This window comes from the organism of the source record quoted next, unplaced genomic scaffold (assembly GCF_019419815.1).
Source record: "Pyrus x bretschneideri cultivar Hongxiangsu unplaced genomic scaffold, Pyrus_bretschneideri_v1 Contig10, whole genome shotgun sequence".
Classification (NCBI taxonomy): Eukaryota; Viridiplantae; Streptophyta; class Magnoliopsida; order Rosales; family Rosaceae; genus Pyrus; species Pyrus x bretschneideri.
Window position 1 is genome coordinate 9609731 of NW_025999391.1, and position 144179 is coordinate 9753909.

Genomic DNA, 144179 nt, shown 5'->3' on the forward strand with positions numbered 1-144179 from the left:
CAAAGTCGATCTAAATCATCATCAAGCACTCCATCCCTAACCTCATTGTCTTTGAGTGCCAATGGCAATGTGAAACCACTTGTCCAACAAAAAAAGTTGAAACCAGTATTATTAAGTGAAGTTACTTATCGTGGTGCATCAATGGGGAAAAAACTCATGTGACTCAAAGACGTGGACTTGCAATCAAGTTCATACACTCATATTCATGATCATTTGCTAGGTACTGTAAAAATTATTATTTATTTATTTGGTGAATTATTTACATCTTTTTTTTATATTTAATTTTCCACTTTTTTTAGACCATCTCAACCCTTGGGTTAAAATCTAAAATTTTTAACCTAGAAAATTTAGGTATTAACTCAGAAACTGTTTTTCTCCTCCAACTCTTCTGGGTTAAAATTTTAGCCCGAGATTATTAAAGAATGAATTTAGGATAATTTTTCTCTTAAAGTAATTTTAAAATAAATTATGTAGACTATCCTAATTTAAATTTATGAACATATTAACCTAAAAATATTTAGATTCTAATAAATATTGAAAAATCTCTAAACCGACACCATGAAACTCGTGGAACACTATGAAAGAATATAAAACATGTAAAATAAAAAAAATTTAATTACTTTAGCCGTTGGATTTAAATTTGGACCGTTAGATTTTTTTTTTTTTTTTTACCATTAGATTTGATCATATTAAATCTTAGTCGTTGGATTAAATGAATTTATAAATATAAAACTAAAAAAAGTACACATATGGTGGGCCAACTCCACTAACCCATCAGAAATCCTAAGCTAAATTTGCCCCAGAAATGAGTTTTGGGCTAAAACTGATATTTTCCCCAAGGGTTGGAGCAAGTTGGAATAAGTTTAAAAACTAAAATTTGCGTTTTACTCTAAGAATTGAAGTAAGTCTTAGGTCCTAATCTCGAAAAAGAGAATATATTATTTAAAGCGAATTGTAGCTAAGTTGTCCACATAAGCTAGAATAGTAAAAAAAAGACAGCCAGTAATTGTTTCTAACCGAAATGCTAAATCCTATGTGGCATAACATGGAATGACAGTAAAGGAGCTTGTTGTCAAATTTGATAGTAGCTTCAAATTTTTTTTTTTTTACTAATTATTAATGTCTTTTATTATTAAAATTTATTATTTGATATTTCAATGCAATGTTTCAATACCAATGCAATCTTTAAATAATATTATAGCCGTTAGTACAGATTACCAATGCTAATTTCTTTACTGTTAGTTCATTGAATTTAAAGTATAAGATAGAAATTAAGGAAAAAAAAACCAAATAAATACCAAAAAGAGAGTAGTTCTATCCTTTAAAACATCTAACAACAAAATAAATACCGAATGTGAATTCTCCAAATGCATACATGCTCTAAACTATAACAAGAGAGATGGTTGATATGAAGGTCATCGGATCATTACATGCTAACAGTATCTCCAATGGGAATTTCTACTTAGGACTCCTACGATCACTTTTGAGGACTCATTTAGAAGCTTTAGAGGAATATTCGAGTCCCTAAAAGGATATTGTCTATAATGGAAATTCCTTATATTATAATTCCTAAATATAGGGACTAAAATATTAAAAAATTATTATTCATTTCATTGAAATAGTGTAACTATTGATAAAAATAAAAAAACTATTTCTAACATTGATTTTTCAAGAATTAAAAAAAAAAAAAAAAAAGGCAAATGAAAAGCTGCACCACTTGGGTGGGTTCAAAAAACATAAAGAGCAGCACCATTTCCACTCAAAATTAATATAGAGTCCACTATTTGAGTCCCTATATGTAGTCCTTATATTTGAGAATTCTTTTGAGGTATCCGGCAAACACCTACGTATTGAGATACTTTGAGGACTTCAATTACAGCCCATTGAAAGTAATTTGTCCCTATATTTAGGGACTATACAGTTGTGGGACTTCATTTAAGGTCTCCATTGAACATACTCTAATAAAATATCATTTAAACTAAGAAACTTTCAATTTCATGAAATAGTAAATGCCACAAATTATGCACCCAAGGGGTACAAGGCTCTTTATACCCAATAGAGTAATTCTGTCTCTTTCATATAAAGGAGCCTTGTATTTCTAGAGTGCTTTATTTATGGTGCTTACCATTTCATGAAATTGAGGATTTCTCAGTACATCAAATGAGATTCCATTCGCACATACTGCTACTGTTGGAATATGATTATGATAAAATGGTTTTCACAATATGTGTAATCATATGTAAAGGTACACCATAACATTGGTGTACTAATATACATATCATTGTAGTGAAATAAGTTAATTAATTAATAAAGAAAATAATATAATTATTTGTATATTTAACTAATTAATTCTAAAAGGATGTGAACAGTTGTATTTCAACGTGAAAAGTTATAACTTCCCCTGAAGAGTACAACTCCTCCAGACAGGTTATTTCCATCTCTATATATTTGTCAAATCTCATTTTGTTAGATTCATTCAATTCCATTCTCACTCTTTATGCATATCCTTCACACCATATTGTGATCGATAGTCCAAACGAAATCCGTTTCCGATCCTATGAACTACCTAATTTCTATCATTGACCTCAGAGCCAAGTTTTTTTTTCATAAATCAAAACAATTTTCCCAGTTTTCATCCGAGGGCGTCTTGAACTACATTTGAGACTTCCTCTTCGTCAAGTACCGAATCCAACAACGTTCTTACTAAGATTTAACTTCAGAAGAAATTAAGGAAGAGGCGATGGTGGATAAGGAAAATATTCAACCGATTTTGATCGAAAGTTTAGAATTGGCATCTGAGAATTTTCTTGCAGAACCCAAAACCCACAAAGATACCCAAACGTTCAAACATTATAGCCTGTCTGAAATCTCATCCTACAACCCGTTTGAACCTAGGCCTGAATTAACCTAACAATTCAAACTATATTCCCCCACACCATTTCATTTGGTAGAGAACAAAACTCAATCTGCCATTGAACCATTTCAGCGTTCAAATTCACTAAGTTCACTCCCCGACTATAATTACCATTATCAGAATTTGAACGAATTACATCCAAACGATTTACTCAATCCTATTAGAACCTCAAAAAACCCATTACAGTGGGCATCATTGGCTGCAAAAACCAAACCTGTACAGAAACTCGAAAACCTGCAGCGTCCTATTGAACCCATATTTTCTGAACTCTTTTTTGAAATTTGGTCACAAAACCCAAGAGTCTTACTTGTACCATCACAATTGATTCGTAGCCCTTCACTGACTGTTGCAAATCCGAGACTAAACTCGTTATTTTTGCGCCTTCCTCTGCCGTGACTAACCGTAGCACCCTACTGGCCCATAGCAAGCAACATCGTTTTCGTGTTCATCCAACCGTGGTCTTGTCCTCTCGCGGTAATACACAACACCGACGACACTAATTTCCTCCAAGACGAATTGTTTCCGCAGTTCATGATTACCCACCATGTTGCGAGATGAATTTTCTTTAGAAGGGGGAACGATCGCATCTTTTTCAGAAGGAGAAGCGTGATTCACAAAGTCGAAATCAAGGAAGGAACTCCTCCATTTTTCAAGATTTCTTGGTTCAAAGAAATAGGGGATTTTCTTTTAGTACTGAGCACTATGATAGTGCATGTGAAGGACCAGGAGATAATAATAAAGATTATTGTCCATTAGAAAATCAAATTCGGAGGTCCTTTGAGGTGGGCTCATCTTCAAGTAGGCCCAATTCGAAAAGCCACCTACAACCTTGGCAGCTCCTTTCAATTCAAACTCAGGTGATATTAATTCTATTTACCCCAATAATTTCACTTATAAGGTTGATTTGTGGAATACTTTGAATAATAGTCACAAAGATCAAAAGTGGTAGCAAGGGTTTAATTTTCGGAGTTCTAGAGTCAAAGTGCTTAATTATTTAGATCAATATAATACCCATTACGGTTTTATATATCTTGATTTGACACAAAGAGAAATTTCAACTGCAAGAAATTTAAGGGGACCAAGACCATTAAGAATTGAAAAAGAATCCAGTAGACGAGAAGAGACTACTTTTGTGCACGAAAATAGAGGAAGAATTGATCACGCCTGCCCAAGTAGACAAGCAAAAAATCCACGAGCCTTCTATCGACGTGGTCTGCTAAACAAGTACTTGTCTTTCACTGATTGGACAAATCCTTTGTGAGTGTGCAATGTATATGCTACTAAAGATAAATAAGTTTCTATCTTTTATTTTATTTTATTTTATTTTAGTCTTTAATTTATTAAGAACATTTAGTATTTGTGGCTTGTAATAATTAAAAGTACACTAGTAGTATTTGTAATTTGTATTCGTATTTAAGTTTGTATTAAGTATTGTGTTTGTTTTGTAATTTTTTGAGCTATGGCAACTGAATCTTCCAAATCTGAAGTTTTTAAAATAGTGAGGTTGAACAATGTTAATTATCAAATATGGAAGAGAATGATCACTTATCTTTTAACCCATAACAAGACTTTATAGATTATCAAGGACAAGAGGCCCCTTGGGCCCTCTAGAGTTTATAATAAATGGGTGGAAAATAATGAGTTGGCTAAGGCCACAATTCTAAATTACATGGAAGATATACTAATACCTCTCTATGAAGAATATGATTCGGCCAAAGAAATCATGGATGTACTTGAAATGAAGTATGGCCCTAAATCTCAAACACACATCAATTATTGCTTGAGAAATACAATGGGACAAAAATGGAGGAAATTGATTCTATGGTCGATCATATTACTAAAATGGAGGTAATGGCAAAAGGCTTAGCCAATGTTGGCCATCCAGTTTTCGATAAAATGTAAGTTAGTGCTCTTCTTGGTAGCCTCCCAAATTCTTGGAAAAATGTAGTTACTTCCATGACTTATGGTCAAGTGGAATTAAAGCATGTGTGGAAGTTTGAAGACTTTCCATGTGGGGCTTTCTCATGGTTTGAATTTGAATTTTGAATTTCTTTGGCCGGTTGAACTATATAAAAAGGATAAGTTTCCACTCTTTACCTTGACTTCATTTGCTCATTTTGTAGTAATTTTTGAAGACAGAGTGTTCTCTAGTTGAAAGGGATTTCGGCGTTGCTTTGCACCATCTTCAAGTTGGTAGTCTTCTCCACTAGATCAAATGCTTTCATTCTTGTTGAATTGTTTGGGTATATAGCTTGAATAGTTGAAGCTATTTTTAGGACACAAAACTTGATTTAGCTTCACACTATCTTAATCAAGAGTGTGTGAAGCTTTTACATGTTTTAGTGTTGAAGTTTTGTAGTTAAGCTTTGTTGGTGAAGCTTTGTGGTTGAAGCTTTGTAGGTGAAGCTTTGTGGGTGAAGCTTTTTGTTGGTCATCCTAAATTGGTTTTGCTTCACACTATCTTGATCAAGAGTGTGTGAAGCTCTTGAGATTTTTGGTTGTCCTCTATTGATGAAGTTGTTGTGTTCCCCCTTCCCTTTTTTTTTTTTTTTTTTTTTTTTTTTTTCCGGAGTGGGTCAACTGAAAATTTGAAATTTAAAACTCCCTAGCTTGTGTGGAAGTTTGAAGAGGTTGAACTATATAAAAAAGGATAAGTTTCCACTCTTTACCTTGCCTTCATTTGGTCATTTTGTAGTAATTTTTGAAGACACAGTATTCTCTAGTTGAGAGGGATTTCAGCGCTGCTTTGCACCATCTTCAGGTTAGTAGTCTTTTCCATTAGATCAAATGCTTTCATTCTTGTTGAATTGTTTAAGTGTTCATGTATTTGGTTGATGCACATAATGAATTGGTTGAGCTTTTCCTCATGCCCTAGGAACTTCTTTATGTTTCGATCCTAGATGTCAGACCCTGGATGTCCTAGTGATAAGGGCTCCCCTAGCTCTAGCTCTAGGTTTGAGCCTGTAATGTCGGAGTCTTCAGGGTCTTTGTTAGAGTCTTGTGCAAAAGAAAAGTTGGATGATCTTCACAATTGTCAAACCTTAGTCAATGTTGGTTCTTCCTCCTTCATGTCAGTGGGTGAAGGGGTTTTTTTTGACGCCATACCCATATTTCGCTCTAAGTTCATAGCAGACCATTTAGAGAATAACTTGTTAGATAACGAAAAGCAGCTTGAGGCCCTAAGGCAGTCATGTAGTATCCCTCGTAGTGTAGGAATGCGTTTGGTGCGTTGTGAAGAATTGATCACTAAGCTGCCCAAAGGTCATGTTATGTTCTATACCCAGATACTAGTGACCTTAGGGGTGAAGCTACCTTTGCACCCATGGTTGCAACGGATGCTATCTTTCATTGGATATGCACCTGGGCAACTCAACCCTGTTTTTTAAGATACCTTGATTGGGTTTTATATATTTTGAATGAAGTGTGGGTTAGGTGAGCCTTCTTTCCATTAGTGGCGTTACTGCTATAAGATGTGCCCAGTGAAGTCATGTACTGTTATACCGAGTGTGCGTGTCGAAGCGAGAGAGCATATTGTCTTCGGTAAGAAAAAGGCGTACTACACATGGAAAAACTGGTGGTGTTTTCTTTATAATGATTGGGAGCATGCTAGGGGTGTCACACCTAAGCGACATGTTCCTAGTCACTTCCAAACTATAGGTTGTAATGTATCCATTGTTCGCATTATTTGCTATTTATTGTGATTTTCTCTTACTTCTAACATTTTTCTTCATGCAGTGATGCGAGGCACCATCAAGCTATTTGGACGGGAGCTAGTTGATGTAGAGAAGGTGTTGAGGATGCCCAAAGAAGATAAACACTTGGGCAAGCTACGACCCTTATTTCGAAAGTATGATTTCCAACCCCTAGTTTCCGAGTGCGAGAGACGAGCGAGTAAGTTGTTTCCTTCACTTGACCTTTGCTTTTCCCCCCTTTGTTTTTTATAAAGTTGTATTCCTTACTTTGATTTTCCTTGTTTAGTGGAAAAGGTGAGCAAGAAAAGGGAGATTAACACTAAGAAAAGGAAAGCACCTATGTTAGTTCCCTCATAAGACATTCTGTTTCACAAGGAAGCTCGCAAGCACCAGGTGAGACCAGCCATTAGACCTAAGTCTCAAGATGAGGTCCTCAAGATTGCTGCCTCGAGGAAAGCTGAGGCTGAGGCCATTGGATGTGCTGCTGCCATAGTTGCAAGGGAGGAGAAGTGATTGTTGCTTCCTCTTCCTACTATTGATCTCATCTTTCCTCTAGTTGTGGAGCACACTGGCTAGCAAAATGATCATGGTTCCAGTCGTAAAAGGAAGGACAAGGAAGAGGCATGCAATGTCCCTTTGAAAGATTTGAAGGTTGTCATGCAGCCAAAGAGCTTTAGGTATGTCAACACTTGCCTGGCAGGGTGTCAATTTACTTTTGATGACCTTGATGAGCCATTAGCTAATAATGAATCAGATCGCGACCAAATGTAAAGCTATCTTCTTATGTGAGTGTTACTTTGTCATTTCCTTACTTTCTCCTCTTTATTATTTTTTGGTAGTGATGATCATCTTGTCATGCAAGTCATGACTGAGTACAAAGATAGACTGCAAAAGGCTGAGCGGTATAAGGTGAAATTGAAAGAGAATAAGTAGCTTGTGGATGACGTCAGGAAAAATAAGAAACTTTTGACAGAGGTCGTCCAGCTTAAGGACCAAACCATGGAGAGGTTGACGAGGTGGAATGGTGAGAACGTAAGGCTTAAGAAACTGTTTGAGGTGACTAAGAAATAGTTTGAGGTAGCTACCCTTGAGGCATCCAAGGTCAGGGAAGAGTTGGATGGTGCCTTGGTCGAGGTTTCTAAGTTGAAGGGGAGTATCCCAACTGAGAAGGAAGTTTCCGTGCAAGAGTTCTTGGGTTCCCAGGCCTTTCACCGTGCTATTAGACCTCATTGCACCCAAAAGGTTCACTTTGAGAGAAGAAAATGGATGGCCATCCTTGAGCGTTATGACGATGGAAGCATTATTCGAAAGTACCGTGAGGAGATAGATGAGTATCAACAAAAGGGTGAAACCTTCGTCCACACAGTCGATCCTAGTAATCAAGAGGAGTCTGACGATGAGGCTAGTGCTAATGAGCAAACTTAGCAGGGTGAGGATAATCTTGGAGATGTAAAGGATGGTGGTGGGACACATAGTGATATTGTCAGGGGTTAGACCTCAGATGAAGATGACTAGTACTGCTTTCATTTTCTGCATGTACGCTGAATATACTAGCTTGTTGTTTGTATGGCATGTGCCATGTACTTTGGATGTGCTAGTTTGTTGTTTGTACGACATGTGCCATGTACTTTGGATGTGCTAGTTTGTTGTTTGTACGGCATGTGCCATGTTATAAGCTTGAGAGCTTTTTGTTTATGGATGTTTATGACTTTGCACTGTATAATCCAATGTTAATTGCCAAGTGTTTGCACTATCATTGATAAATGTTTACCTATGTTTGAATAGATCCCTTGTTTGGATATAAGCTACGACTGGTATGATTGAACAAATATACTACAAAGTTGTTTGTTTATTTGTATAGTCTTGTTGACATATACTTAGACTTTATTTCATGTTGGACGCATTCATGTTGAAGCTTCAAACCCAAGTGTTTCATTGCTAGGAATGTAAAAGAGTTAGGACCGAGTTGTCTAAATCACCTCTTTATTGAATTCATGCCAAATGGTCTTCATTACATAGGATGCCGAATGGTTGTAGCTTAACACTTATACAATGTGAGTCTACTTGTAATAGTACTTCAAGTGATCAGCGTTCCATGGATAGCCAATGGTCTTGCCATCGAAGCTTCTGAGCTTGTAGGAGCCAGGGCGACTGAAGCCAACAACTTCAAACGATCCATCCTAGTTTGGACTGAGTGTGCCTTCACTCGAGACTCTGTCACAAAGTAAACTTTTTTTCAATACCCAGTCCCTCACTTTGAAAGAGCAAGGTTTGACCCTTAAGTCATAGTAGTTGGAGATGCACTACTTATTGGCGACATTCCTCAAGTGGGCCTGAATTCTATGTTCTTCAACTAGATCCAAGTTGAGGGTGAGGTGTTTGTCATTTTCACTTTGCATATAGTTCTGGACTTGGAACGTTGCTTGCTCAAGCTCAACTGGGACAACTGTTTCTGTACCAAAGGCAAGTAAGAATGGAGTTTCTCCTGTTGAAGTTCAATATGAAATGTGGTATAACGAAAGAACTTGGGGTACAAATTCTGGCCAATAGCCTTTAGCTTTGTCCAAACTGGTTTTCAAAGTGTGCTTGATTATTTTGTTGATGGCCTCAACTTGTCCGTTAGACTGGGGATGAGCAGAAGAGGCGAAACATAAGTTGATGTTGAACTTAGAGCAGAACATCGTGAACTTCTTGTTATCGAAATGTCACCCATTGTCAGTGATTATCACAATGGAAATGCCGAAGCTGCAAAGGATGTTTTTCCATACGAAGTCTTTTATTTTTGTCTTAGTAATGGTTTCCAAAGATTCTACTTTGGCCCACTTTGTGAAGTAGTCAACTACAACGATTGCATAATGTACCTTACCCTTCCCTGCAGGCATTGGGTCGATCAAATCAAGTCCCCACTCGGCGAAAGGCCAAGGGCTGATCATAGGAATAAGAGGCTCGGGAGGTGAGTAAGGAATAGTTGTGTAGCATTGACACTTATCACACGAGCATGATATTGTGATGGCATCTTGGTGGAGTGTTGGCCAGTAATATCCTTGGCGAAAAGCCTTGTGTGTTAGGGACCAAGATCCAGCATGATCTCCGTAGGCTCCTTCATGTATTTCCCAAAGGACAATTTTTGCCTCCACAAGTGTAAGGTATCTTAAGTATAGCAGGTTAAAACCTTGCTTGTAGAGTTAGTCATTAATGATTAGGTAATGGATAGACTTGTATCGAATTTGCTTAGCTTAGACTTTATCATTTGGGAGGGTGCCATGAGCAAGGAATTTATAAATCAGGGTAATCCAACTATCCCCTTGTTGTAAGTTGCACAATTCCACGACCATGGTGCTTGGTGCTGTCAACAATTCAACATGAATTTTTCTCCCAATCTTGTCTTCCATTACTGAGGTGAGGCGAGCCAAGGCATCTGCAAGACTGTTTGCCGCTCGAGGGATATGGATGATCTGGTAGTGGAAGTGCTTGAACAAGAGTTGTGTTTGCGTAAGATATGCTATCATGGAGCTATCCTTAGCATCAAAGTTGTTCATGACCTGGTTAACCACCAATTAAGAGTCACTGAAGATATCAATTTATTTAACTCCAAGGCGTTTGGCCAAACGTAAGCCTTCTAGAAGGGTTTCATACTCGGCCTTATTGTTTAATGCCTTGAATTTGAAACGAAGAGCATACTCCATCGCCATCTTATCAGGGGTAGTTAGGACTAGTCCTGCTCCACAACCTTATTGATTGGATGAGCCATCAACATATAGAGTCCATATTGTGAATGTTGGTTCTATTTTTTGAGCTTTCAAGGGTAATGAAACCACTGCTTTAGTTGTAAAAGCAACGTCAACATGATAAGTGAATTCGGCGATGAAATCTACAACTGCTTGGCGCCTTCTCAGCTAGCTTTGGTTGGTAGGAGATGTCAAACTCACCCAGTGCTATCGCCCATTTGATCATTCACCCCGAAGTGTCAGGACTCTAAAATATTTGTCGAAGAGGGTGATTGGTAAGCACGATGATGTAGTGTGCTTGAAAGTAGGAACGAAGTTTCCGAGCAAACATGACTAATGCTAGAGCTAATTTCTTAATGTTGGAGTATCATGTCTCCGCATCTTATACAGCTTTGCTAGTGTAGTAAACAAGTCGTTCGACACTACCATCGCTTCCAATGAGAACAGAACTGACTGCTGAAACTGAAACAGACAGATAGACAATGAAGGTGTCACCAACTTCAGGTTTAGAGAGCAAATGGGCTTTACTCATGTACTCCTTGAGGTTATTGAATGCTCCAGCACATTCATTAGTCCATGTAATGTACTTCTTACTTCCCTTAAGTGCTTTGAAAAAAGGGGCGCATTTGTCTATGACCTTAGAGATAAACCTGGTCAAGGCTACCATCCTGCCATTAAGGCTCTGGATGTTTTTTGAAGTTACGGGTTCTTTCATGTCAATGGTTGCTTTAATTTTCTCGGGGTTAGCTTCAATGCCTCGTTGGCTAATCATGAAGCCGAAGAATTTTCCAAAGCCCACGCCGAAGGCGCATTTGTTAGGATTCAACCTTATTTGATACCTCTTTAGGATGGTGAAGGTTTCAGACAAGTTGGTGATGTGTTGGTTAGCATGTTTGCTCTTGACTAGTATATCATCAACATAAACTTCCATGCTCTTCCCAATATGTTCAGCGAACATTGAATTGACCAATTTCTGATAAGTTACCCCTGCATTCTTTAGGCCGAATGGCATGACTTTATAGCAATATAGTCTTCTGTCAGTAGTGAAGGTTGTGTGTTCTTGGTCTTGAGGGTTCATAAGGATTTGGTTGTACCCTAAGTAAGCATCCATGAAGCTTAAGAGTTCACACCCTATTGTAGAGTCTATAAGTCTATCAATGAGAAGAAAGGGAAAGCTATCCTTTGGGCATCCTTTATTTAGGTCGGTGTAGTCGACATACATTATCCACAAGATCTTTTGAAGCAAGAGACTTTCCTTAGTCGGATTTTTCTTAACAAGAACCACATTTTCTACCCATGTTGGATAATTGACTTCACGAACGAAGCTTATGTCTTTGAGTTTTTCGACTTCTGCCTTCATTGCCTCGTATCGTTCAACGTCATAAGATCTTCGTTTCTGCCTCATCGGCTTGGTCTTGGGGTCAATACTCAAGCAATGATAGATGATATCGGGAGAAATGCCTGGCATGTCTTCATATGACCAGGCGAAGACCTCAGAGTTCTTTTGCAAAAAGGAGATCAATGTCAACCGAATTGGTGGTGACAAGGTGGTGCCAATCTTCACTATGCGTTCTGGATAATATTTTAAGATAGAGACATTCTTTAACTCTTCAGCAGGTTGTGCTTGCAAGGTGAAAAAATCATCTCGACGATTATCAGGTTGACTGTTGCCATCATGAAGACCCAAGTTGGCTTCATCCGGGTTGGTCTTTATGACTTGGTTATGTATAAAAAGGGTTTCCTTAGGCACATGCAGGTGTTGTTGCTTGACTGAAATGTTGTAACATGATTGTGCACTAAGTTGACCTCCTCTGATGTAACCATTGTCAGAGGGGGTTGGAAATTTCATCAACAACATATGTGTGGATACCATGGCCTTGAGATCATTGATGTCTACGCACCCAAAGATGACATTGTATGTCGTTGGGCAGTCAACCACCAGAAAGTTAGTGGTAATGGTGACTGTATAAGAGCCTGTACCAATGGTGAAGGGTAAGTGTATGCTCCCTAAATGTTGCACGATATCACCGAAGAAGCTTATCAGAGGAGAAATCGAGTGGTTGAGCAAGTGTTCAGCTACATTAAGTACCCTGAAAGCTTCAGCGAACATAATATTTACCGAAGCCCCCGTGTCTACAAGGATTCGTCGTACATCAAAGTTGGTTATGTTAGCCTCCATGATCAGTAGGTCATTATGAAGGTAAATGATACCTCTTTCTTCATCAAGGTAAAAACATATTGGATCCCAGTTAGGTTTTCAAAACTTGCCTCCCCTGACGTCTTCCACGTTAAACACTTAGTGGCCAGGCCTCAAAGTTTGTTCATTATGTTTCATGGCCCTATTAGAAGATTCAGACATGGGTGTACCACCGTTTATGGAATGCATCACATTCATTTGGTGTTGGCTACAGTTATCCCTTGGAGGGTGAAGGAGGAATTGATCAATTTTTCCTTCACGTGCCAAAGCTTCGATATGGTCATGGAGGATGATACACTTCTTGCCGTCATGGCCGTTATACTCGTGGTAACAACAAAACATGCCCGTGTTCTTCATGGACTTGTAATCCGGTTACCTCGACTTTGGCTTCGGTATTAGGTGAGCTATACTGGGGTAAATGGTCAAGCATGTGGCGTTCAAAGACGTGTATGTCTTATACCTTGGGGGAGGGCCTGTCTTGACACGTGCTTGGCCCACTGCATTGACTGCCTGGGGCGGGCATTATCGTGGCAATACCCTTGGTTATTGTGATAGTGCCCTTTACTCTGTTTACTAAAATAAGACTGGTGAGGATGGAAATCTTTCCTTTTGTCCTGAGATTGATAAGTCTGTTAACTTGGCGAAGCATTAGGTAAGGCAAAGGAAGGCGTCGCTGCCGTTGGGAAGGTTGAGGTCTTCTCATTTGGTTGGATCTGGCTTTCACTCCCTACTTACTGATAAGGGATGGCTGTAGGGGTTTCCCTTTATATGTCCTTGCTTCGGCGGATGCATGGTTGTAAGCATGTGCCATCACCTCAGAGTAAGTCTTCCAAGTGTTGGCATTGATCATGTACTTAAAGAAACAGTCACATAGGCCTTGAGGGCGGTCTTGTCATCCGCCTCAGCGCACTGAGAATATTCATGGCTGAAGCGAACGACATACTTTCGTAATGCTTCGTCCGGCTTATGGCGAATAGTGTACAAGTCATCTGCAGAATGCAAGCAATTGGTCTGGAAGATATGTTGAGAGACAAACAGTTTCCTCAATTCCTCAAATAAGTCTACCGTCTCAGGTGGAAAACGGCAATACCAGTTTAGAGATCCGTCAGAGAGGGTGGAGAAGAAAAGAAGGCATTGCTCTTCGTCAGTGTGCATCATGTATGCCATGGTGGACTCAAAAGAGGTTGAGGTGTTCAATCGGGTCCTCTTTTCCAGTATAGAGTTGTAAGCCAAGCTTCTACTTTGTCTTCACTTGGAGGGGGTGTTGAGGATCCTCCTTGTAAGAGGGCCAGGCCTGGGTTGGTTTCAGTCAGGTATCTCGGCTTGACGTTCGGCCTTCAACTTGTTTACTTCCTCAACGAGCTGTAGAACAAGGGTGTACTGAATGGAGTCATGTACCGTTGGAGTCTTCTTCCATAAGTCTCCATCGCCTCTTGGAAGTAGGGAAGTTTGGTCAAGGGCATTTGGTTTTTCCTTGGACTCACTGTATTGGCTCCCAGGGTGTGGTTGTTAGAATACTTCCTAGTCCCTTATACCTTCATGTTCTTTTAGGACATGTCGTTCCTTCCCTAGATTGGTAGCTAGCCTAGGCCTTAGTAAGAGACCGAGCCTTTTAGAAACCCTTGGATCATTGATCCTTGAGCTTATATAGATAGGGTTCTCTCGACATTGCCTCAGGAAGTCCCGACAATCGCGATAAACAGCTTTCGATCCTCCACTCCCTCTGCGATGAGGTGCCTTCCTCCACTTCTCCTACTTCGGGTCGAAGAAGCTAGGTTAAGAAAAGTTTCATGTTGATCAACACATTGGTTCATAGCTCGCTCCTCATCAGGAATTCCCATGTTGAAGACCGGTGACCCTCCGTGTTAGGGGGCACCCGAACAATGGTTGACATCCACAAAGGCGATGAGCTCGTGTGTTTGAGTATGTCTAGCCTCATGGAGCATCTCGAAAACCTTCTCAGACTGCTCCTGGAAGATCTCATTCTTTATCGCTATCTTGTTGTTCTGAGCCTCCAGCTCATCGACTTTAGCCTGAAGAGCAAACTTCTTTCGTTCCTTCTTTCGTTGATTTGCACTAAGCGCGAAAGGGGTGTCATTCTGCGTGTTGTGGCTTCCTTCGCTCGCCATATTAGAGAGGGATGCCTGGTCAAAAGAGAGTGTACGAATGGTGAAAACCAGCTTGACAAAGCTGGAGAGAGTAGGAATAAGTGTGTTTCCCACATATGGCGCCAAATGTTAATGCATAAAATCGGTGAGGACTTTAGTACAATAGAAAGTGTCAAGTTTGTGACCTTCGCTAGATTGCCCCGATCACTAATGTGGATAAGTATGTAAATGGACAGAGACAGGGAAGCAAACACAAGATGTACATGGTTCACCCAAAATGGCTACATCCACGGAGTTGAAGGGTTCTCATTAATTGTGAAGGGTTTACATAAATACATAAGTTCAAGCTCTCCTTTAGTGAGTTCTAGTGAATGATCTCCTTTTATAGAAGAGAGTTTCTAGCTTTATTCTGAATTTGACACGTGTCGTGCTGTTATTGGTCTCTGATGTTGACATGTGTCGCACTGTAATTGGCCTCTGATATTGACATGTGTCGCATTGTGATTGGCCTCTTGGTTAGAGGGAAACTCTTGTGGGTCCTTAACGGTATAACGTTGATCGGTGCTCAGTAGTTTCAGGATTGGTCAAGTATGGTATGAACATTGGTTATTGAAGAAGTTCGTAGAACTTATAGGAAAAGGAAATTAGACAAGGCAGAACCAACCTTCTCATAGTGGAAGATTCTTAGAAAAACAAGCAATGCATGCACAAGCCACATAATAGTAACAAGCGTCCAAACTTTAAAAAGTTTAGACATCGCAACCAGAACAAGTTCAAAGGAAAGGAGAGTGCATGTTACAACTGTGAAGAGACTGGTCATTATAGGTACAAGTGCCCAAAACGATGCAAAAACAACAAAAATCCTAAATAACTGATTTTGACTGTCTTCGAAGCACTCATTGCTAAAGATCAAGGATAATGGTGGATAGACTCAGGAGCAACTCGTCATGTATGCAAGGACAAAAGTTACTTCATCAATTTCAAGGAGAAAGTACTAGGAGAACATCGTCTCTACATGGGCAACAATACTTATGTCGATGTTTGGGTGAAGGAGATTGCAAGATCAACAATAGTAAATCTACCATTGTGCTTAAAAATGTTCTGTTTGCACCAAATATAAGGAGGAATCTTGTCTCTGTCCTAGAAAAGAAAGGTTTTGAGACAAGGTTCATGAATTATCCTGTCACTATTGGGAAAAAGGGTTATATTTATGTAAGGGGAATAAGAGTCGATGATATGTACTCAGTTTGTATTAATAAAAGTATTTCTTATGAGTATGCCTCTGTCTCTACTGTTCAAATTTTTTCATATTTAGGGCATTTACGTTTAGGTCACATAAATAAAAATAAAATGATATGCATGAGTAAAAATGGAATGTTGCCTCAAGTAAATGCACATGATTTTGATACACGTGAATCATGTATTAAAGGAAAAATGGCTAGAAAACCATTTTCTCACCAATGGACTTTTACAAATTTACTTGAGATAGTGCTTACAGATTTATGTGGACCAATGAAAACTAAAACCCATAAGGGAATGAAATATTTTGTGACTTTCATCGATGATTATTCCCGTTATGGACATGTCTACTTCTTGCAGCATAAAAATGAAGCCTTACACAAATTTAAAGAGTTCAAGGCAGAAGTAAAGAACCAATTGGGAAGATCCATAAAGACCCTTAATAGTGATAGAGGTGGAGAATTTGAAGCCTTCGATGATTTCTGCAAAGAGAATGGTATAAGGCATAATTATACTATGCCTTATACACTGCAACAAAATGGAATCGCAGAAAGAAGAAATCGAACTCTAATAGATATAATGCAATCTATGATGTCTTATGCTAACTTACCTCTACATTTTTGGGGTGAAGCTTTGTCAACTGCATCATAAATATTGAATAGAGTTCATACAAAAGCAAAACCATTAACTCCATATGAATTATGGCATGCGCGAAAACCAGATTTATTAAACTTAAAAGTTTGGGGTTGTAAGGTGCATGTCCTCATTCCAAAGCCATTAAGAGATAAATTACAAGCAAAGACTTTGGAATGTAAATTATAGGATATATTGATAATAGTGTCAGATATAGGTTTTATCATCTTGAGAAAAGATTGATCGAAAGTAAAGATGCTAATTTTATTGAAACTACTGATTTGGTTCATACAATACAAAAAGTGGAATCTTTGGAAGAAGAAGAAAATTCCCCTACAGAAGATCAAGATTTCCATCTTGATTTAGACTCGTCTCATAATCATGACATTAACAATGATCAAGTGGGAGACATAAACATGGGTGATCATAACAATGTCCATCATGACACACACATGGATGATAATCATGATATTATCATGGAAGATATAAATAGTGAGAGAAATGATAAAATCAGTGGGAGTATAAGAAAAAGGGAACCATCTAGAAGATTGAAAAATCACTTTATTTTCAATCTTGAGTAGGTGGATCATTTAGTGGGAGATCCAGACCCAAGGAACTATAAAGAAGCAATTAATAGTTTTGAGTCTGAATAATGGCAACAAGCCATGAATGAAGAACTAGATTCCATAAAGAAAAATGAAGTTTGGGAATTTGTTTGATCTACCTGATGGAAGAAAGCCCATCAGTTGTAAGTGGGCCCTTCGTAAGAAGTACAAATCATATGGTACCCTAGCTAAGTTTAAGGCTCAACTTGTAGCTAAGGGTTATACTCAGAAACCCAGTATAGATTTTATGGACACTTACTCTCCAGTTGCGAAGTTTACATCCATTCGTATTCTTATGGCAATTGTTGCCAGAATGGATTTAGAACTTCACTAGTTAGATGTCAAAACAACATTCTTAAATGGAAATTTGAAGGAAAACATCTATATGATTCAACCCGAAGGATATCATATCAAAGGACATGAAAAAAGTCTATAAATTAAGAAAGTCGTTGTACGACCTTAAACAATCATCAAGACGATGGTATTTAAAGTTCCACCAAGTCATTATGCAAATGGGCTATAATTAAATCCATTGGATCATTGTGTTTACTCTTGGACGTGCCAAGATAATTTTTGTATGTTGTCATTATATGTAGATGACATCTTTCTTAGAGGTAACTAGTCTTCGACCCAGCTCGGAGACCCCTGGTTCTAGGAAATAAAGAAAGCTATTGCTTGAAAAATGGCATAAAATTTTCCATTTTAAATTTTTTTAAAAATTATATAATTATAAAGAATACTTATACAAATTCTGACTACGGGCCTGCTCATCGAAAGTAATAGAAAAGCAGGAGAGCATACCTAGCTCGAAAAAAAAAATTTGATCATCTTACAATAGCTCACAGTCTAGACACAATTTGTTTCATCAAAGCTGATTGACACCAAGTTTAACACGAGCCACAAGAAGGGAATGGGATTCGAACCCAACTAGACCAAAACCTTTCCAAACGTACATTGTATTATGAAGCACTAAGTTACTTATGTTAAGGTCTTCAGGGTTTAGCTCTAAATTTGAAATGAAGATATGGGAGAAGCATCTTATGTTCTAGGAATTAAAATTACTAGGGATAGAGATGCCAAAATGCTCTATTTAGATCAACAAAACTATCTGAATAAAATATTTAAAAGATTTAATATGCAAGATTGCAAGCCAGTTATCTAGTATACCTATTTGTAAAGGAATGATGCTTTCCAAAAATATGTGTCTGGTACAGAAGCAAGACATCATTGATATGCAAAATATTCCTTATGCCCAAGCAGTTGGAAGTTTGATGTATGCTATGACCATCACAAAACCTGACATATGTCATGCAATTGGATTGGTAAGTAGATATCAATCCAACCCTGGAAATCAACATTGGATGGCAATAAAGAGAATTATTAGATATCTATAAGGCACCCAAGGTGTGAAATTTTGTTTCTGATTAAATGATCTGGATTTAGTTTGTTATTGCAATGCAGATTTTGCAGGTGACTTGGACGACAGAAAATCAACAAGTGGTAACATTGTCTTGTTTGGTGGAACAATTGTTCCTTGGTTAAGTAAAAAACAAGGGTGTGTTACAAAGTCTACCATGGAAGCAGAATATATATCTTGTAGCATAGCAATAAGTATTGCAGTATGGCTAAACGATTTATCGATAATTTAAATATAAGTATACCTAAGGAGCCCATCAATGTGTTTTGTGATAGTAAGTCCGTCATCCTTCTGATAAAGAGTAGAGCAAATAGTTCCAAAGGAAAACAAATTGATATTAAATATCACTATATACAAGATATAGTGGAGAGATGAGAGGTAAAGGTTGACTACATACCCTCCGGAAGAGAAGGTGGCTAATCCAATGACCAATGGATTGTCTCTGAAAAAATTCAAAGAGCATGTGACTACAATGGGTTTGCAAAACATCTAGATGTGTTGTAGTGTAAGACGTGCGGCAGGCATCATTGTATGGCTTCAAGGACACCTGAAACATCCACAAGTAGATGCGACTCTATCTGGTTCTTTAGTACTTGGTCGATTAAAGATAGAGGGCACTAACGAGGTAACCAAGTTATAATAAATCGCTTGAAAGTAAAATCCGTAATAAGCTTCAAGAAATAATTTATATAACACCGTGGTTTATAGTGCGGGACTAAGTCATCAATTGTAACCGGGTATGGATTATTTTTCCTAGTTACTTGGATATGATGTCATTTTACTAAAGAGTAAAATGTTATCAAATACAATGGAATGGTGCGCGCCAGGTAAAGAAGCCACATATCTATGTTACATTCAATTTGTTTATGAGTAATACTCTTAAGAAACAAATCAGAATAGGAAACAATTTATGTCATCATAATCAAGTGGGAGATGTTGGAATATGATTATGATAACATGGTTTTTACAATATGTGTAATCATGTGTGAAGGTACACCATAACATTGGTGTACTAATATACATATGATTGTAGTGAAATAAGTTAATTAATTAATAAAGAAAATACTATAATTAATTAATTAATTAATTCTAAAAGGATATTTTCAAGAAAAAGAATTCTAAAAACATATGAACAGTTGTATTTCAACGTAAAAAGTTATAACTTCCTCTGAAGAATACAACTTCTCCAGAAAGGTTATTTCCATCTGTATATATTTGTCAAATCCCTTTCTATCAGATTCATTCAATTTCATTCTCACTCTCTATTTATATCCTTCACACCATATTGTGATCGATAGTCTAGACGACATCCATTTTTAATCCTGTGAACTACCTAATTTCTATCAGCTACATCATCTTCATGTCAACCATCTCTCTTGTCAAAGTTTGGAATGCATATGCAATTGAGGAATTCGTCCTTGGTGTCTGATTCGTCATCAATTTAGAAGTTTAAGAGACTAAGAAACACCATTGTCTTGCCTCAACTACTCTCTTTCTCAAATTTTGAAGTGCTAGAAAATTTCCTAAAAATGATTCACATTGAGCAATATATACTCTTTTCCGGGTTTAGAACCAAGTGAAGAAGGTTGAAGTTTTATCATAAAACCAAATAGCAATACGGGGAGTAACCCAATCTCTTATAAGCTTTTTCAAGGTTTTCCCTTTCACCAATGTTAGGCTCATTTACCTTCATTCTCAACACGCCCCGTCACGTGTGGCGAAGTTTCAAGCCTAACACATGGACAACACAACAGGGTGACCTGGAGTGCGTGTGGCCATTTGGCTCACATATGAGACAACCTGCTCTAATATCATGAAGAAAGTTGAGGTTCCACCGTAAAACCAATTGGCAACATGGGGAGTGGCCCAACCTCTTACAAGCACTTGCAAGGTTTTTCTTTTTACCAATATGAACTCTTTTACCTTCATATTCTCAAACCAAAAAACATTTTAAAATTGAAAAATTAAATAAAAGTAAATTAAGTTATTCACCAAATTTATGAATAATAATTTGTGTGGTACCTCTCAAATGTATAAAATTGTATACGAGCACTTGCAATTGTTGCAAGTCCACATCTTGGAGCCATCTAGACTTTTGCTCGTTGATACATTATGAGTGCAACTTCTCTTAATAGTGGTTTCACCCTTTTTATTGAAAAAATTTAGCGATGTGGATGCTACTTTTCCGATAACAAATCACATAAGATAAATATTAGCATACAAAATTTTTTATTGCCACAATTAATTAAATAAAATTAACAAAATAACCAAAAAATACTTGTATTTTAGAGTGTAGAAATTGTTCTTCGTCAATGCTTCATTAGTGTGTCCTCAAGAATTGGTTCTACCCAATCGGAGACAATGTTTCAATGTGTACACTCTTAGTGCTTGGATCGAATGAACATCTCGATTCTTTTCTTTGGTACATATAAGTGTCGAATATAATTGTGGAGCTAAAAATAATCAAGAGACAAAACGTGGATTTTTGGGCAGAAAGAACAAGATTACCCTTGAGGAGCACCGAAATTCCCACGCACGAGCAGTGGACAATCATCCCACAAGCAAGTCAAAAGTGCCCAAAATAGGTATTTATTCAAAACCTATTTCATCCATCTTCTCCACAAGGTAACCCCCAAAACATTCCTTTTTAAATTATGTTAATTACCTAATTAATAGATTTATTACATAATTAATCTATTAATGGCTAATTAAATTACCAGTTAACTACAAAATACACTCAAAAACACCACCAAGGGCCGGCCACCTTCTCCCCCAAGGAAGCCCGCCATGCCCTATATATAATACTCCATTTTCTCTAAAAACCTAGGTCTACACTCTTGCTAAATATTCAAAATTCTCCAAACATTTTTTCCTCAAAATTCTAACTTTGGCATCGGAGATTCTTTAGCCAAAGCACCACCCCCCCCCCCCCCCCCAAAAAAAATTCATCATGGGCGCGTCAGGCTATTGGCCTTGACCTAAGGTGTTATTTGTTTTGTAGGTGCAATTTTGTCCATGAACAAGGAGGAAGAAATTTGCATCCACAAATTGGTGTTTTCATTGAGAGTTGAGTCTCACACTCGTAGAAGACTCTCGCATCCAAGAAATTTAGAAAATTCAACAAGCGAAAATTCCAATATTCAAGAGATGGGACCACAACGATCCACAAGGTTAAATGTGACAATAAGTGGAGCGGCACCACCACCACGAGTTTCCACCACGGGAACCACCGCGGTGGCTACCATGGTAGCCACCTGCTGCGAGGTCCATTGTGTCACCACCATGGCCCGAGCTATGCCATCTAGGCAAGCCCAAGCCATGCCATCCAAGACCCATGACACCAAGGTCACGGCCCAAGCCAAGTCACTCCATGCCCAACGTGTTGCCAAGCAGAGCCCAAGCCTCGCACCCACGTGCACCACACGCCAAGCAACCCACTCCCGTGGCCTAGCCTGCTCTGGCGACCCAACATGCTCCCGTCGCCCAACATGCTCCTGTGGCATTCCAAGCAGCCCAAATCAGTCCAAGAGTAGTTTAACCGTCCCAGCTTTAAATTTCTGGGCCTACGATTAAATCGGGGGCATTTTCATCACGTTTCTCCTCGAATTTGACATTTTCTAATTCAAATCTCGCGCCCGAAGCCTACTACACTTCCACTACTCAAGAACCAAGCTCTTCCAATCCAAATGGCAAACAACACAACCTTAGTGAATCAAATCTTGCAACGCACTGAGATCCAATGTGCCCCGGACGAGGTGTCCAGAAGTAGATTAAGGGCAGACGAACCTCTCCACTAGCATCTTCGCAAGCAGCCCATCAACCAACCACGATCCAAGCGTTCTGGCAGTTTACACTCCCGCTTGGGTCCTTGGGATAGCGTATACTCTCGTCTTAGCGTGCGGATGAGCTTACATTCCCGATCAAGCCCACAGACGAGTATACGTTCACGGTTGAGGTCACCCTCTGATTATCAACATGGACAACCTTCCAGGCGAAATGTTCATTCACAACTAGGTTCGTAAGAAGTATCCTCCACCTCACATCAGAGTAGGTAGCATGGCAGACGGAGAGAAGCAGTCACTTAATCTGACTCAAGTTCAACTGGTAGCCTGCGAGCTGCCCGTTCGCGTGCCAGGAACATGCCACATACACCACAGTTGCGACATAGACTAGTCGAGCATAGGAAAGAATGGCCCAAACCTAGGTCGCGATTGAGGGCAACCAAAAGTTCCACTGCCCCAGCAGAGGCAAATTCAAGAAGAAGTTGAAAGGCTCCTAACTGAACGATTATGCAATTTCCAACGTAACGAGGCTGCTGACGATGTGTTTCGATGAGACATGACCAACATAAGCATGTCACCATTCACGAATGAGATCGATCGGACAGATCCACCTCGCGGGATCACTATGCCTCACTTCACTTCATACAAAGGAGAAAAAGATCTGGATCGACATCTCAAGCATTACCGCAATACCATGATCCTCTAAAGGAACAACGATGCGCTTATGTGCAAAATTTTTGCCGCAACTTTGCAAGGCAAGTCGCAAGACTGGTTTTACACTCTACCACCGCAGTCGATCCGGAGTTTCAACGAACTTTCCTTTGTTTTCATTAAGGAGTATTCGTCTAACCGCTCAATCAAAAGGACATTTGACCATCTTTTCAACATCGTAAAAGACCCTTGGGAGACAATTCGCGGCTATGTCAAGAGGTTCAAAGTGGAGAAGGCCAAGATTGTTGGCTGCAAAAAAGACATAGCAACGGCAGCATTCAGAAATAGGCTTCCCACCAAACACCCTTTATTCAGAAAACTAATCATGGGAGAATAATTGACCCTAACAGCTTCATATGCTTTGGTAGAAAAGCATGCACTATGGGACGAGGCCAAGCAATCTAACAAAAACGAGTCAGAAAAAAAAAAAAAAAAAAAAAAAAAAAAAAAAAACACATGGAACATTCCCTACCAGAGAAGACTCCAAGCCTGAAACATTCACCAAGTTCATAGTTCCAATCAGCCAAATTCTCTGCAAGCTCAAGAACGAACCTTGGTTCGAATTGCCGCCACCCATGAAAAACGATCTTACTAGGCTGAATCATACAAAGTATTGCGCATTCCATCAAGGACCGGGCCACACTACGAACGGCTGCCTGAAATGGAAGCAGTACCTTGAGAAGCTGACAAATAAGGGCCGATGCGACCAATATCTTGATAGGTCAACGAAGCGGCCTACACAAGCAGGGGAAGCCTCCATCAACCCATGAACCCCGTTTGGGCTTTTCTAAATAAGTTTGAAGTCTCAAGCATCTCGACGAACAAGGCCTCGCAAGTCGAAGATTATCTAGTTTGTTATGCAGTTTCTACCTTCCTGCACAATTGATTTATTTCTTTACTCTCAACAAAGATTCAAGAAGTTACTCATAAGCCTGGCTCAACTACTATCCACAACAACTACTCAAAACCCTTTCTAGGTCTGCTCTCTAGTGCGAAAATGATAAACTAATTGCTCTTCAGTGTGAAAAGGTAAACCAATTCCCCGACACCCATATGTGTCTGCTCTCCAGTGCGAGAGGATAAACTAATTGCTCTATAGTGCGAGAGGGTAAACTAATTGCCCTCCAATGCGAGTGGGTAAACCAATTCCTCGACACCGATATGGGTCTGCTCTCTAGTGCGAGAGGATAAACTAATTGCTTTCCAGTGCGAGAGGGTAAACTAATTCCTCGACACCCATCTGGGTAAGCTCTCCAGTGCGAGAAAGCCACATAGCTCAAAAGATTGAATGCTTAAAGATCAACTAGGTAGCAAATGGTCAAGGGGCAGCAGCCACTTTTGCACTTAACAGTTCACTCATCTGACACTTCATCTTCAGCAGCTCCGATCTTAGTAGCTCCATCCTTAACTGCTCCATCTACAGCAGCTCATAAATCAAACTCAAGCAGTTTCCTCATTTTTAGCAAGAGCCCAGACATGGCCCCTGCCACACCACCTCATTAGCCCATGCCAAGTCAAATCATGGCCCCTGCCAGCCGACGTGCCGCACCCCTGATGGCTACCCCGTGGTAGCACCTCCCAAGAAGAAGCTAGGAGAATTAAGTTTTTTCTTACATCAGTGCAGCGCAAAGAAGACAAAGAAATCAACGGAAAACGGTTCTTTGCATGGGCAAGCAAAGAAGAGTGCTAGGCAAGGGGGAACAGATATCCTCTAGCTTTCTCTCTTTCTTGTAAGTATAAATAATTGCCCTCCGAAGTTGATTTAATCCCCTACTTAAGGTAGGCTTAAATAGGCTTTGGAGGCGATTTATTTCCCTTTCCTAGAAGAATCTAATTCCAAGTCCAAGAGAGAATCTTCATCAAAGTTGGAGATCTCTACACCTGTTGCCCTTTCCTGCGAGCAGCCCAGCAGGTGTGGGGCATTTGTGGAGCAAAAAATAATCAAGAGACGGCATGTAGATTTTTTGGCAGAAAATACAAAATTACTCTTAAGGAGCATCGAAATTGCCATGCGCGAGCAGTGGACAATTATCCCACAATCAAGTCAAAAGTGCCCAAAATAGGTATTTATTCAAAACCTATTTCATCCATCTTCTCCACATGGTAACCCCCAAAACATTCCTTTTAAATTATGTTCATTAACTAATTAATAGATTTATTACCTAATTAATCTATTAATGGCTAATTAAACTACCAATTAACTACAAAATACACTCAAAAACACCACCAAGGGCCGGACACCTTCTTCCCCAAGGAGGCTCGCCATGCCCTATATATACTACTCAATTTTCTCTAAAAACCTAGGTCTACACTCTTGCTAAATACTCAAAATTCTCGAAACACTTTTTCTCAAAATTCTAATTTTGGCATCTAAGGTTCTTCAGCCAAAGCTCCTTTCCCCCCCCCCCCCAACACCAACACATTCATCGTGGGCGCGTGAGGCTATTGGCTTTGACCTAAGGTGTTAATAACACTTTAAAAGAATATGATGAATCAATGAAGGAGAGGAGAAAGGTGATTCACTCGAAAAGTAAAACTGTAAAAGAGTGTGTGTGTGTGTGTGTGTTCACTGAGAGTGGAAGCTCTGGGGTAATTGAAATACATGAGACTAAGTAGAGTTACCCGTTGGACTATTAATCACTAATTGAATACCCTCAAATTCAACGACTATAACGTAAGAAGGTGAAATAAAGCAACGAAAATAAATGGCAATTGAAATATTTCTTTTGAAATGGTCCGCTACAAATCAAAATTGGATACAATATGAAGTTAATGAACCATTATAAATGGGAGATCATATTTTTTGACATATTCATGTGTAACGTTGACGTGGCCAATGACACATATACCAAAATTCAATGAGATAAACTTATTCATTGATTTGACAATTACATCTCACTTACCACATCATATCGTTCATGAATGTGGTAAAAAAACGTGATATTCCTAGAAGTTTCCTTTACAACGGCATTGATACTGATCAATAGTGAGACATGAGACAGAATGCTTTCTACATTAATAGAAAATGTGTAAATTAGAATTTTTATCTACAATTTTTAATTATGATATATATTTTATATCCGATCTGACATTTTGTGTCTTCTATTAAAGATGCTCTTATTATCCTATAAACTCATGTTGATTGATGACTTTTCCACCTCCATCCCCATCAAGAATAACAAATGCATATGAAGTCACATGTCACCAAATTAACAATCACATTCCTTAATTTAATTATGGTAGTAAACAATTGATTAATTTGGATAATGCTTCCCCATAAAAGACCAATCACCAATGCACCTCCGTGATCTATACAGCCCTGTGAGCCCACAGTAATCCCAATACGCCAACTCTGCGTCACGAGTTCTAACATTGCAATGCATGCATGCTGCTAATTATAATATGCCACAATTACAGGTTCTATTCGATGCGTTTCTATATATTAACTACAAAATGATTTATTTTATGTGGAGTCAAGTGTTTTTAAGTCAAGGTTTTGTATTTAAGATGCATATTACAAATACAATTAAACCTAGTGTGATGGATGACTAGCTAATGTTTTGATACCAAACTTATATTCTGCTACAAATGTTGATTATGTCAAATTAATTGTGAATCATAGTCACACATTCAAGCAAGAACCAACTTGATCAATCATTCAAATTCTCAATGTGGGGATAGTATGGCAAATAAACATTCTACAAATCTCAATATTAACATAATATATATCTGATTATAGCATGATGATTTTCTTTTTATATTTACAAGCGATAATGGGAAGAGACACAAAAGAGGGTATGGAGGTTTGTGACAAATCTATACCCATTTATATTTACAAGTGGGCAACAGTAAGACAACCCACCATTCCCAATTTCCCATATACCTTTGCCTTCTAGCTATATAAAAACCAATCCCACAAACCATCTTTCACATAGTTCATCGCTACACTTAGAAATCCAAGATAATATTAGTGAGTGAGAGAAATAGAGAGAGACATGGAAGCATACAGAAAGCTTGTTGTTCTTGTGGCATTGCTTTTGGCAGTAGCCATTGGCTCCGACGCCTTGATGGCCAACAGCGACGAGAGTTTTTGCCGCATGACAAAAGAAGGTCTCAATGCATGCGCCCCTTCAGTGAGCGGGGCGAACCCTCCGCCTCCCTCAGCTCTGTGTTGCTCGGCTCTTTCGTACGCGGACTTCGGATGCCTTTGTCTTTTCAAGAAGTACTCAAACTTTCTCAGTGCCTACGGAATCGACCCAAACCTTGCCATGCAGCTTCCTGCCAGATGCAACCTTCGCCAGCCTATCCGTTGCTAAAAGTGCATGCATGTGTTGCATGGAATGATATGTCCATCTGTTTAAGTTTCTCCTTAATTTGTTTTTGTTGGTTGTGGATAGCTTGTACGCTTCTGTTCAGTTAATTTCTGTCGTTGTGTTTTGTTTTATCAAGCTTTATCTAATCTTTTTTTTTTTTTTTTTGGATTATGTGTTCTAAAGTTATATTTGTGTTTACGATACAATTCTCCTTGGTAACTCTTATCAGTTTAAAATGCCTTTCAACGCCTTAAGAAGACATCTAAGTTTTTTAAAATGAGTTGTTGGTTTATGTCAGGCGTGCCATTGTAGTTAATACCAACAAAAAAAATCTAATGAAGTTATTGTTAGATTGTAAACTTGCACCACAAGTAAACTGAACTTCTAATCAAAAAATTGTGCTATAGATGAGGTTAAAATCTATGTTAAGTTCTTTTCTATGCCTTGTCTGTAAATGACTTTAAATATCTTCTTTGTGTATGCCAAATGATAATCACAAATTGGTTGGATCTTGGTTCAACTCAGATTTACAATCCTCACATAAATATACTCACGAAATGTCGGACAAACTATATGAAAATGAAAGACAGAAAAGAAATGACGTTAAGTACTTATTAAATATCCAACAATAAACTAATAACTCAAAAAGAAAGGCAAAATACAAAAGATCGGGCAAAGTTTAGACCTATTTGGGCAAGTTCTTGCTAGCAGTTGAAGTGCCTTCAAATGAAGTTTTCTTACAGGAAATCAATACTACATGTAATGTATTAGAGCTTAAAACATAAATAAAATTGCAAACGTGATGAATTACAAAAAGAAGTTGTAAAAGATAGGATGCAGAACTTTAAGTTTTTTTTTATATTGTGAGTTGAGTGTCCTTATCTTCTGACTTTCTGCTCTCTTTCATATCATTGTCACACTATCTTTCTTGTTTAATCCATAAACTTGTTTTTTAAGCAAGTTTAATTCATGTCATTGTCACATTATCTTTATCAGTTGGATACCGACCCCGCAGGTGTTTTTCGTTTACTTTTTAGTTGAAAGATCATACTTCGAAGTTACACAACAGGTAACTCTTCTCTTACTTCTCAAATCGCAACAAATTCATCATATAAGCATCAAAAACCTCATAAATAAACTTACCAAACTAAAATCGTTCACTTAACTAAGTTGCTTCTTTTAGACATTATCAAGAATCAAAGGGACAAAACAACTGAAATCTAGTGAAAGAAAAATAAATTCTGGCCTTGACACCCTTTAAGCTATGGCCTTGATCCGGTATTGCATTCATGTCAAAGTCAAACTACCCTAACATGCCAAAGAAAAAAAAAAACAAAAAGGTTTTTATGACACGGGTAAGCCGTCATCAGGGCGTTCCATGCCAATTATATAGCATCATGTGTGATTGGCACGGGACACACAATAGTGGTGTACCTATGGCACACGAAGTTATTTCTCCTTTAGTTGAGAAATTTTTCATTGTGATCGAAACACAAGTGGTAAATCACGTGATTTTATATAAATAGTTAGAAATTTTATTTTTAAAGTTATTAACTTTTTAACACACACATCACACTGAAAAATCTCTTCCTTTAGTGACTCCACCTAAGCATCAGTTGTACAAGAAGTAAAAAAGAATGAAAGCGACAATACAAAATGAGTCCTTCTATTATGGCCCACATTGCTTTTAAGAATCTTAGACTCACCTGTTAAAATATTTTTGAACTCTTTAGCCGACATTCAATTATTAAATTCAACAATGTATGTTATACATTAGTATATTCTAACAATTTTAGACAATTGAGAGGCCTAGTTTGTACCACAAGGGATATTCTACATTACAAGAGTAATCTGCATTGCCATTGGCATTGAGATGTCAAAAAAGGGGGATATAGAGTTCAGCCGAAACTAGTTATCATTTAAGAGCATCTCGTGCGAAGGAGACAACAAGTAAGCCAAATTTACTTTGCCTTGACATCAATGACAACACCACTTTTAAATCTTAATGGATGAGGTTACAATGCAATTTGAATTGGCAATGTTGTGCAATGTGACCTACCTAATTTTTTATTTTTATAAATTTATAAGGGATCCTTTACACTAATTTATTATGCTAAGAAAATGGGGAAATTTTGAACTTGTGACACAGTAGATTAAAGAGGAAAACTCTAACCATCAGGATAATCCACCACTTACGCCTAATTCTTATTAATATACGTTTTAACTATTTGCGTGCTTCATGGTTTTTGAGGGATAAAATTTTGAACAAGATAAAAGTTGAAGGTAAAGTGTCAAATAAGCATATCTGATGAGGAAAAAAGGTCAATCAATTATCTCCTTCCGTGAGAGCCCTTCTCTCCTTCTGTGAGAGTTTCCTCCCTTCCTTTTGGTGAGGGTCTTCATCTTGCCCACCTTCTTAGGCGCCAACTCGAGCTTTGGCTGGAGTCGATTACCACTCTTCTCTTCCTCCTCCTATTTTCTCCTCTTCTCCCCTTCTATGCCTTGTCCTCTTTCTTATGTTCTTCTTCTTCTTCTTCTTCTTCTTCTTCTTCTTTTCTTTTTGCTTATCTCGATGCTTCTTCCTTTTTTTTCCCCTGCTCTCCTTTCCGATTTGGCCATTGCTTCCTACCCCTAGCAGCGTTCCTTCCTACTCCTCTTTGTTCCATTTGCAATCGCTTCCAAACCGCAACTTGTTGTGGGACTTTGAGATGGTGTGTAGAGTTCCGGTGTTCCCACCGGCTCAGGTGTTCAACACCACCACCTTCTCACTGTCTCTGCCTTTTCCGGCAATGTTGTTCGTGGGTTGCCATGAACTTTATGCTGATAGTTGGCTTCTTCCGATCACTTGCTGGCTATCCTTTCTTTGTGTCTGTGCTCGAAACGTTAATCGATGTGCGTTGTTGCAATTGATCTGGCAATGCTTAGCTGTGGACAAGGACTTGGTCGGATCGAGAACAGCGGCGAAAGTAGTAGATTTGTTTGGTGTCTGTAACCTCTTTTGTGTGTTTTGGGCTTCAACTACTAGTTGGCCCTTTGTAGTTTGTCTTTTTTGGCCCGTGTTTTGCTTGTTTATGTGTGATGTTTGGGCCTTGGGTTTCCTTTTGTGTATCTTTTAGTTGTATTATATGTGAAGAAGCCTTTTTCCAAAAAAAAAAAAAAAATGCATATCCAATGAGAAGCTCTAAATTAGTTGGCTTTTGGTTAAAATTGCTTCTCATTTAGTTGGCTTTTGGTTAAAACTAACAATAATGCTACACTTACCACCTATTTGTAATTGTACCATCTCTAATAGAGGTAGGTTTGCCACCGCATATGGATCTCATCTCTATTAGAGAGATGATATAAATGAGGTATAAATATATAGTAAGAAAAGCATTTTTTGTAAAATTAAAGTTTGTGAGATCTTTGCAAGTGACCATTTATCATAGTGGTGGAAATGTGTGAGCCCTTGCATGACAGTATGAGTTCAAACCCTGTTAGTGGTTAATCTAACTTCTAATCTAACAAAATCTAACGTTATGTGTAAAAAAAAAATAAAAAAATAAAAAAAAAATTATTATTATTGTGAGGTCTTTGTCATTAATTTTCTTAAAATTTTACAGTTCTAATAATATATTCTGGAATCGTATTGGACTCTAATTTGGCGAGCCAACCCATACCTACTAGAGTTGGATAAACGCAGGGTGATTGCCATTGTAAGCCCAATTGCAATTGTCCATAACAGTGAGGCGCATATAAAGGAAAACAACAAAGTTGAAGGACCGAAAGCGTAATAGAAAATTCAACAAACGTTTTTAGGGTTTCATCTCCCTCGAGCCTCGACTATAAAAACACACTTTGGAGGCAGCCAAGTGAACCAAAAACAAGACGCCCGGTCACTTCAAACCTCAAAGCTCCTGCTTCTCTCTCGGTTTTTTCTTCAGGCTTTTCGTTTCTTGTTAAATAATTTTGTGGGTTTGGGGTGCCCTCATTAATCGCAGAAAAGGGTAGAAATTGTGTTGTGTTGTGGTCGTGGTTGGTGCCTTCATTAATCCCAGAAAAGCAGAGAAAAGGTGCTTTATCTGATTCATAGGAGGCCAATAACATAGTCTGTGGAGGGTTTCGCTGATAAATGCCTGTTTTTAATCATCACACGGCGTTTACTAGTAACTTTCCATACATTTTTTTCTTCTATCCAATCCAATCCAATCCAAACCTTTTTTTTTTTGTTTTAGTTTCTTGTTTCTGTTTATGCCGCTCCATCTGGTGGACAGTGGGTTTTATTTCCGGCACTCGTTTTCCGATAATTCTATTTCAATTAACAATGAGGACCAAGTTTTCAATAATTTTGTTTGAAACTCCAAAAATCATTATGTTATTCATAAAATTAATTATACATTCCTCTGCAGTCTTTTTGAATGCGGCAAATTGCTACTTGTTCAAAAAAAAAAAATTAGGCAAACATTACTTTTTACGTCCTAGCACGTTTTATAAGCGAACACTTACAAGTAGAAGAGAGGGGTATGTTCACTTAATCAAAATGAGAAAATGAACGAATCAAAAAGCCTAAAAATAGGAGAAGAAAATGAATTCAAAACTAGTTCCCCCTAGTTGATTCAATTTCTTTTTTTTTTGGTATTTGATTACGGATTTTAAGATAAAACTTGCACTTTTCAGATTCTTTGCGTGTAAGTAGACTAAAAAAATAGTTGAATGACATGATTCCCTTACCCAAATTTTAGTAAAACACAGACACTATGGGCGGCATGGCTTAGTTGGTCATTTATGTTTTGTCTTTTGTTTCCTTTTTGTTTGTTTCAAGATATATTGATCAATTCCAACGAAACCTTGTGAAAAATAAAATTATTTGCTAAGAAGGAAATAGAAATATAAATTCCAACCAAAATAACTAGGTAGGTATTCCAATCTTCCAACCAATAAAACCCTAATGAACCTAACAAAAGAAATAAAGGCCCAACGTAAATTACTTGTTTTTCAAGACCCCCATCAAGTTCTATGACGATGAACACAATGGAATCAAGTATAACGATTCCGTTATTGTGAAAAATATCCCAGACGTGCTTGATTGGACCGATTCATCATTCCCAAACCCAGCATACAACTCTGTTTTACTGCACTCCCCAAGTGTGCTTATTCCTCCCTACTTCCTTATCATGGCAAGTCTATGTGAAATAACTCCGATAAGAAAGAAAAATGAAAGCAAAAGATCCCTCCTAGTCCAACCCTAGACACTCTTAAAATTTTAACCTTCTGGCCCTTCTGGCCTTCTGGCCTAAAATTTTAACCTGGGATTATTAAAGAATAAACTTAGGCTAATATTTTTTCTTAAATCAAACTTTTAAAAAATAAATAAATAAATAAATATGTAGACTATCGTAAACATTTTAATCTAAAAAAATTTAAATTCCAATAAAAATTTAAAAATCACTAAATTTTTCACAAAGCAAGCTTTCAACTTTCACCAACCATTCAACACCAAACTTTCAACTTTCACCACTTTCACCAACCTTTCAACACCAAACTTTCAACTTTCACCAACCGTTCATCAATCATCCTCTATATAAACACAGGTCCAATATTAATTGATCACACAATCTTTCAACCTTCAATCATTCTCTATATTCACCAATCTTTCAACTTTCAAAGAGTTTTTGCTTCCTAAAAATCCTTAATATCTCATCAATGGGTGATAGAAGAAGGCGTAGCAAGGCAATGCAGATGACACAATAACAAGCAAGGCTTGACATTGAGGATGTAGAACCTATCAATGCCGGAGCTGAACTTGTAAACTCGTTTATGCAATATGAGCACCATGGCGAATCTAGCCATCGTGATTCTGTCACGGGGCGTTCATTCGTGCAACATGATAGAGAAGAATGTTATGACTAAATGATGAAAGATTATTTCATCAAGCGCCCGAGATTTCCTACTCATGATTTTCGGAGGTGGTTTTGGATGAGGAGAGAGCTTTTTGAAAGCATCTTAAATGCAGATGTCAATCATGACCACTGCTTTGCAAGGAAGATATATGTCATAGGCCAACGAAGTTTATCACCTCATCAGAAGCTCACATCTGCATTTCGGATGCTAACTAATGGGTGTTCTGCTGACTCAACTGATGAGTATTGCCGACTTGCGGAGAGTACTACTATTGAGAACCTAAAGAGCTTCTGTCAGGCAATTCAAGCCATATATAGAGCCACATACCTCTGCAAGCCAAATTGTGAAGACTTAAAAAGGTTTCTACGCAAGGCAGACAAAAGAGGCTTCCTTAGCATGATAGGAAGTCTCGATTGTATGCATTGGGAGTGGAAGAATTGCCCTACTGGTTGGGCTGGCCAATTCAGGGGCCGTCATAACAAGCCAACCATCGTGCTGAAGGTTATGGCGTCTTACGACTCATGGATTTGGCATGCATTCTTCGGTGCTCCTGGATTAAACAACGATATCAACGTTCTTTGGTCTTCTCCTATGTTCGATGATGTTGTGAATAGATAGGCACCAAAATTTCGATATAAGGTAAATGGTAATAGGTATGAGCTAGGTTACTACCTAACTGATGGTATTTATCCTAGTTGATCTACCTTTGTCAAAAGTTTTTCTCATCCCGATAGTGCAAAGATGAACTTTTGAGAAAAGTCTGTCAAAAGTCTTTGCACTATCGGGATGAGAAAAACTTTTGACAAAGATAGACCAACTAGGATAAATACCATCAATTATGTAGTAACCTAGCTCATACATATTACCATTTACCTTAAACCGAAATTCTGGTGCCCATCCATTCACAGCATCATCGAACAGAGGAAAAGACCAAAGAACATTGATGTGGTTGTTTGATCCGGGAACGCTGAAGAATGCATGTCAAATCCATGTGTCGTAAGACGCCACAACCTCCAGCACGATGGTTGGCTTGTTATGACGGCCCTTGAATTAGCAAGCCCAACCAGTAGGACAATTCTTCCATTCCCAATGCATACAATCGAGACTTCCTATCATCCCAGGGAAGCCTCTTTTGTCTGCCTTGCGTAGAAGCCTCTTCAAGTCTTCACAATGTGGCTTGTGGAGGTATGTGGCTCCATATATGGCTTGAATTGCCTGACAGAAGCGCTTCAGGTTCTCAATAGCAGTACTATCCGTAAGTCGGCAATACTGGTCAGTTGAGTCAGCAGAGCACCCATTAGCTAGCATCTGAAATGCAGATGTGAGCTTCTAATGAGGTGATAGACTTTGTCAGCCTACGACATTTATCTTCTTTGCAAAGTAGTGGTCATGATTGACAACTGCGTTCAAGATACTTTCAAAAAGCTCTCTGCTCATCCGAAATCGCCTCCAAAAATCATGACATTCTTCTCTTTCTCTTTCACGTTGCATGAATAAACACCCCGTGACAAAACCACAATGGCTAAATTCGCCATGGTGCTCATATTGCATAAACAAGTTTACAAGTTCAGCTTCGGCGTTGATCAGTTCTGCATCTTCAATGTCAAGCCTTGCTTGGTATTGTGTCATCTGCATTGCCCTGCTACGCCTTCTTCTATCACCCATTGATGATATATTGAGGATTTTTAGAAAACAAACTCTTTGAAAGTTGAAGGATTGGTGAATATAGAGGATGATTGAAGGTTGAAAGATTGTGTGATCAACCAATATTAGACTTTGTTTTTATATATAGGATGATTGATGAACAGTTAGTGAAAGTTTAAAGTTTGGTGTTGAACGGTTGGTGAAAGTTGAACGTTGGGTGTTGAACGATTGGTGAAAATTGAAACATTGGTTAAAGTCGAAGGCTTGCTTTGTGAAAAATTTAGTAATTTTTCAATTTTTATTGAAATTAAAATTCTTTTTGATCAAAATGTTCATAAAATTAATTTACAATAGTGTACATATTTATTTGTTTTAAAAAAAATTAACCTAAGTTCATTCTTTAATAATTCCAGACTAAAATTTTAAACCAAAATAGTTAAAGCAGAAAAACTATTTTTGAACTAAAAGACAAATTTTCCGAACTAAAAAATTTGGCTTTTAGCCCAAGAGTTAAAGATGGTTACATTTTACTTTTAGCCCATTGTTTTAGCTTGGGTTGAGTGGTGTTTGGGGGAAAAATTTAGCAAATAGCCCAGATTTGGAGAAGGTCTAAGAGAATCAAAATTATTTCAGTTCCTATTCTTTGTAAATGCATTAATAACTGCCCCTTTCTAATGGTAAATATTCAAACCAAGGTGTAATCCAAGGGGATTTGATTGTACGGATGATGTTTAACATGCACAACCTCCGGACGGCATCTTCTTCTTCAACTACTTAACAATATAGTATGCATTTATAAAGTCTGCGTAATCAAAATTTCCGTTCCTAATCAGCTCTTAGTCACCGCATTACATCTTCCCCTACAATTGTTCTACATCTACTTGTTGTATAGGTGGACGACTGTGAAGACGAAGAAACCTGTCATCTGCATCACAATACCAAGATAATGTTATCAAAATAGTTTCAAGCTAATGTAAAAATAGCTTATGGCACCAATAAATGAGCATCTCGGGCTTATTTCCCATGTCCGGGTAACTTCAAACATACATAGTTCATAGAGTTAAGCTTTAGCTCAATGTAACTTGAAATAGGGCGGCTAACACCACTGACATGGCCATGAAAGATGAGATGCTCTTCAGGCCATTAAACCAGCGTTGGACAAGATGACAAATCGAAAATCTTTGTAAATATAAGAAAATGAAGGGCAGTTTCGATGGCAAGGAATCCTGTCTTAAACGCTCATTCTGTGTAGCTGCTGGTATTTTTCGCATTCATTGTGTGTGTGTGTGTGTGTGTGTGTGTGTGTGTGTGTGTGTGTGTGAATGAGTGTATAATGTAACAGACCAATTCAAGAGAACAAAAGAGAGAGTTACCATTGAAAATGCTGCTCCATAATAGGGATAAGCTGCTGGTATAAATCTTTCGTATTCATTGTGTCTAAATGGTCGAACAGGGATCTGCAATTCAATATCCAAATTTCCATTGAGGCAGTGTGAACATTACATTAAAAAAGGGAACCTGACTCACTCATACAAAGCAAGAATTAAAATAAATCAATAAAATACCACATTTAGTCACAGTACAAGGTTTTGGTACTTGAGAATATTCATTACTCAAAGTTGAAGTGTGCGCCATTCCAGGTGCAAAACATAAGTGGGATGGTTGTTCAAAGGTAGATACAAGAATTATTGTCTTTTATTGTTTAATCAACATTCAATAAGAAACAGCGGTAAATTGAAATTTAACGCATTCTGCAGTTGGGTATTAATTGTAATGAAATGAATTTTATTAATGGAACCACAGATTTTCAATCAATAACAAAGCTTCAATACTATATTACGGAGGTCCAACTTTATCAAGTCCATGATGACATCCATTTCGCACAAGCATAAAATGCATACAAAACTTTCTTGGTTTTATTGAAAGATCTTCTCTTAACAAGTTAGAGATGCACCGACACCATTTATAGAAATATTTATTACCTGCTTTGAGAGAGACAAACTTGTGTAGCCAAGCCTCTGGTACTCAACCTTGAATTGGAAAACCCCATAAACATCTGGAACCTTAAAATCTGTAAAGTAACGACCCTGCAATACAGAAGAATATTAAGCAAGGATGTTTACGAAAAATCTGCAGTGAATAACGTGCGTTACCTTCTGATCAGTCGACAAGGTTTTCAGAACATAGGGACTCATCATGTAAAACTGCACTTGGACATCATCAGCAACATATGGTTCCCATCGTTGTCCATGCCATTCATAAATCTCAACCGAATATTGCTTCAATTGCAATTTCAATGTCAGATGCCAAAATCTTTAGGTTTTTTTAACCCTTTTTCATTGGGATTTTTACTAACACCGTAAGCAAATAAAATTACCAGGTCATCGTTGATCCTGTACATTGCAGGTTCATCTGCTTCCCCAACTCTGTTGTGTTTTACATTAACAGCCTACAGGCCAAAACATGATTAACAAGGTGAGCATTTAAGAAACCCAAAAACACTGATTATAGAGATAGCTATAATGAAACAATTAGATGACTAAAACCAGCCACCGTCACTTCTCTTTTGCTTTTCTCATTTTCTTTTCTTTATTTTGTTCAGGCCTAATTAAACAAACAATATTCTGACAAGAAGAAAATAATTTTTGCCTCACCTTGAGATGACCTCTTTCATGGAAGACCCATTTGCTAAGTTCAGTCAGAAACTGCTCATTTGACGATTTCTTATGTCTGTTATAAAAAAAAAATGTTTCTCATAACTTTCTTCTTTTAAACTGCAAAAGTATTCTGCATCATTAAGAGATATCTTCGACAAACTCATTCAAAAATGCATATTTTATTTGTGAGTAGTCATTTTGTACACAGCTACATTAGGAAAATAATATCTTATAAACTGCTAGTGTAAACCCTTTACTTCTCCAAGATGCATATTTCCATTGATGTCTACATGTCTAGCCTAATCTCTGCATGAATCATAGCTCATCATTAAGTCGTAAAGCACATACCTGCCTCAAAACAGGCGCCATAGCCTACAACCTTTTATTAGTTTTTAAACAATCAACAACTGAATTGCATCATGTACAATAATCAGTTAACGTGGGCACAAAGCTACAACCAGACCACTTCACAATACGTGACATATAGCTATAAGTTAATTCCCAACAGGCAAGCTGTATCTCCACTAATAAGATAATTTATCCTCTTCGATTATGTAAGTTCATAGTTTATATGGCAGTTAGAAAAGGAGATGTCCTAAAATATCAATGTAACACATATGGCAAGGAAATCAAATTACAAGTCACAGCATCACTCACTTCTTTGAGCTCCCAGCCTTCTGCACCTTGGATCTGAAAAACCTATAAACAAAACCAAATCCTGTCAATGGAAACTTTCAAAAAATAAGAGAACGTAATTTAGCCGGAAATTATCACATACCTGTCGCTGAACAAACTCAACGAACCAGAGATCAAAACCCGAGCATTGTTTCTTGCCTGCGCAATAAACACAAGAAAACCTTTAAAGAAAATACAATGTGTAAAATAGATGCATGCACATTCATTCGCTAAAAAGCATCAAAGAAACTTTATTTCATTTACAGACCAGTCCACCCGGAGAACTCACTACTTAGTAATATTTATGACTGCAAACATCTGGAACCAGACAATAGGGAGCTATATCGTGACACTGAAGAATCAAACATTAAGGTCCGTTTCCAAAGGTGTGGCAGGATTTTGAGAAAAAAGTCACCGCCCCCATAGGCAAAAGAGGACGTGAAAAATAATATGAAATGTAATGGTAAAAAAGGTAGGATGCTCTAGAACAGTTCTCTGTTAGTAGATATGTTATTGCAATTAGTCCAATGTTTCCTCCCAAAAAAATTAAACAATAGAGAGACTGAGAAAGAGAAAGGTATTCCTATGCTTAACAAGAAGCCAATATGAAGCCAACAGAAAGCTGCAAACTAATACGACCTACAATATCATTTCCTTATCATGGACCAGATAGGCATGATTTTTCCAATTAAAGCATGAACAAACACATAAACAAGGGAAACCGTATATGTATTTCAAAATACAGACACGGCAAAGAAGTAAAAGAAGAGCAGACAACAGGCTATGAAAATTTAACATACCTGCACAACTGAAACTAAAGATATAGCAGATCCAGTGAGCGATGGAGGATTTGACAGCTTGCTTTTGGGGTTAGCAGAATATGCTGAAGGTGAAGCTGAGAGAACTTTCAAAACCTAAATGTTTATAAATTGACATTAAAGAGGGTTATAACAATTTTTAAAGAAAAACAAATGAACAATCAAAGTTGAATAACTTTAATTGGCACAAAGGCTGATTCTCTTGTTTGTTGCAGCGCATTGAATATGGATAACTGGAAATTCTTACCAGGCTATTTTCAGAGTTTACTGCATGGCCAATCCCTTGGAAAAGTACAGGAGCCTGTGGCAGAACCACCGATGGAAACAATATCAGAGACAAAGACAACAATTACCATCACCATTTAGTAGTAGTGTGCATTGAACTGTCTCTAAGTGCATCCGTTGATATTTCTACGATTATATATTCTCAAAATACTTTGCTTAAGCTACTACTGGATACAAGGACATAAAAAATGAATGGCTCGAGGAAAAATGTGACAATATGTGGCCTGACCAGTACCCATATTACTTAACTGAAGATACAATGTACGATTTAGTAAACTGGGCCACAAATATTATCAGAATAGAACTTGCCTCAATTTTCTCGCTACCCAAAATTACGTCAGACTTGATGAAATCATCACTAGCAATCACTGTATGATCTCCTTCAGTGTCTGAAACTGCATAGCTTGTGTGATCTATAACCATAGCACCAGGATCCTGTATCCATAATAAATAATTTACCCAAACACATCAATTCCATAACCATGCTCCAAACGCTGGATGACAAGGTAAGACCTATATAAACTTGTAAGAATTCAAGGTAAAGATAAGAATATTGGGTATCAATAAGCCCTGTAGAATACTGTATGAGATGAAGGGAGTAGAAGAACATATATCCAGAACACAGCTATTCCAACAGAGGCTGCCAAAATGCTTCCTCTGAATTCATAATTCCAGGAAAGGTATACAAACCCAAGGATTTTAAGATTTTCTCTGTAAAAATGGAAAATATATTCTTTGCATTGTATAAGCAGATAAAAGAATGATTTTTTCCAACCTCGCAATCACATCAGTGTAGTACATGACAGTGGTTTTTGATTATTGATGTGTACTTAAATCATAGGAGGTAGTAACTGGGAAGATGCCCAAATTAACCTCTACAAAGTTCATAAAGAGCGCAAGGGTATTGATGGTTCATAACACAATATGATGACCCTGCCGTTGTTAAGAATGCATTTTACTCTCTTCTACACCCTTTTGGTTTAAATTTTATTCGAATTGGCTACATTCATAAGGACATGCACCTTAGCGATTATGCTTGTTTCTGTTATCCTCAAACAAATTGGACAATCAATTCTTCAAAGAAAAGTAATTTCTTCGGGTGGTAGAGGATATCATGAAGCAATGGATGCATATTGGACATAATTCAATTTAGAGGAAATTGTGACAAGCTTGCAAACATATAATCAACGCAGCAACCAGTGAAAATGCTTCGATGCTTGAACCAACCTCATCGAAATCAACTCCGCACTCAACCGCGATCTGCCGGATCAAATCAGATGCATTGGTATCAGCTGCAATGATCAAATCATGACCGCTATCCACGAAATCCAGTATAGCAGCCAGGTCAATGGATCCTCCAAAACCTATAATACACGACAAACACAATTTCTGAATAAATTGATCCTCCATTTCAACCGATCAAAAGCTCCTAAATTCCACAACTTTCTCCCAAATCACAAGATAGAAACAATCACAAAATTCAACTGAGAGACTTACGATCGACGGAAGGAGAAAAGAGGATCAAGGCGTCGTAGCTGTAGAGGCCGTATCGCTGCAAGGAGATCTTGGGATCGTCGGCGAGCTTGAAATCGAGCTCGAAGCCTCGAGACTGGAGGGATTTGAAGAACAAGGAGTGGGAGGATTTGACGGCGAGGTCGTCGAGTAGGACGAGGACGCGGCGGTCGGTGGGGTGGTCCGGCGAGAAGGAGTGGGCTAGAAATGGGAGGGTTAGGGTTAGGGTTAGGAAGGCAAGGACGCCGAGGAGCTTCGACATGGTTGGTTGGGTTTGGGGAGGGGAGGGACCGCGGAAAAGAAATGCGAGCGAACTCTCTCAGATCGCAAAACTAGTGCGAGACTGTAAGTGTGGAGGAGGTGTTGACTGGCTCTTCTTCATTAATTTCGTTCAAAATATTCTTTATTTTTCCTACACTTGCAAAAAGTAATTTCACATGTTCACCCTCTATTATATTTAAATAAACTTTTTTCCTTAGACTGGCAATTTCTTTTAGAATAATACTTGTGTCCATGTCGTATTCCACCATTTATGAAATATTTTTGTCGTATAAATTTCTTAATCAGAAGATTTAAACATGTTCAGTTTCTTAATTTTTGTTTCAAAACCATTCCTACAAAAAAAATGACGTGCATTTTCCTCATAAGAGATGCAATTATTCTTTCTCTTTATAAGGGTTTAAAAATAAAAGAATATTAGTGTAGATATTATTTTTTGTTAAAATATATATATATTAAATAAAAAATATTAAGGGAAAATCCACTTGTGAATTGTGTTGTTTTGATTTGAATAACTGAAAATGAGACCTCACATTTACATTATTATTAGTTTTTCTTAGGTTAGAGACTTTATGTTTGACTTATTGTGAGATTTGGCCTAAATTTATTACCACCTCAGTAAAATTATATCCTTAGTATAAAAATAAAAATAAAAAAAACAAATTAAGACTCAAGTCTTAAGCCTACAGCTTGGCATGATTTGGTCACAGACTCTTAGCCCGGTTTGTTCTTGTGAGACACGATATTCAATCGCATCCTAACGTCGAATGCTTTTACATATATCAAAACAAAACATGTAGCAATTTAGTAGTGACATATTCCATTAGAGCACTTTGAGGGCATTAGAAGAGAATTAGACACGAAGAAACGCATTTCTTTTAGTCCTACCATTTTGAAAAGCCGGCCATTGGCATCAGATTTCAATATTCCCTACTGGTTGGTGATATCGAAGTTCAATACAACAACAAGATGTTACCGATTAGCAAATGCAGTATCACAAAGTTCAAGATCTTTAGTCATTCCATTAGCTACAACTTGATTCAAATTTGAATTGGCATCAGCCATTAAGTTAAAAGTAAGAACAGGAGCAGTAACAACTAAACGAATGAACCATGACTTCACCACTATTTGAAGTATCAACATCATTGGTCCATAATCTCCCCTTCAGACTACACTGTTCCCTAGCGATTTCCAAGTTAGAGGCACCAGCCATATATACTTTCAATTTGATTCAATAAAACAAAGTACTAAATTATTATTATTATATATAGAGCTGGCAGCTGTAGCATTTGATCCAAGTAGATGGATTGAGAAATATAATTATTGGCATGAACATAATGAAAAGTAGCAAGAGGATCAGTTCGTTTTAAGATCACCGTATCCTTCCACTGCAACAGATCCCCATAATCTACAATATGCAACTTCCACAAAACTTGCAGTTATAACAACACACATTGCAAATTAGATGAACAAAATCTATATCAGTAACTAGCAGGCCTACTTCCGATTATATTAACATAAAGCAGGTAAAACAACACAAGTTTGCCTAAAACCTTGAAATAAAAGAAAGTTACAAATTAGAAAAAGTTGGCGCCTGGAGATATCTTCTCTATGCTTAACTTGTCATGAAACAGGGACCCATATAAATAGATACAACTTATTTGGTTTAAAGTTTGAGAATTCAATTAGCTACGATATCCAGGTTTTGATAATTCTTACCGGATGAGAATTCTGAATCAAGCCATTGCACAAAGTTCTCTCCTTTGGCTGCAGAAAAGGAAAGAAATTTAAGGGGATCAAATGTCCACCAATTTTCAGCATAAGAGAACCGAAATAAATTTACAACCACAACCGATAATAAATACCCAGAAGGGGAAATCAAATCCGAACAACTACATCATAAAATACCTCGAAGCAGAAATCATTGAAGAACAAGCAATTTCACAGCATAAGACCAACCCAGATTTCACAAAATCAAAGCAATCCAGATTTCACATAATCAAAGCAATCCAGATTTTACATAATCAAAACAAAAAATGGAATTTGTAAATGATGAGTGAGAGAGAGATTGACGATTTCTTGCCTGCTCAAGTGAGCGAGCGTGGCCAATGTAGTTAGTCGAGCGATCAGGATGAGCTCGATCAGGACGATCAAGACGAGCATGGTGAGTAGGGCGAGCAGGACGAACTGAACGAACACGAAGAGGCGAGCGAGCAAGAGGACGATGACGGTCTTAGTTAGTCCGCTCATATTTGAGGGGTCTCGCTAAGAGTAACTCCACCATTGCAAAGGCCCCCGGCTATTCACTATTTAATCCACTCAGTGAATAGTAACTGCCCTTAATGAACAGTAACTGCCTTTTGCATCTCCACCCCTACACTGAATAGCCCTGACAATAAGTGATAAAATATTAATATTTTTTTTATTTATAATTAATATTATATTATTAATTTATCTCCAAATCCTCCTTCTTCCTTCTTCTCTGCAGATTTGGTTTTGCTTCTTCTTCAATTCTTCTTCTTCAATTATGCATCTTCTTCTTCACTTCCTTCTTCCTTTTTTGTTTGTTTATCGGAAAACTTCTTCTTTAATTATGCATCTTCTGCATCTTCTCCGACAACCATCTCCGAGGAAGTCACGACGCTGGCTTCGGGAAAGCATGACGCCGACTCCGGGAAAGCCCACAATGCCGAATTGGCCTTTAAACAAAACGAATTCAGAGGCTTCGATGGGTTTAGTCCGGAGAGGATCTTCTCGGCTGCTTCCAAGGACGACGGAGGTCGAGTAGCTGTAAGGTTGAGGCCCAGAAATGTAGAAGAGATGATGGATGACGTCGCCCTGACGTCAGCCTTCTGTCACGTTGCCTTCGGGCTCTCGAGCTGGCAACTCGTTGATAGGAGCATATTCATGCGACTTAAATGGCTTGTTCTCGTGCATTTACGTTATGTTTCTTTAGTTATTTTAGTACTTTAAGCTATTTTCGTGTGTTTGTAGGTCCAAAGGGCTAAAGGAGCAAAAAGATGCATTTTGGAGACTTTTGGAGCACTTTTGGGCTAAGGATGGATAGCTTATGCTTGGAGCCAAAGTGTTGGACGAAATTGAAGAGCTAATTGAAGACCAAAGTGTTGGAACCTTGTTCCCTTTAGTTTTAGGACATTTAAACCTTTCCTAATCCCATTCATCAACACATGCATCCACATGCATTCACCCTTTAAACCATTAAATCCACATGCTTTCCTATTCAATTAAATCAACCACATGCATTCATCATCATAACCTAGCTGTCATTCCACTTCATTGCACATGCATCTTCAAATAAATCAGCCATTCCACATGCATATTCAACCTAGCTGTCATTGCACATGCATTCACTCTTTAATTCACATGCAAAACATCCCATTCCATCTCCCATTTCAGATTGCATTCCATAATCATTCACTCACCTTTAATCCACATGCATCTTCCATAAATCAAATCAGCCACATTCACCACCACATTCACTCATTGTCGTGCACATTCACTCACCACAAACATTCCACATGCATTCATCAACATATCTAGTTGTCACTCACATGCATTTCCTTCATCATTTCCAACCCACATGTCCCTTTAATCATTCAAACATACACCCATTCACCACCAGAAATCATCCTTGCCATGAGTTCCCATCAGATTTCCATCATATTCACATGCATTCCATCCTTTAAAACATTGCACATGCACTCCCTTTAATTAATTAAGCCACATGCACTCCCATCCATTTCATCATTGCAGCCAACACATGCTTTCACATGCATTTTCAGATTGTCCCCTTGCACATGCAGCCACATTCCCTCCTAGCTGTCATGTTCCCTCCATTTCACCTATAAATAAGCATCCATTGCATTCATTCTAATTCAATTCGTCCATATTCAGAAAATCATCCAAAACACCACTCCAACCACTCCCCATCCCTCCAAAACACTTCACACTATCCCAAAACTCACCTTAGACCTTGTGATACAACAACGAGGAAGAGAAGAGTGCCTAAACGTTCATACAATTCAAGTTTGAGTTGTTGGAATGTTTAGGTGTTTCTTTGATCTCAATGTTTAAATTCAATTCTCTTTGTTTTGTACGTATGAGGAATGGAAGAGAAGAGTGCCTAAACGTTCATACAATTCAAGTTTGAGTTGTTGGAATGTTTAGGTGTTTCTTTGATTTCAAAGTTATGAGGAACTAAACCCCCCTTGGCTAGGGGGGGATTCGAAATATATGTTTATGCTTGCATTTTGATTTGATTACTTCTAATTGCGTTTCATAAGTTGTGGATTCAATTTGTTTAACCGTTTGATTGATAACTTATTTATGTATGTTTATTGAGAATGCGCGCTTAATTTTCATGCATGAATATGACGCTAGAATATAAGTGAGTTTCACCTAATAGTTACGAACTTATATTCGCAAGTAGTGGAGGTTGCTTATAAACAATCGCGTTAAACGAATTCTTGGCATAAGTTTCATGCGTATTCCATAGTAACGAATGTCTCGTCAACACTTATAATTTTCATAGAGCGTAATGATTCTTGCTTGTATCTCTATTATGCAATCATGTAGGGGACTTGTGGGGAATGTTTTGGGTTGTCGTATGCAATCATCCAATCCAATAATGTTAGGAAGATTTGAAAGTTAATTTAAGCGGACCTAATTAACTTGGAGCGTTGAGAATTCATGGTTCATTGAAATGCAATTGGAAATCGTTTTATTATGCAAGTGTAACATGTATGGAGATGAACCCCTTAGCTGTTCTATCATCCATTCATTCCATTTCATCACATTCATCTTTACTATCTGTTTTTACTTACAATCTGTTCTTTTAATTTAAATTCGTCAAAACCTAAATCCCCCTTTACTTTCTTGTCGAATTAGTTAGAAATCAATTTAGTTTGTGTTTATAAGTGTTGTGATTAAATTTGTTACATAAATTCGTCCAAATTCACCAAAGTGCTCAAAACTGCCCAGAAAGTGATTTTAAGGCAGTTTTGAGTGTTTTGGGTGATGTTTGAGTCTTTTCGTTTGTTTTAGTGTTTTAAAGTTTAGTTTTGCATTCTTTGAGTCTAGTATAGTGTTTCATATTGTTATTTTACGTTTTTGAGTCAAATCCAAGTGGTTAACAATCCCTCCTAATCCCCGGTCTAGAACGATCCCTACTTATACATATACTACAATTTGACGAAAAGAGGGTTTAATTTGTGTGCGTATAATTCTCGCATCAAATTTTGGCGCCGTTGCCGGGGATTAGCAAATTTGCTAATCTCTTGGATTGTTCGTTTCTGTTATGTATTTTAGTTTTAGTTTTTGATTTGTGTTTTGTTTGTTGAATTCAAGTACTAGAGAAGAACAACATGGCACTTGATAATGCTTCTCTTTTGTCACAGCTCATGGAACGGTCCCAAATGCAAAGCGTTGATATATTTGATCTTCAATCAAGGAATAACGTGTTTTCCAATACTTACAATTCAGATTGGAGTGATCATTCAAACTCTATGTGGTGGGAAGCTCAACATGTTCAAGAAGAAGGATATTGGCAGCCACCACAACCTCATATTCAATATGCCCAACCAAATTCAAGTTCGTCAATAGATTATAATCAAAAGCTTAATGAATTAATTTGTTTGGTGCAGGGCTCACAAAATCAAGAGAATGAGGCTCAACAAGAAGGATATTGGCAGCCATATGAGGAGTTCTATTCAACGCCTATGCAGACACCACAAAGGTTGGACCTTTTGGAAAAGCAAATTGGGCAGATCGCGGAGTTCGTAGGACAGTTTCGAGACCAAGACGAACTCCCTAGTTCAACCATTGAAAACTCGAAGGAAGATTTTGAAATCCATAATGCTATCACTTTGGGAAGTGCTATGGAGGTTGGAGCTGACCTAAAAATGTCCAAACATAGCCTAGAAGTGGATGAGGAGTTGCAATTTGAGGAAGAGGAATACACCCAACCCACGGCAAGGGTGGAAACACCTTTGCCGGAGGCACCTATTGCTCCTACGCCATCTAATTCAAGTAAGGTTGTTCCAAATTTAATTAATTCTAACCCCATTCCACCTAATATCCCTATTCCTTGCAGGTTCATGAATTCCAAGGAAGAAGAAAGTGAAAAAGACATCTTGGAAGCCCTTCCAAAGGTGCAAAGTAGGGAATATCATGAATTCATCAAAGAGGACGTTCTTGAGGCAAACAACCCCAAAGAAGTTGAATTTTATGACACAAGACAATGACCAATCCTCACATCAAATCTGTCCAAGGGCAAAGTTCCTGAAATGTTCAAAGAAGATGTGTTTATCCTTGAGTTCATGTCGGAGCACATAAGTAAGCCACCTCCTCCAATTTCAATTTTCTTTTATACTAACATGTTGTTAATGATTCAGGCATCCAATCTTGAATTTAAACCATTACCGGATCATTTCAAGTATCACCGCCCATTCAAAGATAAATTCCATGCCGATTGATTCAGAATAAAAAAAAAAAAAAAATTAAAATAAAGCAGATGTAGCCTTCACAGAGGTTGTTTGCTTGAGGCCCCACTACGTGGCTTTACTCTTGAAGCGGAAGGCGTAGGAACAGAAGGCATCGGAACGGAAGGCATCGAAGCAGAAGACATATGAGCGGAAGGCATCGGAGGGGGAGGCATCGGAGCTAGAGCATTCCAGGTCTCAATACTTGGCCAAACGCTGGATGACCCAGGAAAAAGGTGCCTCTGGAGATAAGCCGAAAACCTCTGACGGTCGCTTTGAATCCGACCTTCAGACTCTTGCAGCTCATCAAGCTTCCTCTTCATGCTCGTCGAATAGAAGTTTGCATGTGCTTGAGTTGTTTGCAAGCACATGCAAACTTCTATTCTCATACTTCAGCTGCTGGATCTCTTGCTTGAGACATTCCACCTCTGCCATCAATGATTCCACCTGACGGGAGCGGGCAAGCAGGCGTTGGCCCATGTTGGACACAGAACTCGCACACTGAACACTAAGTGCGAGGGACTCTTGAACGGCCAACTCATCGGACCGTCCTGACAGCAGCCTACTATCTTTTGGAGTGAGGAGGTTCCTAGCTACTATTGTAGCTGTTGTGGCGTCCTGCATCACGAAGTCTTCACCTGTGAGAGAACCGTTAGAAGATAAGAAAGAAGGGTGCCATACGTTACCTTGACGCGGCGCAACCGGATCGCTGCTGAGACTCAAATCTAAGCTAAGGTTCGATGAGTTAGTCATTTTTCAAAGGTGTTCAGAGAAAAGGGGTGGATGGAGTTAATTCTCAAAGGGCCGGAGTCGATTTTCAAGAATGGGAAATCTTCAGAGTGTGTTTGTTGTGGTGATCGATAGCTCTATAAAAAGCCAAGGCGACGCGTCCACCGATTCAAAAAGCCGGAATTTCCGGCGTAATTTAGGCGACGTTTTCTCGGCTTTTCAGAAGACGCGTTCAACTTTGTCAAAAGATTTCTTCTTTTCAGACAACACGTGGAGGCCATCATCGCAACTACACATCTTTAGCCGACAAGCGCAAAGTTCGGCGACGCTTTCTCTGCTTTTCAGAAAACGCGTGCAGCTTTGTCAAAAGAGCCGCATCCGCACTACTATGTGTCGTTCAGAAAGCGAAGGGGCGTCGTTCAGAGATCGAAGAGGCGTCTGCTCAGAAATCGAAGAGGCGTTTTCAAAGATCGAAGAGGCGCCACTATTTCAAAAAGCCGGATTTGCGGGATCAAAACGTTTGTCGACAAGGGTAAAAGAACAATACCACCACTTGATATTATCTCTATATATGTCGACCTTCGTCTTTTATGGCAAGGCAAACCTGAAGAAAAATGCCCAACTCTCCCTCACCTCTGAGGGCGCACTCCCAGCAAAGCCTTTCGAAATACTCAATTCTTTCTTCTTCCCCAAAGATGATACCAGATGCCTAGAGTACATATGACCCAGGAGGAAACGGCGGATTGAAGCATGTGCTGATTCATTCACCGCTTCTTCAAAGCAAAGGTATCTCATATCATCAAGGTCAAAAGCAAAAGTATCTCATATCATGCTCTTTCCCTGTCCTTTTCTTTGTCTTTGTTCTTACTCGCATGGCAAAGTGAAAGAAGCAATCAGCCGGCACTTGGAGTCAGTCTTCCGATCTGGTTCCAACTGCCTGGAATTTATTCCTGGTTGCTTACCTAGTGTTGCTCTCGAGTAGTCATCTTCAACGGTTGTTACACTTCCAGAGAAGGGACCACTCCTGCAAAGATTGAACAAAGAAACAGATAACAGGAGGAAGCTCAGACCTTCGGGGGAGACCCTAAAGGGAATCCTGCTGCCCAGTTCAAGAGTAGCACAAAGGAAAATCAACGATGGGCGGAAACCAGTTCAAGAGTAAGCCTGTGGAATCATCAAGATCAACCCATGCAATCACCAAGGAAAAGAGGGAATTTACACTCCATAACCAGATTTGTGTCCCTAAACTCTTCTCTTTGTTAGTTACATTCTGCTATGTTTAGTATGTTTAAGTGCTTTTTGTGTGTTTACTTATGTTTTGTGTGAATCTATGCTTAAAACATTGAGGACAATGTTTGATTTAAGTGTGGGGGGGTAACTAAGTATATTTTGATGCAAATTCGTGGGATTTTATCACCCATAACTTCAAATGTTGTTCCTTGCTGTTTTAAGGTGTTTTTAAGTTGTTTTAGAGTGTTTTAGTATGTTTGTTTTATAACTCCGAAAATCACATAAAAAATTTGAAAAACATGTTTTGAAAAGCCTAAAAAGAGTGTTTTGAGTCGTTTTTGTGTGTTTGTGTCTTAGGGTACCTTCCAACACAATGATAAGGATTTGGTTTGTAATTGCATGACTGTTAAAGAGAGTTATAAACATGGATGAAAGTTTGATTTACTCTTGGTATATGCTTGGTTATGGTTATAATGTATGACTTCACATGCAATCATAAAAGAAAAATTCGTTTTTGTAACATGCTTGAAGGAAGAAACTCATAATAACGCTACATCCCTGTGAGACTCGAGCCATTACTTTCTTTGGAGAGTTATTTTCTGAGATTCTTTGTTTTCTAAAGTTGTTGCATGATCTCATTATTCCTTGCTTGGTTGCTACTTAGAATGCAATTGTATCATGATAGAACTAAATGCTAGAACTTATATCCGTTTCATTCAAAGCATGACATTGAATTGCATAACATATATCAAGATGAAGTTGTGTAGTTGCCACCATAGCCAAATAGCCTTACTTCCCATATTTCGTATATATTAGTTCTCACCCTGTTGAGCCTCGTTTAGTCTATTTTCTTTGCTAACCACATCACCCCTTACCTAGCCTAGAGTAGGACCATCCGTACCCTTGTTCTTGAAGTATAGTGAGCATGACTTAATTGAATTCCTTTTGAGTTACATTTTGCAAGAAAATGAGTGTGGGGGAGGGAAAGTTTGTTCTTAAGTTTGTATGTTTTGAGAGTCAAAAGAAAAGAAAAAAAATTGTGAAAAACATATGAGAACCAAAAAGAAGAAGAAAAGAAAGAAAAAGAATGAAAATAAGTGAGAATGGACTCACAAGTGTGATTGTTGAAGAAAGGGCCCAAAAAGTTTGAATATGGCCCTAAGTTTTGTGTGACTTCCCCTTGGGTGTTCAAAGTTGACTTCTGCGTTCTAAAGGGAATTCTAAGTGCCTAATTCAATACTTTGCTCACTATTGCTTAAAGAACGTTTGTTTTCCCTATCCTTTCATTGTTAGCCAACTCCCCAAGCCTCGTTACAACCTTTGACTTCTATCTTGATCGTTATGTGTTCAATAATGTGGAGTTTGAACTTGGTATGAGCTTATGGTGTCACTGGTTCTCGATTCTAAGTAGTAGCATTCCATTCATGAGATCATACCTAAAGATGCTTATTAACTCCAGAAATTGCTCTCTTTATGATACATATATGTGAGTGTTCGTTTTCATGTTTACATCAATCTTCTCACATATAACTAGTTTAGGGTGTGGAGTTAGAAAATCTGTGTGAAAATTGAGTGCATATCTTGTAAGGATTTGAGGGAATTCTCTAAGGCATGTTACTACATTCAAATCATGGTTTTAAATGCTTAATTGTGAACTAGTATGTGGTGACTATGAGTAAGAATGTACTTAAGTGTAAAGATGGCTAAAATTTGTGGGAATAATGATTTTTAACTTGTCATGTGCATTGGAAATCCCTGAGACGATTGTTGGAAGATGTAGGTTGTGTTTTGTTCGTTTTGTCTAGTTTCGTGTTCTTTTGTTGTTTTGTTTTGCTCGAGGACTAGCAAAAGATAAGTGTTGGGGTATTTGATAGGAGCATATTCATGCGACTTAAATGGCTTGTTCTCGTGCATTTACGTTATGTTTCTTTAGTTATTTTAGTACTTTAAGCTATTTTCGTGTGTTTGTAGGTCCAAAGGGCTAAAGGAGCAAAAAGATGCATTTTGGAGACTTTTGGAGCACTTTTGGGCTAAGGATGGATAGCTTATGCTTGGAGCCAAAGTGTTGGACGAAATTGAAGAGCTAATTGAAGACCAAAGTGTTGGAACCTTGTTCCCTTTAGTTTTAGGACATTTAAACCTTTCCTAATCCCATTCATCAACACATGCATCCACATGCATTCACCCTTTAAACCATTAAATCCACATGCTTTCCTATTCAATTAAATCAGCCACATGCATTCATCATCATAACCTAGCTGTCATTCCACTTCATTGCACATGCATCTTCAAATAAATCAGCCATTCCACATGCATATTCAACCTAGCTGTCATTGCACATGCATTCACTCTTTAATTCACATGCAAAACATCCCATTCCATCTCCCATTTCAGATTGCATTCCATAATCATTCACTCACCTTTAATCCACATGCATCTTCCATAAATCAAATCAGCCACATTCACCACCACATTCACTCATTGCCGTGCACATTCACTCACCACAAACATTCCACATGCATTCATCAACATATCTAGTTGTCACTCACATGCATTTCCTTCATCATTTCCAACCCACATGTCCCTTTAATCATTCAAACATACACCCATTCACCACCAGAAATCATCCTTGCCATGAGTTCCCATCAGATTTCCATCATATTCACATGCATTCCATCCTTTAAAACATTGCACATGCACTCCCTTTAATTAATTAAGCCACATGCACTCTCATCCATTTCATCATTGCAGCCAACACATGCTTTCACATGCATTTTCAGATTGTCCCCTTGCACATGCAGCCACATTCCCTCCTAGCTGTCATGTTCCCCCCATTTCACCTATAAATAAGCATCCATTGCATTCATTCTAATTCAATTCGTCCATATTCAGAAAATCATCCAAAACACCACTCCAACCACTCCCCATCCCTCCAAAACACTTCACACTATCCCAAAACTCACCTTAGACCTTGTGATACAACAACGAGGAAGAGAAGAGTGCCTAAACGTTCATACAATTCAAGTTTGAGTTGTTGGAATGTTTAGGTGTTTCTTTGATCTCAATGTTTAAATTCAATTCTCTTTGTTTTGTACGTATGAGGAATGGAAGAGAAGAGTGCCTAAACGTTCATACAATTCAAGTTTGAGTTGTTGGAATGTTTAGGTGTTTCTTTGATTTCAAAGTTATGAGGAACTAAACCCCCCTTGGCTAGGGGGGGATTCGAAATATATGTTTATGCTTGCATTTTGATTTGATTACTTCTAATTGCGTTTCATAAGTTGTGGATTCAATTTGTTTAACCGTTTGATTGATAACTTATTTATGTATGTTTATTGAGAATGCGCGCTTAATTTTCATGCATGAATATGACGCTAGAATATAAGTGAGTTTCACCTAATAGTTACGAACTTATATTCGCAAGTAGTGGAGGTTGCTTATAAACAATCGCGTTAAACGAATTCTTGGCATAAGTTTCATGCGTATTCCATAGTAACGAATGTCTCGTCAACACTTATAATTTTCATAGAGCGTAATGATTCTTGCTTGTATCTCTATTATGCAATCATGTAGGGGACTTGTGGGGAATGTTTTGGGTTGTCGTATGCAATCATCCAATCCAATAATGTTAGGAAGATTTGAAAGTTAATTTAAGCGGACCTAATTAACTTGGAGCGTTGAGAATTCATGGTTTATTGAAATGCAATTGGAAGTAATCAAATCAAAATGCAAGCATAAACATATATTTCGAATCCCCCCCTAGCCAAGGGGGGTTTAGTTCCTCATAACTTTGAAATCAAAGAAACACCTAAACATTCCAACAACTCAAACTTGAATTGTATGAACGTTTAGGCACTCTTCTCTTCCATTCCTCATACGTACAAAACAAAGAGAATTGAATTTAAACATTGAGATCAAAGAAACACCTAAACATTCCAACAACTCAAACTTGAATTGTATGAACGTTTAGGCACTATTCTCTTCCTCGTTGTTGTATCACAAGGTCTAAGGTGAGTTTTGGGATAGTGTGAAGTGTTTTGGAGGGATGGGGAGTGGTTGGAGTGGTGTTTTGGATGATTTTCTGAATATGGACGAATTGAATTAGAATGAATGCAATGGATGCTTATTTATAGGTGAAATGGGGGGAACATGACAGCTAGGAGGGAATGTGGCTACATGTGCAAGGGGACAATCTGAAAATGCATGTGAAAGCATGTGTTGGCTGTAATGATGAAATGGATGGGAGTGCATGTGGCTTAATTAATTAAAGGGAGTGCATGTGCAATGTTTTAAAGGATGGAATGCATGTGAATATGATGGAAATCTGATGGGAACTCATGGCAAGGATGATTTCTGGTGGTGAATGGGTGTATGTTTGAATGATTAAAGGGACATGTGGGTTGGAAATGATGAAGGAAATGCATGTGAGTGACAACTAGATATGTTGATGAATGCATGTGGAATGTTTGTGGTGAGTGAATGTGCACGGCAATGAGTGAATGTGGTGGTGAATGTGGCTGATTTGATTTATGGAAGATGCATGTGGATTAAAGGTGAGTGAATGATTATGGAATGCAATCTGAAATGGGAGATGGAATGGGATGTTTTGCATGTGAATTAAAGAGTAAATGCATGTGAATTAAAGAGTGAATGCATGTGCAATGACAGCTAGGTTGAATATGCATGTGGAATGGCTGATTTATTTGAAGATGCATGTGCAATGAAGTGGAATGACAGCTAGGTTATGATGATGAATGCATGTGGCTGATTTAATTGAATAGGAAAGCATGTGGATTTAATGGTTTAAAGGGTGAATGCATGTGGATGCATGTGTTGATGAATAGGATTAGGAAAGGTTTAAATGTCCTAAAACTAAAGGGAACAAGGTTCCAACACTTTGGTCTTCAATTAGCTCTTCAATTTCGTCCAACACTTTGGCTCCAAGCATAAGCTATCCATCCTTAGCCCAAAAGTGCTCCAAAAGTCTCCAAAATGCATCTTTTTGCTCCTTTAGCCCTTTGGACCTACAAACACACGAAAATAGCTTAAAGTACTAAAATAACTAAAGAAACATAACGTAAATGCACGAGAACAAGCCATTTAAGTCGCATGAATATGCTCCTATCACTCGTGTCGGGCCTCTCATTTAGGCCCGCTCGCGCTCCATTGCTAGCACACACTGGACCATCTCCCTCGGGCTATCTGGCCCTGTACCAAAGCCAGTCCACCGGGCAATAGCCCTTGGTGGAACTGCTCTAAGACCACCTAACGAAGGAGTTAGTGAAAGCGAGTCCCACTTAATACCGTTAAACTGAGTCCTAGACCCCTGGGAGCCAACAAACTTAGTCTCGCTCAGAGAAACTTTAGTGTTGCTAAAGGCCCCTTAGGGCAAGCCACTATTGAACAGCCTCCAATGAACAGTAACTGCCTTAATGAACAGTAACTGCCTTTTACATTTCCACCCTTACACTAAATAGCCATGGCAATAGGCAATAAAATATTAGTATTTTTTTTATTTTATAAAATTATACAAAAATAATTTTAATCGTTCTCGTTGCGCCACGTGTCATTATCCGAGAAGACAATTTTTGGTGATAGATTCGATAAGATATTTATCCAATGCCTTCATGCCATGTGTCGTTGCCTTTTCAGAATCGTTGAGGATAGATTTCCGATAAGATTTTTAACCAATCACGTCATGCCACGTGTCATAATCTGAAGACAATCTTTGAGGATAGATTTCGATCAGACTTTTAACGAATGACGGCATGCCACGTGACATTATCTACAACCTAATCCTTTCTTTTTCCTCTATATAACCCATCATCCAGAACCAGAAATCACACACCAAAATCAAAATCTTTATCATTATTCATAGTTTCTGCTTCCTTCTTCACCAAAATCAAAATCTTTATCATTATTCATAATTTCTGCTTTCTTCTTCACCAAAATCAAAATCTCTATCATTATTCATAGTTTCTGCTTCCCTCTTACAATGTCTTTTTCTGCAAGGATGTTGTGGGAAATCGAGGAGCAAGAGAAAGAATTGTTTAAGTAAGGGGAAGAAATGTTCAATCTCCATGTGGCCCAAATGAGATGGAAGACGAAGAGGATGAGGAGCATAGAATGAGAGATAATGAAGCAAAAAGCCAAAAAATCTCACATTCCCGTCGAGTCATCCAAGCTGTGGCTCAGATCTACAGGCCCAGGCATTCCACAAACCTTGATAGAAGCAGGCAACGATGAGGTACAAATCTCTTGAATGATTATTTTGTCTGTAACAGTGCATTCTCTAATACATACTTTAGACGTCGTTTTAGAATGAAACGACATTTGTTCAACAAAATCATGATTGTTGTTTGCAACCATGATTCTTACTTTGTGCAAAAGAATGATGCTTTTGGTGTTATGGGTCTCATTCCTGAGCAAAAAATTATTGCTGCCTTGTGGATGCTTGCATATGGAGCATCTGCAGACCAAGTGGATGAGATAGCGAGGATAGGAAAATCAACCAATCTTGAGTCCCTGATGAGGTTTTGGTCCGCAATTGAATCTCTCTACACTGTAAAGTACCTTCAAAAACCTACTGAGATGGACTTGCAAAAGCTTCTGAAGAAGGCTGAGATACGAGGTTTTCTTAGGATGATTAGAAGCATCGACTGTATGCATTGGTCCTAGAAAAACTGTCCAAGTGCATGACAAGGAGCTTATGGGGACTGTAAAGGAGCAAAAAGTATCATTTTGGAAGCGAGGCATGATCGGGCTTAGAATGTAGAGGAGTGTTGCTCATGACAACTTCTGGACTGATAAGCACAACTCTGAAATTAGGACAATCTTTGACAATATTCCAACATTCCCATTGATTGAATGATTTGTTTTTGTTTTTGGTTTTGGCATTATACCAAGCTTGTGCTCGAAGTGTCTACACAATGCGGGAGAATAAATAATTATAAACAAAGTAGCTAATGTAAATTTGGGTATGGTACAAAGAAATAAATAATATATTGTTACCTGATCCGCTAAATTTTCCACACTTCTAAGATTACTACTAGTTTGTGCCAAGGCGTCTCTCCACATACTAAACGATTGGCTTAGTATTCTCCAACGACTGGACATTGATTTTTTGGGCAACTGCATCTCATTACTCGTAATCGGATCATGAGTAACTTCAACCCAACTAGAACACAATGTAACATCTTCAATAAGCATCCAATTCGTATATGCATCAGTAGTCATTTTGTTGGAAACCAATTGGATTGAAACTTTGAGAGAAAGATTGGAATATGGTTGAAAGTATTTGAGAAAATATGAAATTGTGGTGTAAGGTAGAAGATAATGAGAAGATATTTATAGAAAAGTAAAATCAATTTTTTTTGGATTTTTTTTATTAATTTTTAACATTTTTTATTCACATAATTAATTTCTGCCGTTGGATTAAAAAAAAATTGAAATTCAACCTTCCAGATTGTGCCACATGGCACAACGGTAAAATTTCAGATTTTTTTACTATTTTTTTTTAATTTATAAAGGCAAATAACGTGGACCGTTGATCTCAAATCCAACGGCTGAAATTAAAGAAAGTTTGAATTTTTTTTTACCGTTGGAAATCCAACGGTCTATAAAAAGTAACCATTGAAATCCAACGAACACGAAGGTGCCACGTGTCCCAGTCAACGGTAACCTTTCAAAATCTGCGCTGCGGGCCCCACGTCTGAAAACGTATCAGAGACGCGCCCCCACGGGCGCTTGAAGTGCACGCGTCTGACACAAAAAAAATAGAAACGTGGTTGACGTCAGCGTTGCATCATCTCCAGCTTGGGCTCTTGGGCCAGCAATTTGTGCCGGGCTTGTCGCTCGGGCCCCCTCCAGCATTGAAGCCCGCATGGGCTGGACTTGATCGCCCCAACGATTTGGTTATGTTCTGTCCACGGTCCATCGGGCTAAAGACCCCGCTAGACTTGCTCTAAGACCACCTAACGAAGGAGTTAGTGAGAGCAAGTCCCACTTAATACCATTAGGGCCCGTTTGTTTGACCTTCTTAAGTTTCACTGGACTAGACTGGCTTACTAGTCCAGTGTTTGGTGTAAGCGGGACAAAATTTAATGGGACTAAATTAGACTCATGCCAAATAAATCCTTCACTGCGTGGTCTTAGCGAGACCCCTCAAAACATTTGGGATTGCTAATCCCGTCTCTGAACTTGCGTTGTGTGCAACAGTGTCGTCTACAAGCATGCCTCTCTTCAACTCCATTTGCCTCCATGCCCAGATCTTAAACCTAGATTTGAAACCCAGCCCACCCATGCCCATATCCGAAACAAAAAAGCAAAACAAAAACAGCAATCCCAATAAAAATTCTTCCCTCTTCCCAGAAAATTCTGAGGCGTGAGAAATAGAGGCAGCAAAGTCCATGGCGATAGGTACCAAGAGGACAAAGCCTCTGCACAAGTTTAGCTTGTCGTTGAAGGAAGATTTGTAAAAAACTAGTTCATTTGAGCAACATCAACAACATGCAATTAACAATTAAAAGGCGGAATCATGTTTATATGCACTCTAAAACAAAACTTAACCCATGAACTTCAAAGCCTAGTAGATAGGTGAACCAAGACTCAACTCAAAACAAAGTGAGTTGAGAAATCAATACCTTTGTAGATTCCTCTTTGCATAAGCAAAGGCTAATCACCCAAAGAGAGGGCCTTCATTCCTTGCATCTTAGATCCATGGATTTGGATGGATGAAAAGGTTTCTCCAAGTTCCCAAAATTGAGAACCTCTAAGTCTCCACACCAAGGCATATTGTAGAAGAAATGAGTGACCTTGGAGGAGTTTGATTGCTAGATGATCCCTCCAAGGTGGCCGGCCTCTTTGAGAGCAAAGGGAGGTTTGTGTTCTCATCTTTACTCCTAAGAAAACCCTTAGGATGAAATGGCTATAAAGATGTCTTTATACCACATCACAATGGAGTGGCAAACTTGCAATTAAGCCAAGTTCACTACCCTCCTCTAAATGGCCGGCCTAAGGGGATTTATTGGGCTATTTGGGCCTTTGTGAATCATTATTCATTAAGTTGTCATACAACTTAAGTCAATGGACTTGACGTTCGAAGCCCATTGGGCCTTAAGGTCCAAAACTATCCCGAGGTCTTTAACAAACTTATTCGTTTGATTAATTAACTTATTAATTAATCCTTGCCATAAATAATTAAACCATTTAATTATTCTTACTCATCTTCGTTGAATCTTCAATCTCTACTTTACACGGTGTACGATCCATTAGGTTCCTTTTAGCGAGGCAGTGGGCGATTCAAACTCTTTCAAATCGATTGTGAATTGAAACTTACTTTCAATTCTCCCGTTAGTGATAATACACTTTTAGGGCTTCCACAAACCATGGTTGACGCCTAGCAACATGTCATGGTTACCCAAGCTAATCAGAAGAGGTGGAGAACCTATTCAGTTTTAGGATTACAAATGCAATACGGTCTTTCTCTAATACAATACTCTTGACCACATTGTTTGGTTTGATAGTTTATTCATGTCTACTATCCAATGTGAGTCTTGTGCTTATATGATTACCTTGAATGTGATTTGGAACACATTCCTAAATCTCATTCATACTTTGGCCAAAGATTCTTAATCATATCATAGAGTATTCTCCCTCAAACAGTTTGAAGGTTAGAGATCCCTTGTTGCGCATTCACTTGCCTCCATGGCTAAGTGGCTTAACCCCAACGATGCCGTGGACACCCTCCTGATGGAGTGACTTTGACATAATCAAAGATTAAGGACCTAACCACAAGACAACTGTGATGCCTCAGGTCAAAAGACTAATTTGCATTATCCCAACCATGAGTTCTCATGTGACATGAATATGAGAACTCTTCGTTGATCGTGTTCAGTGAACTCATTCTCTATTGAGCACCTACGTACTTGTCTTGATGTCACACACACCAATGACTCGAGACTAGTCACTCTCCCTGAGAGAAGACATAGCACGTACTGATCTTAACGGACTGTCAATGCCCAATTGACAATCCTATGATCAGGAACGTTTAGGATGTGTCAACGAAAGAATGGTCTCATGAATCTAACTTCTTTACATCACATTCTTCCAATCACATATTCCTTGGACTTATCGTTTAAGCATATAACATTTATATGAGACGGCTCAAACAATAATGTTTGCCCTTAATATTAAACTAGATTAGTTTAACATGTGAAATGTCCATAAAGGATCATCATATGATTGGTTTTAGGGCACATTTCCAACAGTCGTGGGATGTGAAGTGGGTGATGTTGATTGTCGGTGGCAAGTGGCAAGTGGGATGAGCTTGCCTTGGGATTTGAAGTGGGTGTAGTTGACTGTGAGAGGAATTGAAAGGTGAGAGAGAGATTGACAAAAGAAAAGGGATTCCAGAAGTTTGAGAAATGTGGTTGGTTTGTGAGTCGGTTCTCTTCTTGCAATGGTGGAAGATAGTTTTTTATGGAATGACATAACAATATTTGTTTTTTTTTTTTTTTTTTTTTTTTTTTAAAGGTAAAAGTAAATTAAAAATGACAAAAATTTAATTTGGGTCTTGAAAATATTTTAGTCTATAGTTTAGTCTGACGCTATACTAAACACTTCATTATTCTTATACTGTTTAGTCCAAGCTAAGCCAGTCCAGTTTAGTCCCTGGAGCTAGTCCAGTCCGAGATAGTCCGATGCAACAAACGCACATTTATAGTCCTAGTAGCCAACAAACAGAGGATTACACTAAAAACTAGTCCAATTCAGTCAAGTCCAGGTTAGTAAAGCCAAATAAATGTGCTCTTATTCTTATCTAAAATTTTAATTGCCTTTAGTGCCGTTTGTTAAAAATAAATAATAATAAAAATAAATAAAAATAATAATAAAACTTTTAATGGGTCAGTTGGAAAATAATTAAAATTTACAAAAATAATGTGGAATAAAATTTCGGAAGAAATAAAAAAGAATATAGCTAATTAAATTCTATATTAACTTATGTGTCATGTCTTAAGCAGTTAGATCATTTGAATTGCATAAATATAACGAAATGCGAATAAATGCATAATTAAAAAATGTTTGTTTGGAAATACTTTTAAAATGACAAAAAATACTGTTAGAGAAAATGATTTTGGGTTTCAAAAACACTTGAAGTGGTTCATTTAAAAAACACATAATTGGTGTTTCTTGCATGAAGCACTTACGGTTTTTTTTTAGCACTCAATTGCATTCTTTCTAAGGATTTCTAAAAACATTTTCATGAAAAGTCTTTTTTCATATTAAAAAATACTTCCAAACGAGCGCTAAATGTGGAGGCTCGGAATTGGAGGTTTAAAATTTTTTAATATCCACATGGACCCACATTAAGATGTGACATTAATTAATTGTTCACATATAGGTATCGTTTGGTATGCAGACGGGATGAGACGGAATGGAATGGGACGGGACGGGACGGGACAGGACGGAACGGAACGGAGCGGGAGCAAAGATGCCCTCGGATGGAAACAAGGAGGAAGAAGAAGGAGACGGAGAGGTTATAATTTTGTGTTCCACGGATGTGGAACGAGTGGTTCCAGGGGGGTGAGGTGGAACGAAAATTCACCCAAAACTCGTCTCGTGGAACAGCTCGTTCCATCCGTTTTAGGCGCACCAAACATGGGACAGAACGCCTTGTCCCACTCTGTTCCGTCCCGTCCCACGTACCAAACGGTACCATAGGTGTCAAGTCATCAGTTACAGAAGGTTTTGACGAAAAACTTAACATATGTATGAAAATGTCCAAAAATTATGACTTAAAGTATTGGAATGGGACAAAAAAATTTTATGTATGAAATATTGAAAACTAAAAAAATTTAGGGTAATAAACTAAAATTAACCTAAATTTAAAATTTTGAAGTTATTTTTATTAATATGCTTAACCAAAATGCAAGCGAAGATTTGGTGTCAAGAGACTCATCAGAGTCTCTAGTTTTAGTCCAGTCTGTCCAGACAGCTCGGGATTGAAGTCAACGAAACTCCGACCTCATTTCTGCCAACCCCAAAATCCAATTCTTCTTCATTTCTCGTTTTTGCTTCATTTGGTAATATATGTCTGTCTCTACTAACTAACTGAGCCACAATTCACAATCCGTGATCACAGCTTGCTTATCCATTTTCTAAATTTTATGGGTAAAGGAGGTGGCTGCGTGCCAAGCAAGAACAAGCCACCCAAAGGCGTTTCCGATCAAGATCTTCCGAACCCAGAAAGCGATGGCCCTGTTTCAGACCAGAACCTATCCCAAATCACACCAGAACAAAACCCAATAGATATTGGGGTCCCACCACAAGAACAGCAAGCACAAAGGAAGCTGAAGGTTTTCATAGTGGTTTACTCGATGTACGGGCACGTGGAGATTTTGGCCAGGAGGATTAAAAAAGGGGTTGATTCCATTGATGGGGTTGAAGGGTTTCTGTTCCGGGTTCCGGAGACGCTGTCTCCGGAAGTTTTGGAGCAGATGAAGGTGCCCAAGAAGAAAGATGGTAACGCAGATGAGGTGCCTGTGATATTACCTGAGAGGTTGGCGGAGGCTGATGCGCTGTTATTCGGGTTTCCGACCCGGTATGGGTCCATGGCTGCGCAGATGAAGGCGTTTTTCGACTCTACGGGACAGTTGTGGAGGGAGCAGAGGCTTGCTGGTGTGCCTGCTGGCTTCTTTGTCAGTACTGGCACTCAGGGTGGTGGACAAGAAACCACGGCGTAAGTAAGACACCCTTTGGTTTCAAGAATTGTGCTTTACATTCTTCATATTAGTTTTGGTGAATTTTGTTGGTATGTTGATTTGAGTAAGACACCCTTTGGTTTCAAGAAAAAAATATATTAGTTTCTTGTTGCTATGTGTAAATTGCGGGAACAGAATTGGCATTTAATCATATGGCTTGTAGTAGAAATAGTGATCGGTGGCTTTGCAAGTTTAGAGAATGTAGTTCCGACTCCATTTCAGAGACCAGAGAAGAGAAATTTGATATCTTTGGGAGTGCAGAAACCTTTGTGGGAAACCCATACTGGCTCTAGAATTTTCAGATTTCATGAAAAATGTCACATGAAGATGATGAAGTGTGCATTTTAGTGTGGGGTAGTTGGTCTTTTGAGTTGCTTATTTAAACCTTAATATAGTGAGAATGGGGTTGGGTGTTAACTCTCTCATACAGTTTATCAATAGGGGGAAAACCGGGAATGAAGGAATTTTCAACTTTCATCCCGTTTCCGAAACATCTCTGTGGGGGTGTGAAACCTGTTGAAGATAGTCCAGAATTGTCCAAGAATTACATCCAGAACGAGGAACACTATGCAAATTTCGTCACTGTTGGACTTAATCAGCCCCCATATGTGACACTTTAATGAACTTCTTGATCAGACACTTTAATATATTCTATCTTATTTAACAATATTGAGATTGATGCATATGATCATAAAACCAGCTTGATACATTGGCTTGTCAAAGTTGATAACCTAAGGAATTTTACTACAGAAATAATGCATTCCAAATTCCTAACTTGGGTCTAAAAGATTTCTTCTTCCCGATTTAATTTGCAAATATACAACTAATAAATATTTAGTGAATTAAATTAAGATGTGTGCTTGGTTTGTGTCCATCTCTCTGTCAATTAAATTAACATCTTTACATGATCAATCTCATTTACCTGTAAACATGTTAATATATATGAATTTTCTGCAGTTGGACGGCAATAACTCAGTTAGCTCACCATGGAATGGTCTATGTTCCTATCGGTTACACATTCGGTGCTGGAATGTTCGAAATGGACTCCCTTAGAGGAGGATCTCCATATGGTGCCGGTGTCTTTTCTGGTGATGGCACCAGGAAACCAAGTGAAACGGAGCTGGCTCTTGCAGAGCATCATGGAAAATACATGGCTGGAATAGTGCAGAGATTTGCACAGCCTTCTCTTCATCGGCCAGGTCATGGACTGGACTAGTTCTGATTAACCGACATTCTTGTGCATTTGCATACTTTGTTTGTGATGGGATCTTCTGATACGGGTGTTAATAGAAATTCGATTTTTGGTAAATGGTGTTGATAGTGTTTAGATAGCTGAGAGATTTGTGCTTTCAGAAATTGTATAATTAGTAGTTCTCATGGTTGATGGTTTCGACCATTGCTCGTTCATACGTTTTAGTTGTATATGTTCATTGAAACATTATGATCGTCAATAAAATTGTGGTTCGTGTTCTTGTTTACAAAGTTTTTCCAGATTTCTTACCATACACGAATACATTATATATGTTTCGATAATTTGTTTTAAACGATCAGTTGGAATGTAGTATACTACTAAATTTTCTGATGAATTTTAGACAGACATATTCATGAATTCTTTTCTGGTCTTTTAGCCAAAATGGTATTTTGAGATTTTCATAACACATAACTTTAGTCCTGAGATTGAAAATCAATAGAAGTGGTCTATGAGATTGTCCATCATCCATTATTTTGGTCATTCCATTAAAAAACTCCGTTAAGTGGTCCAGCTTTTTATACCCTCAACTTAATGGAGTTTTTTAACAGAATGACTAAAATAACAGATAATGGACAATCTCAGGAACCACTTCTATTGATTTTAAATCTCAGAGACCAAAGTTATGTGTTATGCAAATCTCAAGGACCATTTTGACTAAAAAGTCTTCCTTTCTTTTTTTTTTTTTTTTTTTTTTTTGTTTAAAACAAATGTTACTGTTTCAGAAGAACATGAAGCTTAATATACTTTTGGTAAAAATGGAGGCTCTCCTACAATTATATGACTGCATATCAATAACTCTAACATCTGAGATTTTACAATACAATCGTACAAATACAACACGGAAACTTCACAAACACCAGTTAGCATAGACGAGCACTAACCCAGTGATTTTACACTCCAATCTCAAAACAACAACATATTCGCCCTCCTAGGACTCGCCAGGGATGAAGGTGACATCCCCCCACTGGCTCAGCATTTGCAGACCGATGGTTGGTCGGCAGTGTAGAAACCGATGATGGATTTCAGTTTTTATCAACCTTCCTTCAATGAGCCATTTCTAGACCTTTTAAATTCCCATGGTGGTAGGCAGCCTTTATAGTGAGAATGTAGGAACAATGACGACATTGATACTTCCCTCTGTGGCAGCGACATTGACGACAAGCAAGTGAAGGCACTTCTTAGTCTCTTTTTTTCACTTTCGCATCCTTTGAAATTGGGGTCATGAGGAATAGTGGTCGTCTTTAGGGCGTCTGGGAGTATACAGTTGCACAGAGAACCTAAAAGGAAGCAGATTCTATGATTTCAGAACGAATTGACCATAATACTTAAGAAAATGAAGAAAAAAGTATTATTCCAAAACTAAAATACTCTTAAAGCTTGCAACTGAACATTTCTAGAAAGGGAGGCACGTTTTGCGTCACTTAATGTGTTAGTTGACAGGAAATCATATAGATATTTTCTTCACTATAGTAAGGTGAGCCTCATGGCATAGTTGAGAAATCATGAAAGGCTAGTGCTCTAAAGAGTTGCAAGCGTGGAAGGTAAATCTACATGAAATTAATGTGTGTGGTCCTCATCAATAGCTTGCGAAGAAACAGGGGTTCAGAAAGACATGTGTCATATACCTATTCTTGCGAGTCGATTGACCCAGTTGGGTATTCGCTTCCCAGTCAGCTTATAACATATATCTTCACAGAAATGGTTGCAGTTCTTGACAATCAGGTGGTACGAGTCACCAATGTAGATGGCAGATTGACGCTCCATGAACTCTCTAACCTGGAAAGGATCCAAGCATGTCATGCCAATGAAAATTGACCTTCTAAACTTGAAGCCAGGGCATTGTCGAGGTTCAACCTCAAAGACACCGCTTGATGAGTACTCATGGGCTCCAAAGGCATATTCCACCCCATGAACTGTAGGCATGAAAACATGATCAATAAACATTTGCACCATCTTGAGAAACCTAATACTCAGGATGCAACATAAATTATTTCAATGGAGATAATGTTTGGAAATTTTATATCCAAGACTCCAAGTAAATGTAATTTCCTTCAAATATGTCCGACCAGGGAGAATAGCTATTCAGCCCAGTGGAAGGAACAGGAGGAGGTAAGGTAAATACTTTCTAAGAGGAATGATGCTGCGAGACCAAACTAATTTAGAGAGTTTTACTCTTACACAAAACGTTGGTCGTTGAAGTGGCTATAATGGTGAACATGCATATTGCACAATAAAGTTTAGGCAAAGTCTTATCCAGCTGAATCTGCGTGGGTTGAGTTTGTCATTAAGGTTTAACCGGCTTAAGACGAGCAATATCAAGGTTAAAGTTAGACAACAGTTTAAATTGATTAATCAGCAATTTATCTTACAATCAAGAATCAAACATAACCACTAAATTTCAGGGGACTATGGTGGGACTACTCTTTTCAAAGAAACCACCAACATAGATTGATTAAGGTATGCTAACCTTCCACCCCGGAGTGAAAGATGCCAAGGCCTGCCCAATAGACATAGCCATTTGCCGGTGTCAAATCATATACATTAAGATAGACAGGTGCGCTCCCTTGAATGTAGTCTTCTGCCTTCACTTTTGGAAACATGCAAAAACGTGAGGCTGCTTTGCCTCTCAAACAAAGAGGCATAATAGAGTGCCAGCCATCCTTTGGTCCTGATTTCATGCTGAAGGGTGAAACCAGGAATCAATAAATGCGTTGTCCAGACCTGCAAAAATGAACAGAAATTAATTTACGACAAGATACGAATTTTGGCTTCAAAAATAATATCTGATGACATATCTAATTATCGTTTCTCTTTGTATCCATAATACCCTAAAAGATCAAACTGGCACTCATACTTATCTAGTTGTGTTATAATGTCTACAAATTCTGTATGCTTTGACAAAGTTTATGAAACTTGAGACAAGAAACTTCGACTACCTAACCCAGCTCAGCTTTAAGATAGCTTGTTTGCACAAAAACTGTGGTGATACTGGTTTCATTTATGTCAACTTTCATTAATGCAAAAATGCAAATGGATATATCTTGCCGTAGTTCAATCTTATCAATTATAAAATTGCTGCTATTATATAACCAAGTAGTGAAATTCAGGACACCATGACAAACAAACCTAATAAGTCCCTATATATCAGCTTTAGGTATTTCAGCAGTTTTAAGTAGAAGGTTACAGGCAGTGAGAAACGTTAAGTGTATACATCCCAAGTTGCACAGGTATCAAGAACTTTCATGTGGCTGGATGGAGATCCCCGTTGAAACCTGAAGGGAGTACTGGTGGATCTGAAGTGCGATCAGATCGCAAAAGCAAGTTTTCCCATCCAGAAAACGTCTTGTCTGTAAAAACCTTACAGACTAGCAACTGTGAAGCTTCTCAAGATTATTTCTGGGGAAGTTTCATCAGGATTATGACTATCAAGAGTATAAATTTGTTCATCTTTTGTTTATTGCCCTAAGAGTATCTGAAGTGAATAATGTGGTCCCTCACTAACCCAGTTCGATTACCACTCATCCACCGGTCATCATATCGGCCTCAATATATCAACCCATTTTGATTTCCATTAATCCTCATCGTTGAATTCCCATAAACACATCGACTTGAACCATGTTAGTGTTCATTAAGCCATCAATTTATCATACACCCTGCCTACAGTGCTTCACAGATGTCGGGTTTAATCTTTTACACTATGGAGTTTGGCCCTTGAAGGTGGAATGTAAAAATCCTAAATGCTGCAATTCTCTGTCAACCCAACAAAAAAGCCAAATTTCTAAGCTTTCCATATAAATAAAGGACAAAGAAATTTGTTGAAACTTGAAAGATTCACTCAATTCTCACTGTCAGTCCACATCCTTGATTCTTTTGTTTTAATTCTCTCCCAGAGACATTGGTTATGCACTTAATATCAAATAAACATTTAAATTTCCAGATGTAAGAAAGAACCCATGAACAAAATCGTGCCAAACGTAAACCGTTTTACAAATTTTTAGTTCCTTCTTTTTTCTTCAAAAGTTTGAAAATTTTAGTAAGAATTCTGAAGATAAATCTACTGAAATTCTAAGCAGAGAAATCTCCAAACAAAGCAGATCAGATTCACGAGGAAACCCGGGAACTAAACATTTACAGATGGAAAATCAAGAATGTACCTAATAAACTTCATAAAAGGTACGACGACAAATAAAAACGCAAGTCGAAATGCCAAAAACAAATCAAGAAACGCAAAAACTTGAGAAAATAATCGAAACCCAGTAGAGAAAAACGAAAACCCAGAGAAACCCACTAACCTCTCGGAAGAGTGACACTCGTCACCGAGTGGAGAAGCCAATGCATCCGTCACCGAGACGCCAAGCAACCATTTTTGTTTTTTTCAAAATTCAAAGCAGAGAAGAGAAGAGAGGGGAGTGCGTGGATGAAACCCACACATTATTTTTCTTCTTCTTTCTCTCCTGTTCCTGACAGAAATCAGGAAATGAAAGCTGGCGGACTACAGAAAGGCTGATAAAATAGAATCCTGCTGCAGTGGCAATATTTTTTTTTTTTTTTTAACAAACAATAATATTATACTAAAAAGAAAGGAAGTGAACTTGATTTCACAAGTAGGCCAGATTTAGGGCTGGTTTGGTATTGCTATATTTTGAAAAAAAAACTGATTCTGCTGTGATGTGAGAACAAGCGGCTGTGAAATAAAACAGCAGAGTGTTTGGTAAACTTTTTTGTAAAAGTGCTTTTGAAAAAAAAAAAACAGTATTATAGTGTATGGTAAACTTTTATGTAAAACAGATGTGAAAAAAAGCTGAAGCTGAATGTTTACCAAACACAAAAACAGCTCCCAGCTTTTTTTTATACCAGCTTTTTTCAGAATCACCTCAGTACCAAACCAGGTCTTAGTTTTAGCAAAAATCGAACTTAAAATATCTCATTTAAGTGAACGAAGATGAATACCACTAGACCGTAAAATTAAATGTCACTGCAGTGGCACTTAGTTAGCACTAAGTAGTATAAATTTTACTACTTAGTACTATAGTCTAGTTATATTCATCTCCATTGTTAAGTGGAAGGTTTTAAGTTGGATTCTCTCCAATACAAATTTTAACCACATTATTGCATTGTGAGGTTTAATCCATTCTCATATTCTCTTAATACGGATAATATCGTTTAGTGAAAAAAAAAAAAACGAATTTTAAACAAAATTTAAAGGTTGCAAAGATTCTTTAAACCATTGTAATATCTAACAGATTAACTGTTAATTTTTCGGCATGCTCACTAGTTTCTCTAAAAATTGAATAAAATAACAAGAAAATGTTAAATGGTGGATAAAGGTGAAATTTGTGAAAGAAACTTGTCTTTCACTTTGGGACACTTTTGACTGACCGAGTAATATGTGCTTCAATTTTAGCAAACCCTTGGGTCCTCCTCTCTGAGTAATGGTCCATCATGTGCAGTTTTCTCTCTTTTGACGTCGTGGTTTGAAATAATCAAAATTTCAAATATTGAAGTTCTTGACCGGAATAAAAAAAAATAAAAAAAAGTTTCACTTTAGTTTTTCTTGTTTTATATCTTGTTTGGAATAATAAAAACACGTTGATATTATTAAAACATAATTTTTTTTTTAAATTGTCATTTAGTACAGTGATTTAGTGGTATTTTTTTTACTTGTAAATGAGAGGTCTTAGGTTCAATTCTTGCTAAAGACGAATTTCAACCATATTATTACTAACTCATTGTGAGGTAAGCTCATCTCCTCCTTATTAGTATAGATAATATCGTTTCTTCAAACAAAAAAAAAAAAAATTTAATAACTAATCTTATGAGTTAAAAAACATTTTCAATTTAATACAACAATATTTACATTAAGATATAGGAGATTTAAGTAATATGTCAATCATAATAATTTGGAACTCAGGAGTCTAATCTAAAACTACTCAGTAAGAAACAGTATCTTACATGCCTTTAGTTGTCACAATTTAAATGTGTGTATATTTCCACTTAATTTATTGTTGCATAAAATTAAAGGAGATAATTTCTTTTTATTTTTTTTAATTAAGACAACAATATCACTTCCATTCCAATATTGCGGTAATGAAAAAGGACATTATTTGTAAATATATTGAAGAAAAATAAATAAATGTACAATAAGTTAGAGGGGACATGAAGGGATATCCTAAGTAGAAATAGAAAAATATTAGAAACAAAAATTAATTAAGACAACTCTTAAGAGAAACAAAAATTTGAAAGCCTTTAATGATTATGAGCAAAAGCCGCAACTGCACACAACGGACAAGAATCCTACCAATAAACACCAAAGAAGATAATTTATTGTCCTTCAATAGAAATAGATAACAGAATCACAAAAATTGGAAATGCAGTGAGAAAAGTGAAACTTCACCTAAACTAAGAAAACCTTTCCTTTTTTTTTTTTTTTTTGCAAGATAATATTCTAAATTACTCTATAATTTACAGTATGAAACTTTGAACATGAGCGCAAAGAGACAAACATATTATCCTAACTAACCGACATAACTTACATCTACGTCCAAATTACATAATCAAATAAAAATCATAGTTAAGCTTTTTCTTAACATTGACCAAAAAGAGTAGTGTCTTATTCTAATGAGCTGTATTTGATTAAGAGTAGGCCCATCCCATGCGAGCTGGCTACAATTGTGAGTCCCACAATAGTTCTAGCAACCAGAATTAGTCTTGACAGCTAGATTTGTAAAGAAAAATTAGGTATTTTGTTATTCTAAATCTGTTGCTTCATTTGTGAATGATCATGCTAAATTGTGGACACATGTTTCTTGGCAAATACACAGAAACAAGAGAGGATTATTGGAAGCTAATTAATAGTTAGTACATATATATGGCCACTGAATTGGCAACTGATTGACATTAATTGGTATTACTCTTCTTTTTCTTTAACATCACGGTTCCTTTATCTTGGTAGAAATATTTCAAGACTGATGTATCTTTTTTTTCTTTTCTTTTTTTCCCTAAAAAGGGGACCAGGCTACCAACTAGTGGCCGCGTTACGGCAGTCTACCTTTTTGAGAGTCGGAAAGATTCACAGAGACATTTCAGCCTCTCTTTGGGCATTATCATGCGATTCACTAACGTCATAAATCGAACTCATGACATGTCTTGTGAAATAGGAGCTTGAAATTCATTTCCAACTATTGCGGCATCCCATGGTGGTAGTATCTTATTTTGGGCTAATGTGTTTGATTTTTATGCTTATGGGTGTGCCTACGTTTGACTACTTATTTAGGGTTTTTTATAAGATGCTCTGGACTTTCTAACCATTAAATCTTGATGTTTAAACAAAAATCTAATGGTTAAACAGCCCTCTTTTTAGGTTCTAACGGAAGGAAAACTGAAAGTGGCGGAAACAACCATGCCATGGACTTACATTTATGAGTGTATATAGTATTGCTACCTTGCACTACAAATAATATATACTTATTCTATTTGTATTCATGTACGTTTATGTAGGGTTTTTTCTTCAGTGAGTTGATGTAAGGAGTATTGATAGGATTTTTATCACTTACAAAAGTAGGGATAAACATACTTAAAATACTTGTAAGAGTATAAGGTAATTGTAGTATAGTAGCTTCACTCTAGCAAGTCTGTTCTCCACATGGATTGAATGAATAATTTATAACCAAATCTTAATTAATTATTTGAAAACAAAGTTTGGAAAAAGGTGATTTTATGACCTAAAATAGTAAAAACGAATTTAATTAAAAACAAATAAATAAATTGGTAAAGTAAAGGAAAAAAAATAGTTTTGAAAATCAATTTAAGCACTTGGGTTTTGTTGTCACCTTAACAATCTTACGTAGTTCTTCCAATTACTTATGAATTACCCATGCATATTTTGAAGGTTAGGTTTTCCTAAAGTATATCATACTTGGAACCTTCAATATAGAACGTATATCTAACATGCAACTCATTTGTGATGTCCAAATCAAATGTGAACATGAAAGACTCATTAAGTTTTGTAAAACCCTTTGAAAAACCATATTACCCTTACGACGTGTCGTCTATCCCAAGAAGTTACACATATTAACCATAAGAAGCCTTAGTCAATATTAGGGACATCCCACCGCTAAAATTGCATGAAATTACTTTTCTAAATACCCTAATGGTAATCAATCACTAAGACAAATAGATAGTTTCAACACAGTGATTAATAATTCAAAATTTGCATTCATAATATCATAAGCAAATTGAAAAAAAACTACATATTATTGCTAAGGTTCGTGGTCTCGCTCTAGGAAACGAGATTAGTTACGAACAATCATAAAACAAAATATTACTAAGAGCATGGATAGAAAACACCTTGAAAATAAACTTCAATCGTCAAAAACTCTCTAAACTGAGTTCTCCAAAGTAGTGCATTCTCTCTAAAGTGCATTTTTTTTCTTAAACCTAATGGCTAAATAACCTTATTTATACTACTACAAAATAAAACCTACCTAGAAAAGGTATTCTAAAAACTATGAAACATAATAGAATAAGATAACTAGGAAATAAAAGGTTTCCTATTTAAACTGAAATTCGGACTTCTAAAAAAATCAGACTTTTAACCGATCAAATCAACTCCGATTTGGTCCCAAAAGATCTCTTTTTAAAGCTTGAGATGTCCCAAACAAATCCTCATAATGAATCTTCCCTCAAACTATGCCATCTTGACTTTCAAAATACCTAAAACGTCCAAAAATGTCAATTTAGGAAAGCTGCGCACTAGACCTTTATTTTATCGCCACGGTAAAAAACATGGTAGAAAAATCTAGAATTTTGACACAATCATTTTGAAAGACTCGTGAACATCCTCCAACTGGAATCACCAAAATTCATCTATTTGATCATTTTTTGTTCCAGAGGAAGTCGAACATGCTACATTAAAAATACATAACAAAGTATCAAAGTTCACACAAAATAACAATTAAATTAATACTAAAAATAGGGTAAAATATATAGTTTTAATATCAACTCATCAAGTATATATACTTGTCTCTACTCATCCAAATCATTAGATTAATTATGTATAATGTTTCCATGTTGATCGCTATATTGATGACTAAGCATGCATAACACAATTTAATATTCTAAATAGATTGTCACTTAATACTATGATCTAGTGGTATTCCTCTTTACTAGTAAGTGAGAGGTTTTAGGTTCGATTCTCGTCAAAGGCAATGGAGAAGCTGGGAATTTTTCGCCAGGTGGGCTAGCTTAAAGATTTAAATCATTATAAACAAAGAAACTTGATACTTTATTTTTCATAGTATCAGCTAGCTTAAGAAATTTTTTACAAGGTGAGCAAAAAATTTTCGTTATTAAACAAATACGTGTTAAAATTCAAACAAATCAAATATATGTAGGAAAAAAAAGAGATGGTTTGTAAACTACATCATTATGACTAGCCTAGCAAGTATGAAACTTAACCCACTCCCACACCTACTTAGTGTAGATAATATCAACCTTGCATGTATGAATTACCAAATTATGGATACATTTTGACACAAGCAAATATCGGAAAAAGGGAAGAACTGAACTTGTAACTTGTTTGCAAAGATAAATGTTCTCAATTAATTAAGTTAGAATCACTTTGACTGAGACTAAAATCAATTTATTTTTTTTTGTAATATATTTCTTTAACTGAGACGAAATCAAACAAAAGTGTAAATTACATACATAGGTATTAAAGGTGTAAATTTATGACACAACAATATAAACGACTCAGAATTTAGATCTTAAATTAGAATTAGACAACATACACCGATCTTTTCTTTCTTTTTCTTTTTTTTTTTTTTTTTTTTTTTTTTTTTTTTTGTTGAAGAGTAAATATTATTAAAGATAAATTGGAATATTTACATCAGAAGCCAGAATATTAAACAACTGTTTCGGCTCAATGCGATTCCACAAATGATTCCTCTTATACGCATAACAAAAGAAGCCACATGATGCGCAACCTCATTATAGGCACGAGGAGTAAATAAAAACTCAACAGAACTCAATGGTTGTCGAATATGGTGAATATCCCATAGGATACCCTCCATTGCTGCCTCCGGAGCCAAGACTCCATTTAGCATCTCCACCAAGACCTTCGAATCCGTCTCCAACTAAACAAACTCGAATCCCTTTTCCGCACAAGCCATCAGTGCCAATCTCATTGCTTTCGCTTCCGCCATCAAACTAGAGCCACATAATTAATAAATCTCCCATACCTCCAGCACATTGAAAGATCCCAGCAAAATCCCTAGCAACCGATCCAATGCCACCCCTACTCGTTTGCTTGCACCAAGCCCCATCGCAGTTCACCTTAATAGTGCAAAAAGGAGGCTTCACCCACCTCCTATGCGTCTCTCCCTCGACCACCTGCTGTCTGCAATGGTGCTGCTCATTGTCCCACCTACTGTCCTTTATCTCCCTCCATTGCTGATGCAAAAGGTCCAACGCAACACGCGGTTCACAAACCACTTTCTCAAAAACTGCACTATTCCGGCATTTCCATATCCTCCATAGTCCACATACTATCCACCGCAAAAGCTGGTCCGACTCCTTCTCCCCACCATATTTATTACACAATCCTTTCCAACACTGCAAAAAGTCACCACCCTCCACCGTCCCCACGTCCAGTTGCAGCCGGGAGCTGAACCAAAACACACGTGCGAACGGACACCTGAAAAATAAATGCACTTGTGTTTCGTCCTCGTCCTCACATAAAGGACAGTAAGTCTCTAATCGAATCCCCCGTCTCCTTAAAATATTCTGAACTACTAGGACATTTACACCCCTTCCAGATAAAATGGCGTAACTTAGGGGGAACCCCCAAATTGTATCCTTAGTGGCATCGCAGCTTGATTGACCCCTACGCCCGAGCTCCCCATTCATGTTCATTTCTTGGGCAACCAAATATCCAGACTTCACCGAATATATCCCATCCTGAGTATAATGCCAATTGAGACGGTCAGAACATCCAAAATGACTAAGCGGCATACATAAAATAATACGGGCTTCCTCTGGATTGAAACACCGTTCCACCACCTCCTTAGGATGCGATGTCCTTCTAACCGTAAACTGCCTCTATAAGATATGATAGCTTTGATTTTACTACCACTTTGAGTTTCAATACTTTCCGTTTAAGGAACCTATCTAAGACTTGATCATTAAACTTCATGACGTATACGCACATACTTTATAGAGATATCATCAACAAATGTGACACAATGTACTATGCTTATTTCCCAAAGATATTAATTAGAGATGGTTTAACGACAACATTGAGAAGACAACAATATTTCTAAATATTCTATTTATCATCATAGATTACTATTCTTCAAGTAACCTCTTCATTAAAGAGAGAGGATCTTCGCCGGGATCCTCTTTGTAAGGATCCCGGAAATCATTTAATCACATCCGCTCATCGTACATCGTGCGGCTAATTTTTGTCAGGTACTGTTTTTATTCAATTTTAAACAAAAAAATTTACAATGATTTTTTATGCACGATGTACGATGAACGGATGTGATTGAAAATCCCCAGGATCCTCACTCTTCATTAAAAACCTTTTCGTTTTAACTTTTTGTGACATCCCGTCCCGAAAGTATCGGAAATGTGCTTAGGAAAGGACCCTTTTACCCCTAGTTGGTTTTCGTATTATTGTTTTTGGTTACTTTGTGTGGTGTTGGCAAGCTGAGAGCCACACACACACACTGTCTCTCTCTCTCTCTCTCTCTGTGGGTTCCCCGAGCTCCATTCCTTCCTCTTCTCTCTGTAACGTACGGACAACACACAAAAGCACCCAAATCTTAGTAGATCGTGGGAACCAAAGACACCATTCAACTCGTGAGGTCGAGGCGAGCACAACCATACCATTTTCAGGTGAGGAATACTGCGTTTTCACGTCGTTTCAACAATGGCCGAATTGAGTACTGTTCATGCAAAATTTATACATTGAGTTTTTGGACTTTTGAAGCTTGTAGATGTGTTGGTGAGGTTCCCAGGAGCGTCGGAGTAGCTCGTTGGACGAATTTGGACGTCGGGAAGGCCTGGTTCGAAGTTGGCCGGTTTTTGAGTTTTGAGACAGGTATGATCGCGTAACTTTTAGCCTTTAAAAGTGGTCCAACGTGATTCTACTAGTTTAGGGCTTTCTTTTGGTCCAAGAATCATAGGAATTGGTTGAGAAACGAGGGAGATTAGTGAGTTTAAACTTTTCCCAGTTTTCCGGCGACCGGAGTCCGGCGAGAGTCGATCGGAGAAGAAAGAGGAATATTCCGTTAGGTTTAACGGAATATTCCTAACGGCAGTGACGGCATCCGGTTAGATTTAACGGAATATTCCGTCAGTTTGACGGAATATTCCTGACGGCGTCTGTTGACACCGTCAGTGTGCCTGGCACGTGGCCGCGCGTGGGGGCGCGTAGGTCCGTGCCTGTGCTGGCGCGTGGGGGCGCGTGCGGGGTCCAAAATTTTTTCTAAAAATATGGTTGTGATCCTGAGGTTGTGTAGAGCACGTGGGTATATTCATTTGTCCATTTTGAGCAATGTATGAGAAGTTATTACGAGAAACGGGTTATGTGCTTTAAAGTTAACGTTTTTATAGTTGTTTCGCATCTAGGTGACACGTACCCAGAGGACGAGCGTGCACACGCGAGACAGGGGGGCTACGACCCTTCTACATACCAGTGAGTGGGCTTTTGTTTTCCGTATATACCTATATACATTTATATTCCCAGAAATTGAATTAAAAAGGGTTATTTGCCTATTGCCATGCACTTTATTATTTATCGTTTATGCATCTTTGCATGCATTACTTGTGGCATACATATACATATGCATATGTCATATATATTTATGTGTGGGTGCTGTGGAGGCATAGGTAAGTGCCAGGTAAGCGTTAATTAACGATTGCACTACATAGTGTTTAGAGATGCTTAGAGAGCTCATAACCTGCACCCCCGGTGTTAGTGCTCCCGCCCAGAGTAGGGCACAGTCCTTCACGTGTTGTTCACCTCCCGCACCATACGCTCAGCTTGGATCCAAGCTAGGTGCATAGGCCTGTCGTACAGACCACTTTAGGTGGTTCCGACTCGTAGGTGACCCGCGATTATTCGCACAGCCTTCACGTGATCGTAGCACTAGAGCGTATATGTGTATTACACCCAGGCCTGTCGTACAGACCACATAGAGTGGTTCCGACTCGTGGGCAGGTTCAGTTGTTGAGTTTGAGATTGAACTCTATATGCAGCCGTACAGGTCACGTTAGGTGACTCCGGCTGCCAGATGTTATGTTATTGATATGATTCATACCTGAGCACATACATTTCATTACGAGGTTTTGACATGGCATATCTTGAGCATGATTGGCATACCCTTGAGCATGTTGGGCATATCTATACATACGTACATATGGTTATTTTCTGGGAAGTATACAGGTTTTACGGTGAGGGGTTAGAATGTATTTTATGAAATGGTTTTCAAAGAGCTTTGTTTTTGCCCACTCACGCTTTTGTTTTGCGCCCCTCCAGGTTCTAGTTGCTTAGCCGTTGCGGTGGTTTCCCTTGAGAGCTTTCCGGCGTTCTGACAGACATGCCACATTGTAGGGTCGCCTTCGGGCGTACTACTGTTGTCGTTTTATTTGGACTGCTATAGACCTGCTCTGAATGTGTATCGCACTAACTAGCACCTATTCTAGTACTTGTATGCTAGTTTTTAATTATTCGTACTTTTATATTACTACTTATTAGCTTCCGCACGTGCACATGGCTACGTCACCTTTGTGTGACGGCCAGCACGCTCCGATCTCGGTCGGGGTATGTCACTTTTCGACTCTCTTTTCAAGCTAAAGTTTTGTAGGATGACTATAATCGTCTATTTTTAAAGTTACTATTTAAGAATCAAATGTGTTAGAAATTAACTAAATATGAAATCGTTTATTCATCTAAAGTTATTCAATAAATAGATGAATCATGTTATTTAGTTAAAAACTAAAATTTGGACGCCGTCAATTAATAAACAATTGTTAATTTAATTGAGTTTTTTAAATAAACGATATTATCTACACTAAGAGAATAGAGAAGTAGGTTAAGCCGTACAATAGGTTAACAATAATATAATTCAAATTGGCCTTTAACAAGAATCGAATCTAAAACTTTTTATTATAAGTGAAGATGAATACCGCTTGACTGTATTATTAAGTGACAATTTAATTGATTTTTTGCGTATGTAAAATGTTCAATTATTATGAAACATTGTAAGATAAGGAATGAGAGCCGGAAAAATAAAACAACATTAAAAAAAAAAATTGAAAAAACGAAAGAAAAGGGCGGGACTCGCGACGTGTATTTTATAATCGTCACAGGACAAGATACGGAAAGTAGAAGGAAATAGAACGGTGGAAACGAAACCATTCTGAACCGTAGATATCGTCCAGAAGAAATCCTAACCGTCGTATTTGAACCATGTTCGAATAGGAAAGCTCCAGTTCCCATATCGTCCACTGTATAAAAGCCCAAGGTCTACAGTCTGAACCAAACCAACAAAACCCACACTCACGGCACTCTCTCGTTTGGCGCCACAGCTAGAACAGCCACAGGTATCTCTCTCTCTCTCTCTCTCTCTAGCTTTCTTGCAACTAAATTATGGCGCTAAATTGTTAGTTATAATTAAATTCAATTGGGTATGTGGTTCTTGAATTTCTTAGTCATAATTTACCCGTTGAGAATCATGAATTTAGTGTCAGAAAATTGATGCCAATGTATGCAGTTATTAATTCAATTAATTCTTCATTTATTTTTATTATTTATTTGCTATTTTTGATTAGCTTAAACTCTTAGAGCAATTATTTTAAAATTAAATTGCAAGATTAATTCTATGAAAGTTACCCGCGATAAATAAAGAATGGGCATTTGAACTCAGAAATCTGTGTTTTTTTTAATACAATCGATATTGGGAAATGGGGATTCGAACTCGGACGTCGGGTGCAGGTGGAAATACTCTTAGTCAGCTGAGTTACAAGCCCCTTGCTTAGAACTCTGTGTTCAATTGAGAACCCATTTTTCTCCCCCTTGTTTTTGTTTAATGGAGCTCTAACTCTGATGAACAAGTGGAGATGTATGCTTTTGCTAATTTAGGTTTGTTTTCTTGTTTCAGTCTTTTAGTTATTGGAGTTCATAACCAGCAGGATTGCAAATTTGCAATACCTTCCAAACAAATGGGGACTAGGGAAAGCAGTGCAGCTTCAACTCAGGTGCTCTCTTTCTCCCTATCTCTCTCCCCCCTCTCTCTCCAGATCATTATGCACCTTCAACTTACTTGCATATTGATGGATGAATACATTTGATTTTGTAACCAATTAAACTAAATGACCAGGTTGTGGCATTCGAAATGCAAAAAGAAGAACTGATTCTCGATGAGTACACAGAGTCATTGATAATATACAAGGGAGGCTCAGTACGTACGGATTTCGTAGGTAAAAGAGTTGCTGAAGGCGAAAAGACAACTTGTATTTCTGGAAATAATTGTGATGGTGCTTCTCAAAGGTATTGTTAATTTGTCTCTATGATCAACGCCTTCAGTAACATGTTTTTATTTGGCAAGTCTATTCATGTTTTGCATTGTTTCCTTTCGTCAGTGCTACAAGCAGGGGTGAGGACTCATCAGACAAGAACCGAGTATGCCATTCTACTTAAGTTTATGCTCAATAAATTGATGGTTGTATGAGATGTGAAGTGCATTAATAAATGGATACATTCGTATTTTCCCAGTTGATTTCATGAATCCTTCAGTTCTTTTTTGTGTGTTCCCTTTACTAGCTATGATCTTGTTTCAAGCATACTATGTTGCTCAGCGTACTCGCCAATGCTTTTCTTTTTCTTGTACAACATCAAATGTGCAAATGAAGTGAGGATGCTCTTATCATCTTCATTTGCACAGTTGAACCTATCATCCTTGGTATTAGTTATCATTTTCGGAAACTTTCAATGTTTCGGTTCCTTTCTGTTCTCCTCGCTATTCACTTATGGTGTCTGGTATATGCCAATGCAACTATTGTTCTCTCCCTTGCAGTACTCCCCTCTATTCATTTCTATTGTTTTGACAGGAAGATTATGAACAGAGAATGGAAAGAAGAAGACTGGCTAACAGGGAAGCTGCGAGGAGGTCAAGAATACGCAGACAGGTAATATATAGAGATTTCATAATTTCATTCGTTAATTAGCTTTTTTCCCTTGCAGTAGAGGGTGCGATATTTTGTGAACAGAGTTTTTTTCTTACCTTTTTCGACGTCAGTAGGATACAGTATATAAGGTGTCAAACACTACTTGGATCTCTGTATTCAATAATTGTCACTCTAGGAAAACACTGTCTTGGTTTCTATGCAAGAACTTGCTTATGTGTCTCAAGGATTTGATGGGGATGATAAGAAGTACAACGACGTTTGAATTCTTAACCGTCGATGCAAGAACCTTCTTTTAGGTTTGAACTCTTAATCGTGGATGTAAGCAATGCATGGAGTGGAGACTCAAAATTTAAAGGAAATGAGATAAGTTTCAGATATCGGATAAGTTCAGTACATATTGTTATTCACGGTTCCCTAGGCCTGAACTTTTTTGCCTTTCACATTCCTGGTATCATGATTTAGAAACTAATGTAGAATTTAATCCGTAAAAATCAAACTTTCCTCCATCTAATTCTGTGTTAGCCTTAAAATTATGGTACCGTATAAGTAGATTAGTTTACCCGACCAGCAGGAGTTGGTACCTCAGCTGAAAGCTGTTTTAGAAAACATTCTAAGCTCTGTTACTCTGCGTTTCTCATGCGTTGATTGTAATGTATCTCTTCTTTCTTAGATGATGAACTTTTGACTCTTCGCATTTGATATAGGAGTTACTTTTTCACTCGATTATTGTTGTGTTTCATATGATATATTGGTTTTGTATTACTTTCCAGCAAGAATGTGAGAAACTACGAGCAACCGCAGAGATTCTTGAGAGCGAGATTGCCCAGATCCCACGCGATATATGGAGGCTTTCTGAGCAAATTGAGAAACTCAAGGAAGAAAACGACAGCATATTTGTTAGTCATCTAAACTCTAGTTTTTCTTTATCCTCTGTCCCTATTTTCCTTCAGTTTACCTTTTTCTTCTGGAAGAAAGAAAGAATTCACAACATCGATTTGCCAATGGAACAGGATGAGCTAGAGAAGAAGTATGGTGCAGATGCAGTTTCTGATCTGAGAGCTGTGAAGGACTCTTTGGAAGGTAAAGGCAAAGACACTGACCCAAAGACGCCGAGCAGAGACAGCTGAAGTCCTAATCCTCCATCACTCAGTTCGGGTCTGTAATCACTCTGCTGTTGTTTTATGTAGTTGAAAGCTCCAGAAAAATTCCTACTTGTGGATAAAGATGTAGCACCAGTGTTCTTTAAGTTCCCGCCTAAGCGCTGGGTGGCTTGGCACCACTGTGATTAGTCCTAGGCGTCTAAAAGAATAAGAAAGGACGCCTAGACCTGATTAGGCGAGCTAGGTAGTTTTGTAACTTTTTTTGCTTTATTTAACAAAATGTCTTAGATCGCAGCTTTCAGCTAGTCAGAACATAGATAAGTTTTATTTGACATTTTATTTTTCAATTAATTAACATTCATTATATGATTATTCCCCATGTTTTCAATATGTTTTAGTGCTTTATAATTTATATTTACTTTGCAATTTATGTATCCTAAACACAACTATGTATGTTTTAAGTATAAGTAAACGCTTATTAATACGTTATATAATAAACTTAACTAAATTAAAAAAAACCGTCTAGGCACTAGCCCCTGTTCACCGCCAGATTAGTGCTTGGCATTTTTAAGAATATTGAAAAATACTAAGCGTAAATATGATATCACAGGATTTCAATTCTTAAAACGATTTCAAACATACAAAAATTGGCCTTAAATCCTACAACTCTAAGGATATTGTTTTGAACACAAAGTATGACTTTCGGACATTTACGTTACAATTCCTTTGAACACAAAGTAAAAATGTCCTGAGTTTATGTATGATTAGGGGGAACAATCTCCATCACTCTGAACCATCAGGGAAAGGTTTCAGTGCATCCTGCTTCCCGTTGACATAAAATTCCACAACTGCTAACATTCTAGGATACTTATCGGGATGGTAATTAACGTGAACAATCACCGGCTTTAACTTACTCAGTTTAGCGTCTTTCCTCACGGTCTTGAAGAGGACCTTGCTGTTCATAAAGAGATAGAAATCCATAGTTCTCCTGGAAGCATGAAGTCCATCGTACCCGGGATGAGAGGGGAAAAAGAGTTCCTCATTGAACACTGCCTGGTCCCAAGCCTGCTCCTTAGAGAGTCGATTGGCCACACGATCCAATAGCTCAATTGAAGGAATTGTTGGTCGAATGTAGAAGAAACCAGAGTTATAAACCCACATACGCATTGTATGAGCATATCGAGCCCAACCCATTCCTGGCTCATCAAAGACGTCGTTGTAACCATAAGCAGTCATATTGTTGTGACCATCAGTCATGGACTCTACATCCGAATCGCGATATAGATGATTAAAAGGGTTTTGCAAGTACACAATATCGACATCTGACAGAAGAACACTATACCCGAGCTGCAAAAACTCCCTCAGAACACGAAATTTTAACCCAGAGACGGCATGGTTACCTCCGGTCCTCGCAACTGAATCAATGACTTTGTCTGGGTCTCTCATGTAAACTGGAACATCTTTCGATTTGCAGTATCTGGCAATTTCTTCATCCAAAGCAACAACCAGATAATTAGATATGCCCACTCTCTTAATATTAGTGAACCACAAATCCAACATTTCCTTCACATTTGAGTTTGCAAGAGCAACTATAAGCTCTCTGTTAACAGCAACCTTCTCCAAAATCTTTGCTAACCTCGGATTCACTGATTCATCAGGAAGAACACTGGGGTTGGTTCGTGAGCCTTCGACGGTACCAAAAGGCCCAGCTTTCTTCTGATCTCCCAACACAAGAACTTGTTTCTCTGCCTGATCTTTCCTTTGCTCAGCCAACCGAATATTTTCAGTCAATTCTCTAACCTGCTTCTTCAACTCGGCATTTTTCTCAGATGCTGCAACAAACTCTGACTTCAACAGGTTGATCCGTTCAGATGACTCGCACAGGGAAGAACCAACCTAGTGCACAAATAACTAAAAATATCAACATCAACATCAACATCTTTAAGAACCGCAAATTGCACCCGAAAATATTAAACCATCTGTTATGTGCTTAGCTATTTGATTTCGTAGTGCAAGAAGAGCTATATGAACCGCCAACGATTATGTTAAAGAGTACGCATAAACGATTTCGACCTCATGTCAAAGCTTCAAACAAATGCCCAAATGGGAAATGAAAGCCGGTTTGAAAACACGCATCATAGTTCACATCAAGCTTATTCCTCATTATGCCTAACACGTACAAATCTGATATCGATTTATTAAACGAAAAACAAAACTTTGAGCATGTCAAATTATCAGCTTTAGTATTTCCAAACACCGTCATTTGTCAAGTTCTGAGCACAGGCAAATCAATTACATTTCCTGGGTTTGAATCAAAAGTCAATGCATCCAAAGCTCAAGTCATCGGGCATCATTTCGCATCGAATTGCCTAAATCCCAATCGCTAATCACCCATTCATTTAAAATTATAAAAAATTTCAAGCACTAATCACCCAAACAGATAAGTATAAAAACCCAAGAAGGACGAGAAGGAACCTGGGCGATCGATTTAGCGAAGTTGCGATTGAGAATGGCGGCCGGATTGGAAATGGAAAGGAAGCCACTGGGGAAGCAGAGGGCGAAGACGCAGCCGAGAAGGACTCCAACTGCTATGGCGGCGCCGACCTTCGATTTTCTGAGAGACTGCGCTTTCTCTCTGCGACTCACCACCGCCATGCCTTTGTTTTCTCTTCTCAGCTATGCTTTGAGAGGGAGGAGAGAGACAAGCAGAGAGGGGAAGTTGCTGTTGTTTAACTTTAACTTCAGACGGTGGTTGACTTTGTCTAAAAAAAAAAAAAACAGTGGTTGACTGGAGCAATGGAAAAATGATACTTAGTTAATTAACTAAATTAATTTTGAGGCTTTTAATCAAAGTTAATTAACTAAATATTGGGTTGATTTTAAATTAGTATTTAACATTTTTTTTAACAAACAATATTATTTATGCTAAGGAATTGGAGGAGTGAGTTAAGCCTCATAATAACTACCAATAATATGATTCAAATTCGCTTTTGGTGACAATCAAACCTAAGACCTCTTAAAACCTAAATCATTAACTAACATGCAAAAATTAGACATATGTTAGACCTTCGGTGTTAAGCTAGGACTTTAGTAACATAAGTGAATACGTTAAACCATTAAATGATGAGATGGTCAAAAACTAAAGTTGGTTTTCACCAACGCCGTCTTTAGAGCTTTAATCTCCTAAATTGAATCTTTTTAATTAATGCTAAATTTGTTTAGCTAAAATGCGTCGATTTGGAGATTGAAACTTTATAGATAACTTGAGAGTTAAAACACGCTTTAATATTTGTCAGTTATCATCACTTAACGTTAATGAACCTAACAAATACCCATTTTTAAGACTTTAGGTAGTTATTTGGAATGTTTTAAAAGATTATGACCAATTTGGAATCATCCCTAAACGTTGGGCAGTTATCTGAACTAAACCCTAATATAAATTATCTAATTCAATAGATGTCTTTGAAATTAACAGTAGTTGTTTATGAGATTTAAACTCAAAATTATTATTCGCACATCGTCAATTGCTGACACACCCGAACCCGGAATGTCCATTAGGACTCCGAATTGAGCTGTGTTGGCCGACACCTAGAAGGTGTCGAAGCCATAAAGTATAGTGATGTGGAAAATGTGAATAAATTTAAACCTAAAAGTGCCTAAAGAAAAGAGTGCGCTGTGAGTGGGAATGAACCCATTTCACATGTGACGTCAGAGCATAAGTAAAGTACAATAGTATGGGTAAGGATCATACCCTCAGAGGTAGCCATCTATATTGAGATTCGCTAAGAATCCTCGTTGATACGAACTTTCAGTAGCTAAAACCTGGAGGGGCAAAAAATAAAGTTTTAATAAAAACTTTTTGAAAACGTTATAACTCCTCGCTGTAAAACCCGTATAGTTTCTAGAAAATAATACTACGTATATACGTAAAACAATGCACAAAGATAGTAAAAACCAAGTATGCCATGTCATAACGTTTCAACACTGAAATATGTAAGCCACGTGTGAAAATCAAGGTAAAATAATATGCCAGCTGGAGTCACCTAAGTGATCTGTACGGCTGAACCTATAGCTTATCAACCTATGCCTGCACACAAGTCGGAATTGCCTAATGTGGTCTGTACGACAGGCTGGGTGTAAATAAGTACGCTGCTATGATCACGTGAAGGCTATGCGATGAATCGCGTGTCACCTACGAGTCGGAACCACCTATTGTGGTTTATATGACAGGATGGCACCAGACTTCAATCCAAGGTGAGCGTGTGGTGCAGGAGGTGAATGATCACGTGAAGGCTGTGCCCTGGTATCCGGCGGGAGCATTAACATCGGGGTGCAGGATAATGAGCTCTAAGTGCATCTATGCATAACAATGTAATGTAACCAATCATTCACATACTAACTCACCTGAAGCTTACCTGAGTCTCCGTAGCATCATTTCATATAATGCATAACAATAGTAATGAAATACTAAAAATATAATTCATTCACGACATGGCATTCAAAGCATAGTTCATATAAAAATGTTTCTGGAAACCGTAAAGCATATATATATATATATATATACACACATAGTATAAAAAGGAAGAAGACCCACTTACCTGGAGTCCACGCTACAACTCCCTAGCACAAACATCGAGATGTCACGAACGATCGGCACCTAGAACAATTATCAAACCACATCTTAGAATCCTTATCAATAGAACACATAACTTACATAAAACACATCCCCAAGGGCGTTCTAGAATGATTTGAGACCCATTGACCAAATGTCAACTGTTGGTCAAAGATCGAATATAGGGTCTATAACCTTAACTCGATTTGGAAGATCCGCACCTCATATTTCCGATTCGTAACTTCCAAAATCCACATTATGCTTCTAAAATATCATACTAAAGTTTCATTACGATCCAACGGTTGGATCTTCGCCAATTGCCAAAACCAAGTGGCGGCCGACGTTTTATTTTACAAACTTACAAATTCAATTCGAAAAGACCCGTATGTTGGATTCCCAATCCATAAATTCCTATGGTCCTCAAATATTACGTACTATAATGTATTAAAGTTTGGTGATGATCCAACGGTCGGATCGTCAATTACTATTCTAATCAAGTGGCAGACCTTAATGGAACTAGGTTCAAACAACAGAAATTCGTCAATCGGACTTACAAATGGAATCAGGGTATTCAAATTTAGCCTAGGAAGGTCAGGGGATGTCTCGGCCCACTCACCGCTACAGGTGGCAGTTGGCCGGCCTGACTTGAAGGAAAAATCAACTATTTTCAAAAAGTACCAAATTTTACAGACAAGTAGATCTCAGCAAAGGGAACAATTTTCATACATGTGGCCAAGTCCAATTTGGCCAAGAAACACCTAAAATCCACATCGATCCACCGGAAACCCTTGAAATGGGTGTTCTTGATTCAACTCCAAACAAGCTCCGATGCCTCAACCATTACTTGGACTTTGTTCCTGGGGTTGAGGGGAGTCTATTGGTGGGTGGTGGTCGATGGGATTAGCTTCAAATTTTGGTGATTTGAACCCAAAACTGCTGCACCCTACCTTGCGGGTTCTCCCAATTTCAAGGCTAAATCCCTTGATTTTTGGGGTGTAACAGGAAGGGGGAAGGTCATAAAGGGTTTTCCAAGTGGTGGTTTGATGAAATTCGCTGAAAAAACGGACGATCATTGTCGGAAAATCTCCCAGAAATGGTCGGGTCACGGGTTAAGGGGAAGGTCCGATTCCCTCTTTCTTTTCTCCTTCATTTCCCCTTCTTTCCTTTCTTCCTGATTGGCCGGTTCCCTCCCTCCTTCTCATCCTAGCCATCCATTTCTTCATTCCCTTTTCTTTTCCTTTCATCCCAGTCACACACATGGCAATTCACATGGCTTTAGATTTTCTGGAACCTTCTAAAGAAGGTTAAAATTACCAAAATATCCCTGACTTTAAATGTTAATATCTCATTTGTTATAACTCCAAATTACGTTCTGATTGCCCTTATGCGTTCGTAATGACGAATACTACGAGGAAACGTCAAGAAAATAGATCTTACATGACATGACAAGGCGGTCAAACAAAATCAATGCATTTGCCTCGAAGGGCATTTTCGTACATTCACTTATTAAAATTAAAAAAAAAAACTGTAAAATTACAATTGCTCTAATGGATGGTCCTTATTAATTAATTCCATTGCATCGAACCCTTCCCTCTTCTTAATGTTTAAAGTAAAATATAGCTTTTATTTAAAACAACTTAACATTGGTCTCTAAGGTCTAAAAATTACTCTAATTTATGATTGGAAGCTTCAAATTGGGGACTGGAGATTTGTGTTCAATTGATAAAAAATAGGGAGCTTTAATGAAAAAGGATGCCCTAATTTTTTTTCTTAGCAAAAAAACTACCTAATAACTTTATTTAATAAAAAAAACTTGAATTTTAATGAAAATGACGAATGTTTAATAAAATAAAAAAAATAACTAAAGAAAACTGACGCGCAGAACCCGCCATCACCCTTTCTCTTTCCCACCCTCCGTCACTTGTATCTTTCCCTCTCTTCACTTATCACCATCATCTCTCTCTTCACACATTACCATCATCTCTCTTCTCTTTCACCGTTACCATAATCTCTATCTCCTCTTTCAAGGTTTAACCATCATTATCGTCTTTCTCTCTCTCTCTCATGTCACTCCTTCCTCCCCTCTCATTCCTTTTCTTTTTTATTTATTTTTGTTATTATTAAAACATTTTTAATAAAAATACTTGATAAATTTTATTAATAAGAAATGGTATTTCTTAAAAATAATAAATTTCTAGAAAAACTAATGAAAATTCAAGCTATTTTCTTATTATGTTAGTCAACTGTTTTTTCGTTTTTTAATTAGTAGTAACACTATTTTTAGAAACAGTGACATTATTTCTAGAATTAATGACACTATTTTTAGAAATAGGTGACACTATGTAACATCCACATCGCATAGGAGAGTGGATCCTGTAAGCCTTATATGTATATTCCCATCTCTACCTAGCACGAGGCCTTTTGGGAGCTCACTTGACACACCCCAATCCAAAAATTGGGGCGTGCTGGCTGTCACGTGAGGGTGACGTAGCCAAGTGCGCAATGCGGAAGTAAAAGAGTGAAAATACGAGAAAAATAAAGTCGACGAGATAATTTACAATAAAAAGATTAGTGAGTACTAGTGACAAACATAGAAGGAAAAATACAATGTAAAAGTTCAAGTATCCTAGGTGTAGTCCAGAATAAACAAACATTACACAAGCGTTAATTAGAAAGTCCGACATGGAGGGTGCTCTATCAGAAATGCCTCGATGCCTCTTTCGTCACCAACGTCCTCGCTACCTAAAACCTGGAGGGGCGCAAAACAGAAAACGTGAGTGGGCGAAAACAAAGTTTGTTTTTCAAACCATTTCAATATCAAGTAATAACTCCTTTCTGTAAAACCCATATACTTTCTAGAAAATATTATACGTACTCGTATATCAAATCATGCTAAAACAATAAAGCTCAAATATGCCATGCCAGAATATGCCGCGACAGAATATCCAAACAAATAGTATAAGCATCAAGCAGGTAAGATAAAACAAATCATAATATTGCCAGTAATATCAGTACGTCAGCCGAAGTCACCTAAAGTGACCTGTATGGCTGAAACTATAGCTCCTCAACCACTATTCTGCACACGAGTCGGAACCACCTATAGTGGTCTGTATGACAGGCTGGTGTATATAAATACGCTCAGTGCTACGATCACGTGAAGGCTGTGCCATGTATCACGGGTCACCTAAGAGTCGGAACTACTTATAATGGTCTGTACGACAGGCTGGCACCTACCTTGGATTCAAGGTAAGCGTATGGTGCAGGAGGTGAACAATCACGTAAAGGCTAGGCCCTACTCTGGCGGAGCACAATCAACGAGGTGCAGGAATCCAAGCTATAACTCAAACTCATCAACACCACATCTATCACTAACAACATACTCACCTGATTTACCTGAGCGTTCGCGGTGCCAAAGCATAACCAACACAACCACAATAATAATATGACAATATTCAACATGACATTTCAATTATAAAACCATTAAAATGTAATTTCTGGAAAGATACCAATCAATATATATATATATATATATATATATATATATTGAAAATAGAAGCCCACTCACTGATACGTAGAAGGATCATAAGCCACAAGCCTCGCGTGGCTGCGCTCGTCCTCCGGGTAGTCCTCACCTATATGCGAAACAATTATATAAACGTCAAATTAATGCACATAACCAACCTTAGATAATAACTTCTCATACATTGCTCAAATGGGTGTTTGAATATACCAACAGGCTCTACTTAACCTCACAAACATCCCCATATTTTAAAAATAATTTTTTGACCTCCCATGTGATGTGAAAATTATACGCACACAAATTAAACCCTCTTTTTATCAATTGCAGTGAAGAATGTAAGTAGGGATCGTTCTGGACCGGGGATTAGGAGGGATTGTTAATCACTTGGATTTGACTCAAAAACGTAAAAACACAATATAAAACACCAAACTAGACCCAAAGAATGCAAAACTAAAGTTTAAAACACTAAGACAAACCAAAAGACTCGAAAATGCAAGAAAACACTCAAAACACCCTTAAAACTACTTTCTGGGCAGTTTTGAGCACTAGAGAAGAATTTGGACGAAAATAGTTATAACTTGACTCAAGATACTTTAAAAACACAAACTAAATTGATTTCTAACTAATTTGACACTCCAAGTAAAAGGGGATTTTGATTTTGACGAATTTGAAAACACAACTTAAACTTTGTAAAACGAACAGATTTTTAAAACGAATTTGGATTTAATGAATGGAGTGAAGGCTAGCTAAGGGGTTCATCTCCACACATGTCATACTTGCACACAAAACGATTTCTAATTGCTTTTCAATAAACCATGAATTCTCAACGCCCCAGATTAACCGTGAATTGCACTAATTAACCCTCAGATTTGCCTAACGTTATTGAATTGGATGATTGCATACGACAACCCAAAGCATTCCCCACAAGTTCCCTACATGAATTGCATAATAGAGATACAAGCAAGAATCATTAAGTTCTTTGAAAACCATAAGCATTGACGAAGCACTCGTTACTATGAATTGCATGAAACTTATGCCAAGAATTTACTTAACGCAATTGAGATCATCAACTTTTACTACTTGTGAATATAAGTTTGTAACGATTAGGTGAAACTTCCTTATATCCTAGCATTAGATTTATGCATGATAATTAAGCGTGCACTCTCAACCAACACACACAAATCAGTTTAATTCAAATAGATAAGTGAATTGAATTCACAACTTATGAAACGCAATTAGAGGTAATCAAATCATATAGCAAGCATGATCATGGTTTCGAATCCCCCCTAGCCAAGGGGGGGTTTAGTTCCTCATACGTACAAGACAAAGAGAAGTAAATTTAACCATTGAAATCAAAGGAGAGGAAACACCTAACAATTCCAGCAACTCGAACTTGAATTACATGAACGTCCAAGCCCTCTTCTCCTCCTCTTTGTTGCGGCACAAGGTGTGGGTGATGGAATTGGGGGTTTTGGATGGTTTTTCCTGGTTTAGAGGGATGGAGGATGGTTGATTATGGTGGGGAAGGGTGCGGCAGAAGTGTATGGATGTGTAGGGAGGTTTATAGAGGCTTAGAATGGAGAATGGAGATGCGGCACAAGGGTTTCTGAATAGCATAAAGGGGTGGTCCGAATTTTTGGCTGAAATTATGTTTATATAGTCCTAGGGTTAAGTAGATTAGGGTTAGACTTAACAGATTTGGTGGATTAGGGCCCTAGAATTCGGCTATGGTTAACCAAATCCACTTAGGAGGAGGTTTTGGCCCACATAGTTTTATAAACTGATTTGTATACCCAAATCCACAAGGATTAGGCCTTGGAAATCAGAATCCCAAAGGAATTGGGCCTAGGAAGGTGCAGCTGATTTAGGGGAGAGGGTTACTTGGCTTGCAAGGCAAGGCAAAGCCTTCTAGAAAGGTTTGGGGCGCCACTTTTCTAGGGTTTCTAGAAAGAATAAGTTTTGTGGCAGATTTAGGCCTTCTAGAATAGGATGCTTCTAGAAATAGGTTCTAGAATGATCCATTTAGGTCCCCATGCAATTAGGATTAAGACATGATAAGGTTTGGATAGGATAAGATGAGATAAGGTTTGGATAATGTTTTGGATAATGTTGGATAAGGTTGGATAAGGTTTTGGATAATGTTTCCTCTTTTGAGCTCCCTCCTTATCCACTTTGTCCTTAGCTTAGTTCCTTCCTCTTCTTATCACATTTCCAACTTCTTGAAGTCCAAATTCGTCCATCCATGCTAGCCCATATGTAAGCCATCCACATAGTGTCCAAAATAGCTCCAAAATGCATCAAAATGCCCTTTCTTGATACTTTACCCCATAGGACCTACAAACACACGAAATTGAGTTGTAATACGACATTAACTAAGAAATAATAACACAAATGCACAAGAATAAGCTAGTTAAGTCGCATAAATATGCTCCTATCACCATGCGCCAGCCAAGGCACGGCTAGATGCGTCGGCCACGCGCGGGCATGTGCCTGGCACGTGTGTGAAACCTTAACGGTGTTAGGGAATATTTCGTTAAAACCCTAACAGATGTTAACGGTTGTTACCTGTCGCTGTTAGAATATTCCGTTAACTTTGACGAAATATTCTCCTCCTTCTCCGGTGAACCTCGCCGGTTGCCGCCATTCGCCGCCGTCTGCAACTCGAATTCTCGCTAGAAACTGGAAAAACTTCAAACCTTAATATCTTCTTAATTTCTCAACCAAAGTCCATGAAATTTGTACTAAAATAAAACTTACAACGAGTAGAACAAAACTTTACCACTTTGGGGACCTAAAACCAACGGAATCTCGCCAGAGAAACCTCGATAATCCGGCTAAACCTGCAACTCAATGAACTCGAGCTTCTTGACGTCCAAAACACTTCAAAATTACTCCCCAAGCTTCGTGAAGACACCCTAAAGCTCCCTAGAACCTTAAAAACTTCTAAACACCTCATGATCACGTGTGCATGAACAGTGCACCAAATCGAGGTTTCATGGTTCTCGGGTTTTCGAAGGTCTCACGTCCTAAAAATGGTATGGATGAGTTCCTGGGCTTGCAAGGAGTCCAAAACTAACCTTTAAACGTTCGATCCATGCGTGGAAAGTTGGTTTGAAGTTCGTCCGTACACTTGCAAAGGAAATGGAAGGAAAGTGGAAGAAAGTCCGAGAGAGAAGGGAAAGAAGGAAGTCACGGGTGTGTGTGTGTGGGTGTGTGGTCCAAATGGAAGCCCACCAACCAAAAACAAAACAAACCAAACACCCTACAACATAAATTAACGTCAAGGGGCAAAATCATCATTTCATACCTACAGTACAAATAATTCGAGAGGAACTGTCACATCACTGGCTTCGGAGTTCATCGGAACTCCGAAGTTAAACGAGTAGTGTGTGATAGCAATCCCATGATGAGTGATCCACTAGGAAGTTCTCGTGTGAGTTCTTAGAAATAAAATCGTGAGGGAGTGGTCGGGGCCCAAAGTGGACAATATCATGCTACGGCGGAGTCGAGCCCAAGATGTGGTGGAAGCCCGGGCCGGGATGTGACAATTTGGTACCAGAGCCAATTCATGGCCGGAAGTGTGCCGATGAGGACGTCGGGCCCCTAAGGGGGGTGGATTGTAACATCCCACATCGCCTAGGAGAGTGGATCCTATAAGCCTTATATGTATATTCCCATCTCTACCTAGCACGAGGCCTTTTGGGAGCTCATTGGCTTCGGAGTTCATTGGAACTCCGAAGTTAAGCGAGTAGTGCGTGAGAGCAATCCCATGATGGGTGACCCACTGGGAAGTTCTCTTGTGAGTTCCCAGAAACAAAACCGTGAGGGTGTGGTCGGGGCCCAAAGCGGACAATATCATGCTACGGTAGAGTCGAGCCCGGGATGTGGTGGGGGCCCGAGCCGGGATGTAACACACTATTTCTAGAAATAGTTGTCATTATTTCTAGAAACGACGACACTATATTTAAAATTGGTGCCACTATTTTTAGAAATGGTGACGCTATTTCTAAAAATGATGCTACTATCGACTAGTCAAACCCTAAAAATTGTACTATTATCTCTTTCTAGAAATAGTGATATTATCCAATAACTATTTTGGAGAGTAGAAAGTAAGGTTCTAAGTATGAACTCCAAGATGCATTAATAGAGGTTTTTCATTTTTCTAACAAGATAAAGAATCTGAAAAGAAAAATAGAAAATAAAAGAGCATGAACTAGGGGTGGGCATAAAAACCGTCAAACTGCAAAACCGCATCAAACCGTATGAAAAAAAATCGAAAAGAACCGTGTTGAACAGAAAAGTCAACTTTGAGTAAAAAACTGAACCGAACCGTTCAAACCAGTTCCGGTTCCGGTTTTGAATGATAAAGAATCGGCCAGAGCCGAACCAAACCATTTTATTAATAATAAATAAATAAATTATATATACATACATGTCATGGTATAATAGGTTGAAAAATTAGTTTTACCAAGTTGCAAAAGGCTGCAATTTAATAAAAGCTAGAATTTTTTTTTTTTTTTGTGCAACTGCTTGTTCTATCTGATTATCTTATGAAAATGTTCTAATTTTTATGCAGTATACTGAACAAATTGACCCCGAAGAAGTTTGACATTCTCAAGGGCCAACTGATTGATTCTGGAATTACCATTCCAGATATTTTAAGGGTTTGTATTAACTAAATATCTTTGAAAACTTATTACTCCATACTGAGCTATTACTTTCCTGCTGATGAGCTTGAGGGTTCAATTTGAATTGCAGGATGTTATCTTTCTGATATTTGATAAGGTTGTGTTGGAGCCAACCTTTTGTCCTATGTATGTGCTTTTATACTCAGATCTTAATGTAAAACTTCCTCTTTTCCCACCTGAGGAGGCTGGTGGGAAAGAAATCATGTTCAATTTATGTTCAAGATACTTGAAAGATCACATAATGTAATGTTACCAGTCCTCACTTTGAATATTTCTTTTTGCTTGCTGTTGTTGTGTTGTATGCAACTTTATATAATCAGTTTTAGAAGATTTTTTTTTTTTTTGTTGAAGAGTTTTAGGAGATGTATTTGAAGGCATGATGATTAGGTGTTCAAATAATTTAGTATTTGGAACCGTAAACCGGCAAGAACTGAATTAGAACCGGTGTAGACCGAACCGTAAAGTTCTAGTAATAAATTTAAACAGAATCGCACCTAACCGAACTGTTGATATTTTCCAATTCCGGTTCCGATTTAGGGGTGAAACCATATACAACCGCACCGTGCCCACCCCTAACATGAACTTAGTGATTGAATAGGACATATGAGAGAGAAGGGGGAATATTAAAATAAAATAAAATAAAATTTGCAGAGTAGAGAGACGCCCATTTAGCTAATGGACCTAGCTTCTTTGCCTTCCCACTTCCCATACACTTCCATCACCTCCTATTTGTGCGGTCACAGTTAAGCCACGTCAACATTTTATATTACTATTGCCTTTTGTCTTATTATCTCTATATAAAAAAATTCAATATAAAATTTTAACGTGGCTTAACCGTGACCGCACAAAAGAGGAGAAGGTATGAGTGTATGAGAAGTGGGAGGGTAGAGAAGCCGGGTCCTTAGCTAATAAGCTAATGCTTACATCTAAGGCTATCTAGTGTCTTGAGGAGTTTAGGTGGTAGGCTTGCCGCATACTCAATGCCTTAAAATTAGCAGAGCTGTCTAATTCTTTTTGTTGTGTTTTCTGCTCATTGTGGACAATACACGCATCAATAATTTGATTGATATTTAATATTTAATTATTTATTTTATCTTAATCAATAAATAAAGTTATTAGAATGTTTTTAGTTAAAATTTAAAGTTTTGAAACTTTTTTATTAATTTTCTTTTTTTAAAAAAGACTTAAATGTTAAAATGGTCTTTGTGTTTTAGTTATTGGGTCAATATATGTTACAACCCATCCCTAATTCTACAATTTTATTAATTTTAAAAATGAATTCACAAAAATGCCCTTACAATAGAGATTGTTGATTTTAGTGTATCCCCGAAGTCCTCGAAGGTACGAACGCGTAGGCATAAGCGGAATCGGAATCGGAATTATGCTTAAGATTTTACAAAACTACGAAACTTGAGGGTGTTTTATGAAATTTGAGTTTTGGGTATTTTATTATTTTAATATTTTTTGAGTGGATATTTTAAATATTTTATAAATTTTCTGGCCCGTGGAGCCCACACTCACATAAACTCACTTGACACCTGGCAAACTCTTTCTCTCTCTCAGCTTTCTCTCTCTCCCTCAGACTTTCCTTCCTCTCCATTTTTCATTCCCGCATCTCTCTCTGTAAACATAGAGACCGGCCATAAATGCATATTGATTCCATTAACATATGAATTTTCATAGCAACCACACGTTTTAACTGAACCATTATATATCACAAAAACAAAATTTGGTTTTAAAAGTGCTGCATTGCAAGTTGATGTCCATCAGAAACATAATAAACATTCGAAACTTTACTCAATACCACTACAGCAACATTAACATCCACACACAACAACATTAATTTCCAAACGCTACAACATCATTGATCTTCTTCCAGCCAAAATCCCGATTACCCATGAGTTCAAAGTTCAACCAAACAATCTTAAATCCCAAACATTAATTCAAACAGAATGACATATACATCCAAACAGTCTTAAATTTACAAGTAAGAAACACGAAAGTTACAAACTTTTTTACCTGAGGTGGATGAAGAGGAAGAAGGAGAAGAAGGAAGAGGATGCCTAAGGTGAACCGTGGGTTATGGAAGAAAATGCCCAGGAAGAAGTGAAGTAGTGAACTCTGCAAACAAAATTAATTCCAAACCCTAAATTAAATTTCAAAAGAAAGACAAAAATTAGATTTCAGAACACTAAATTAAATTAATTACCTAATTTGGGGTGACAGAGACTCGAACTGGGTGCTAGATCGAGAGTTTTGTCTGTGAGAGAAAATCGCCCTAGAGAGAGAGAGAGAGATCGCGAGAGAGAGCGGTGGCATAGAGATGGCTGTGTGGTGAAGGAAGGCTGGAAAGTCAGGTGTGGTGGTGGGCCGGTGGCTGGTCAGAATTCGTCACAGAGAGAGAGAGGTGAGATGAGGGCTCGCCGGTTCGGTGAGGGAGAGATCAGAGACGAGATTAGGGCTCGGCAGTTTAATACAAACAATGGAACGAAAGTGAACTGTGAAATGAGATTCTGACCTAAAAACATATGAACGGCATAGATTAAATCCAAAACAATGAACGGTTAAAATAATTCTCTTATAATAAAAAATATATATAATATTTAATTTCGGTTGGGTATGGGAATACTAAAAAAAATTGAGATGCAAAATCAAATCTCGTACCGAAAATATCGGTTTGGTTTGGGATTACATACCGAAAATTTCAGGAATTTTGGTTCGGGATTTTTTTTTCAACCCTAATGTCATGTGCTTACTTACGAAATATTGTGTCATATTGAATTCTTTAGATTTTGCAGGCTACGGTAAATACTTTCTTACTTTAAGTAGTATGTATATTTTGGAAACTATATTTGTTTTATGGCGAGGGGTTATTATGTTTTTGAAAAGGTTTTTACAAGGCTTTGTTTTTAGGCCCACTCACCATTGTTTTCGCCCCTTAAGGTTTTAGTAGCTGAGCTTTCGTATCGACGAGAATTCGTGGCAAATCTTGGTATTAGAGATTTCCTTCGAAGGTATAATTCTCAATCCACTATATTGTACTTTACTTATGCTCTAACATCTCTAACATCACGTGTGAAATGAGTTTATTTTAGCTCACAAGCGCACTCGTATACTTAGGCACTTTTAGGTTTAAATTTATTCACATTTTCCACATACCTACACTTTATGGCTTCGTCACTCTCCGGGTGTCGGCCAACACAGCTCGATTTGGAGTCCAGGTGGACATTCCGGGTCGGGGTGTGTCAATTTAGTCCATGTGTTTCAATTTGGCCAATTTGGTCCTTGTGTTTATCTCCATTAGCCAATTAAAAACATTTCCATCTAATTTCTGTAAAAAAAAAAAATATAAATTATTATAAACTTATTTATAAAATTATTTATTTGATTTAAAATATTTAAAAATGAAATAAAATTAAAAATTAAAAGAAAAATTATTCTCCTCCCAACTCCCGGACCCCCTCCCTAACGTTAGCCCCTCTCTTTTCTATGTCACAACCTTACTCAGTTTTTAGATTGAAAGTTTTATCTCTTGTATGTTTTATTTCTCATTGATTTGCATTTTTCTATAAAGAGAAAGAGTAATTATATCTCTTATGTTGTGGCCTATATTTAACTGGGGTGTGCGGCATGGTGAGAAAGAGAGTGGAGAATAGACTTGAGTAATTGTGTGTTAATTCTCCAATCTTTGTACTTTTATTTATAGTAATAAGGAGGAGAGAAACTTGCTCTCCAATTAATAAAAAGTCTATCAGGAAAGATCTTCTAGATCTCAAAGGATTCCTGATCTATTTCTACTTAGGATTTACACAATCACAATATATATTAGAACATATGTCACAACACTCCTCATTGAGTGTGCAAAACTCAAGTAGATGGCGCATCAAATCTTCAGGCAAATGTAGAAGCAGTTTGATGAAGTTGTCTCGTCTAGTTGGCATAAGTAACGAATGCGAGTCTCAAAACAAATGGAAGAATGCATGGGTGGTAAAACTCGCAAAACCTCGCTATGGCAAAACACAAGGTGGGACAAAAGCTCATATTCAAAGGACAAAAGTGAGAAGTTGCATTAAGTCAAAACTATACGTTTTTAGGACGCATGTAGAGTGCTCTCAAGGGTATGATCAACTCAAGATGGGTGCCTCGTCAAAACCTAGTCAAGTAGCAAAAATCCGATGGGAAAAAATACTCCTAAGCGTAGGGAAAAATAGTACATTAAGGTCAAGTGAGTATACCTCTGAATACTCCCCCTGAGTTTAACATAACTTCCAAATGAAACTACAAGCATTGCAAATGAGAAAGTTATGCATACCAATTCATCGAACAAGCTTTTGGAAGGTAGACTTTGGCATTGATTATGTGTAGAGGTCGACAAGGTTGTCTGGGATTGGACTGCTTGACTTCAATCTTTTGATGCTCATGCTGATGTAGACATAATATGCTTGGTGTTGACTTGTTAGATGCATCATGATCTGGTCGACATATACGGTGTTGTCTTCATGGATCGTTGTTGGGACTAAACGATAGATGAAAATTGTAAGGAGTTCGAATATGCTCAACAAGAATTGTCAACCATATCTCCCATGTGTTGAGATACAATGAGTCTTGGAACGATTCAAGGGTTCTGCAACTAAAGGTCTATATCACAGACCTCCAAGATATTGCGGTGTTCCTTAATGGTAAAGAAATAACCATTCGGGAACGTACCTTGTGTGGTCAAATAGATAATCTGATTCAGCGAATCCCACAAGGTAGGCATCATTACGAAGATCAAGGGGGTGTGATTTATTTTGAGATGCATAGGGATAGATAAACCCAAATTCGTAGTAACAGAAAAACGTCTTTAACACCAAATTTGGTGGTGGCATGTAGGCGCAGTGTTGCTTTATGCCAAAAGATTATCAGCACATAAGATGTTTAATCTAGTGCATTGAGCTAAGTACAACAAACGCCAATTATACTTCGATATAGTTGCCTCATGTTCCAATATGGAACCTTACGCTCCATATCCTTTGTAAAGGTCTCATTTGCATCTGGTGTACAAACAATCAGGGTATACTCGAATGTAACACCTTCTGGGTCTAGTTCGACTAGTGGACCAGAATACCATTAGAATTAGCTTGAAACTTCAAGTTGAGGTTATGTCGAGTTTTCCCAAGATCATTTAAAATCTGACTTTAGGTGCGAGTCAGTTTTCTCAACTCTAGCAATTTCGAATTTTGTACACGCAAGGGCATATATCCCCAACTGATCAAATATTCACTTAGACGAGTATACCAAATCTGCCCGGATAGTTCTAGATTCGCAAAGTGAAGGTCATCAAAACCAAAAAGGTGTTCTTGTGGTCTAATTAGTACATGTAAGTCTTTTAGAAACTCCATGTAGGTTTCATATCAGGATCCCAGAGATACTACAACCACGTTTATCATGCTGCAATCAATCACAGGGTGTGTGAGAAAAGCATTGCGCCACAAGTCGTCATATCGCACTATTTAGTTCATCTCATTCATCATGGATTGATTCTTCTAGTTGACAAATCAGTTCTACGTTGACATTAATCAATGGAACGTGGTTGGTTATCGTCGCTTTTCATTTATGTTGGTAGTTACTTTATAAATGAAACATCATCTATGATAATCTCATTCCAATTTCATATCTCATCCAAACTAGTATACTGGACCAAGAACTTCAGGTCTCAGGAGTAATTCAGATTTAATCTCATGAGATGGAAATGATTGAGATAGCGATCGAGGGGAAGATTCGTTTGTGCCATGTTTCTCAAATTTCGAGGAAGTGAATCCTTCAAACCGAGTGATCTGCCACGCTTTTGGTGTAGGAAAGATTGATTGGATATCCACCAATGTACAAGGGTTGGCCATAGTAGTGGCATTACTGCTTTCGGGGATAAAGGTCCGTCGTACATTTGGTACATTCATCTTTGTAGGCATATTTGCAGCTGGTATATGTGATCTCATCACTTTTGCTAGATCAAAGGAAGTGTCTGGTTATACTTTAATCTAGATTGGGATTAAGATGAGACATAGTAGGGATGTCCATGATAATTTGCGTCGCTCTTTAGGAACGTTGACGCTCTTATCTCCCCCTAACAGCGGGAAGACTGTCTCATAAAAGTGACAATCCGTAAAACGAGCAGTAAAGAGATCACTTGTCAAAGGTTCTAAGTAACGAATATTAGAAGGAGAATCATAACGGACATAGATTTCCATCCTTCTTTGAGGACCCATTTTTTTTGTACGTAAGGGCAGCGTAAATGGCACATAGACTGCACAACCAAAGACTCGTAGATGCGATATGTCGGGTTCGTATCTGGTAATCAATTGACACGTGCTTTATAAGGTTGGGTCGTAACTGGCCTTAAGCGGACCAATATGGCTATTTGTAATATTGCATGGCCCCAAGCAGAGATTGGAAACTTGGTACGTATGACCAACGATTGCGTAATCATTTGAAGGCGTTTAATAAATTCTAGGCATGAACATATGGTACTTGATGTTCAACTTCAAAACCCAACCGTCATGGAATATCCATTGAAAGTTTTTGATGTAAATTATCCAACTTATCCAATCAAATAGATTTGATCATATAATCAGGGTGATGAACCCTGAGCTTGTCAATCTGAGCCACCAGTGTGGAGAAGGCAGCTTGTGGACCACAATTATACGTGTGATCAACATGTAGAAGCATTAACCAATACCATAAAGTATCTAAATGGTCAGCAGGGTGGTTGAATCAGTCCATAAATATCCCCTTGAATCCTTTGTAGAAAAGATGAAGGGTGCTAAGGCATGGTACGCTTCCAGGTATAATGTCTTTACTTCTGTTAAGAGAATGACCAAAATGGCACATCACAGATCATCCTAGATATCCCAATCATACATCCATAGTGAAAATTCCTTTGAAATATCGGGCTTCTGGCCGGCTACACAGTGGCCCTAAATGTGTGTAATCCACTCATTAGGCGTTCTATATTCTCTAGAATACGCTTCTGGCTATATTCGTAGGAAGTGCAAAGGAATTTCACACCATTTTCTACATTGGTTTCAATATGGTAATAATTCTCTTGAATATCCTTAAAGCTAAAAAAAAAGTGTTCTTCCGGAACAAAGTGAGTATAAAGCTTCCCCTTATGATAAAATTAGTACCCTTGGACAATATAGGGCAGTGCCATGCCCCAAAATCAGGTTGGATAAGCCTGAAGGGGTTGTCAAAAGGTGATTAGGTATGAATTTAGTATAGAACCATACAACTAACTTCCCACAAAACATACCTAAGCATGAGTTAATTGTATTAGTCACATGTGGTAATTTTCGGTAATTAACTCTTATTCGAGAATAATAGTGACATCCAAACACCAATCTTATATTCGTAAAATAAATTGTTACAAAGTAAACCAAATATACTAGGGGGTTTGGCCAATAGGCCTTTCATGTCAAATTTTTCTATTTCAAATGTGTTAGGTGAAGCAAAATTAGTCTCACGGATTGACTACGGGGATGGTACTCAACAATATTGGTAGGGGCACATACAAGTGTAGAACAAATGATTTATTTCGTCAAAACAGAATTAGATTCTTCATGATTGAGGTTCGGGAATACTATCGCTTATTCTTGAAGTTTTAGGTTTTTACCAAGGATCATGTTGCGGGCATGATACCACATCTTGGCAGGCCCTAATTCTATCATATGTTATAAAACAAACTCGAAATTAGATTGTGAAGGAGAGACAGACCCAAACTTGGGTTTAGTAAGTTCCAGCCAAAACTGGAGGGGGTTTGTTCGGTAAGCCTCTGCCAAAGTAGAGCAATACCGTTTAGTGCACCTCTGCCAAAGTAGAGCATGCCCTTTGGTGCATCTCTGCAGAAGCAGAGCATGCATGTTGGTGCATCCCCACCGAATGGACCGAAGCAGGGCACCACCATTCGGTAGACTCCAGTCGAAAATGGGTTTAACCGTTCTGTACCTCCCAGCTGAATTACTAGGGTCCTTTTTCTCACAAGTGTGGTAGTAATCAGATCCAAGAATCTGATAAACTTTCGCTCTCTATACTGCTACTTCATGAGCAATTTAGATATAAAAGGAAAGATTTTCTTTCAGTCAAAATTTGATCGGATATAAACTTCAGAATTATATCTTTTCATGGACGTAAAAGGTTTCAATCATGTCTTTCTTCGGGCAAGAATTCATCTTTGAATGATTTGAAACGGTCCATAAGAGCGAGTCAAAGAGCCATGGAGTCCTTGGTAGTGAGGTACTTCCATTTGATATACTTCAAGCATTAGTCTTCAACTGAAGATCATGGCGGAGGCGTATTCAGCTCTTCCACACCATAACTGCAGGCTCGGCCTAGGCCCAGTGCCACCAGGGCAACTGTCCAGGGCCCAAGATTAAGAAGGGCACCAAAGTTAAAAATCCACACAACTAGGTATATAAAATAAAAAAATAAAATAAAAATTATCTAGAGCCCAAATTGAACGGCCCGGTTTTTCTACACATAACCCATTTCTTAAGTTGAACAGCCTAAGTTTTAGGTCTTAAAAAGAATAAAAAAAATAAAAGCATAAGAGGGACCGCTTGTCCCTAATTAACCCTAAGTTCCTAACATAACCTCCTTTTTCCTGATTCCCCACCTCCCTTTGTTCCCACTTCCCCACTGCCCTGCCTGCCGTCTCTGTCCTTTTCTTCCATCCATTGGCTGCAAGTGCAGCAATTTCTCTCAAAACTCACTCACTGCAAGCTATGCGTTGCAGCTTCCAAGTTGGCAAGCCAACATGACCTTCTCATTCAGTGCATTCACCAACCCTTTTAAGTTTTGAGGTAAACTAATTTTTAAAATTTGAATTATTAATTCATAATTTAATATAAAATTTCGCAAGTGGCATAGAATTATATGATAATTGATGTATAGAATTGTTGTTAACTTGTTGTTGATGAATTGAATTCTTGATTAATTGAATTATTTCATTTCATTTCAAACCCAATTTTTAGGTTCAATTTTATCAAATTTTCTAATATGTTAGACTATGTGTTAGTGTATTTATAATATATAATAGATGTTAGGGTTTTTATAATATATAATATGTGTTGGAATGATAATTTTGATAGAAAATTTTTGTTATATCATGTGTAGGTAATTTTTACAAACAAATTTTTGAAGCCATTTTTTTTAAGGAAACAACTCTTTGGTAATATGAAAAGGGAAAGAAAAAAAAAGGCAAAGTATAATGAAATTACGGAAAGTTTAAGAGCTTAATAATTTTCTACAAAGAATGAGTCAGTTGAAAATTTGAGAGAAACTAATGTTGGTGAAGAGTCACAATATGTTGTTGGGGAGTCTCATGATCATGAAATTGGTGGTTATGTGGAGAAAGATGTTAATGACGAGTCTCATGACCATGAAAATGGTGGTGATGTGGATTTAATTGTTGATAATGATCATATTGGTGTAGAGGAAAATATTGAATCTCCTAAACCTATTTTCCATTTAAACATTTATGATCCAAGAGTTTGGGATAGTCTTAATGCAGGAATGAGAGCCTTACTTGTAGAAAATAGACCAATTCAAGAAACTAATATCACCTTTCCTAAGGACAATTCGAGAAACTAATATCACCTATCCTAAGGACAAACTCTCTAGAAAATTTTCTTCACACTACCATGATTGAAAATTACGAATGGGACGTGAGGGCCTAGCCCTCCAGCTTTGATTGGGTTCCAGTCCTTGTTAAACAATTTTTTTTTAACATATGTTTCCGTATTAAAAAAGGGCACACTTTAAGCTTTTGCACTGGGCACCCAAAAACTTAGGATCGGCCCTGCATAATTGGTTACAATGATTTCGCAACTAGTCATAGTCAAGTAGGGTGTTAAGTCTTGTATCCATATAAAGTAGTTTTTTTTCGAAACTTCCAAATCAGTGAAATCGAACTTGTTATGGTTTGACAATACGTTGAATGGCGGAAACAAGAATACGATTGGTGTTTTAGGAAATAAAATTTCCATAAACTTCAAAGATAGAACATTCAGGTTCTAAGACATGGTTTATTTGAAACAGATTTAAGCATGGAGAACTTCGAGTCTTAACATGAGTGTTGCGCGATAAGAAACTTCAGGTTTCTATGACACTTTTTTGAAACTTCGGGTTCGGAAATATGAAATTCAGGTTCATAAAACTTGCAAACAAACGCAATATATACAAGACATAATATATAAAAAGAAAACAAATATATTAATAGTTGGTAGCTTTAGGACATTTTGTGTGAAAGTTTAGGGAAACAATCCTAAAAAGGGTATAGAGCTTCAAGTCCAAAAATTATTATTTTAATCAACTTGGTGGCGGGTCAGCGAGAAAAAAAAATTGAGTTAACAGAACTCAGGTCAAAATACGGGCTAAGAGAGAAAAAGTAAAAAACAACTCCTATTAAATGAGACAGTTTTTCATGGGCTAAAGTAAATAGACCCAAAAGAAAACTTTTTTTTTTTTTTTCTCACACGAATTGGACTGAAAGTCCAACTGGAAAAATAAAAAAAAGGCTGAAAGCCCAAAAAAATAAAAGAATGAGCTCAAAGCCCGGAATAGGCTGATAGGCTGGCTACTGATACAGCTGGTAACAAAACGGGTCACGAGGTCCTAACCCCAACACTGGGCCGTTTGCTGGGTGTAGTCCGAGAGAAGTACAGGCCCAAGGCCTCTGAGGCGTGAGATCCGAGCCCATCTGCGATGGGTGCGGATGCGGGCGCAGTCCCGTCGAGGTGCAGGGGGTTAGGGGAAGAAGACGTCATAAACAATGTCGTTCCGTGCGATGGGGCCAGGAGCTGCTTGGCCCAACAGGGCTTGGCGACTTGGCACAACCGTGGGCTTCAAGCCATGGTGTAGACACAGGTCCAGCCCGAACTCAGTGCTCAAGCACTGGGCTTCCATAAATTAGGCCCAAATCTGAAACATAAATATCCATGTTTCCAAGCCCTAGTCGAGTTCTAGGGTTTTCTTCTTTCTTTTTCTTGCTTATTCACACATATTCAATTCACATAATGGCAATATCATGGATATAATGCATAAACAATTTATGTAGAATCTAAAATTCATAAATCCTAAAGTTGGGTCATGCATTATGGCGAAGGTTCATGCAATCAAGATTGAAAAAATATCGAGATAAACAACGTTGTTTTAGAAGAACCTAGATTGTGTGATAAATATTGTGAACGGGTTTGTAGGAGTTTCAATTTCGACTTTCCATCTTCAAAGCTTGGATCACGTTCAACACAAGAAAAATAAATTGAATCAATAAAAGCATATGAATTCCATAAAATCAAAATTTAATCAATTAAAAATAATTGAAACATAATACTCTCCTAATTGAAGACGAATAAATTCTCTTTAGCGCAGCTTGAGGAGCGTGTTGATAACATGTTATGGTCTATATTTAACTGAGGAATGCGGCATGGTGAGAAAGAAAGTGGAGAATAGACTTGAGGAATTGTGTGTTAATTCCCCCAATCCTTGTGCATAAGGAGAGAAACTTACTCTCTAAAGATCTTTTAGATCCCAAAAGATTCCTAATCTATCTCTACTTAAGATTTACATAAGGACAATATGTACTAGAACATGTCACAACATCTTATAATTTTTTAACATAGATTGACTGAAATGTCTTAATTGACTAACAAAAATAAACACAAGGACTAAATTAGCCAAATCGAAAATACGAAAACTAAATTGACCATATGACTATAATACAAGGACTATTTTGGCATTTAAGCCTAACAATATCCACCACTGTATCCAAAGTCCCAAGTTGAATTCTCCAGTTGCTCAATATCTTGCTTGCATCACAAAAAAAAAAAAATTAAAAAAAAAAGAAAAAAGATAAGACGTCCAGGAGATTTGAACCTAAAAAAGAGACCACTAAAGTAGATGATCATTAGAATGATAACGCACTAACGAGTTTTACAACTGCCGGAAATCATAATCGTGGAACAATTTGTCCAATGAAATTTTAATGAAATAAAAGACTGGAAGTTAAGGCATGGTGAAAAAAATAAGTACAAGTCATGCCAAGAATAGTAGTCAAAGGTATCACTTCTTGTACGAGAACTAGGGTTCCACAAGCAACTAGCAAGAGAAATTATGTCTATTATGTACAAGGTCATTTACGACCCGAAAAGGAGAAAAGAAAAATAAAAAAAGTGTCTTCACGCATTAACTACCAAATCTATCAAACATGTTGCTCCCTGTGGAGAACGCTTTACTGATCTACTCATCTATATCTGACTCAGTGTCTTGACTCTCTTTCGCAGGGCCTTCGATCGCACGATTTGATTGCCTTTGCCCTGGGACGATGCCCCTAACTGCTCCATAAAGAAAGTATATGTAGGTTACAAGCTACCACATATTTTATGTTAGGAGTCAATTGATTGTATCGATGTTTAACCCTAACCTAACTCAACCGTGTTTTTTCATCTAAAAATCATAGAAAAGAGTCACTAATATCTAGTCTTGAGATAGCGGCAAACTACAAATAGATTCCATTCATACCTGAAGCCACAACCTTCATGAAAAGTGCCTTTGCAAACTGTAATTCTCCTTGGTGTGAACTGATGAATTTAGTCTGCAAATTAAGAATCTATCAGACCTCAATAATGCGCAACTCATACAAGGCTTGGAAGTTGTCAAAAGTAGAGTCATCATATTATTGTATAACTGAGATCTCAATGGTTATGGAGTGGCATCATAATCTCAATAGTTATGGAGTGGCATCATAATGCCGAGAACAATTTGACAATAAATCAGTGTTTTCAGGAAAATACAATCAAACATGGTTAACACAACAATTCTTCCATAAGAACGTCAAAGATCCATGATGAGTAATTACCATTTGGCCATAAATAAAGTCCACAGCTTGATCAAGTCGGACTTGATGTCTCTGAAAGAATGGGCGCAGATGGTTCATGTACAAATGCCTTGCTCCCTGTTACACAACAAGCTGTTAGCCAAGCTATTTAAGAGCTTAAAGTGTGCTATTTGTAGTATTTCTGGTCAGCCTTCACAAGATAAGAATAACTGAACATATGCAATGAACTTTGCCTTCACCTTCTGAAATTGTTTTTCCTTTTGGAAAAAAAATTGAAAAAACAACTGGTATCTAATTAAAAAAAACATCGAGTTCATCAGAAAAGTAAATAATGTAAGTTTTCTCAAACTAAATCTGACAATACTATCAGACAAGAATGCAAACTTGCACTAGAAACCAACTGCAATTTGGCCATGCTTACATTTGAGGCTGGAAGTTGTAACCAAACAAGAAATGCAAACTTCATATGGTAGTAGAGCGGAAACCTAATGAAGTGTGGATAAAAACCATCATTAGATTTGAATAATACATTCAGGAAAGCAGTCAAACAACTTTTTAAACTTGATATTACCACTTGCTAATTAGCAGCAGTTTTCACATTGTTAAACGCATTTACAAATCCAGAAATATGAAAACAAATGCAACAATGAACTATGCTTGTTTCCACGATACAATTGAATAGAGGAAGGAGAGGGAGAAGAGAAGGGATAATAAGTTAAAAATAAAAGGTAGGCAATCTCATTTCCATTTCAAATTAAGGTCTGTCAAAAGAGTTATGACACCGCCTAATTAATAGAAGACAATGAAAATCAACTTAAATATTATTTCCTATTTTCATAACCTTTTTCATATCAAATTACCAATGAAATCCTAAAAGTACCTACTTCAAATACTTAGAACCAGGGAAAATCTAACCACCATGCATGTGAATAGAATATATATACAGAGACAGATCTATGTTAAAACTTTTCAGCAAATAAATTATATTCATATATATGCAGATCCAATATCATGTTATATAGAAAAACTTTACCAGGAGAGAATTTTGTCTGAAAATACTTCTGCAACACTGAAAGATCCATAAGCTGCAAGTAGCAAGAAAAAATCACCATTAAAAAAATGAATAAACCAAACCCTGGAGAATGTAAATAAACTGTGAACTACTACACTGGATGGCCGCCAGCAGCTACAACTGGGAAAGACCCAAATACCTAAACAAGAAGCTTGCAGATCAGACCATTTTAACATATACACACATAAATAAAACCCTCTCTAGTCGTCCTGTATCTCCATGCCAACCTAGTACCTTAAGTTTCCCAAAGTTAGGTATCTAAAGGCACTGAACATGGAATGTAGCGTTCTTCAGCATATCATTTACTTGCTTTGTACCCTTTTATATCGTCCAGATAACAACTAGTAAGAAGGTCACCCAACTGTTTTGTTTCCCCCAAAATTTCTTTTCGAAGGCTTTCTTAGGTTAAGAGAGTAAACCATTTTCCTGGAAATTCTTTGCATTTGCAATACTGATCTCATAAAAGGTATAACTAAAATCAGACCTACACACAATTCATCGAAAACCCATTAACAATTTGTAACATAAAATCGTACCTTCAGTCAATTCATCGAGAACCGATCAACAATTCATTAGTGAGTGTCTAATTTCTCAAGCATATGCAAACAACGATAAAGTAGTACACAAAAAAATGACAGATAATGTATTTGGATTCTGGAAGAATATAAAATTGGTGAAATCGATTTCGAACCTGCCCAATAAAGAAGCATTCTTTGTTGCTCCTCTTGATCCTTCTTCTCAATAGCTTTAAACGTCGAGTAAACTGGTAAAGCAATCCCCACAGAGCAGCTGCACAAAAACGACCCATTACAGAAACAGTGAAAAAAAAAAAAACATAAACCCTAAAACCTAGAAACTAATTAAGATAGAAAAAAGCCCCCAAAAGAGAAGTTTACTTACCAAGCGGTCCGGACAAGGACGTTGGAACCGAAGGGATAAAGCAGTACCCGCAATCCGACCTAGACGAACCAGCCACGATTTTAGATTTTAAACGTTGAAGGAAAGATCAAATACGCAGAAGACAGAGAGAGAGATCGCTCACCTCACTTGGCAGAGCCATGTTTACAGTGAAATACGAGATATTTGGAATAAAGAGACCCAAAAAGACTTTTGCCTGGGAAGTGACTTAGCATGGAAGACCACCCTTTAACCTGAAAATTTTAAGTTTTAACTTAAAAATTATTAGAGAATGAAATTATCCTTTTTAAAGTAATTTTTTTAAAACAAAAATTATGTAGACTTTCCTTATTTAATTTTATCAACATTTTAACTTAAAAATATCTAGATTCTGAATAAATATTAAAAAAATCACCAAACTGATACCATAAAACTCATGAAACACTATGAAAGAATATGAAAAACATGAAGAAAAAAAAATTTATAATTATTTTTGCCTTTGGATTTAAATTTGGACCATTAATTTTTTATTTTTTTTACCATTGGATTTGATGATATTATATCTTAACCATTAAATTCAATGAATTTATAAATATAAAACTTACAAAAAAAAAAAAACATATATGGTGGGCCAACCCACTAACCCAGGGGGAATTTTGAGTTAAATTTGATCAAAAAATAAGTTCTGTGTTAAAACTCATATTTGATCCAAGGGTTGGAGTAAGTTGGGGTAGTTTTAGACTCTAAATTTTGAGTTTCACTCTAAAGGTTGTAGTAGGTCTAAGCCTCAGCATCTCGAATGGAGATGTCAATAAAAACATGTCAAATATAAAATTGAAGGTTTATGAGGCAATTTCAAATTTTCTTTTGCTCCAATTCATAACCGCTCTTCAAAACAAATAAATAAAAACTAATTTTCAGCCACTTAGGACTACAATTTAGTAATATTTCTTTTCATTTGTAAGTGAGAGGTCTTAGGTTCGATTCTCACTAAAGGAAAATTTAAATCATATTATTGCTATCTCATTGTGAGACTTAGCACACTCTTCCACCCCCCTTAGTGTAGATAATATCGTTTATTAAAAAAAAAAAACTAATTGTCATAATTTATCTTTGGTACTTTACAAGGACCCACACAAGAAAATGTTTAAAAATTAGTTTGACACCAGATTTTCTCATATGTCAAAATATGGCATCACACAACAGGTATGTCAAATCCACATAGGATTGGTATATCGGTTGTAATTTATATCTGCCTTCAAATATTATTACATGACATTCCACTTAGGATTTGACATCCCTTTTGGAGATGGTCTAAGTCACTTTATGCTTTTGACACATTGTTTTATAATACGGTCACGAAGACTATGCAAAAAATATAAGGTACCAGAGAGTCTCACATTTAAGAAACTCTTCTTGGCATTTCTCTTGCTAATTTTTGCTTTCTTTAACATGTAAAAAGACTAAAAATAACTTTGAGGTTTCAATTCTCTCTCCTCCGTAGAAAAACCAACCCAAAGAACTACATTCCTCCTTTTTATCCAAAGTAATGCTAGTTAGATCAATTTTTAAAATCACCACTATAAATTATATAATGTATCACTATTAAGAAATAAGCATGTTATCAATCCCTATTAAACCACTAGTGCCACATTAAAGCTTTAGAGAAGTACATAGAGCTTCATTGCCGCCATCTCCAACTATTTCCAATTCTCTCTCTCACTCACTCGCTCTAGTCCAAATACAACTAACTTCATCTAGACCTGGCATTTTGAACTCGACCCGTTAATATTAGTATTTAGATGGATGCTTAACGGGTTAGGTCACTAACAGATGAACCCGTTAACAACCTGTTAAATTACGGATCACTTTGGGTCAACCCATTAGACCCGTTAGCATCCATTAGTTGATGATGTTTTAGTAATTTCAGTTAAGTCTTAACAACAAAAAATAAACTCTATGCAATAATAATAATAATTGTTAACAGGTCGAGTTCGGGTGACCCGTTAACTTAACGGGTCGGGTTGAACCCGTCCCAAACCCAATAAACCCGACCCGTTTACAGGTCTAACTTCATCGCCATCTTCAATTTTTATATTTTTCTTTTGTTGAATCCAACATTGGTTGTAGTAAAAGATAAGTAATGGGTTAAATATTCTAACCGCATTTTGATTAATACCAAGACCTTTTGTAATAAAATCCTACACATGATAGATTGTGCAGGTGGTAATTACCAAGTTGGGGACAATATCGGTGTTGTTGGAGGTGAGCCTTCAACCCGTTTCTCTGATAATTCTACATGGTATCAGAGCCTGGGAGTGGGCTCGTTCGTACTGCCAGTGATGGTGGGTCCCTTGGCCTCGCGTGTAGGGTGAGTCCCCTTGGCTCCATGTGGTTGCTGATGTGTGAATCTCTCACGTGTGACCCACTAATTGGATCTCATGTGAGGGGGCATGTTAAATCCCACATTAGTTGTAGTAAAAGATAAGTAATAGTTTAAATATCTTAAGCCACTCTAACACACACCGATTGCCTTTTGTGATAAAACCTCACACGTGATGGATTGTGTAAGTGGTAATTACCAAATTGGGAATAATATCAGTATTTTTGGAAGTGGGCATTCGGCCCGTCTCTCTAATAATTGTACATCTTTTTCTCCACCAAATGACTCTGTCCTTCTTCGAAAAACGCTTGAGAAGACTTGGGTAGGTGCAAGAAAATCTCAACGTGTTCTCGACTGGATATGGTCGAGAAAAGCTCGAGACGATGCGAAGAAAGAATACAAAGCCTTAAGGGTGCTATCTTGTTAGCAGAAGTGTTGCTGTCGACCTCCTCCAAGTGACAAATCACTCATGTACCACCTACTACATGATTCTTCTTGGCGACATAACTCATTATACGAGAGTGTTGGAACTCTCTGTCAGTTTAACGTTGTCTTTGACAAGCCTTGAATAGGCTTTCATGCTCTCTTAAATGAGTTGGTCATTGTTAGGCGTGCCACTGTTGATCAAGACTAACAGATTGATTAGTTGTTTGTTTCAAGTTGCTGTATTGCGCCACAAGTAATTCAACTTCATTATCATAAGGATTGTGCCATAGAACGGTTAAATATGTTAAGTTCTTTTCTATGCCTGGTGACAAGAACTTTGTATTTTCTTTATGTTGATACCAAGGGAGAACTACAAATATTGATCGAACTATAGTCAGTTGGCAATTCTCATGTAAATGTAAAGACAGAAAACAAGACACATTAGCTTGGAAAACAAAGTATTCACATTGATGAAACGTAAAGGCATGTTAAATGTTTAAAAGGTAAATAACTTGAAGATAAATAATAAATACAAGCAAATGAGCACGATTTAAACCTATTCGGGCAAAGCCAGTTGGGCAACTTCTTGCAAGTACAAGATGTATTTGGGAAAGAAAATTTAGTAAAAATAAATCGATGTTGCGAAGAAAGTAGCAAAGCTATAAATGTAATGAGGAAGTAGGCTGCAAAGATTTGAAATTTTTTGTATGTTGAGTTGAGTATCATTTTCTTCTTCATTTTTATTGCCTTTTATAGAACTGCCTCTTTCTTCCAGAGTAAGCCTTTCTCCCTTCAGTTCATACTCCTTGATCCAAGTGGCTAATGTGATTGCTATCAGAGGGTGAGTTTTCACTTGCATACTCGAGCTTTTATCCCGTTGAAACTATGAACTTGCAACTGGAAATTACTTTTTTCTTTGTGAAACTCGACTAAGCAATATTCCTTTGGTGTGAAAGAGAGTTTTTGCCACCCACAATTGCCACGTCATAAAGCACTTTTAAATTTTGGATCGTGCACTGTTAATCTTCTGCATAAATTAAATACCCATTAAACTTCATACATAAGTCAGAATGTTGGGCCTTGAACAGGCCCAACAGTCTATTTTTAGTCCAAATTAGTCTCAGTTTGATATTAGTGGTGGTTTGATGTTCTACAGAATTAAGCTAAATTTATGTTCTGCGTTTTTCGTTTTCTGCATTTTTCGTTTTCCTGAAAGATGTCAACCTATGATTGACTTTCAGAGCATATTTCCAACAAATCTGAGGTCAAGGAGAACTGCACTGACTTCTTGTGGAGGCACAGTAATGCGGCAATACAGACAAAGTTTGAGGACAACGGCAACAGCGATGTGGTGCCAGAAGTTCTGTTTTGGGGGCTGAGGAATCCAGCAACGTTGGTGTCTTCAACAAAACAAGGGGGCAAATTGTTGGGTGGCTTCAGCTGCAATTTGTTTAAGTTATTCTTGGAACATGGCGCAGATCTTCTCCCGAACGACGCCATGAAAGCAGCCATCGCGGTTTAGGAGTATCAGAGTTTGGTTGTAGTGAACTGAAGAGATGGGAGCTAGCTATCATCTTTAAATGCATCAGTATTTACAATTACTATTTGTGAAAGAAATGATGTCCCCCTGGTCTTGACAACTCTGATGTAACGTCGTAGCAGAAACAAAGATTGACAAGGTTTCTCGACTGAAAATTTCCATCTGATTGACAACAATTTAACCGATTCAACTTGTCAATTCACAATTCCACGGTTTTACAGAATAAATTATTTACTTGTATCGTCCAAAGTGTTACCTCTTTACTTTCTTGAATCAACGGGGAAGGCGGATTGGAACTTTACAGTTGGAAAATAAACAACATTGATATTCTCATGAGCAGAAGACCATGCCTACAAAGAGAACAAGTAAACAACACAAGAAAGCATTACCTGCTCCTTCCAATCAGTTGTGAATGCCCCCAGCTTCTACAGAAGGAAGATAGCTTGTCAGTGTCTCCTTAGAGTGTGAACGGGGTTATTCCCACGACGCCATTGTAAATTTTTCTGCCGCATTGGATTTTTCCATGTTATAGAATTGCTCTCAGTTAACACTCTTCAAGCATTTCCACCAAGATGAAGGAACAATAATACCATTGTCACTCCATTGCCGAATTCAATTCATATGCACAAATTGGCATCCGCTAATGGTACTCTGGAGTCTCTACCCAGGCACTTGACCAATAAATGCATTATTCTGCAGAAAACACATAAGATGAAACATGTATAAACAGAATCAAGAAGTAGTAGTGAAAGATCCAAAACATTTGTATTCTCTTTTGCATGTAAGCATTGCACTTCAAATGAAAAAGTGTTGTTCGTTTCAGATATCAATTATTTGCCACTTACACTGGTTATATGGTAACGCAGCCCCAAGGACTGGTCTAAGTAGCACACGAGTCATTGTGGGGAATGGAATTAAGTAGATTGATTGTCTCAGGCCAAGAGAAAAAAAGAGTGTGTTCTTTGTCATAAATGTCATAAATATGCTCGAATACAGAGTGTACTTCTTTTACAAAAGAAGATATAACTAATAACTATAGGGTAAACGATATCCAAATGTGTATGCGCCTACCTCCTGAAAATGAATGAATGCGGACGGCATGGAAATACCAGTCCTATATCTGATTTAGTGACTGAATGTTCTGAGCATCATAATTAGTTGTGTTGAGACGACGACATTCAAATTATGATCCCAGCGGAGGCTCGAGATATCTGATACAGTTCTTCAGTCAATAAGGCTAAGGTACAATTTATAGCCTCTGCTCTTGGGTGGGCTTTATCACCAGAGATAAATATATGAACACCATTTTCCACATATAACCAACTGCAACCAGCGGTCTTCTTGGCCTCCTTCCCTTTCATCTTCTTCCTTATTCTGCAAACTTCATCCCAATCTCCTTCTGCTGCATAGAAATTAACCAACTGTACATACCGATCACCAATGTCTCCTTCAAGTTTTAATAGTCTCTCCTCTGCCTCTCTAGCAAGTACGGCATTCCCGTTTACCCTACAAGCATTCATGAATGCCCCCCATAAAATGGTGTCTGATTCTATAGGGATCTTTCTCATGAATGCTATTGCCTTATCAAGTTGATTAGCCCTCCCGTACAAATCAATCATGCAAGCATAGTGCTCAATTTCGGGTAAAACATTATACACTTTTTCCATCAAGTAGAAGAACTGCTCACCCAATTCCACCAAGCAAGAGTGTCGACAAGCTGATAGCAGCGCTAAAAAGGTGATTGCATCAGGTCCCATACCTTTCTCCAACATTTCATTGAAAATCTGGATAGCTTTATTTTCATGCCCATGGTGAGCATAACCAGCTAACATCACATTGTACAGGATTATATCTCTGTCAAAATCACTTTTAAAAAGTTTTTCTGCGTAGGTAATACTCCCGGATTTTGAGTACATATCAACCAAAGCACTAAAAAGCTTCTTATCGATTTCAATCCCGTTCCTTAGAATGTAAGCATGGATCTGCTTCCCAGGATCCAGGGCTGCTTGTATTGAACAGGCACCAAGCACACTGATGAGAATCCCAGCATCAGGAACTATTGATTCCTTTGCCGTGAACTCACCTAAAAGTTCAAATATAGCTTCGCATTTCTGGTATTTGAGATACCCAGAAAACAAAGCTGTCCAAACAACAGCGTTCTTTTCAGTCAATGAATCAAAAAGTTTTCGTGCTTCTGTTAGGTTACCATGAGAAGCATGACCAGTAATCATTGAGCTTACCGAAAAGGAATTTTCGGACCCCATTGCTACATGAACTGACTTTGCATAACACATATTACCACACTTGGAGTAGACATCAACAATGCCACTGACTATATACGGATTTGATGTCATCCCATTCTTCAAGACCCAAGCATGGATTTCCTTTCCAAGTTTGGAGCTCTTCAAACCCGAGCAAGCACTCAAAGCACTAGCAAAAGTGTGGTCATTCCATCTGAATCCATTATCTGCCACACAGACAAACAATTTCAGTGCCTCTTGCTTAAAACCATGCTGCACATACCCTGCAATCAGTGTATTCCAAGACACAGCATCATTCAGCTCCGGCTCTGTCCAAAACAGATCATCTGCCATTTCTAATTTGCCTTCTCTACAACAAGCCGCCACCATTGCATTCTTCGAAACCAAATCAACCACCCCTCTATATCTACTAAACACCCGCCGCGCTTCTTGAAAACACCCACATTTACTATACATATCGATAAGCGAGCTCACTGCGAACCCACTTAAATCATTAGCAGTTTTCACCATAAAACAATGCAACTGTCTCCCATAATACCCATTTTCCAACTTGGCAGTCAAGTTCAGCATAGTCGTGAGACCAATCTCGTCAATCCGAATCCGATCATCCCGTGACTTCATTTCGCCAAACAGCTCAAGCGCACAATCCTCATACCCGTCGGCGCTTACATAACCAGACAACATGGAATTATACGTGACCAAATCCTTGTAAGAGGCAGCGTCAAATAACTGGCGTGCCCGGTTCAAGTTGCGTGCCTTGATGTGGGCGGAGATTATGGCATTCCAAGAGAAGACGTTTCGTTGGGGCATTTCGTCGAACAGTTTCTGGGCTTCTCGAATAAGGCCATGCTTAGAGTACAAGTGAATGAGTTGATTGGAGGTGAAAATGGTTAGCTCAAAACTGGCTTTTATGGCTTGGACGTGATATGCAAGACCTTCTTTTAGAAACTGCATTTATATATTTATAATTTTATATACGACTTCCTTATCTCTCTCTCTCTCTCTCTGCTTCTGCTTTCAGAGATCCCTCTGTATACAAACGTCCTTAACAAAAAAAAAACAAGAAAATTTTATTTGAACCCATTTATCTTTTTCTACATCTAACTTGCTTTCTTTATTCATATTGTTTTTTTTATTAAAAAATTAATGTTTCTTTAAATTCAAATTTATTCCCTAAACTACCATCTCAAACGAGGGATGAGCAAAATAAGTTAACGCGTAAGGAGTTGTTGCCGTGGCTGATTGGGGTGAAGTTCGGTAGGCTCATAACGCTTCATTTAGCTTTAAATGCCACATCCCAGGTCTCTCTCTTACCATTTTTTCAAGAATGCCGATCAATACTTTATTGCTTGCTTCGGCCTGCCTATTCGCTTGTGGGTAGTACGGCGTAGATTGTTCAAGTCGAATACTCAGATTCACCGTGTATTCCTTAAACCTATCGGCTGTGAAGATTGTGTGATGCGAGATTTATACGCACACAAATTAAACCCTCTTTTTGTCGATTTGTAGTATAAGTATAAGTAGGGATCGTTCTGGACCGGGGATTAGGAGGGATTGCAAATCTCTTGGAAACTGACTCAAAAACGTAAAATAAAGTTTAAAACACTAAACTAGACTCAAAGAATGCAAAATTAAAGTTTAAAACACTAAGACAAACCAAAAACTCAAAATGCTTTAAAAACACAAACTAAATTGAATTCTAACTAAAATGAACATTAAAGCAAAAGGGGGATTGAGGTTTTTACGAAAATTGAAATAACGAAACAAGTTAATAAACTAGACAGAATGTAAATATGAAATTTATGGATGAATGCTAGCTAAGGGGTTCATCTCCATACATGTTACACTTGCATACAAGATTGATTCTCAGTTGGTCTTTCGATAAATTATGAAATTCAACGCCCCGGGTTAATTAGGTCCGCTTAAATTAACCGTCAAGTTCTCCTTAAGTTAATGAATTGGATGGGTTAGCGCAACGCAATTCACCACATTCTCCAAAAGTCCTTTACGTGAAAAGCACAATAAAGATACAATCAAAGATCATTAAGCATTATGAAAACTATAAGTGTTGACGAGGCATTCGTTACTATGGAATACGCATGAAACTTATGCCAAGAATTCGTTTAACGCGATTGTTTATAAGCAACCTCCACTACTTGTGAATATAAGTTCATAACGATTAGGTGAAATTCACTTATATTCTAGCGTCATATTTATGCATGAAAATTAAGCGCGCATTCTTAATAAACATTCATAAATAAGTTATCAATCAAACGGTTAAACAAATTGAATTCAAAACTTATGAAATTCCAACGAAAGGTAATCAATTCGTAATGCAAGTATAAACATAGTTTCGAATCACCCCCTAGCTAAGGGGGGTTTATTTCCTCATAACTTTGAAATTAAAGAAACACCTAAACATTCCAACAACTCAAACTTGAATTGTATGAACGTTTAGGCACTCTTCTCTTCCATTCCTCATACGTACAAAACAAAGAGAATTGAATTTAAACTTTGAAATCAAAGAAACACCTAAACATTCCAACAACTCAAACTTGAATTGTATGAACGTTTAGGCCCTCTTATCTTCCTCGTTGTTGTAGCACAAGGTCTAAGGTGAGGTTTGGGGGATTATGGAAATGGTAGAGGAGTGGTGTTGTGAAGTGTTGGAATGGTGTTTGGATTGTAAGGGAGATACACGGCAACAAGGGGTTTGTTGCTTGATGTTTGTGACTGAAATGTGTATGGAAGAGTGAATGAATTTTGAGGAGTGTTGGATGCTTATTTATAGGTGAAATGGGGGGAACAAAAGAGGGAATATTGCAGCTAGGAGGGGATGAATGATTATGGGTGCATGTGTTTGGAATAATGAAGGGGGAATGTATGTAATAAAACAACTAGGAAAAGTTATGGAAAGCTGGAAATGGGAGTGGGAACTCACGGCATTGTTGGGTTGTTTATGGGAGAATAAATGTATGATAATGGCTAAATGATTAAAGGGAATGAATGGGAGTGACACTAGGTTGGTTATGCATGTGGAATGTGGCTGAATTGTTGGTGAAATGATGAAATGGAATGCTGAAAAGGTAGGGAACTCACGGCAACAAGGGTGTTTGTTTGTGTGAAGTGTGTGTGAATGCATGTGAAGATGCTAATAAATAATGCATGTAGGGTTAGGAAATAAAATCATAACTTAAAGGGAGATGATTAAAGGGTGTTGAAAGGTTTGAAATGCATGTGTAATGGCTGAAATTGTGAAGAATGAAAGCTGGAAAATAAAAGGGAAAGCTGGAAAGGCATTGAAAGCCCACGGCAAAGGGGTTTTTGGTGGTGTAAATGCATGTGAATGCATGGCATTTGAAGTGATTGTTATTTGGAAATGAATGTGATGCATGTGAGTTAGAAATGTGGCTGAAATGATGAGAGACAAAGTGGAAGAATGTGGTTGAAATGGTTGAGGAAGGCACGGCAAGGGATTAGGGGGAGCATGTGCTTGTAGGGTTGATATGTTTGAAGATGCATGTGTTGAATTGGTGGTTGAATGATGAAAGAATAAGTGAATGATTATGATAAGTGATAAGTGAATGATTATGATAAGTGTATGATATGTTAAGTGATAAATGAATGATATGTGGTGAGTGATAAGTGAATGGAAGTGATAAGTGATAAGTGAATGGAAGTGATAAGTGAATGGTTTGATAAGTGAATGATATGATAAATGAATGCTTTAAGTGTTTAAAATAGGGAACAAAGCCCTTCCTTGCATGACAAGGAAGGGAGACACAAGGAAACACACGACAATGTCCTAAGGTTGCAAGGAATGTTGTTTTTGTGTTCTAAAATGCGTATGAGTATTCAATGATGCTTAAACATGAGGTCTTTTAGGATTTAACTTTCCTACTTCAAGTCTTTAATTTCGTCCATCCTCTTGGCTCCAAGCATATGATATCCATTCCAATCTCTAATTTGCTCCAAAAGGCTCCAAAAGGCATCCTTTTGCATACCTTGCCCTTAGAACCTGAAAACACACAAAAGAAGCATAAAGGACTAAAATAACTAGAGAAACATAACGTAAATGCACGAGAACAAGCCATTTAAGTCGCATGAATATGCTCCTATCATTGTGCCATTGTTAGTTATGATCATTTCTGGCACGCCAAATCTGGTCACAATATTTTCCTCTACAAAATTGCAAACTTCGTTGGTTGTGTAATTCGGCGTATGATTTTACCTCGACCCACTTAGTGAAATAATCGGATGCCACTAATATCCACACGTGTTTTGCTGCTCCAGAAGGTGGTGTGATTTTGCTGATTACGTTTATTGCCCATCATCTGAACGGCCATGGTTTGGTAACTGAGTGGAGTAATTTGGGCGGGACTCTCTGTATAGGTCCGTGAATCTGACACTGTATGCATTCTCGGGTGTATTCAATGCAATCCTTCAATATACTTGGCCAGAAGTAGCTATGTCGGCGAAGCAACCCACGCATTTTACTTCCGAATTGGTGAGCTCCACAAATCCCTTCATGTACTTTGACCATTGCTTGGGCAGCCTCCTGTGGGCTGAGGCACAATAACAGTAACCTATCCTCACCCTTTCGATATAATTCATTCTGGTATGACACGTAATTCGTGGCGTGGACTTTCGTCATTCGGTCATGTTTATCGCTGGGGTTATCGAGATATCATAAAATCGCCCTTCTCCAATCGTCTGGTAGCATCTCGACAACACATACTTCTTCGGGGTTTCCTCGCTTTATAACGATGGTAAAAACATCATTTTCGTGCGTATCACGTGATTGCACTAGAGAACTTGTTGATTGACCAAGGCTGGGTAAAATTGCAGTTTTGTGGGTGTTGCCCGGCCTAACTTGCCCCCCGTGAGTTGTGCTTCGGAGGCTATTTGGGCAAGTTCGTATGCGTTAAAGTTTTGAACATGCGAAATGTGCTCAAATGTAATTCTCTCAAATGACTCGGCCAAATAGGTGGCAACCATGTGATAGGGCGCAAAAGTACAACTCATGCAACGAAAAATACCGTTTCGTTGGTTAACCACAAGTTTGGAATCACCAAGGACGAGAACACGGGCTGCTTGTAAGTCGTGAAGGACGTGAAGGCCAATGACAAGAGCTTCATATTAGGCCTAATTATTTGTACAGCTGAAGTCCAACTTGAGAGAGAAATACCAACAGTAGTGGTCGGGAGATTGAATGATGATGCCAACACCAGCAGAGGTGGAGGTACTAGAACCATCAAAATGCATCATCCAGTAGTTGTCTCGTGTTTTGACTAAACCGATGTTGACTTCGCTGTCCTTAAAACCATAAGGAAAGGGGTGTTGGGCCAAAAAATCGGCCAGAGCTTGTCCTTTGATAGCTTTTTGAGGTACATATTGCAAACTAAACTCGGATAAGGCCATTGTCCATTTCCCAATTCGGCATTTGATGATCGGCTGAGTAAGCATGCAACGAATAACATCTGTCTGGGCAATGACCTGTGTAACTGATGGGAGCATGTAATGTCGAAGTTTTGATGCGGCAAAAAACAACGCCAAGCAGAGTTTCTTGACGGGTGAATAATTGATCTCCGGCGAATTCAGATTCTGGCTGAGATAAAAGATGGCTTGTTCACGCCGAGCATCATTATCTTGCATAAGGAGGCAACCGATGAACTCATCGACCGTCGAAATATACAATTTGAGAGGCCTATCACGTCGAGGCGGTACGAGTACTGGTGGTGTTGTAAGGGAGACCTTGATTTGCGTGAAAGCCACCTAATGTTCTTCTCACCATTCAAACTTGTCTGAGTCATTAATTTTCAAGAGCGTAGAAAACGCTTTCAGTTTCCCTGCCAAATTAGCTATAAATCGGCGAAGAAAATTTATCCTCCCGAGTAACAACTGGAGTTGTTTCTTGGTCGTTGGACGTGGGGCACTGATGATCACCTGACCTTTATTTTTGTCTACCTCAATGCCTCGATGGTGTACAAGAAAACCCAAGAAGTTACCGACTGATACACCGAAGGGTACTTGGCTGGGTTCATTTTGAGGTTGTGTTGGCGCATACGTATGAACGCTTGTCGAAGATCATCTAGATGTGTTCAGCGGCTCTTTGATTTCACTACCACATCGTTTATGTATACCTCGATGATCGTACCGATCAAATCATGAAATATGGTATTCATAGCCCATTGGTATGTGGCACCGACGTTCTTGAGGCCGAATGGCATAATGACCTACTCGTACGTGCCGAGTGCCCCCGGGCAACAAAAAGCTGTTTTGTGAACATTGGCTTCAGCTATGAAAATTTGGTTGTAGCCGGCATGGCCATCCATGAAGGACAATATTTCGTGATTGGCTGCAGCTTCAATTAATAAATCTGAGATCGGCATCGGGTATTCATCATTGGGAATTGCCAGATTCAAATTATGGAAATCGATACAGATACATAGAGCGCCGTTTTTCTTTAGCACCGGGACGATATTGGCCAACCATTCGACGTAACGAGCGGTTCGAATAAACCTGGCTTTTAAAAGCCAAACTAATTCGTCCTTTATGCTGAGCTGTACTTCGGTCGAGAACGGGCGAGGGGGTTGTCAGAAAGGCTTACAACCAACCTTGATGCGTAATTTGTGTTCGACGAGGTTTCGGTCAAGGCCCGATATCTCATGATAAGTCCACGTGAAACAGTCCTTAAACGCATTAAGTAATTTACTAAGTTCGACCTTCATGGGGTGAGGCAATAACGCATTAATGAATAATGGCCGAGACTCATCGGCTGTGCCAACATTTATCTCTTCCAATGGGTCCTTGACTTGCGGCCGATTGTCTTCAAGTTCGGCCGATGCGGCTTGAACTTTGTCAAACGATAAAATTGGGCCGTTATCTCCCTCGGCCAAAAATTCGATTAAGTTTATGCCCGAATGTAGTTGCTTGGAATAACATACCAATGAGCCAACAGACGTTCCATGGTGGATGAAACTGCAGCCCAACGCCGTTCTTGTGTGGCGGCGTCAGTCATCGGTATCGGTAATGAGGTATGCGAAGCCGAGTCTTGCCGAATCATGGTGTATAGTCTTGGAGATTAACAGAAGGAGAGTAAGGAAACAATTCGGCCAGGGTTATTTTAAGTTTATTGTCTTTACTGATTTCCCCATCCTCCTCAGGAGTGATGAAATCGACTTGTGTCGTTTCTTCAGCAACCATGTCCCTATCTAAGAAATTTGACTGGTGGATGGTCGGTTGAAATTCAGCCGGTAGGACATGGACCATGCTGATTTCCATGTGCTCGAGGATCGAAGGACCCATCGGGTCTTGGTTGCCGTCTTCCAGATTAGTGGGTGTGGTATTAGTCTTTGGAGTGTTTTCAACTGGATTATCTTTCGCCTTGTTATGTACCTGCTCTTGTGGCATGTTGACTGAACGTATTCCATTATGGTTGTCGTCTTCGAGCTTGTTTACTGCCGAAGAGTGATTTTGTTCTTGTAGTGCCTTACGGGCTCATTTTTCGTAGGCAATTCGGGCGTTCCTTGTGTTCAAGTATGCATCTAAACGCGCCACATGATTCTCCTCAACAGCCGTAAATCCGAAAGAAGACACGGTCGAGAAGACTTCGAAATGATATTGCAGGTGCTGAAGGTCTTCGAGGGAAAAAGGTAGCTCGGCGGTATCTATAGCTGTGTATGGGTCGACCTTAAAGCCGAGGACTCGAGCCTCACGTATATGCTGGAACCTAGCTTTTATTATCAGATCGGTGGTTTTCTAAATAATCTATTCAACATCAGGACAAGTTAGTGCTAGGTCGAGGGCTTTCTGATATACCTTGGGCAGTCCGTATAAGTCATTGGAGGAATATTTCTCATGAAATTCTCGCATGTATTCCAAGGATTCACCGAGAAATGGAGGGTGCAGATTGCGTTATACTTTTATCAACGGTTCTTGCGATGGTAACGGGGGGAGCTTACTTTTGGCTTCTTGTCTGAAATGCTCGAGACGAGCTTTCATCTCTCCGGGCCGAAGAAGGAGCTTGATGCGTTTTTCGGACTCTTCAATGATGGTTTCAAAGTCGCGATCAACTGCTTTTTTCTCTTGAAATAATTCGGCCATAATGGTCGGGGTAGGTCAGTTGTCGCCGCTTCCTGCTGCCTTTTTTTGGTTGCCACCAGGTAGTCGAATTAGCTTGTGCTTCTTGTCGTCGGGTCATACAGTCTGTTTGCTGGCGATGACGTTTTTGAGACTTGGTAATCGTTGTATACATGCCAGTCGGAGAATTGTAACTGTACCAACGTTGGTCACGTGGCTTGAAGGTTTTTTGACCCACCGATGTACTCGAACTGCTGGAGTTACGCGAGTACTAATTCTTATTATAGAATGGCGCGTCAAAGTCAAGACGTCGTCTGACTGGGGTTGGGTCTTTTGCTTGTACCTGTGGGCCAAGTCTCTCGAACACTTACCGGCGTTGGCTGGCACCAAGTTCCTTAAGAGGTTTTCCTGTGGTCATGGATGGCTGACATAAAGTTGGAGCCGGATGTGTTCTCTCTTTAGGTTCGGTTAGGGCAATTTGTGTTTTACAGTGGCCGCACAAAACCATTGATTCATCAGTTTCTTCGAAGCTAGAACCTGACATAGGTTGGACGATGGGCGGCCCTGAAGATTCCGTAGGTGGTTCATTTGAAAATAAATCAATCTTGAGTCTCGGCTAACCATTCTGCTTACGGACATGTTATACTGGGACAAATTTGGCCTTCCCTTTTCCCTTGTTTTTAGGGAGATGAGCATCCACCATGCCAATTGTCGTCGAGGGGAAGGGATTGACGTTGATCGCCATCTGTTTCTCAGGAAATTTTAACTTACCCTTCTCAATCCAACTTTGAATCGCATCACGGAACACAATGCAATTATTGGTAGCATGCTTGTTCGAATTATGGTACTTGCAATACGTTTTGCCTTTCAACTCTTCGGCCTTAGGAATGTTATGTCCCGGCTAAAGTTTTATGATCTTTGTTAACAACAACTGGTTGAAAATTGCATCGGCCTTGGTGATATCGAAAGTATAAACTTTTGATGTTTTAATCGTCTATTCAGAGGCCGAGCGGGTTTTGGCATCCTTGGGATTGATTTGAGCTAATGCCTTGCAAACGTATGGTTTGTCTATTACTATTTCAGCCGCATCTACACTGGCGCATTGGGGATCCTCGCTTTCGGACAATGCGTAGCTGACTGTGGGATTCTTGTATATCGTTCCCCGGGATGGGGACTTTGAGAATTTTTCCTCTCGGAGCAAATAATCATACGGCTCAATGTGCTGAGCCAGTTCGTACATATCTCGGATATTTGCCCCCAGGAATTTCTTTTTGTATTCCACGTCCAGGTCGTTTAAAGCGATTCTGACGAATTCAACTTCAGGGAGAGGTACTCGACACCAATTCCTGGTCGACTTGAACCTTGTTAAGTGTTCCATTGGCGATTCGTCTGAAACTTGAGCCATCCTAGCTAATGATGAAATGGACATTTCCATCCCTGGTCGATAGAATTGTTCATGGAATTTCTCGACCAATTCCTCCCAACTCTGGACGGAGTTTGGTGGGAAGTTGATGTACCAAGCAAAGGCTGAACCTGTTAGTGAGAAGTTAAATAGCCGTAGTTTATGGAAGTCGCTATTAACATCTCTACATTGCGCGGTGAACCGAGCTACATGTTCTAACGAAGATAAAGATGATTCTCCAGCGAAAAGACTGAAGTCTGGGATCTTGAAGCTTTTAGGATATTCGAACTTTTCCACATAAGCCGGGTACGGATGGATGAACTTTGAGAACTTCGGCCCTTTTTTTTAGGCCGAATCGATCATCCTTTGGACCTCGGTCATATTGACGGATGCTGCTTCTACTCCCTGGTCAAGTCCATCAGATCTACTACTTGATATTCCTCTTTTTTCCAAGTCAATTGGTTGGAGCCGAGCGGATCATTTCTTGGCTTGTAACGGAGTACTCTTAAAGAGAATCTGTCTAGGTTGGCCTACGTGTAACAGAGTACTCTTAAAGGGAATCTATCGAGGTTGGCCTACGTGGCCATGTTCGAAGGCTTTACTGACCAATAGTTCAAGCAACCTGGTCTGTGTATCACTATTGCTTTGTATTGCTTCAAGCAAATTATTCATTTTCTAGCCAATTGACTGCTCGACCTGCCGAGATTGTTCATTAAATCGTCTTCGAATAAACGACCTAGTTGGGGGATCAGAACCTTCCCCACCATCTTCGTCACAATCTTCCATTATTCCTTTGATGAAAATGCCTGCGGTTTGGTTGGGAATTTCTGGGTTGCGAGGCTATCCATCGAGACAAACTTCATTCTCTTGGTGTGTCGCACTTGCAACCTCGGGTGGCACAACAATGAGAGGATTTTGTACCTGAGACAAATCTTGTCCAGGGCCTTGTACTGGCAAGTCGGTTGTTGACTTTCCCATGAGTCTCATGATTGTTTTCTTCTTTACAGACCGTGTCTGAATGGTTATAAACTTCGAAGGTCTAGCACAAGGTCCCACTGGGCGTGCCAAAATGTTAACCCTAAAAATTACAAAGCCTACGTGGTGCGTAGGCCGAGTAACTAATGAGCTAACTACATTATTCGGTTAATGAGGAACTTGTCGGCCGATGAGTAAAATTTGTTGATGTTGTGTTGAACGCGTGGCTGACTTCTTGATCTTATGACTGCGGCTGAGGAAGGAACACCTCTCGGCCTTTGGATTCTCGAGCCTGAAGACAAGGCTGCTAATTCTACGAAGTTCACGAATCGTCGGTGTTGATCACAGTAATTATATTCGTGAGAGTATAAGCACGTCGAATCAACACCAGACTATATGGACATAAGTACTCAAAGGTGATGTATGTCTTGATGGTAAATGTGGTTCGGCCGTCAGAATACCGAACTCTGAAACTCACTTGTGAGTATCCAATCATAAAATCACTCGGTGTTCAATATGGCGAATGTCGTAACTTGTAAAACCTTACTTCGCCAAGAAAGCTAATAAGATGACCTCTGCCAATAAGGATTCGGAAACCCTCCTCGACCGAGACTTGGATAGATAACCAGTCGGCCTCGACGCAGTGCTGTTTATCCAAACTGAAGGTGTTCCTTGGTCGACTGATTCTACGACAACAATGTTGTTTATCCAAACTGAAGATGCTCACCGGTTGCCTTCACAGTGCTGTTTATTCAAACTGAAGATGTGTTGGCGGAAAAAGAAAATAAAAATTCTCAAGATGTTTGAGAAGTTTGCGCAGGTAATTGTGTGTTGAATTGGAGAAGGGCTTGAATGATGCACTCTGTTATCTATTTATAACAACAAACCTCCCCAAGATCAAGTTGAAACCATATTCGGACTAGGACTTCTTGTTCCAACTTTATCTCGACTAATCCTATACCTATTAGGACTTTGAACTCACCCCCTTTTAAGGTTGTATTCATTGCCGGTCGAGAATCCGTATTGCACTAGGCTTCCTTATCATATTGGGACTTCTTCAACCCATCCGCTTATCCGAACTACTCCTTCTTGTAATAAGACTCGACCACCTTTTCTGAACAGATCGGGGCCACCAGGCAACCCATAATATATTTGGAAAAGCTTTGGGCCGAACCTAAGCTTGGCCCAAAATAATATTTTGGGCCCAAACAATAGTATAACTATACGTTCATATATATATATATATATATATATATGTACAATACTAACAAATATGTTAAAAAATATTATAGGTAATTAATTTACCTATATGTAAATTTACGATTAGCAAATAATATATATTTTGTAGGTAAATTAATATTGAATCAAATAGCATTCCTTTATTTTGTAGGTAAATTAATAAGATATATGTGTAAGATCCTACATCGCCCAAGGGAGTGATCCTTATATGTATATTCCCATCCCTACCTAGCACGAGGCCTTCTGGGAGCTCACTGGCTTTGGGTTCCATTGGAACTCCGAAGTTAAGCGAGTAGCGCGCGAAAGCAATCCCATGATGGGTGACCCACTGGGAAGTTCTCGTGTGAGTTCCCAAAAACAAAACCGTGAGGGCGTGGTCGGGGCCCAAAGTGGATTGTAAGATCCCACATCACCTAGGGGAGTGATCCTTATATGTATATTCCCATCCCTACCTAGCATGAGGCCTTTTGGCAGCTTACTGGCTTTAGGTTCCATCGGAACTCCAAAGTTAAGCGAGTAGCGCGCGAGAGCAATCCCATGATGGGTGACCCACTGGATTCTCATGTGAGTTCCCACAAACAAAACCGTGAAGGCATGGTCGGGGCCCAAAGTAGACAATATCGTGCTACGGTGGTGGAGTGGGCCTGGAATGTGGTGGACCCCGGGCGGGGATGTGACATATGTACAAATAATAGGAAAATTATTATATGATAATAGGTAAATTAGTATTAAGTAGGTAAATTATTAGTGCTAAGTAGGTATTATTTGGCATATTTTATTACTATATGTACAAATAATAGGTAAATTAATATTAAATAAAATAAAAAATATTATTATGTAGGTAAATTATTTTGCATCTATTTTGCATATATTGGGTTTGTTATTATGTAGGTAAATTATTTTTCATGTATTCTACATATATTGGGTAAATTATTTTACTTTTTTCTAAGCAATCTAACATTTTGAAATTTTAATAATAGGTGCATTATTCGAATCAAATGTTTTTTTTAGGTAAATTATTTTGCATGAATTTTACATACATAAATATGTAAAACATAATTTTATAGACTTAATTAAGAATGTATAATAACATATATTAGACATGTTTTATGTTATTATATATTAGGCAATGAATTTATAACATTAATGTTTTTTTTTAAATCATTAATTCTCCCTTACAATCTATCTGGCGTTAATTATGTACATCAAACATTCAAATAGAGTTTATCAAAAAAAAAAAAAAAAAATTCAAATAGGGGTATTTTAGGCATCCGAAAATTTCTAAATGTATGAAGTCAAACATAATTAATGAATTTGTTGATGTGGAATCTAGTCAATGGGTTTTATTCAAGTAAAAAACTTAAGTAGGGTTTATGTGAAGAAAATTAAGCTTTAGGAGCTAAAGTCATATTTTCAGAAAAAATAAAACTACAATGAAAATAAAACATTTGCAACTTTAGTGGGGTATATGTGACAACGGAAAGCAATAGTCGTGGTCCATTGTTTCGGACCGTCTCACCCTCAAAATTAGTAACTCAATTGTAGAGAGCTAAAAGTTGGAACTACTGGTCCACAACAGTTCCTCAAGAAAAACAGGTTGTCGATGAATTTAAGGATGTGCTATCCGCACGCTTCTTTTTATTTCTCACACACTTTTTGCTAATTTATATTCGTTGATCTTCTTTAATTCATCCGATTCGATGGCTGAAAATTAAAAAGGTGTGTGAGAAGTAAAAAGAGATGTGTGGATATCACACTCCTGAATTTATTGCACCAAATTTTAGATTCGGTTTGGCTAAGGTTTGATCATAGTGGACATGCCATTGTAGACATCGAAATTTCAGTGAAATAAATGTTAACCAATGTATTAAAATTACAACATTTATTTATTTCACCTACATCACACACTCATTTCACCTACAACTTCCACTTACTTCACCAACCTCACACACTTATTTCACCTGCATCACACACTCATTTCACCTACAACTTCCACTTATTTCACCTACATTACACACTCATTTCACCTACAACTTCCACTTACTTCACCAACCTCACACACTTATTTCACCTACATCACACACTCATTTCACCTACAACTTCCATTTACTTCACCAACCTCACACTTACTTCACCTACCAACTCCATTTACTTCACCTACAACATCCACTCACTTCACCAAAAAAATGGATGGTAGTGATTCACTCTCAAAGCCTATAAATAGGCTTCTCCATCAAGAGAAATGGGGAACAGACCAAAACCTTGAAGCCTTGAAGCTCTAAAGATCTCAAGAAAATCCCGAAGGATCAAGAAAGCAATCTTCGTTCTTCGTCAAATCCTCCTTCAAGATCAAGCCCCAACGACCCTTGAAGAACTCCCACCAACTCAAGATCAAGCCCCGACGGCCCCTTGAAGAAAGTGTTCATCATTCATCATCCGTTCATCCTAAGATCAAGCCCCAACGGCCCTTTGGATTAACAACCTCAACAAACCCATACACCCATTCTTCAAGATCAAGCCCAACGCCCCTTGAAGATCCATTCATCAACTGTTCATCCCTAGATCAAGCCCCGACGGCCCTTTGGATCAACAGCTCATCCACAAACCTACACCCTACGAAGATAGAATCAGAGGATCAAATTACAAAGAGATTGTAACCCTAAAAATCATTAATACAAAAATATTATTTTTGTACACGTATTCTTGTTTCTTGTTTCAGGAATTTTTCGTGTTTACAAACTTGGCACGCCCGGTGGGACCTCTCTACCTCTCATCTCTATCCTCAAATCATCGAAAAACGCAAATGGCATCAAGAAAAGATCAAGCTGTTCCCGCAATCAAAGTGAAGAACAAGAACATCATCGCCGCAAGTGGTGATATTTCGGGCATCACAACCCGAAGTAAAGCAAGTGCTCTTTTTGCCGCAGCTTCCACCCCTGCATTAACTCTGTCAAAAGAATAAGAGCACCTGAGGCACGAGCCTGTGATCACCCTAGCCTCGTTAAGGGCGTCAAGAGGAGAGAGCCCGAGGAAATACTCAGAATCCCTATTCTCCGACGCTGATTCGAGCGGCAGTACAACCATGCAAGTCATGACCACTGGAGCAACTTCAATCGAGGAGCAGTTAGCTTAGATGAATGAAGCAATCGCAAAGCTCACACGGACTGTGGAAGAGAAGGACTTGCAGATTTCCGCAATTGTCAACCAACTAGATGCGCGGCCCGACGTGAAAGTCGACCCAAATGTTGGCCTAGTAAAGAAAGAAGTCGACGAAGAAGAGGAGCCTCCATCGGAGAAAGTCGAAGAGAAGCTGAAGCTAGACCAAGCAACGGCGTTCATGGGATCTTTCTCTATCCAGCAGCTACAGGAGATGATTGCAAGCACTATCAAGACACAGTATGAAGGAAGCTCACATGACTCCGTACTGTACTCAAAGCCTTATTCCAAGAAGATTGATGCTTTAAAGATGCCAAGGGGTTATTAACCCCCAAAATTTATGCAGTTCGATGGAAAAGGCAACCCGAAGCAACAGGTCGCATATTTCATTGAAACTTGCAACAATGCTGGGACAGAGGGGGACTACCTCGTCAAACAATTCGTGCGTTCGCTGAAAAGTAATGCTTTTGACTGGTACACCGACCTCAACAGTTGGGACCAGTTAGAAAGGGAATTCCTCAACCGCTTCTACAGCACTCGCCGTACGGTAAGCATGTTAGAGCTGACCAGTACGAAACAGTGGAAAGATGAACCTGTCGTCGACTACATTAATAGATGACGCTCCTTAAGTCTAGATTGCAAAGATCAGCTTTCTGAAACCTCTACCATTGAGATGTGCGTTGAAGGCATGCACTGGGGGTTACATTACATCCTCCAAGGCATAAAACCAAGAACATTCGAAGAGCTAACAACTCGTTCCCACGACATGGAGCTGAGTATCGCTAATCACGGGAAAAAGGAGCCGATTACTAACTTCAAGAAGGATAAAGTATTCGCCCCAAATGTAGACAAGACCGAGAAGAAGCCCGCTAAGGAAGCTTTCACCGTCAACACTACCCCCATCAAGACCTCCTTAGCGCCCATCAAGATCTCCTCCAAGAAGAAAGCGAAGGAGATAAAGACAAGTGAGCCTTCTCGCACCCAAGACAGATACAAGAGCACCTTGAGAGAGTTGGAACAGAAAACGTACCCTTTTCCTGACTCTGACATGGCTGCCATGTTAGATGACTTGCTGGAAAAAAAGGTGATTGAGCTACCCGAATGCAAGCGTCCTGAAGAAATGAATCGCATAAACGATCCTAGGTACTGCAAGTACCATCGTATTGTGAGCCATCCTGTTGGCAAGTGCTTCGTTCTTAAAGAACTCATCATGAAGCTAGCACAACAAGGGCAAATTGAGCTCGACCTTGAGGACACGGCCGCAACGCATACCACTACAATTGCGTTTGGATCGTTTAATCCTGTGCTTCTCCAAGCGACACCTGACCATTACCGTGAATGCTTAAGCTGCACGGCACCTCCTACACAACCATCACTGGAGGGAAGCGACCAAGATGCACATGCTGATAATGAAGAAGGATGGATATTGGTAACCTACAAAAAGACAAGGAAACCAATACCACGAGTTATACAGCCAAAGGTGGAACAAAGAAGAAATCACCACGGCCGTAACAATGCGAAGCCTAAAAGAAACATAAAGCATGATAAAACAATATATGTTGGGGAACCTATGGAGCAGGAGCCACGCATTCCCGTTTCCTTGCATGAGTACTTCCCGAATGACTTTTTCCAATAGTGCACTAACGTGGCCTGTCACATGGTTGAGGTAGAAATAGAAGAGCCCTCAAAAGGCAAAGCTATCGCCACTGAGGTAGAAAAGACCCTTACACCTGAAGAAGGTCTGCCAACACACTTTAGCATCGGGGAAGCGCTACCGCTGCCAAAAAAGATGCGAAGAGCACTGGCAGCAGTCTTGGCAGGTCCCGGCGACCACGAAGTGTAAGAAAGTAACGACGAAGGCTCGAAGCTTCAGCCACATGAATGTGCCACATGTTGTGCCACCCAGGACGCAATTAACTTCACTGACGAAGACCTACTGTTGGGATCAAAGCCTCATAACCGTCCTCTCTTCGTCTCCGGGTACGTAAGGGAATACAAAGTCAACCGCATGCTTGTGGATGGTGGGTCAGCCATAAACATCATGCCAAAATCAACAATGACCATAATCGGCATCAAGGTGAATGAACTATCCCTGAGCTGTCTGCTGATCCAGAGTTTTAACCAAGGAGGACAAAAGGGCGATGGGCATGATCCGAGTAAAGATGACCATTGGTGAGCTCAAATCAAGCACGATATTCCACGTGATTGATGCAAGAACTTCCTACAGCTTGCTCTTAGGAAGACCTTGGATCCACGCAAATGGGGTAGTGTCGTCCACCCTTCACCAATGCCTAAAATTTTACCGAGAAGGAGTGAAGGTGATCCAAGGTGACACCAAGCCATTCACCGAAGCCGAATCACACTTTGCAGACGCCAAGTTCTACATGGATGAAGACATGGTACCCGAAGCTTTTCCAGAAGAGATCAAATCCACAGGCAAAGCAGCACCTAAAAAGCAGGAGTGGCAAGCCATGCCTAAAAAGCAAAAAGAGCAGGCCGTGCCATCTTCAAGCAAAGACGATGACGAGTTTGCTAAACCTGCAACAACCAAAGGGAGTAGGATGCCGTCAAAAGGACCGAACGCACCCATATTCTGGTATATCCCGATGTCAAGAAGAAAGAATGGTCAATCTCCATTCGAAACTGGAACAAGAAAAGCCGACACACAGTAGCACACAGATAATGTGAAGTTGCTCAAGACGAATGCAGTTTTGCCTCTGACATAGCTAGGGGGTGCTAAGGTTGCAAGACTACCACAAGGCTTCATAAAAGCTCTACCAAAGAAGGTGGAATCAAGCTTTCTTCCAACCAAGAGGACCGAGGAAGGTTTCGACCCAAACGCCTACAAACTCATGTCAAAGGCCGGGTACGACTTCGCTTCTTCTGCGGCGGCTGGAAAGAAGGTTTCAAACACTGTCAATGATGAAGAACGTAACCTCACCAAAACTCAAAAGAAGTTGAAGGAGCATGGTTACGGAGTTGACAACAACAAAGCCGGACTTGGCTTCACACCAAATGCACCTGTGATGATTTCAAACAAGGCGAAAAACACTAGCACTCAATACGTCAGTGTGAGCATTGAACAAGACCAAGAAGAGCCTAAACCCGCCCCTCGGATGTCGGTCTTCGATAGGATGAGCCATTCAAGCTCCAGAATTTCAGTGCTTAATCGCATTGGTGGTCAAGACCGAACCTCTGTCTTCAAGAGGCTTAACGCGCCAACATCCCAAAGCTCTGTTTTTGAAAGGTTGTTAAAGCCTAAGAAACAAAGCAACACAGCTATCTCTCCTCTGCGACGATCAGCTTCGGAAAGATTTGAAGATAATGAGAAGCCTTTTGGAAAGAGGAAAACAACACCAAAGGAAGAAAAGCTCGATGGGTTAGCAGAAAAATGCGACGTTCGAAGCTTGATTCCTTCAAGGATGAAGCGACAAGCAATCCTAGAGGTCGACACAAAGGGACCACTGAAAGTAAGAAGGCGTACTATCATCCACACCAGACAATCCTTATGCCAACAAGCTCGAGAAGACGGCACTGAAGAGGAGATCCAAGATGTTTTCCACATCACGGTTCAAGAAGGTAAAGAAGACGAAATCCCCGAGGAAGATGTCACTGTTGCACCACCAAAGCTTGAAGATGGGGGGCAAGCCACGGTCGATGATCTCAAGGAACTCAACTTAGGTACAAGCAAGGAACCAAAGCCTATCTTCGTAAGTGCATTATTAAGTACAGATGAGATAGAGGAGTATTATCAGCTGTTGTTAGAGTACAAAGACGTCTTTGCTTGGACCTACAAAGAAATGCCCGGCCTGGACCCTATCATCGCTGTTCATCATCTTGCGGTCAGGCCTGGAACACGACCGATAAAGCAAACTCAAAGACGCTATCGATCTGAGCTTATCCCACAAATCGAGGTCGAGATCGACAAGCTAATCGAAGCAGGCTTTATTCGAGAAGTGCAATACCCCAAGTGGATCTCCAACATCGTCATTGTCCTTAAGAAATCAGGACAAATACGTGTTTGCGTAGACTTTCGGGACCTCAACGATGCTTGTCCAAAGGATGACTTCCCCTTGCCAATCATTGAAATCATGGTGGATGCCAACCACTGGCCATGAGGCATTATCATTTATGGATGGCTCTTCTGGGTACAATCAAATTCACATGGCCCTCGAAGACGAGGAATTAACAGCCTTTCGTACTCTAAAAGGTATCTACTGCTACAAGGTGATGCCTTTTGGTCTAAAAAACGCTGGCGCTACGTATCAACACACAATGTAGAAAATCTTCAATGACATGCTACACAAAAACGTAGAATGTTACGTAGATGATGTGGTGGTTAAGACGAAGAAAAGATCAGACCACTTGAAGGATCTGCGAATAGTGTTCGAAAGGCTGCGAAAATACAACCTCAAGATGAACCCGTTAAAGTGTGCGTTTGGCGTCACCTCTGGAAAATTCCTCGGCTTCATCGTCAAGCACCGTGGTATTGAAGTAGACCAATCAAAGATCAAGGCCATTCAAAGCATGCCCGAGCCAAGAAATCTGCACGAGCTGAAAAGTCTACAAGGACGGCTAGCCTTCATCAGACGCTTCATCTCCAACCTTGCAGGGCGTTGTCAACCGTTAGTCGCCTTATGAAGAAAGATGTTTCATTCGTATGGGACAAAGCATGCCATAATGCTTTTGAAAGCATAAAGAAATATTTGTCAAGTCCACCTGTCCTGGGGGCACCTGTGCCCGAGAAACCGCTCATATTGTATATTGCTGCTCAGGAAAGTTCAATCGGAGCACTCTTGGCACAAGAGAATGAATCCCAAAAAGAAGGAGCACTTTACTACCTCAGTCGAACTCTCACCGGCACTGAGTTGAACTATTCCTCAATAGAAAAGATGTGCCTCGCTTTGGTGTTTGCCATTCAGAAACTCAGACATTACATGCATGCTTACACCATCCACTTGGTTGCTAAAGCCGACCCTGTCAAATACGTTATGTCTAAGCCAGTCTTGAGAGGGCGACTCGCTAAATGGGCTTTGCTTTTTAATCAATATGAGATCATCTACGTCCCAGCTAAAGCCGTCAAGGGACAAGCGCTAGCAGACTTCCTTGCCGATCATCCAATCCTGGCTGATTGGAAAATCTCAGACGACTTGCCTGACGAGGAGGTGTTCTACATCGACATCTTCCCGACATGGACGATGTTCTTCGACGGATCTGCACGAGCAGACGGAGCGGGGGCAGGAGTAGTATTCATGTCGCCACAAAGGCAAATACTACCTTACTCATTCCAACTAAGTGAGCTATGCTCAAACAATGTTGTTGAGTACCAAGCATTGATCATCGGGCTCCAAATGGCGATCAACATGGAAATCACAGCTCTTGAGGTATATGGCGATTCCAAGCTCATAATCAATCAACTCTTAACTGAATATAAGGTGAGGAAAGATGATCTCATCCCATACTTCCGGCTAGCGACTCAACTGCTACAAAAGTTTGAAGCCGTGACACTAGAACATGTGCCAAGAAAGGAAAATCAAATGGCAGACGCTCTCGCCAATCTAGCCTCGAGTATGACGCTAGGAAAAGATGAAGCTGCAGACGTGCCAGTTTGCCAAAGATGGGTGATTCCGCTCATTAATGAAATGTCACTAGATGATACAAATGTTATCTCAGTACTTCCAATCGATGCTGAAGAGTGGAGACAGCCGCTGATTGACTACTTAGAGCACGGAAAGCTTCCAGATGATCTTAGACACCGTTCTGAAATACGTCGACGAGCACCTCGCTTCCTTTACTACAAAGGAACACTTTACCGACGCTCTTTTGAAGGAGTGCTCCTGAGATGCCTAGGTGAGGAAGAAGCTAATCAAGCCATGGAAGAAGCACATTCAGGTGTGTGTGGGGCACATCAATCTGGACCAAAGCTACATTTCCAGCTTAAAAGAATGGGTTACTACTGGCCGAGCATGGTGAATGACTGTCTGGAACACGCCAAAAGGTGCCAAGCCTGCCAATTCCACGCCAACTTCATACATCAACCACCTGAACCATTACACCCTACAGTTGCTTCATGGCCGTTTGACGCATGGGGATTGGACGTTGTAGGACCAATTACGCCAAAGTCATCTGCAGGGGAAGCTTACATCCTAGCTGCAACAGATTACTTCTCCAAGTGGGCTGAAGCCATACCTTTAAGGGAAGTAAAAAAGGAAACTGTTGTTCGTTTCATCAAGGAGCATATCATCCATCGATATGGGGTGCCTCGCTACATTATCACTGACAACGGAAAGCAGTTCTCCAACCGACTCGTGGACGAGCTTTGCGACAAATACAAGTTCAAGCAGCACAAGTCTTCCATGTATCATGCTTCGGCCAACGACCTCGCGGAAGCATTCAACAAGACGATGTGCAACCTCCTGAAAAAGGTAATCGGCCGAACAAAGAGAGACTGGCATGAAAGAATAAGTGAAGCACTTTGGGCATATAGGACTACACATAGGACTCCTACCCAAGCTACGCCTTATTCTCTCGTATATGGCGTGGAAGCTGTTCTACCGCTCGAAAGTCAAATCCCCTCACTAAGGATGGCTATACAAGAAGGCTTGACTGATGAAGAAAATGCAAAGTTGCACCTTCAAGAGTTGGAAGCGCTGGATGAAAGAAGGCTCGAAGCTCAACAACACTTGGAATGCTACCAAGCACGGTTATCCAAGGCATTCAACAAGAAAGTCCGCCCAAGGTCTTTCCAAGCCGGAGATCTCGTGCTGGCATTGCGTAGGCCTATCATTACAACTCACAAGACAAAAAGCAAGTTCACATCAAAGTGGGATGGACCCTACGTAATACAAGAGGTCTACAACAATGGCGCCTACTTACTTATGGCAGAAGACGGGTTGAAGATCGGCCCCATCAACGGCAGATTTTTGAAGCGCTACTACCCCTAAAGCAAACGCACCACGCTCCTGGCCCGTAAGAGCATAAACTGTGTACGGCAAAATCATCACCAAAATCACCATTAAAATCCAAAAAAAAAAAAAAAAAAACCATCACTCATTTGAACTACGTCATGACTTGATCCCTTCTCAACCAAGGGTACGTAGGCAACTTGAAACTTCAAAACTTCAAGTACAGTCACATCATCAACAAAAACACAAACACTTTGGAGAATAAAGAGCAAATTTAAGAATGCAAACACTTTATTTCTTTGAAGGAAAAAGTCTGATTACAAAATAGAAGGCAGAAGACACTACTCGAAAACTATGTCCCTAAAACTGCGGAGGCGATCTTCAAGCAAGCCTTCCACAGTCTTCAAAGTCTCTACCTCAGTGAGAGACAAGATGGGCAACTCCATAGCCATGTCTTTCTCTTGTTCTAGGCGTGAAATCTCCTCCTGACATTGAGAAAGTGTAGCTCCCTAGAACACTTTCAGGTCGTGATGCTTTGATGCCCAACTGCTCTTGCTCTCGTATCAACGCATCTAGACGTACTTGGACGGAAGCTAAAGAAGTTTCTGTGGCTTGATAATCTCCCGAAGTAGCTTGCTGAGAAGACCGGACTTGGGTTAGTGACAAGTCTATTGCAGCAAGCTGTTGAACTCTAACATCTGGACTCAACTTCTTCAAGGAAATAGCACGCAAGGAAGAATACTCAGTTATCGGCAGCGCAGGATTGCAGGACAGGGCAGTCGGGATACGAGAAAGCAAGCAATACAGTGGCTGTGCAATGGTTGTACAGTGACGATTCAATCCGATATAAATATATACATATATATATGTGCACATGAACCCAGAGAAGCGAATGAAGTGCAACGACTGTGCAAATAAAGTTGCAGTGACTGTGCAAATAACAATCCGCATGCAGTGAAGAATATAATGAGATGATTGTGCAAACAGAAATCCGCATGCAGTGAAGAATGTAATAAGATGACTGCAAATAAATAAATAAAAAAAAATCTGCATGCGGTGCAGCAAGGAACCCAGCAATGTAGCACAAAAAAAAAAAAAAAAAGGTGCAAGCTACTATTAGCAAATCAAGAAGAAAAAGGAAAAGAGATGGTGGTGACAGAATCATTGAAAAGAAGAAAATAGGGGAAGGATGGTGCACAGCACTAGCTTGCAAAAGTATCCTTTACAAAAAAAAAAAAAAAAAAAAAAAAAAAAAAAAAAAAAAAAAAAAAAAAGGAAGGAAGTAGCACATCTTAATATGTTTTGCTTGTACTTAGCACAATATGCTGAATGAAATAAAGCATGTCCATTGATCCTCGAGAAATTACAAATGCGTACAAAAAAAAAAAAAATAACAAAAATGGAACGTTCACAAGGGTTGCTCACGTGAAACCCCACTACTTGGCAAAACTCCAAGAGCGGGAAGCATCGATGATAGATCATTCGAGGCCTCAATACTTGGTTGAACGTTAGCTGACGAAGGCAAAATGTGCCTCTGGAAGAAAGCCACAAGCCTTTGACGGTCACTTTGAATTCGACCTTCAGATTCTTCCAGCTGATCAAGCTTCCTCTTCATGCTCGTCGAATAATTATTTGCAAGCATGTGCAAATCTCTATTCTCGCACTTAAGCTGTTTGATCTCTTGTTTAAGATTTTCCACCTCTGCCGTCAATGATTCAACTTGACGGGTTCGAGCAAGTAGGCGTTGGCCCATGTTGGACACAGAGCCTACACATTGAACACTGAGAGCTAGGGACTCTTGAACGGCCAACTCATCGGATCGTCTTGAAAGTAGCCTATTATCTCTAGGAGTGAGGAGGTTCCTAGCTACTACCGTAGCCGTTGTTGCATCCATCATCACAGAGTCTTCACCTGTAAGAGGGCCATTAAAAGATAAGAAGGATGGGCACCATATATTACCTTGACGCGGCGCACCTGTATCACTGCTGAGACTCAAATCTAAGCAAATGTTAGATGGGTTAGCCATTTTCAAAGATGTTAAGGGAAAACGGTGGGATGAAGTAAAATCTAAAAAAAAAATATACGCCGGAGATGATTTTCACGAGCAGGCAATCTTCAAAGTGTGCATGTTGGATGTGATCGATACCTCTATAAAGGGAGAGGCAACACAACCACCAATTCAAAAAAAAAAAAAAAAAAATCAAAGAGACACCACTCTTCAAATCTTAAAAGCCGGATTTTCTTGCGTAAAGTTCGTCAATGCTTTTCAGACACAACCTCAGCTTTTCAGATAACACGTGCAACTTTGTCAAAGATCTTTGACAAAGTTGAAAACGCGTGAAGGTCATTATCCCAACCACCACACTTTTGCCGACAAGCGTAGGTGACAAAGCTGCACCCGCACTACTGCTTGCCATTAAAATCCCTATATATGTCAACATTCATGGCAAGGCATACATCCAAAAACGCATGACTCTTCTTCTCGGCCGAGAATGTAGCTGAAACCAAACCTCTCAATATGCTCAGTTTTCTTCTTCCCTTGAGAACACCTATTCAACCAAGTCTTCGAGAGTAAACGTATCCCATATCATTAGGGTTGAAAGCAAGAGTATCTCATAGCATGCCTTTTTCCCGTCCTTTCCTTTGTTCTTGTTCTTCCCTGAAAGACAAAGAGAGAGAGATATCAGTCGGCACTTGGAATCAAGCTTCCCGTTTGGAGCCGACTGCCTGGAATCCCTTCCCTGATTGCTTATCCAGCCCTGTTCTCAAGTACTCATCTTTAACCATTGATGTACCCCCAAAGAAGATACCAGATGCCTGGAGTACAGATGAGGTAGGAGGAAACGGTAGATCGAAGCATGTGGAGACAAGCGCAACAAATATATGTGCTGATTCATTCGCTGCTTCTTCAAAAGCAAAAGTATCTCATATCATCAAGGGAGAAAGCAAAGGTATCTCATATCATGCTTTTTCCCTGTCTTTTCCTTTGCTCTTGCTCTTGCCTCCAAGACAAGGAGAAAGAAAGCAATCAGTCGGAACCCGAAATCAAACTTCCGATCTGGAACTGATTGCCCAGAACCTTTGCCTGGTTGCTTACCTAGCGTTGCTCTCGAGTACTTGATGCGAGAATTATACGCACACAAATTAAACCCTCTTTTTATCAATTGTAGTAAGTATGTAAGTAGGGATCGTTCTGGACCGGGGATTAGGAGGGATTGTTAATCACTTGGATTTGACTCAAAAACGTAAAAACACAATATAAAACAATATACTAGATTTAAAGAATGCAAAACTAAACAACGTAAAATACTAAAACAAATCAAATGACTAAGACTTAACGAAATAAGGGGGGGGAAGTTTGATTTGACGAAAATTGAAATAACAAAACAAGTTAATAAACTAAGCAAATTGTAAAACGAATAAACGTAAGTATGAATGTGATGAAAATATGGATGATGGAATAGCCAAGGGGTTCTACTCCACACGTGTTACACTTGCATACAAGATTGATTCTCAGTTGGTCTTTCGATAAATTATGAAACTCAACACCCCGGGTTAATTAGGTCCGCTTAAATTAACCGTCAAGTTTTCCTTAAGTTAATGAATTGGATGGGTTTGCGCAACGCAATTCACAACATTCTCCAAAAGTCCTTTACGTGAACAACACAATAAAGATACGATCAAAGATCATTAAGCATTATGAAAACTATAAGTGTTGACGAGGCATTCGTTACTATGATGAGCATGAAACTCGTGCCAAGAATTCATTTAACGCGATTGTTTATAAGCAACCTCCACTACTTGTGAATATAAGTTCATAACGATTAGGTGAAACTCACTTATATTCTAGCGTCATATTCATGCATGAAAATTAAGCGCGCATTCTTAATAAACATTCATAAATAAGTTATCAATCAAACGGTTAAACAAATTGAATCCACAACTTATGAAATTCCAACGAAAGTTAATCAATTCATATTGCAAATATAAACATAGTTTCGAATCACCCCCTAGCTAAAGGGGGTTTAGTTCGTCATAACTTTGAAATCAAAGAAACACCTAAACATTCCAACAACTCAAACTTGAATTGTATGAATGTTTAGGCACTCTTCTCTTCCATTCCTCATACGTACAAAACAAAGAGAATTGAATTTAAACATTGAAATCAAAGAAACACCTAAACATTCCAACAACTCAAACTTGAATTGTATGAACGTTTAGGCACTCTTTTCTTCCTCGTTGTTGTAGCACAAGGTCTAAGGTGAGCTTTGGGGATTATGTGAAGTGTTTTGGAGGGATGGGAAGTGGTTGGATAGTGGCTGCAATGGAGGAGAAAAACTGCACAGAAATGGAAGGATATGCACGGCAAAGGGGAAGTGTTTGTGTTGTGAATTGTGTTGTGAATGGAATGAATGAATTGTGGCTGCAATGCATGCTTATTTATAGGTAAATGAGAGGGAACATGACAGCTAGGAATAGGTGGGAATGTGGCTGCAAGTTTGGTGAATGATTATAAGTGAATGCATGTGAATGTGGCTAGGTTGGAAAGCTGAAATTGTGATGGAAAGTGCACGGCAAAGGGAGGTTGTTTGTGGCTGCATGTTTGGGTTTGTTTAAAGGGTGCATGTGGGTGAATGTTAGGTTGAAATAATGATGGAAAAACAGCTAGGAAAAGAGGGAATGCATGTGAAAGTGTGGCTGCAAAGAGAAGGGAAGCTGGAATGTGGAGGGGAGTGCACGGCAAGGCAGATTTTGGTGTTGGAAATGCATGTGTTTTAGGTTGTGAAAGCATGTGGATTAGGTGGAAAGAGGTGGGTGTGCATGTGAGTTGAAATGCATGTGTTTAAATGGTTGAAATGTGTAGATGATTATGAGTATGATAAGTGATAAGTGTATGGTTATGATAAGTGATAAGTGAATGATATGATAAGTGATAAATGAATGATATGTTAAGTGATAAATGAATGATATGTTAAGTGATAAATGAATGATATGTTAAGTGATAAATGAATGATATGTGGTGATGATAAGTTGGTCTTCAATTTCGTCCATTCCTTTTGCTCCAAACATAAGCTATCCATTCCAAGTCCGATTTTGCTCCAAAATGCTCCAAAATGCATCTTTTTGCTTCCTTAGCCATATGAACCTAAAAACACACGAAAGAAGCATAAAGGACTAAAATAACTAAAGAAACATAACGTAAATGTACGAGAACAAGCCATTTAAGTCGCATGAATATGCTCCTATCAGTACTCATCTTCAATTGTTGGTGAGTCTTGAATTCCCTCAGCGCATACTCCAGGATAGGTGACGGAGTGTTGGCTCTTTACACTGAAGCTGCCAAACATAGATGAATTAATGAGAAATGATGCCCTGAAAGACCATTTAAAGGCAAAGGGTTGCGCACCACCTCGGGCTATGTAAAAGAAACAAGCAGAGAAGAATGTGGTACAAGGAGCTGGAACAAATTGCTGGAGCGCGACGCCTTCCCCTGCAAAACCATCCAGACAGAAGAGTTTAAGTCAAATCCAAGCTCGACATCATTGTTCTAATCAAAGAGCTCGAGAAGCCTCAACAACCCTCCGCTGGCGCCGTCGCCAAAGAGCAAAGCTTCGCTGCGCGACGCTGTTAAATCGTCAACACTTCTTCAATAAGAAAAAGTATCTCATATCATGCTTTCTCCATGTCCTTTCCTTTGTCCTTGTTCTTACTCGCAGGGCAAAGAGAAAGAGAGCAATCAGCCGGCACTTGGAATCAGTCTTCCGATCTGGAACCGACTGCCTGAAATCTATTCCCTGGTTGCTTACCTAGCGTTGCTCTCGAGTAGTCATCTTCAACAGTTGATACACTTCCAGAGAAGGGACCACATCTGCCTGGAGAATAGCTAAAACGAGTGACAATGAAACATCAATCTTGTGGATCGTCAGCAAACGCAACAACTGCATATGCTGAGTCATCCTCTAACCCTCTTCAATATGAATTGGAAAGATTGAACAAAGAAACAGGACATCACCTCCACCTCGTGCTTGCCTGCCATGTGTCTGAATCCTGAAACCGCTCATGGTCCTATTTTCACTCAAGATCAAGCCTCGATGACCCTTGAAGAAATCACAAGTCCGATTCAAAATCAAGTGTTCACCACCCTTAAATCAAATTCAACTCCAGATAAAAGGAGTAAGTTCAGACCTTCGGAAGAGACCAAAAGAATCCTTCAGCCCAGTTCAAGATTAAGCCTGTGGAAAATCAACGATTGGAGGAAACCAGAAAATCTTCCAGTCGAATTCAAGTTCAAGCCCCGACAACCTTTGAAGAAATTTCCAGCCCAATTCAAGATCAAGCCTCGACGGCCCTTGGGTTGACATCTACATTAAGGGACTTCAAAATGCATCTTCTACACGTGACAATCACATGTATACGACGCGCCTTGAAGTGGGGGCATTTGTAGACATCGAAATTTCAGTGAAATAAATGTTAACCAATGTATTAAAATTACAACATTTATTTATTTCACCTACATCACACACTCATTTCACCTACAACTTCCACTTACTTCACCAACCTCACACACTTATTTCACCTGCATCACACACTCATTTCACCTACAACTTCCACTTATTTCACCTACATTACACACTCATTTCACCTACAACTTCCACTTACTTCACCAACCTCACACACTTATTTCACCTACATCACACACTCATTTCACCTACAACTTCCATTTACTTTACCAACCTCACACACTTACTTCACCTACCAACTCCATTTACTTCACCTACAACATCCACTCACTTCACCAAAAAAATGGATGGTAGTGATTCACTCTCAAAGCCTATAAATAAGTTTCTCCATCAAGAGAAATGGGGAACAGACCAAAACCTTGAAGCCTTGAAGCTCTAAAGCTCTCAAGAAAATCCCGAAGGATCAAGAAAGCAATCTTCGTTCTTCGTCAAATCCTCCTTCAAGATCAAGCCCCAACAGCCCTTGAAGAACTCCCACCAACTCAAGATCAAGCCCCGACGGCCCCTTGAAGAAAGTGTTCATCATTCATCATCCGTTCATCCTAAGATCAAGCCCCAACGGCCCTTTGGATTAACAACCTCAACAAACCCATACACCCATTCTTCAAGATCAAGCCCAACGCCCCTTGAAGATCCATTCATCAACTGTTCATCCCTAGATCAAGCCCCGACGGCCCTTTGGATCAACAGCTCATCCACAAACCTACACCCTACGAAGATAGAATCAGAGGATCAAATTACAAAGAGATTGTAACCCTAAAAATCATTAATACAAAAATA

General features: G+C 38.6%; 10 protein-coding genes and 1 non-coding gene across 14 annotated transcripts; 5 read left to right on the forward strand and 6 right to left on the reverse strand.

Annotated features, from left to right (window-relative positions):
- The first annotated feature begins 27021 nt into the window (after positions 1-27021).
- Positions 27022-27342, forward strand: LOC103964425 (putative lipid-transfer protein DIR1). The gene has a single exon (XM_009377355.2). The coding sequence runs from the start codon at positions 27022-27024 to the stop codon at positions 27340-27342; it is 321 nt and encodes a 106-aa protein (XP_009375630.1).
- A 4027-nt stretch (positions 27343-31369) lies between these two features.
- On the forward strand, positions 31370-31502 carry LOC125470364. Its single transcript, XR_007252668.1, has one exon. It is a non-coding gene; the product is annotated as a small nucleolar RNA snoR83 (small nucleolar RNA).
- Positions 31503-33228: 1726 nt separating this feature from the next.
- Positions 33229-33837, forward strand: LOC125480612. The gene has a single exon (XM_048591625.1). It carries the CDS (start codon positions 33229-33231, stop codon positions 33835-33837), a length of 609 nt encoding a protein of 202 aa, XP_048447582.1.
- A 1676-nt stretch (positions 33838-35513) lies between these two features.
- On the reverse strand, positions 35514-41127 carry LOC103964412 (dolichyl-diphosphooligosaccharide--protein glycosyltransferase 48 kDa subunit). Its single transcript, XM_009377341.3, has 13 exons — positions 40796-41127; positions 40526-40662; positions 39608-39733; positions 39261-39314; positions 38996-39109; positions 38299-38354; positions 38178-38219; positions 37518-37593; positions 37241-37312; positions 37017-37142; positions 36846-36950; positions 36237-36320; positions 35514-35788 (listed from the first exon to the last, which is right to left on the reverse strand). Exons 1-13 carry the CDS (start codon positions 41070-41072, stop codon positions 35741-35743), a joined length of 1317 nt encoding a protein of 438 aa, XP_009375616.2. The 5' UTR covers positions 41073-41127; the 3' UTR covers positions 35514-35740.
- A 20340-nt stretch (positions 41128-61467) lies between these two features.
- On the forward strand, positions 61468-63787 carry LOC103964413 (probable NAD(P)H dehydrogenase (quinone) FQR1-like 2). 2 transcript variants are annotated; one of them, XM_048568874.1, is made up of 3 exons: positions 61471-61631; positions 61726-62287; positions 63267-63787. In XM_048568874.1, the coding sequence occupies exons 2-3, from the start codon at positions 61926-61928 to the stop codon at positions 63523-63525; spliced, it is 621 nt and encodes a 206-aa protein (XP_048424831.1). In that variant the 5' UTR covers positions 61471-61631; positions 61726-61925; the 3' UTR covers positions 63526-63787. The 2 variants fall into 2 exon arrangements, with proteins under 2 accessions (XP_009375618.2, XP_048424831.1); XM_009377343.3 differs by having other exon boundaries at positions 61468-62287.
- Positions 63788-64324: 537 nt separating this feature from the next.
- Positions 64325-68052, reverse strand: LOC103964414 (deSI-like protein At4g17486). Of its 2 annotated transcripts, XM_048568880.1 has the most exons (5): positions 67854-68052; positions 66029-66282; positions 65416-65474; positions 65187-65337; positions 64325-64838 (listed from the first exon to the last, which is right to left on the reverse strand). In XM_048568880.1, exons 2-5 carry the CDS (start codon positions 66237-66239, stop codon positions 64594-64596), a joined length of 666 nt encoding a protein of 221 aa, XP_048424837.1. In that variant the 5' UTR covers positions 66240-66282; positions 67854-68052; the 3' UTR covers positions 64325-64593. The 2 variants fall into 2 exon arrangements, with proteins under 2 accessions (XP_048424837.1, XP_009375619.1); XM_009377344.3 differs by having other exon boundaries at positions 65187-65474; positions 67854-68049.
- A 5523-nt stretch (positions 68053-73575) lies between these two features.
- Positions 73576-74571, reverse strand: LOC125480616. The gene is made up of 2 exons (XM_048591631.1): positions 73894-74571; positions 73576-73767 (listed from the first exon to the last, which is right to left on the reverse strand). Exons 1-2 carry the CDS (start codon positions 74569-74571, stop codon positions 73576-73578), a joined length of 870 nt encoding a protein of 289 aa, XP_048447588.1.
- Positions 74572-77714: 3143 nt separating this feature from the next.
- LOC103964415 (G-box-binding factor 1) lies at positions 77715-81216 on the forward strand. The gene is made up of 7 exons (XM_048568892.1): positions 77715-78168; positions 78726-78822; positions 78945-79114; positions 79207-79246; positions 79675-79752; positions 80523-80648; positions 80763-81216. Exons 2-7 carry the CDS (start codon positions 78787-78789, stop codon positions 80877-80879), a joined length of 567 nt encoding a protein of 188 aa, XP_048424849.1. The 5' UTR covers positions 77715-78168; positions 78726-78786; the 3' UTR covers positions 80880-81216.
- A 332-nt stretch (positions 81217-81548) lies between these two features.
- Positions 81549-83573, reverse strand: LOC103964416 (arabinosyltransferase RRA2). The gene is made up of 2 exons (XM_009377347.3): positions 83328-83573; positions 81549-82748 (listed from the first exon to the last, which is right to left on the reverse strand). The coding sequence occupies exons 1-2, from the start codon at positions 83505-83507 to the stop codon at positions 81636-81638; spliced, it is 1293 nt and encodes a 430-aa protein (XP_009375622.2). The 5' UTR covers positions 83508-83573; the 3' UTR covers positions 81549-81635.
- A 22088-nt stretch (positions 83574-105661) lies between these two features.
- LOC103964417 (HVA22-like protein k) lies at positions 105662-108667 on the reverse strand. The gene is made up of 7 exons (XM_048568904.1): positions 108513-108667; positions 108304-108401; positions 107574-107625; positions 106962-107025; positions 106562-106657; positions 106225-106297; positions 105662-106037 (listed from the first exon to the last, which is right to left on the reverse strand). Exons 2-7 carry the CDS (start codon positions 108320-108322, stop codon positions 105943-105945), a joined length of 399 nt encoding a protein of 132 aa, XP_048424861.1. The 5' UTR covers positions 108323-108401; positions 108513-108667; the 3' UTR covers positions 105662-105942.
- Positions 108668-111827: 3160 nt separating this feature from the next.
- Positions 111828-116141, reverse strand: LOC103964418 (putative pentatricopeptide repeat-containing protein At3g18840). 2 transcript variants are annotated; one of them, XM_009377349.3, is made up of 2 exons: positions 113930-116141; positions 111828-113551 (listed from the first exon to the last, which is right to left on the reverse strand). In XM_009377349.3, exon 1 carries the CDS (start codon positions 116071-116073, stop codon positions 114037-114039), a length of 2037 nt encoding a protein of 678 aa, XP_009375624.2. In that variant the 5' UTR covers positions 116074-116141; the 3' UTR covers positions 111828-113551; positions 113930-114036. The 2 variants fall into 2 exon arrangements, with proteins under 2 accessions (XP_009375624.2, XP_048424851.1); XM_048568894.1 differs by having other exon boundaries at positions 111828-113554.
- Between the last annotated feature and the right edge of the window lie 28038 nt (positions 116142-144179).

Coding starts and splice junctions, on each gene's coding strand:
- LOC103964425 (XM_009377355.2), top strand. CDS start 27,022: ATGGAAGCATACAGAAAGCTTGTTGTTCTTGTGGCATTGCTTTTGGCA.
- LOC125480612 (XM_048591625.1), top strand. CDS start 33,229: ATGATGAAAGATTATTTCATCAAGCGCCCGAGATTTCCTACTCATGAT.
- LOC103964412 (XM_009377341.3), bottom strand. CDS start 41,072: ATGTCGAAGCTCCTCGGCGTCCTTGCCTTCCTAACCCTAACCCTAACC. Junction 39,734..40,525: donor GCGGAGTTGATTTCGATGAG/GTTGGTTCAAGC, acceptor TTATGGATACAG/GATCCTGGTGCTATGGTTAT. Junction 38,355..38,995: donor CTTTAGTTTCAGTTGTGCAG/GTATGTTAAATT, acceptor TTTATTGCGCAG/GCAAGAAACAATGCTCGGGT.
- LOC103964413 (XM_009377343.3), top strand. CDS start 61,716: ATGGGTAAAGGAGGTGGCTGCGTGCCAAGCAAGAACAAGCCACCCAAA. Junction 62,288..63,266: donor GGTGGACAAGAAACCACGGC/GTAAGTAAGACA, acceptor AATTTTCTGCAG/TTGGACGGCAATAACTCAGT.
- LOC103964414 (XM_009377344.3), bottom strand. CDS start 66,239: ATGAAATCAGGACCAAAGGATGGCTGGCACTCTATTATGCCTCTTTGT. Junction 65,475..66,028: donor CTTTCACTCCGGGGTGGAAG/GTTAGCATACCT, acceptor TCATGCCTACAG/TTCATGGGGTGGAATATGCC. Junction 64,839..65,186: donor CAATCGACTCGCAAGAATAG/GTATATGACACA, acceptor GCTTCCTTTTAG/GTTCTCTGTGCAACTGTATA.
- LOC125480616 (XM_048591631.1), bottom strand. CDS start 74,571: ATGCCGCTTAGTCATTTTGGATGTTCTGACCGTCTCAATTGGCATTAT. Junction 73,768..73,893: donor CTCCTTTTTGCACTATTAAG/GTGAACTGCGAT, acceptor ATGTGGCTCTAG/TTTGATGGCGGAAGCGAAAG.
- LOC103964415 (XM_048568892.1), top strand. CDS start 78,787: ATGGGGACTAGGGAAAGCAGTGCAGCTTCAACTCAG. Junction 79,115..79,206: donor TGTGATGGTGCTTCTCAAAG/GTATTGTTAATT, acceptor TCCTTTCGTCAG/TGCTACAAGCAGGGGTGAGG. Junction 80,649..80,762: donor AAGAAAACGACAGCATATTT/GTTAGTCATCTA, acceptor CCAATGGAACAG/GATGAGCTAGAGAAGAAGTA.
- LOC103964416 (XM_009377347.3), bottom strand. CDS start 83,507: ATGGCGGTGGTGAGTCGCAGAGAGAAAGCGCAGTCTCTCAGAAAATCG. Junction 82,749..83,327: donor TCGCTAAATCGATCGCCCAG/GTTCCTTCTCGT, acceptor TTTGTGCACTAG/GTTGGTTCTTCCCTGTGCGA.
- LOC103964417 (XM_048568904.1), bottom strand. Junction 106,298..106,561: donor ACTTTATTTATGGCCAAATG/GTAATTACTCAT, acceptor CTTAATTTGCAG/ACTAAATTCATCAGTTCACA. Junction 106,038..106,224: donor CATGAAGGTTGTGGCTTCAG/GTATGAATGGAA, acceptor TTTATGGAGCAG/TTAGGGGCATCGTCCCAGGG.
- LOC103964418 (XM_009377349.3), bottom strand. CDS start 116,073: ATGCAGTTTCTAAAAGAAGGTCTTGCATATCACGTCCAAGCCATAAAA.